Source organism: Equus przewalskii, chromosome 9, assembly GCF_037783145.1.
Source record: "Equus przewalskii isolate Varuska chromosome 9, EquPr2, whole genome shotgun sequence".
NCBI lineage: Eukaryota > Metazoa > Chordata > Mammalia > Perissodactyla > Equidae > Equus > Equus przewalskii.
The window spans coordinates 37,642,029-37,786,207 of record NC_091839.1 but is presented as its reverse complement, the minus strand read 5'-3'; the positions used below and the strand labels follow the sequence as shown (position 1 = coordinate 37,786,207).

Here is a 144,179-nt window from a genome sequence, read left to right as displayed (position 1 = left end):
CGACAATCTTCCTCAAGAAAAAGAGGAAGATTGGCAACATACGTTAGCTCAGGGCCAAGCTTCCTCACCAAAAAATTAAATTAAATTAAATTAAAAAATAAAAAAAGAACAAAATAAAATGGGAGTGACAAATTACCTGTCAAATTTAAGAGACTGGACCAAAATATCTTTAGAGGTTTGTTCTAGGTCTAAAATGAACATCCATACCGAAAAAAAGGTTTAATTCAATTAAATAGTTTAATTTAAAAACTAGTAATAACTAGTTGCTTGACTAAATCTTGTGCTTGTTTCTTAGGTGGTTTGTATCCTCTTATGGTTATCAGCACCGTTATGGAGAAATGGGATGGGCTGACTTCATGCACACTCATGCACACGGATAACCCTCTTCTGTTTTCTGTCAGTGGCATTTTTCCTAAGGCCTTCATTACCTTCAAATTCATCATACTTCTTTCTCTCTTTCTTACCTTTTTGGTTTTTTTTCACCAAGAAGGATGACTTAAAAAATGAGTTCATCATCTCAGCAAATTTAAGGGGTTGTGATTAATTCTGCACCCTTGCTCATTTATCAGAAGGTCTGATTTCTCTCTCACCATCCTTCCCCTCCTGATAGATTTGCCCTCCTAATACTCTTTAACCCTTTGGGCTTACCTTATCTCCCTTGGCTCCTCTGCGTCTCTTATCTCTATCCTGTTAGCCTTAACTGATGTCATTTGTTTTCCTTGGGTTTCCTCCTCCTCTGAAAAGACGTGAACTCTCACTCGGAATATTTCTCACCTCTTGCATTAGTCTTTGTCAGCTGAATCACAATCTAACACACTTTTCACAAAAGTTCATAGCCAAGTCCAGGCTTTTCTCATAGTTCTGGATTTTCATTCCTCTTTGCAGAGTGTCATATGTTATACTCTACAAACCTAACTCCTGCGAATTTGTTTTAGATGCTGTTTCTCATTTTCTGATATGGAATTGGTCCTGGTTATCAGGTTTTGGCTGAGCAATTCATCTCAGCTTTAAGCAAATATTCTCCCCAGTGACTTGGCCTGTACCTTATTGAGCTGGCTAGAATCAGGATCCATTGTATGTGTAGTTTCTGGTCTACCTTGCAGTCTGGTCTTGGGTAGGTTACTGTCTCTATGTCCCTCAGTAAAATACCAGATTGTCTATATCATTATTTTCCAGATCTAGAGATCTAAACATCCTTTAAGACAACAGTAGGGTCCTAAGAGAAATTCTCAATTTTATTTATAAGATTGCATAGATAATCTCAAGTTTCTTTGCTTTGAGCTAAAAATTATTTCAAGACATTGTGGGGTGCGTACCTTGGATCAGAAGCTCAGACTATATACACGTATCTTAGATGAACAACATTGGCGAATATAGTTAATAATATTTATCATATTTGGTTCAGCTGAAAAATTTTTTCCAAGCCCATGGTCCATGGCTGAGATGAGGGGGAGGAGATAAATGGAATCTTGGCTGCAAAAGCATTTGGGAATGCTGGGCTAGATGGTCCCAGAGGTCTCTGCTGGTTCTTTGGTTTCATGAGTACATGGCTCATTTGGGGCAGGCTGGAATTTATCTATGGAGGAAGCTGTCAGCTCTCAGGATCTTGACTCTGTAGTTGAGTAGTGGGATGGAAGGCAGGAGGTTTTGCTCTAAGAAAAGGTCAATTGTCATCCTTTCCTTTCACAACAGGCTTGACCTCACACAGGCTAGTACAATCCTTGGGAATTTATTTAATACTCTGGAGTTAAATGTGAAGCAAATGTTGCTTCAAGCACATTTTGACCTTGTCTTTTCTTTCAGTTTTCAAGCTACCAGGAAAAGAACCCAGGGAGAAAGTTTTCTTTCCATAGGTTCTGTTGACTGGGGTGGCAAGAATTTGGAAAGCTACAATGTAACCACAGAGTTTGACAGGAGTTCCAAGCCTGGAACTCAGGGCCTGTTGTTTCTCAGGAAATCTCAACACTGTTGGGTAAAAACCCTTGACTCATCTGAAGAAAAGGTGTCTATGTCCTACAAAATGGCCTCTGAATCTTCCAGTCTTGGAGTCAGAAAAGAAGGCAGAGCAAAGATGGTCATATTCCCCATTTTTTAATGTTCGGAAACTGGAATAAATGATCAGATAATTAACTGACGACCTATTCATAACATATATTTGCAACAGAAAGCTGAGATTCTAAATCACAATTACATAGTATAAAAAGTCATTGTATTAACATGAAAATGATAGAACGTTCTCTAACATAATTTACAAACACACCCCTGAAAATTAAAGGAAGTATGTGGCAGTGTTATAGTGAATATAAACAAGAGCTAAAGATAAAAACAAAGGTATTCATTTAAATAGATGTTGCCATGGCACAAGGGTTATGAGGAAGGAAGGCCCTGTAGAGAGAGTGCCTGGGAACGGATCCAGCTCCATGGCGTACGAGTTGTGTGACTTTGGACAAGTGACTAACATTCTGTGTCTCAGTCTTCTCATGTGGTAAAATGGGGGAGATATTAATGATAGCGCCCACCTCATGGATTTGTTAGACTAAATGATAAATACAAATAAAGCACTTAGAACAGTACATGGCACCCAGTACACACTCAATAGAGCTGTGTCTAAGACTACATACACCACTGAAAAATCAGAGAAACTACGGATCTACTGATGAAATAAAAAAGTTTTCAGGAATAATTGAAGAAAAGTCACCTGTGTCTGTGGGCAACACTAGTCTCTCCCAGGCAATCACATTTGAAAATTATTTGAGAATGTTGAACTACCAATATTTTGCTAGATTAACCAACACATTTGATTTAATATATAGAGAGATTTTAATATTGAATCAAATTTGTTTGGAATCATTTGGCTCTTTCTTGTAACAAGTAACATATGAAATCCCAACATATGACAGACTTGTATGAAATACCAATAGTCAGAGTAAAACTAAAACCTCATGGTACTGAGCCCGAAATAAACAGGCTAAGAAAATACATAGACAGCAAGGTTTTCATGTGCAGACGTAATTTCCCTACCGTGATTTTGTAGTCTGTGAATATGCCTATTTTAATCAGAGGGACATTATGTGATGATCATCATCTTAATCGTTATTCATACAAATGGAGTTACTGGTCACTATGGCTTAGTGCCTGGAATTATGACTTGTCCTGCATGTTTCTATTGCTGTTTTGAGACCCTAAAAACAGTATATTTTGAATCTTAGTGATACTCCCCATTTAAGGTTTCTATCTGACAGACAGGTAATATTCATTCATTCAATATTTGAGCACTCACTATGTGCCAGGCATATGGGAATATGCCTGTGAATAGGACAGACATTCCCTGCCCTTATGGGTCTTACAGTTAAAGGCGAAAACAGATATATAAAACTTTTATAAGCAATTGGATAATTATAATGCAGATATGTGCTGTGATGGAAAAGTCCAGGTGTGATGAGGTTTATATTCACACAGGTTGGGAAAGTCTCTATTGAAGAAGTAACATTAAGTTGAGCCCTGAAGGACAATGAGGAGCTAGTGAGGGAAAGGGTGCAGAGCAGGGAGCAGGAGGAAAAGACAACAGAATTTCAGGAAAGGGAACAGCATGAGAAAAAAAAGTGCTGAAAGTGAGAAGGAACCCTAAGAAGGCCATCATGGCATGGAGTCACTTGTGGGGAGAGTGGCTCAAGGTGAGGCTTTCAAGGCCGTGTTAAGAATTTTAAAAGGTTCTAGAAGCAACAGAAGCTATGATGAATTCTAAGTGGATCTGGTCATTACCAGGCTAATGGATTATAGAGGGCACCTTGGCTGTTGAGGACAGATTAGAGGCCGTGGCAAGCGATAAACTAGGGAGAGAAGTGAGGAGGCTATTTCTGCAGACCAAGAACAAGACTTGGGGGATGGACTGGGTGTGGAGATAGAGGGAAAGGGAGGTGTCAAGTTGATCCAGCTTCCTTCACGAGAGTCTGAGGGGTGGTCCTGCATTTACCAAGATGGAGAACATTGGTTTGGAGGGATGGTCAAGGATTCCACATAAACCCACTGGTGAGATGCCCATGTGGAACGGTGGAGTGGACAGCCGAATGTGGCTCTAGATGAATAGTCTAGAGGTTGATGAATAGTCAGATAGGATAAGGTCTGAAACGTCCATTGGAATTCGTTACCAAGAAGGTACTAAAGGTCCCAACAATTTTCAAAGTCTGGGGCAATTGCTCCTATTTCTTCTCTCTTTTTATAACACATTTTCATTCCAACCAACCTATTTGGCAGTTTGTGGGTAATTCTAAACTCTAAAGGTGCAGGCCTAGAATGTTTAAGCTGCACTCTGACGTTTTACTCCCTGTTACGTTGCCACTTAATTGCTGCTTCACTGCTTCTTATGTGGAAGTTAGACCTTCCGGATTTGAGGGCCAGGTTATTGGCTTCCACTGATTTACTGGAGTTTCAAACTCAAATACAGGGCCAGGCATGTACCTGATGGTCCAGTAAGCACACTTAGGGCGGAGGTGAGAACCAGGATGCCAGCCAGCACTTGCACGCCCATCTAAAGGGTCAAGAGAGCCTCAGGGTCAGCTGTTGGCTGACAGCTGGCTGAAACGCAGGCTTCCTCCCTGTGGCCAGATCTCTCAGGGGTTTTGTTTGTTTGCTTCTTTTGTTTTGTTTTTTGCAGAGAAAGTTTCCCCCTGAGCTAACATCTATTGCCACACTTCCTCTTTTTTATGGGCGTCACTGCCACAGCATGGCCACTGACACACAGTGGTGTAGGTCCACGCTGGGAACCAAACCGGCTGCACAAACCGGGTGCACCAAACTTACCGGCTAAGCCACCCAGCCAGTCCCAGATCTCTCAGTTTTCAAAGAGGAGCCACATATGTGTATTTGCATGTAAACTATCCTGGTTTTTAAAATTTCTGCAACTAAATTTTTTTTTTAACTCCCACAGCCAGAAAAAAAAAAGAGGGAAAAAAAAGGGTGTCTCCTGGAGTGCTTTGGCTCATGGGCGGTGAGTTTGCTCATCCTCTTGTAGTGTTTCCACACGGCATCTCATTTCTTGCTCTAAGGAGAAGTTACTACTCATCAATACAATCACCCCGTGCTCTGCCTGTGGGTAACATTCAGTGCTCAGCCTCTTAAAATGTTCGAAGATTTTGACAACCGTGTAAAACAAACCTTGTCACATTCCTCCGTAATCAGGAATTTTACTCTGTTGAAAACGCCTCGGTGACGATGAAACCTCAATGCCCTCGCCAGCCGGCTCTCTGGGGACCAATCCTCCGTGAGTCCAGGCCCCGCTCAGGCTCCCGGCTCCATCTCGGCAGCGCCCCTCCGGCGGGAGCCCAGTGAGCCGGCATCTTTCCTGTTCCCCTTACGCAGTGTTGAGGCAGTTTCTTCCGAAAGCCCATAAAACAAATGGTGTTTTTCATAATGTTTTCAGACTAAAAAAGAAATTGCATAGCCCAGCTCTTGCCTTAGGCCAATTTGGAAAAATTGCTTTCACCTTTTCCCCTTCCCGCAGCCCCCTCCACGTTCTGGTTCTGGTTCGCCTCACTGAGGAAAGTGGTGATAACGCTGCGTATCTTACAGCCCGCCGGCGCTGGACGGGTCCTCCAGAGGGTCACGGAGTAAATAGATGTTTGATTAAATGTGTGTCTGAAAACAGTGGAAGCCTTTGAAAGATAGTGTCAGAGGGCTGGCCGTGTGCTTCCGGGGAAGCTCGTTCCAACAGGCTGTGTGCTTTTCCTTTCATCAGCTTACTGTAATGGCTTGATAGCATTTCTAGGAGCTCGTTTAGGGAAACGATATGAGTGAGGTTTTGAACAAAATCAAGGCTGTTTTCCCTCCCTTTCTGAAGGTGATGTCTTCAGAACTTGCTAATTAGAGAGCAGAGCAACAAAGACAGGCCTGAGTCATTGTCTCCGAAGCCAGTAAAACTAAACTCCGAAGAAAACATAGTTTTTTGGAAATGCTCACAACTTAGTCACTCTGTTAAAACACAATTGACCTAACCTCTTTTCCTTGCAGGCCTCTCCTGAAAGGACAGTTAAATACATGAGTCAAGCCGAAGGCTCACTCTCCTGGGTTTGTTGGGCGTGATGGGTAATTGCCCAGACTGTCGTTAAAATGTTTCCATTTTGATGATTGATTCTAAAGGTCTGAAGGTAGATCCAGAACTTCCTTGGACAAGCCTTTGAATCATCTGTCCACCCAAAGCACAATTTTGCCGACAATGATGATTTATTTTTAAAAAGGGAAGCAATGATTTTCCTATTGAACAAAAAACTCAGCTTGGAATCAAAGGTCTGGGTTGGAAACCTGGCCCTGCTCCTCTTTAGCTGTGTGTCCTTGGGCTCCTTATCTAACCTTTATGAGTCTGTTCTCTTACTCACATAATTGGGATAATAATTCCTATCAGACAGGATTGTCGTGAGAATTAAATGGGGTAATAATTGTAGAAGTGCCTGGTGCAGGGCTTGGAAAAAAACAGATGTTCAATAAATGCATATTCATTGATTCATTCATTTATATGCCAAATGAACAATATTTCTCAGCACAAGTTGGCACCGTTTGATCTTAATGAGTAACATAAGTTACGAAAAGAAAAAAGATGATTATTTACCGTACTTCAGTTCCTTTCCATTTGAATAGATTTCCATCAGCATTGGAAAGAGTGTCCTTAAGAGTTATCTTCCTTTTCTTCATGCTCCTTGCCTTTGCTCTAACAGTTTCTTTTCTTTGCTAATCTTAAAACTACCAATAATTATTAAATTACAGCAGTTTTTATATTCCCTGGAGATGCATTCTCTTTAAGAGTGTATTTTCTTTCATTTGCGGGGAAGTTGTTGCTTCACAATGGCTTATGGAGGGCCTTCCCTCTCCTCTGACCCAGCCTGTCCTGGGCATGCGTTGTGCCATCTCTCATGGACCCAGCAGGATAGGCAGCTGCCCAAGCCATACTCACAGAGGCTGGGTTATTCTCTTTGAAAGATTTTCAGCGATGCTGGTACCACACTCTTCTTCAAGAGTGTATGCCAGTGTTTCATTTTTCTGATGGACACAAATTGTTTCTTTTGTGTCTTAGATGGTTGTCCTCAGCCTATCCTGGTTTCAGCGTTCACTCTAACCTCTGTTGTTTTGATCACAGTGAGTTGAATTTTAGAGACATAAGATCCTAGGCTCTCCTTTCTACCTTATTTTCTGTCTCAATCAATTTATAGTTGCCACTTTTGTGTTTCAGTGCTCTAATTGATTGAAAGTGGCCCTGTTTTCTTCTCTGTCCCCATACCCCCTTCTAAGTGGAGACACAGGAGACAGCCCCCTTTATTACTCATCTCATGTGGTGACGGTACAAGGAACACTTCCTGCTTCTTGTCATTGCTCTTCAGGAGTCATTTTGCTAGGTCGAACCCGGAAATCAGATTTCAAGGTGGCAAGAGTGAGTAGAGCTATGAGTGTTAGAGTTGCTAATGGAGTTTTCTGTTAGTTTTTGGTTCTATTTGTTTGTTTGTTTAATTTTCAATATCTCCTCTCAGTCAGCATCTATTACTTTTATTTTTGTTATTTTAAAAATCCTTGGAGCCATTCACTCATGGAGCCCAATGCTATATAACCTTTTGGCCGTGGAAAAAGATCTGGAAAAGAATACCAAGCAGTGACTATTTTAAAAGTTAGGGATTTTTTTTTCAAAAGGAAAGGAAAAAAAGAAATATTCTTTCTGCCTTTATTTCATGGCACATTTCCATCCAGGGATTCTCTGATGGATGGTGACATGTTAAGGACACATCACAGATGAGTCCAAACATCATTCATGGCAAGAGAGGAGGAAGAGCTGGGCTATGTGTTCCCACTTCTGCTCTCACTCCCCTGTACAAGGGCCTATGTGTAATTTCTGCATTAGTCAAAAGATTTTTTTTCTTTATCTTTACTTTCAAAACATGGCAGAAAAAATAGAGGTTTTTTTACACCACTGTGCTGTCAATAACTATTTAACCTTTTGGTAACCTAACCATAGACATATGAACATTTATTGAGAACCGATATGTAAGGCATTGTACTACGGAGCATACAAAGATTATAGGGTCCTGTCTTCAAGCAACTTAGAGTCTTCTTGGGCAGATGTAAGACATACAATGTATAAAACTCCCATCCAAGGCGGTGGGTAACACATGCCATCTGAATTCCATGAATGTCGCTGTGGGAGGGGATATATTGCCCCTGGCTGGAGAAGTTATTTTAGAAGAAAGAGACCTGAGGCTAGGTAAGAGTTTGGTGGTCAGAGGTAAGTAAATATCCCCAGTAAGATAACAGAATTGTCTGGGTAGAAATGAATGACTGAATGAATAACAAAATGAATAATTTTTGAATAACTAAAAAAATGAATTTAATGTAAATGTTAGGAGAGATTTTAGTGTTGCTGCTATAATTTAAATTTTAAAATTTCAGTGGAATTCACACCCAACCGTGATGGAAAGAATGAATCCTATGAAATGCACAAATACCAACAAATGTCAGCTGATGCCATCTGGATGATCAATCCAGGCCTCCACTACTGTGGTCTTTGGACAAGAAGAAGAGTTCAAAAATCAATGCAAAAAACTCTGAAATTCGGCCAAATTCCCATTAAAATGCTTACTATCTCTAGCTTGTTCTGGAGTTGAAGGAATTTTTGATTCCAGACATCTTAACACAGGATAATTTAGTTCATACCCATGGCCCGTACTGGGTAAAAGCTCACAGCCTCTGAGGGAGATATATCCGGTGGCAGAAGGTCCGTGTCATCCCTGATGATTTCCTTTTGAACAAAGATTACTCTTCTATCAAGGTCGCCAGGCACCAATCCCATGGAGCAGTGCCTTGTGTCTAAGGATTAATTGGCAAGGGTTAACATCCACCAGAACCATCACTCCATTCACTGAAGATTGCCCAAGTGCCAGGCACTGCACTAGCACTTTGCACGCACGATTGAGTTTGCTTCCCTGCCCAGTGTCTTAACAGGTTCAAACTCAGATTGAAACCCGCAAAGCCTGTGTTCTTTTCATTTGGGATTTGATAATTGTAAATAGTACATTATTTGTGAGAGTTATTCACACTTGCTAAAGGAAGGTCTTATTGTTAAGCAAACAAACAAATCAACCAATAGATAAATAAAAAGCACAACAATTTCATTTTCTTTATATGATGTTTCCTGAAGTTTTTTCATCAGGAGTCTCTTTCTTTGAGTGAGGTGTGGAGAGATACTGGCCCTGTTAACAAAAAAACATACGTGGGAAATGCTGTCATAAAGCAAGATCTGAAACAATGCATTTGGGGAGGAGTTCGCTTTTCTTCTGTGCTGGTGTTTTCAGTAACACCTGAGAAAATTTCCCACACCTCCCCCCGGAGCTTTGCCATATTCCTCAGGCAGGTTGGCAGATAGGCTGGGTCCTATTTGCAAACATTTTATTTTGAGGAGATTTATTTTCTAAGCCTTTTCATTAATTGTCCCAGAATTCTAAAATGAAGGAGAAGAAAGAGAGGGGGAGAGGAAGAGGAGGAGGACAAGGAGGAGGAAGAGGAAGAAGAAAACAAAATCATATTGATCAATGTCATCTGAGAATTTTTGAAATTCCTTGGTTTTGTCAATAAATATTTTCCATGCAATTCTTTTTCCTTTTATAATGTCTCAATTGTTAAGAAAGAAATTTGCAATAAAATGTTCGTTTTCCCCTGACAGTTCTCGGCTCAATCCTTGTCTCCAGGGGCAGGAAGCACAATGTCTTTACTTACATCATTATCAATCATCTCACATACTGTTTATTAAGTGATCTTGGATAGTTTATTAAATTAGGGCATCAGATATTGAATGTAATTCATCAGACCGGTGGATGATAGTTTTTAGCTCAAAGCATTCACTGACAATAGTAAATAGGCGACCAATATAGACAATGCTGAATTCCAAGTCTTTTACCTGGTCTTGAGCCTTAAAGGTTTTTTTTTTACAATTGGAGTTTTTCTCTTCTCTTTAGAATATGCATAGTCATCTATAGCTGTTCATGTTTCCTTCCATTTTAAACAGTAAAGTCATATTTATGTGATTGATGTACACAAAATACCATTTCTAAAGTAACAGCTGCAGATGCAATGCATTTGATACATTTGATGGGGAAAATGGTAGCACTGAATGTGTAATTCTCCACTTCTCAAAAAGACAGCATGAAGTATTTACAGGAACTGATGCCCAGCAAATGCTCTGCATTCAGTTTTGCATTTGACCTTGTCATTACGGAAGTTACATTAGTAACACGGCACTCAAAAAATTCCCATTTTAACCAAATATTCAAATCAACCATATCTGCGTTGAGTTCTCTGAATTAAAAACAATACTCATGTTTCAAAAAACAACCGAAAGTAAAGACTGGTAGATCATTGCTAAACCCAACAAAAACTACCCAACTAGCTGAGAGAATTAGAGAAAAAGTACCACCTCTTCTAAACCCTATAGAAATAGCACTGAACATCCAAAGGTAGAATTAAGGTATTCCACATTAAATAGATTTGTCTAAAAAAAACAATTCAGAACAACACAATATACTTTCATGTCAATAATGAATTGTTTCATGCTTACATGTGCATTTCACAGGTATCTTAGCTCTCTGGCCAAGCTCAGGGAACTTGGATCAGAAGCAAAGTATGCGTTGGATGAGCAAACTAAAACCATCAAAAGGTATTTCCATGGACTTGAAAAACATTTCTGAGGGGAACATTCAGAAATATAGCTCATTTGGACCAGATCTTTTTGATTTTCAGTTTCCTTTTTTCCAAGTCATGGAATAAATTCTTTGATGGAACATACCAGGTTTGCACAGGCTAATGAAAAAGCCACATATACTTTTTAAATTTAATTTTGAGGTAAAACTCCTGGTTGTGTTGTTCAAAGAAGACAAGAGCCTTGCAATTAGGTTCATTAATTTAGGTTAGGGTCTGGTTTCCTTTATTCCATGGCTTTTAGAAGAAGATCGATCTCTATCCTTGTCTAGTAAAAATATCAGTTTATAATGAAAACATAATTCTTTGATGTATTTCTTTGTAGAGTTTGCTTTCAGAAACTTTTGATGCTTTGCTCTATCTCCTCCTATTAGTGCTTTTATCTAACCCCCAAAAGTCACCCACCAAAGCAGACACTCTGAAGTCCCACTGGGCTCCCATCAGTCCAGTAGAGAGGGCTGACATGACATATTAGTCTTAAATCTAAAACACATGTTTGGAAAATGCCTAGTTTCCTGGCAGTAATTAAGAATGCTACTTGGCAGATTGGCAGCCACATAAAGCAATCGTTAGTAAACCCTATATTTATTATGTTCCCATTTTATGGAAATGAAACCCACATTAGAAATATGTATAGGAAACTAGGCCCAAAATGATGCACAGGTAGAATCAATTATGATGAAGATGAAAAGAACATCGATAGTTTTTTTTCTAATTCACTTTTCTTATCCTAAAAAGGTCTCCCCCAAAAGGAACCACATCAAAACATTTGAAAATTTCTTTCTATTAACTTTTAAAACCATCTTGGATAAATTCCCTCATCAGTGCTCATTTGTCAGTGTGGTTCACTGAAGAGTTCTGGTGTACAACTAATTAAGATAAGATCCTGCAGTCATAGGAGATTTTTTCTTTATAAATGTTGTAAGAAAAAATTTCACATACTCAAAAAGTCACTTCGACTCTTTTGTGAATACATGCATATTATATACATACACATTAGGGATGATATGCACTAAGAATACACAAGTACAGCTACACTCCTTGTTAAAATACTGAAATAATTCTGAACTAGATGGAAAATATACACCACGTCATATACCAAGTCTCCCATGGGTAGCTCCGTCTTTTCCCTTGGGACTCATTGGCCCTCCCTACAATCCAGCAAACAAAGAGTTAATGGCTCAGGCCTCTGCCCCATCGTCCTTTGTGTTCAGTGGGTGCCTGTGTTGTGCTGGTTGTGGTATATCTTGAAAATCACTTCCGCACACAAGTATTGCCTCGTGTACCTGAGCTGTTCACACACAAAGTAAGGAGACTCTCTAATCTGAACAGCAACAGTCTTAGTGATATGGGGGCTGCATGGTCAAGAAGGCTACGAAACCAGCCAACCAACAGCAAGTGGGCAATGACACACCCACATTATTTTACTTATTAATGAATGTACAACAAAATGCCTGGATATTTTCCTCTTAAAGAAATAGACAAAGTATTGTAGATTGTATCAAAGAAAGACGAGTACGTTCTACTTCAGAAACTGTTGAAAAAGTGACTATGGCCATGAAGTGTACATGGAACCAAAAATACAGCTGGCACACTTTTCCATGGTGCATCTTCCATCTATAAAAGTGAAGAAACAAAAGTTTTCATTCTTCATTTGCCTGGTTCCATGTGAAACAAACCATGCCAGATTCTAAACAATAACATTTACTTTGTTTTCTAAATTGCTGACTCTATGAAAAAAAATTCTCTTTGTTACAAAGTTCAAATTCCAAATAAAGCCCCGGGATGGGGAATTCAAGAGTCTCTAGAGACAATGTTTTAGAATTAGAATCATCTTAAAAATATGTTAGAGATTAAATATGATGCTAATCGTTTTCCTTTTATCTTTAACTTTTTGTATTTTTATATTCTCATTTGCCAATATTTTCAATATAAATTTTAGAGCACTTTTGGCCATTTTAATAGTAGTTTGTACATTATTAAACAATACTAGTTTCACTCTTTCATTCCACATATATTTGTTGATTCTGCTTGGCGGTTTTATGTGATCTGGTAAGATATCCTTCCAACTCTAGACATTAGTGCACTTAATAAGAAATCAATAATTAGATTTAACAATCATAGATTGCGCTCAGTATTTTGTCACATTGTAAGTATTCGTTAACTCAATCGAGCTAAAGTGGTTTGCCATTTCAGAGTGGTTTTTAAACAGCCCTTTGTGAGTTCTAATCACAATTTGGAGGCTCTGAGGAACTTCGCTGACAATTATAATGATTACAGCAAATGACGATGGTGGTAGGATCTTGTGGTTAAGCACCGAAATTCTGAAAGTAAAAAACAAACAAAATGACAATTAGTTTTATTCCTGACTCTGCCATTTAGTAAACCTGGGACCATGTGCAAATTATTTTAACCTCTCTCTGTCTCAATTTCTTTAGCTATAAAATGGGGGTAAGGATTAAACAGAATGATATATGTATCTGACATAAATAACTAAATGGCATTAGTAGTAGTAGTAATTATCATCATAAATTATGAAGACAGATCTTCAGAGAGTTATGAAAGCAAGTTTCTTATCAGATCAGATAAAAACTTAGTCTTCTATCCAGAATATAATCTCAACACTGGAATGTTTTTGTCAGTTTGAAAGAACTATTAACTTGGACTCTCTCGTTTTCATCACGTGCTATTTACGCTTCTGGTGAGGGGAGATTCCCGCCCAGGATTGTGGGGACGACTGAACACACAACACCTGACACGGGACAGAGAGATCAATGGTCATCTGTGTGTCACATATCCTCCCAGCCCAGCAGAGAACGCCGCATGCCATATCGGGCCACATGAGGGCTGTGCTCGGGAACAGTGTGAACAACGAACGGCCGTAGGAGCATCAAGAGGGCAAGGTGTCCTCTGGTTTCCACAGGAAGACGTAATTGGCTTATTTGAATATTTCCTCAGACCGGCAGGGGACTGAGACTCACTATTCAGGACTAGTAGGCACTGTGCCTGTCCCCTTGATAAGAAGGGTTGTTTGGCCAGAAGACCACATTCACGGGAACAGTGTGAAGGGGAACTTGCAACGCATTCAGGGGAGGCAGTATATAACATTCATTATAGGCCTTACATCACATCTCTTCTCCATGATGTCTTTATTCTAAAAAACCACTTTTGAAAAAAACCTTAATGCTACTCAATTAAGTTGATTGAGTACTGCTAGGTACAGGAGTTTCAAGATCTGCTGATATCATTCCTCTAGGTGTTGTTAAGCTTTACTTATGGGAAGGAAGATAACATCCAGGGCTATATCAACGTGCTTCAGAGTGAAATGGACACCTGGCCACTGTCCAGATATCTCGGGACAGGGTAAGGTAGCTAGGTCATCTCTGTCCAGGACCACAGATCAGCAAATGCTCTACTTGTGCTCTGATTAATTCAGATCACCCATCTACTAGGGTGATTATATGATTACATGACCAATATGGACATTACTTTGTGGTTTAGACACCAGCCTGCCAAATAATATTGCTCTCCTATTAGTCCTCTTCTTATCTACCCGAGATGCTACTTAATGTGGGTGTTCAACCGGCTATTTCTAGATGGCCAAAGAATGAAGAGCTAATTGCTTCCTCCATTTTCGTATCTCATTGCTCTAAAATGTGCTTTCCCATGGGAATAGTCTCTGCTTTAGGGAGTCAAAGGTTAGGTGGCCTCATTATACTATAATTTAGGAGATATCCAAGAATAACCATACTTTTCCTTGTGACCACAACATCATCAGAGTGCTTCTTTTATCAAATATTTCCATTTTCAAAGGATGAAATGTTTTGAATGGCCAACATATCATTGGATATTAATTTTTCCTGTGTCAGTATTGTTTCTCTTGAGTATATGAATATGGGGACATTTTATTTTTGTTCCGGAACTCTTGAAAACACAATGTTTAAATCTTAAGAACAGAAATTAAATTCTAGAACCCTCAGCAACTAGCCTTGAAGCATCTATCAATGCGCAAACCCTGAGCAGCTTTGTGGGTGTGGCGTGTGTTTATGGTCAGCGCCTCGTGATTTAAAAGCCTCGTGGTTATTTCCTTTCTGTCCTTTTTCACCCCTCTGGAGATAGGGCTTTAGGATTTTACATTTTTACTAGTATCTGCATCAAAGATTTTGTAGGAGATAGAAAAGAAGAATTTCAAACCATCAATTTCACTATCTGAGCAACTCTAGCAAAAAAAAAATTTAAAAGGAAACTTAAAATAAAGAGTGACACTGGATTATTGAGGAGCTCAGTTACACATTCTCACCACCCCCATATCATACACATCTGATAGATCTGGCTCTATGAAATGGTGTCATTTATAAAGTGACATATGGCGTATAGGAAGGGGTAAGAATGTACATAGCAATTTATTCTTCAGATTAGTTTATATTGATTGATGCTAAAATGAATCAACAATGAATTTTTAGCAGCTACTACATAAACAGCATCACAATATTGATGGTCAGCTCTGTACTTAAATATGTATCATCTTACTTCACTTCAAAAATTTTAGAGTTCTCTGACTAGTGATGCAACCTAATTAATGTCTTTAAATCTCAATTATAATCCAAATGATGTACTGTAGAATTCTATGAATTAATGAATAAACAACCCCAAATAGCATATTTAAAGAGCTAAAATATTCAGAGCTAAACTTCATATTGTTTTCTAGCCCATAAATGCAGTATGATTTTAGATAAATATTCAAGAAAGGCCTCAGCAAAAAAATATTTTTAAATTCTAGAGTTTGGACAGTGTAACTTAATCCTTTTCTCAATCACAGACTAACCAGGAAAACAAGGAACTTGGACTATTTACAACAGAGGGGATTTAATGTGGGGCTTGATGACACAGGTGATGCAGAATCTGAGAATTTAAACAGGGGATGGTGAGGTAATCAAAGTTAGCAATTGCAAGAAGCCATTACTACTTATAGGCTGAAGACATGAAAGAAGGAAGGGGTATTAATGTAACCCATGGCAAGGGTCAGGAGCTGGAGTCATAGCCACTGCAGAGCCACCACGAGAGTCAGAAAGGGAGACACACTCTGAATTATCCCTTCCTCCTATCTCTGTCTCTAGCTATGCTTCCCACTGGCCAAACTCCTTTGGAAACCTGTTCATATGGAAGCTAAGAACATGCCTGCAAGGACCAGCCCTCCACCTCCCCTGCTTCACCTCCCCGACCTTCTGAGCCTGCACCACAGAGCAGAGCCGGAGAAACACAGCAAATGGACCCAGTGGCATACAGGCCTAGGACCGGCACTAGCGCAATTCCTATGTTTTTCATTCCAAACAATCTATAGTGCTCTCATCAACACATAAAAGTGACTAATTATGAACTTCTTGTTCACGAAAATTATATGGACATATCTATGTCCTTCTAGAAATACCTAGGAAACATTTTTGAAACTGCATAGTCCTGAAGCAAAAATTGTGAAAGAGTTGTGTCATGTGCTAGATGCCTTATACAGGTCTAGACATTGTAACGATGTTATGTCATGCTAGTAGTTAGGAAGGGAGTGTATTATATATAGGCTGTAAAGTCTTTTGTTTTGCAGATCTCAACCATTTTAATAAAAATAATAAGTGTAATAATTTTTCTTTATTAAACAGGTATGTGTGTTGACCACTACCCGTTGCTTGTAAACTGTAGGAAATTCATTGGTTTTTTTCCTTTAATGCTTGCTGTTGCACTTTACAGATTATTTATCTATCTACCTGTTTAGCTATCTATCTACCTGTTTATCTATCTATCTATCTATCATCTCTCTATCATCTTTCTATCTGTTGAGAGATTAGTTAATTGAGATCCTTAAAAATCCTTTTTCATTGGGCCTAAACTGCTGGAAGCATTTCTTTAGGCCTAGCATGCAGCATTTGATGTTCTCAGCTTCTTCCAACTACAGGGTGATATTACTGTGATGCAGAAAGTCCAAGCAGATAATTTAAAACAAGAACTGGTTTGGAACTGTTGACATATTTAGGACTCCAGGACATGCAAATGTGCTACTCTACAGTATTATTTTCACCACTTAGGACACACCAGACTACCACAAACACACACACACACACGGAAATACTGTACCATGAGAGAGAGTCAGAAGATGCCACAAACAGAAGAATCATAACACAAGAATGGTAGGTAATATAAAAAATATTTTTTTAAAAAGTAAAGAGCATTCTTATTTGACATAATTGGAACCGACGGTTGTTTGGTTAATTTAAAAAGTTAGATAAAATCAGGAATCCTAAGTATCTACATATTAAAAGTTTTACTTGACTTGAATATACGCTCATTTGCCAGTCTTGTCATGGAGGATTGAGGCCTTGGGTTGAGCTGATTGAAGGTCCTCATGATTTTTCTCTTCGATACTTTACCAATAATACTTCATCTACATCCCAAGTTCCATTTATTTAGAGCGGAGTGAAATTTAACTACAATTGCAATTACAAAGTATTTGAGGGGAAAAGCGTTCTAGATTTTTATAAGTTTTCCACATCTTTGAATTATTTGTATATATCTAATTCAACCAGATTAGTTTTGCAATTTGCTTTTATTGAATCTTGCAAAAATTTAAACTCGGTTTTAAGACAATAAACAACTTTGTTTTCATATCCATGTTTCATTAATTTGTTGATGTTTAATTTACTTTCATAGCCAGCCCTGGTGGTCTAGTGGTTAAGATTCAGCATTCTCACTGCCACAGCCCAGGTTCATTTTCCAGTCAGGGAACCACACCATTCATCTGTCAGTTGTCATAATGTGACGGCTGCATGTTGCTGTGATGTCAAACGCTATGCCATAGGTATTTTAAGTACCAGCACCATCACCCAAAGTGGACGGTTTTCAGTGGAGCTTCCAGACTAAGACAGACTAGGAAGGACCTGGCCACCCACTTCTGAAAAAATTGGCCGTGAAAACACTGAATAGCAGCAGAGCACCGCCTGATATAGGACTGGAAGGTGAGAGGATGGTGCATAAAGACCAGGCAGGGTTCCACCCTGCTGTACACAGAGTCACTAGGAGTCAGAATCCACTTCATGGCACAAATGATGACTTACCTACATACATGATAAAATATTACAGGGATAATCAGTTTTAGAAATGAACACAGTAAGCCTACAATTTAACTCATGGGAAGGAACATGCACAGGCAAACTAGAGATTCCACAGCATTGGCCATAAATGTTTAGTGAGCTTTATGGCTTGAATAAGTATAGTCTGAAGAAGAAATTGAGAATGACAGTTAAACTAGTGACTCCTTTAAATAGAGAGGATTAAGGAAGGTTAAGAGATAAATAAAGCTTCTATACAGAGGTAAAAAAAAGACATAGAAACCATAGGCAAAAAAAAAAAAAAAATACCATGAAAAAAAGTATTTCTAAAATGTAAGCTTTAGTATTTCAAAATTAAGGGCTCACTGGAACTAGAGACATTAGGAATTCAGGTATTAGAGGTATTGGAGATTAGACACAACTAAAGAGAGAACTACTGAGTTGAAAAATAGACAAGAGAAAATTACTCAGAATGTAGGCAGAGAGTAAAAGAGATGAAAAATATGAAAGAGAGGATAAAATACTTGAGGATAGAATAGAAAGGTTCAACATACATCTCTTAGGGATTCTGAAAGGAGAAAATTATAAAAATAGGAAGATACAATATTTGAAGTAAAGAAAGCATGGAGGTTTGCAAAATTGAGGAAAGACATGAGTCTCTAACTTGATGCAATATTCTGAGTCTTGAGCAGGATAAATACAAACAAATTCCATCTAAATTTATCATAATAAGTTAGAGGAATATCAACCCCAAAGAAAAAATCTTAAAAGCTCTCAGTGATAAAAATTAATTACATACAAGGGAATACAGCTGGATTGACAGCTGACTTCTTATGAGCAACAATAGATGCTAGAGTCCAATGCAATAATATCTTACTAATGTTGAGGAAAAATGAGAGTCAGTCTAGAATCCTATAACCTGGTAAATCATCCTTTAGGCAAGGTTATGACAAAAATAGTTTTAGATAGATTTAAAATACTATTTATAGACCTTTGCTATAATAATCAATAAAAGATATATTTCTATAAGAAGATAATTTTTAAGCCAAAAAAATGTGGAAAATGAGAGGCAACAATGAGCAAAGAACTTGAAGTCATATGGGTAAATCTAAGTAAGCATTGAGTATTATTAAAATTAAGAATAAAAAATAGTGACTAGGGATTCAGTGGGCAGAATAATGCCATCTTCTCCCTCAAATGTCCTAATTCCGGGAACCTGTGAATGTGTCACCTTACATGCAAAAGGGACTTTGCAGATATGATTAAGGTAAAGGTCCTTGAGATGAGATAAATATCCTGGATCATTCCAATGGGCCTGATCTAATTACATGAGTCATTAGAAGTTGAGGTCCTTTCCTAGGTGCCATGAGAGAAAGAGATGAAACAATGGGGGAAAAGTCACAGAGAGATGCAATGTGAGAAGGATGTGACCTGCCATAGCTAGCTTTGAAGATAGAGAGAGGAAGAAGACATGAGCCAGGGAATAAGGGTGGCCTCTAGAAGCTGAAAAAGGTAAGAGAACAGATTCTCTGCTAGAGTTTTCAGAAAAGAACGTAGCCCTGCTGACACTTTTACTTTAGCCTGGAGAGTCTTGCACTGAGCTTCTGATTTAAGAACTGTGAGATAATATAAATTTGTATTGTTTGAAGCTACTAAGTTTGTAGCAATTTGTTACAGCAGCAATAGAAAACTAATACAAGAGCAAATAGGTAGGACTAAAGGCAACAACAAGAAGAAACATAGGAGAAAAGAAGAATTCAAACATTCTAAATTCCTTAGAATGCTTGCAAAGATTATCAAGATATTGTGGAATGGCAGATTTTGTTGACTGAAGTAGGCAAGTTAAAAGTTTGGGTACACTTTTGTATCTTGTGACATATCTGACTAGACAGGTTGGTCCGCTCAGGGGAAAACTAAAAATTCTACATTAAGTGTTTGAATTTTGTTTCCTTAAAAACATCAAAAGGTTGAAAATATAATCAAGACTTATGAGGCCGAAATCTAACCTCAGAGAAAAGTGGAGTATTGAAGCAGGTGTTGCATTGAGGTTCTCTCTCAAACCTGGGTGATTTGCACTTTTATTTTCATTAATTCTTGGGATGGGGTTCAGAAGACACAGCCCAGTCCTCCTTGAGGTGGGGGTCTAATCGGAGATCCTCTGCGCTTAATGCTTGGACTTTAAAAGGCTACCTTCCTGTGAAATGATAAACAAGAAATAAATCTCTCCACCTGGCCACAGTCAGGGAAAGTTGCTTTATTCCCGTACAAAGCAAGGTGGGGAAATAAAGTTCATTAAGGAGTTGTAGTAATAATTTCTCCTCATTTGGCTTTTCAGCCCATATTCACATCACTATGGTGACCCAAAAAACTTCAAGCTGTCGATTTAAAGTAGTCCCACACTTTCAAGTTGTAGTGACCGCTGGAGCCAGGTAGAAGCAAAACTAAATCTTGCCTGGAAGACTGAACTTTAATCCTAGGTTTCAAGGATTGCCACAAATAATTCCCCAAAGAAAATTAGTAGTTCATGGTCAAAAATAACTAAGCAGACAATTAGATGAGGTATCATGGGTACGAACAGGCAGAAACGACAGACGATAGAAAGAGAACTGCAAAGACTTTAGATATTGGTATTTTCAGCCATAGATTACAAAATGACAAACCTTGAGGAAATAGGAAACTAACAAAAATGACCTAGCAGCTCTGATAAATTGTAGCACAGAGAGGCCTGCCGGGCACTCAGAGGGTTCTGTAGCAAAGGCTTGGAGAGGGGTACACACCCACTGGCTTGCCCCAGAGCTTTGCTAACTACTCAAAGTCGAAGTATAATCCACAGGGACCTTGATCATCTGACATTCCTAAAAACCTCTCACTGGTGACCAATATTGATGGCATCAGAGTAATTGGATATTCTAAGGAGCAGAAACTATAAAGTATCTCATAACATATCTAACAAAGAATGTGCAAGACCTTTATCGAGAAAATAATAAAACATTATTGTAAGACATAAAAGACTTAAGTAAATAGAACAGGATACCAGAAAGAATCTATATTTCAAATACATCAAACTTTTTACATTTTATCTATAAATTAATGCAATTCCTATTAAAATTTCAAAAGGGTTTTTTTTTTGAAACTTGAAAAGTTTATTTCAAAATTTATATGGGAGAATAAAGAGCACCGAATAACCAATAAAAATTGAGAAAAAAAGACAAAGGAGTCAAGACTCACACTACAAGATACTAATTGAAACAGTGTGGTATTGGTGCACAGGAAGACAAATAGGCCAATGAGACTGAGAGCGAGCTGAGAAACAGACCCATGCATTTGTGGAAACTCATTTTGTGACAGATCTGGCATCACAAAGGAGCAGGGAAAAGACAGACTATTTAATAAATTGTACTGGGACAACTGGCCATTGATATAGGAAAATACAAATTAAATCTTCAACCTACAGCGCACAAAAAAATTAATTTAGATAGATAAAAGACCTAAACGTGAAAAGCAAAGCTTGAATATCTTTAGAGAAAAAATAAGAACATCTTTAAGATGTTGACTAGGAAGAAACCACTTAAGACACAAAAAATAGAAGCAAGAAGAGACCAATTAAAATGGCTATATTGAAATAAAAATTGTATATCACAAAAGTTACAATAAATGAAAAGATAAGCAACAGATTGGGAAAATATATTTACAACAACATAAAAGCAAAACATTAATATCAACAATAAAGATTTTTCCCAAAATTAGCTTTTAAAAGACAGCCAAACAACCCAATGAAAAATTGGGCAAATATGTATTTAAGGACAATTCACAAAAGAAGAAAGGAAAAAAGCCAATACTATAAGAATAGATAGTCAACATCAGAGGTAATCAGGAAAATGCAAAATAAAGTAAGACACCACTTCGTGCTTATTGGATGGGCAAAAATTTCAAAATCTGAGAACAAATGATGAAGAGATGAAGAAATAGGAATTGTCTGAGTGATGTGTTCATTGACGCAATAACTATGGAGAAAAATCTGTTGTTGCCAATAAACAACATGATACACACACCCTACAACCCAGTCATTTTGCTCCTAGACAACTACCTACCTGCTCAAGGAGACACATTCAGGCCATTTAAGCTGTATATCTCCAGTGCTGTGACTGGTCTTATGGACTCTTGAGGAATATTAACATAGAAGATCATCATCTTCATCGTCATGATCACCATCCCAAATCTGGACTTTATTTGCAGAAGTGCTGAAAACACCGAGTGCAATAGGTGAGACAAACATAGCCTTTACCTAGGAGGGCATGAAAATTGGCAAACACATACACACACACACACAAAACCTATAAAGGCATTTAACAAATTCATAAACTGTTTACATAGTGAACTCTTATCAGTGGTAACAGAATACAGACCTGATACCATCCTGGAGATGGTGATTATTATGAAACCCAGACATTATTTTAGCCAATAATTTCAATCTTCTTGCCTATCAGTTTTTGTGAACCTTTTATTTATTAGAAACTCTATTGAGGACATAACCCTGACCAGTCTGAGGTTTAAGACTGGAAAAACCAACAAATAGCTGGAGAATTCAAGGTCATCAGTTTTCTTTGCCTAATTTCTTAGCCACTCCAGGGTGATGTTCCCAATCCTCTAGTCAAAAAAACGATTTCAACTCTCTCATTCACTTCGTAGTGTCTATTAGGTTCCTCTCTTTGGCAGGTATTCTAAGTGAAGAATTGGGCTCTTTATTAATAATATTACCAAATTGAGACAGAAGGTGGACATGCAGAAAGATGATTATGAGGTCATGTCTATTAGTTACTAACCTACAAAACAAAATAGTCCTTTCCAAATGTTGCACAGATGGATTTTAGTCTTGGTAACGTTGGATCAGAAAAGTTTTCCAAAAGCTCCAAACTCAAACATTGGACACATTTGTGCTGATGTGCGGTGAATCCGTGAACTGTAGCTGTATACATGCAAATGGCCACCAGCAGCATTATGCAGAGATTAAATCAATGATTATCTTTAGCACATAATTTCAGAACTCCAAAGAACTTCCCTTCAGCCCCCAATTTCCCCATCACCGGACTGGCTGATTGCTGAGATTTATTAAAGATTTGTTTCAAGGGTGGTAAGAGTTCCTTCACTGCCAAAATATAAAAATTCTCCAAGAAGAAAACTCATTAAGCATCATCAGTTATCTAAATCTGAGTGGGAACAAGAGTGCAGGACCAGCTTTACGTCTACTTTTACAAATGATCGATTTTAAGGTCTTTAAACTCAGGTATCATATGTATTCAATAATTTCATTATTTGAAAGAAATCTGGCTCAAAATTTCTTGTTATATTTTTATTTTGTATGTCCAGACCTCAGGTAACATTTAAATGTTTGAATCTGGCTTCTATATTTCTTTAGATATTTTTTGTGAGGCAAAAACTGGAAATAGTAAAAAAGAAACAAAATTATATATACATCAATGTGGCTATCCCAGATTTGCACACACATGCAGCATATGTTCACATGTTTACAGCAATTGAAGTTCATGGCAATTATAGTTAGTAGAGAAATGTGACTTTTTTCTATTTCCCTTTAGTAAAAATTTGATTAGGTGAAATGTGAGAGTATTCTAGATAATCTTATTTATTTAAGATTAATTCTCTAAATTCTGAAAATGTAACATTTAAAAATAAAAATCATTGTAAAATATGATAAACACTTATTTGAATTCCTTTTAGTATTAAACTCAATTTTCATTAAAATTCAGTTTGATTTAAGCTTTGTTCCCTGTCTAAATTGAAATTTTACAGGAGATAGAATATCTTAAAACCTATAATTAAGTTTTGAAAGCAGAAAATGCTAAAGAAAAAAACAATCATGTATAACATCCTCATTCAAAACAATCGCAGTGAGCGTTTTGCATGCTCGTTTGTGTTCTCCGTCTTTTCTCATGTGTGGACGTATTTTTAACATAGTTGTAATCAAGTGTAAATAAAAACTTTATTCTGATTTTTCACTGGACTTTATAAAAAGAATAATTTTCCATGTTTTATATGGGTTTTGTATCTATAATTTTAATTAACATCAAAATATTACAATGAATTACTTAATTTCCTCATGGTTGAATATATAGTATTTAAATGCCAATTTTTGACATAACTGGTGCCGCTGTTAATCTTCATGAATGCAGCTTTTTTAAAAATCTAAGATAGATTCCAAGAAATAAAATTCTGAGTCAGAGAAAGTGAGCATTGTTTAAAACTCTGGATACATACCATCAATGTGCTTTGCAGAGGTTTATTTTTACCAATTTACACAGGCCCAGTAACGCATGACAATTACCACGATCTTAACGGAGTTCACTAAATGTAGTTTAACCTTTTTCTGATCATTCTTATGATTATCAGTGATATGTGAGTACAAAGAATTAAAAGGTCATCAGTCTCTGAAGAAATTCTGGAACTTGATAAAGGACTTGATGGAAAATTTTTACCTTTTCTTTCCCTCCCTTTCTTCCTCCCTCCCTCCCTTCCTTCCTTTCTCCTTTTCTTTTCTTTTCTCTTCTTTTCTTTTCTTTTCTTTTCTTTTCTTTTCTTTTCATGGGAAGCAGGAGTGGCACTTTTCTCTTTTTCATATTAAGGTTGGGTGAAGTCTGGCAGATGAATGGCCTTCTGGACCGTGTATTAAAGCCATGTCTTGCTACAAAACTAATAAGTCGAAGCTGAAGCAAACTCCTTTTAGGTTTTACTTTTCACCCTCTAGGAAATCAGATTATTTCCTTCCTTGTTGCTCTCAATGTGTTTGAGTTGCAGCACCATTAAAAGTATAATCTATGTTCACTACATGCTCTGTGGATGCAGGCAGCTCCCTGACGGCTTGCACAGCGTCCTATCTATTGGCCTTGGTTTGCTGACAAAGCCAGGTTCTAACTGCCTATTTTAGTACGCTGCCGTCATTGCATCATAACAGAGCTCCTGCCCCATGGTTCTTGTCCTAGCAGGACTAACACATGCCCTTAGGAGCTTCTGGTCACTAACTGGGACTGTTCTTCCTAATCTTGAAAGTTTCTTTGGTCCTTTGGGACAGTGGGTTTCTTTATCTCCTGAAGAAATTCTTGCTGTTCCATTTTTTTCTAATCAGCAGGCTGCTGGCTTCTGCCATCCTCTCCCCTGTCATCAAATCCCAATGCCATCACTTACTAATGGCATAACCTTACTCCTCACTCCTCACTTAGGTCTCCCATTCTATAAAATAGAAACAATAATGACTTACCACATAGGGTTGTTGGTGAGTGCCGACGCTATGAATCTCATTCTCTAACCTCATGTATGCAAGAAATCTAACTTTATTTGCAATGATCCACCTTAATTTCTGACTCCAGGCCTCACTGCCTGGCCTGTTGTAAATTTCAACCCAGTCACCATTGGACTCACTCACATCAGGATTTGCACATTGCCCGGAAAATCAGGAAGGCTGCATGGACCACTGGTCTCCAGGGTCTCATGAGCATCATTGACATCCTCTACACTGAGGCCAACAGTGGCACCTGGAGCACACTGGCATTCCACTTTTGTGCCAAGTTTAGGATGCAGTCATCTTTGACAAGGCCAGGGACCCAGTTCCTGTGGTCATCCTAGATGCACCCCAGAGCTGGTGTTCCTCCTCGTGGGCTTTTGTCCTGGAGAAGAGCCCTTGGTCCCCCTTGCCTGGGGACCATAGACTTCTTCTGCCCAATCTGGGGCGTGTGTGCGTGTGTGTGTGTAAGGTTCAACTGCTGTTTTGTCTGGTGGAAGATTTTCACTCCTGAATCTTTTTGAAACTATAGCTAAAAGAATATTAAGAAAAATGGGTTTAGCTTTTTAAAAACAAATCTGGAGAGTCTTGCTGACTGTCTCTGCTTTCTACTCTTCTCTGAAGAAATGACAATGAGGAAAAGACCTTCCTGACAATGAAGAGCGAATTTCATGAGTGAGCCCAAGGAGACGGGGATAAATGCAATTACTAATACTCTCTAAATATCATCTAGCTGAATGGGGATTTACTGAGATTCCTCCTACGCTCCTTTCTTCTCTCTGCATTTTCTAGTTTTTGCTTCTTTTGTTTCCTGCTGGTTACTAGCAAAGAGCGGGCGGTGGGAGGTGAGGCACGGTGTTCTATAACCCTCACAAGCCAATCAGCATGCTCCTTTCCTTATAAGTCATGAACTGACCAATCACAGTGTGTCGGGGCTTTGGCTCCTCTCTGCGTTCGGTCACGTTTTAGTTACTGAAAATTCAAAACTACTTCACAAGAGGTATTCTTCATTTTTCTGGCTATTTCTGGGCCTGGAGTTGTTCTAGAAGCCTGAAGGACCTGGGAATCTAGACACTGGGAAGCTGGAGTTTTCTGTGTTAAACCTCTACATGTTTTCTCAGGATGAATTGACCAGAGGGTTCAAGGTAGTACACCGCTTTTACTCTGTGGGTACTTAGCAAATCCTTGTTGACTAATTGGCAACAATTCCTGGTCTACTTGTGGGAAAATGGGGAGGTAAAATAAATTAGCCAGGCCACCGTGCTTCCTCAGCCACCCGAGGGAAGAGCGATTAGTGGCTACACACAGTAACTGAAAATAGACATCTGGTCAGGAAAACCTGAAGAAAGAGGGACTTCTGGGGCCCCTTTCAGTAAACATTTACACGGATTTTTCAGTAATATGTGAAGGGAGTGTTTGAGGTAAGTTTTTTTTGGAAATCATCAGAAAAAGCCCTTATTACCAACAGAGAGGTGGTAGAAATTTGAATTACTAGTTTCAAATGTCAGAGAACTTTCTCTTTTCCAACTCAGAACTCTTTCTGCTCTAATAAATGAGAGGCTGCTCTGGGAAGTGGCCAGTCTTCTTTTAAGGAATCTGAAGCAATATTCAAGAAACAATTGTCAATGCTTATTTGTTTGTTTGACAACATCAATGAAATTATACCCTAGTAAAAATTAAAATATAGCTAAAGATAAGCTTACTTTGAATTTCTCTTAGAGTCTAGACATTCCATTATTTTGCAGGAATAGGTGGCCATATGTTCCTCTATATTCCCGCATGTTTATGGTCTCTGGATAGAAAGCCTTTTTCTAAGATGAGGCTCTTGCCCTGATGCCTTTAGCCAACCTTTGGGGTTCTTGCCAAAACTCTCAGGAAAGTTGACAGCCTGGTTTATCCCTGTAGGGTATTAGTCACCCTATAAAACTTTAGAAGTATTTGGATCAGCTATACAAAAGCACCTCTTCTATCTGACAAGGAAAGGCAACCATTTCACCTAACAAAAAAAAAATCAAAAGTCAAACTGGGATGACGTAAACCTCTGTGTATGAAAGATTACCTTTAAAAGGATCTGTCAGTGCTGGGCCTTCTGAGTTCCACATGCATGTGTAGTTCGTGAACCACATGAACTTTATTTCAGTTCATTTTAGCTTTTACAACAACCGGAAGAGCTGTCCTGGGGTCACCAACTGCCTTCTGCGAACTCTAGCTGATCAATATTGCCAAACAAATGAGGAGGGACAGGGAGAATGGAGGGGACGTCACTTGGAGGGGAGAGCAGAGCGACTAAAATCTCCAGGTTTCTACAGTTCGAGGAAATGTTTTATGCCAACGCATGTTTTATGTCAATCAAACATATAAAAGTTACTGTGGCTGCATAAGGCCATAAAGATGCACTTTTAAACTCTTAAAAATCAGGTACCATAATTACATCTCATAGAACTGTGCGTCCCGCGAGGCTCTTTGCTGTTTTTAAGATACCCATGGTGAATGAGGTAAAGAAAGGGGGAGGGAATGAGGAGAGAAACCCTTTAAGTTCTGTGTGCAGAAAAATGCAAAAGCTGTCCAGATTTGCATGTAGGATCTCTCTCTCTCTGATTTATTAACTTTAATAACTGTGGGATCTCTCTCAGCTTTGGGTTTGAGAACTGAAGTCATTATAGTTCAAGAATATTTTTTTCCCTAAAGTAATCTCTGCTGGTGTCAGTCATCTGGGAAAGTGAAACAGCCTTGTTTCTTTCTCTTTCTTTCTTTTAACCCTTAACTAACACCTTAGAAATTTTTGCTTTGAAATTGAACTTTTGTGCATTCGCTGCAATGGTATCTGTTCAGCAGTAATAAACTTAGACGTCAGAAATTTTTTGCAGTTGAAGTTCTAGTGTTATTTAACACTCAGAGGGTCTCATATCAGAGCAATGAGCTCACCCGCGGTGGGGCTTAGCAGAGATGCCGCGAGAGAGACGAGGAGGGGCGCTCCCACAGCCTCTGTGCTGGGAGCCAGTTGATGTGGTAGAGGTCAACAGTGTCCTCCTTCTAGGCAGAGAGATTGTACACCTGCCTCTCTCTCTCTTGTGGTGCTTGACTCTTGAACATCCTCAGTTTGTCCAAAGCTTTGCTAGGCAAGAACAGGGACCTAGACTCCGGAGTTTGTGGAAGAAGTACTGGCTTTGCCTATAGTTAGGGATGGATACCAGACACTTTACTCTGTTAGTTTCATTTTTATCTTCTGTAAAACAACTGAGTTAGCCTAGATGATAACAAAACAGCTTTGAACAAATCTTCAGGTTCCAGTTGAAGACAAGTGTGTGGGGAGGCCCAGTGGCGTGGGCCCTGTGGACAGGTCATTATAGTGCTGGAGATGCCAAGTCAGAGTCTCTTAAAAGTGACAGCTGAACATTTACTGAACCTATAAATAAAATAAGATTGCAAGCTAAATTTAAAAACTTTAGGAAAAACTAGGTTTTGGATTTGTAACTTTAATAACTCAAATAATAATTTTAAAGCTAAAGAAAGCCTCCAAAGATTTCTTGAGTGCATAAAACACATCCTTAAGAAACCTTCACACTTAACAGTTAATACAGTTTAAACTGATAAAGTTGAATGTTGAGTATTTAAACTTGCCTCAAAGAAAAACGCATATTTTGTGAATCTACTCCATGCATATTACTTCTCTTCTTTAAAGCACAATCCCCTTTCTCATTCCCAAAAGTTAGAACAGGCTGTATTACTGAGATCCCTATAGCAGGTGGCTGCTATTGAAAAACATTATGCCTGCAAATCTCTGTGGATTAAACAAAAAAGAATTCCTATCTCACTGATACTATAGCGAGTGCTTCTCCGAGACTGGAGGGGTGAGGGGTTCCAAGCCATAACTCAAGAACCCAAGTGGCTTCACCTTGTGGCTAAGTCACCTGGGTCAGGTATGTCCAAGATCACGGTGGAGAACAGAGCCCAGGAGATTGTGGGAGGGGTTTTGAAGGCCAAGCCCAGAAGGCTGCACACCACTCCCGCTCCCTCTCCATCGGCCAGTCAGTCACATGGTTAGGAAATTAGCCACCCTCCATGTCCAGGAGGAAAAAGAAATGATTTGGTGTACACGTAGCGTTGTCTCTGCCATACTTAACAGGTTCATTTGCTCCATCAAAACAAATCCATAATATAAACGTATCATTTTCATAGAAAATAGTGATTGTGACTTGGGTAGAAGGAAGTGGTTCTAACAAAAATGTACATAAATGAATAAAAGAGCCAGCAGTGAATTTTACTCCTTTACCCTGACGCTGTCAAGCTTTCAAATGTGTTGGTCTTGTTAACACAGCAACAAGTAGAGGGGAGACTTGGCAGTTAATGATATTCTGAAAGGACACGAGATCAAACTAGGTAATTTGGGTTCAGGTTTCCCTGAAATGTCCTCTTCAGTTGTCGGTATAACCTAAATTAAGAAAATAATTGCTATGTGATCTTTTCACTTTGTGTCCAGTAAGTCCGGACGTAATCACAGGATAGAGAAAGTAAAGACCTTTCCAAAATGCCAGTATATGTTTTGAAACCATTTTTCTAATAAATTATTTAGGGTTGATGCAATCATTTCATTTCAATAGAAACTGCTCCTTTGGGAAGGGGGAAAAAAATCAATAACAAAAGGAAACAATTTCATTACATGTAAAAAATTATCCATTATTTCTTTCAATAATAGTATCTATATCATGAATGATTTACTCATTTATTGTTTTTTCTTTTTTGGTAAGGAAGATTTGTCCTGAGCTAACATCTGTGCCAATCTTCCTCTACTTTCTATGTGGGACGCCTCCACAGCATGGCTGATGAGTGGAGTAGGTCCACACCCATGATCCGAGCCCGAGCTGCTGAAGCAGAGTGAGCAGAACTTTAACCACTTGGCCACGGGGCCAACCACCATTTATTGGTTATTTTAAACAAAAAAAAGATTTGCTTGACTTTTCCATATTTTTAGTAAGTAGGTATTAAGCACTGACTGTGTGTCATATTATTAATCACATATTGAGGGTCATTCATTTTCGTTATTTCTGAACCAAATTAATGGTCTGAATAAATCAAACCCAGTTCTACTTTTTGTATGGCTTATGCCCAAATACTTTTTATATATAGTTATATGTTGATTTGTTCACTTGTTGGATAAGCATTTTCTGCACCATTACTAGCTGTCAAATCCAGTGAAAGACAACATGAGAAAATGAGAAAAGTCATCCCGATTCTGGAGAAGCTTCATTTCAGAAAAGTTCAGAACTAAGTGCTCAGAACTAAAAAGCCCCAGTTGCAGTCCCAAATTGCCCATTATTCTATAATATTGGCTGGCACAATAGAGTAAAAATATTTGATTTCTAGTCCAAATTGGGGATAATTTAGGAGCATTAACTTTGGGAACTCAGTCTTAATTTAATTCACCAAATTATGTGTAGGAACATTCAAAATAAGCATCAGAACAAAACTTAAAAATTCCCAACAGGAAAAAAGTTTCTACTTTCTCATAAGAATTTCCGTATTGCCAGAATCCATTTGCCACAAACAGCTCCTGCAACTATCAAGACTCCTTTCACTTGGGCTATTTCACTCATGTAAAAGCTATTTATGAGTTATGCTTCAAAACGTATCCTTTCCAGCATCATTTTAAAATTGCAAATCTTTCTGCATTTATGGCTATATCCTGGTAAACACAGAAGTACTATAGAATAACACAAAAATGTCCTCTGAAAGAACTATTATGAAAATTATGCAGACGCTGTTATTCACCACAATTTGCAAATGAGTAGATTTTTGCCCAGGCTAATGATTTTGTTGTAAATCTAATGGTTGGTAATGTCAGGTAAGATAGCATGGTAAATTCCAGTGTCAGTGGATCTCCTTGTGCTCCAAACACATAGCAATGATAGATAAAACTTTGAAAAAGAACATTAAAAATGCATAGGCAAGCTCAAAAATAAGACCAGCATCACTGTGGACCAGAAATGTAACAAGACCCCAAGCATGGAGCAGAGAAACCATCTGTCTGCTGTGCTCCAAGCCCAGAAACAAGAAATAAGGACCAGGAGTTCAACCAGTGTTGACTAAAAGGGACCAAAACTGCCCCAAGCAAGAGGAGGACAGAGCCAGGTCCACTTTGCATCTTTGAACTCTCTAACTTTGAAGTTTTTGATGATGTACAAATTTCTCAACTTTCTCCAGGAATGTGTTAATTTGATTCATTACTTTATATTGTTTTCATAGGGAGAAGCAGTTTTAGGGGCTTCTACTTGGCCCTTCCTATCAGAATAGCCATTTGTCTGGTGGTCTGGGAACTAATATGGACATTCTGCTGGTAACTGGGTATATCTACTCCAGCTGTGCATTCAGGCACTGAGGAAACAACCATGGGGTGGGTTCAGGATCCTCTGGGCAGACCCAGGCCAAAAATCCATTTGTTGCTTCACTTCTGTGACTGCTGGACCACCATGTGACTTGGAACCTCTAAGATTAGCAGCCATTTAGAGCCAGTATCCACTATTCACTGAAAGACTGAAAATGTCCGTATTCCAATGACAAGTCACCCTGGTATAGCTACAGTTTGCTTCGGGAAAGGAGAGGAGGAAGATTCATGATATCAACTTCTGGGAATGTGGACGAGTCCTTCGTCAAGCAGACTCTGGCTCTCCTTCATTCAAGGGGTGAGGGTCTGTAAAGTGGCTCAGGTCTAGGAATTGAGGGAAATCATGATTTTCTGTTGTGATGATACAGAACAGGTTTCTATTCACCAGACTTAGAGTCTTTACCACTTCTTAAGTAAGACTTGCATAGGCTGTCCACCTATGTCAATCATAGAGACACCGTGACCAAACCTCTACCACTACCACTACCATAACCACTACCAAAGCTCTGTGTGAATCAAACTATTCTGATTTCTACTCCAGCCCTACCACCCTTTAGAGTAACCATGAACACCTTGTTTCTGGTGGTTGATTGCTGTTGATATCATTGAAGAAAGGATTGAATTATCCTCAAAGCATTCAGGGAAAGTTTTTCAATGTGGGCATCTGTCAGTGTCATCCATGGCCTGCAGAGAAGGGTCTCTACAGAGCCTTCCAAGGATGCCAGTCTTCCCTTCACTAATGCAGTTTTCAAAGTCCTGGTGAAAGGAATGTCTGCTGGACCCACTAGAGAAGAGTTAAGGGGTGGGTGATCAGGTCACATTTAATAAAACTCCAGCATTCTTGCCTCCCTATGCCTAGCGTTTTCTTCCTCTATAGTTTGTAAGGAAATTGTAGCATCTTGTCCTTTATTTATTTAACGTAGGGCATCATTTATTCTAGGTTTCAGTCAACCAACGAAGCAATCTGTTAGAGAGTAGCTCTGAAAGCAGTGAAAGGTGGTATGAGGACTTGAGGACAATCAACTTTCCCCTGCAAGAAAATTGCTGCAGTGGGTGTCATTGATGTTCTTTAGACGACAGGAGGCTAATGATGTCAGACAGTAGAGGAAAGCCTCTTCTAATGCGAAGGAATGTTGGTGGGATTTGGTGATTCAAGTTACACAGCTTCACCAATATCCACCCAAATGTCCTAAAACCAATCCTCAGGGTTCCACTCTATCTGGATCAATGCCTCAACCTTAACATAAGAGGCATAGCACGGTTGTAAATTCATCGGGGTTGCATGTGGTCGCTTTCGTGTATGAGACCTTAGTTATTAGAAATCTCAGCCGTGCAGCTATAAGAAATAAGTAGTCTTTCACGGCAATTTTAGGAGCTGTCTAGTTTTCCTACCTGTGCTTTAAGTTGTAAATTTAAATAACTATACTTATTTTTTTTTATATTTTATCTTCTACAGCACAGTCATAAATAGCCAGTCCACTACACAGTCCCATATTTTATTTCATCCATAATAATTCTACTAAAATGCTATGTGGTTTCTCAAATTCTTAACTTTAATAACTTGACTCTGACAACTACTCATAAAAGGTTTTTAATGTAAGAGTTTTATAACATACGCACCAAAAGTATACAAATCATAAAGGACCATCTTGACGAATTTTTACAAAATGAACCCACCTTTGTTATCAAGAAACAGGACAACATCAAAACACAAGAAGCCTCTCATATGCTGTTTTAGTCAATCCAAAAATAAAAATTATCCTGGTTTTTAAACTTATAGATTAGTTGTACTTATTTTAAACTCTCTAGGTAAGTATGCACATTTAAAAATCACCTGATGTTCTTGCAGTAAACCCTAATTTGATTTGCTGATTTTTATTTATGATCTTTATATCTATGTTCGCGAGAAAGACTGGTTTCTATTTTTCCTACGTTTTATTGTCTCTGAAGTTTTGGCATCAAGATTATGCTGGACTTATAAAATGAATTGGGAAATATTCCCCTTCTCTATCTAGTATCTGGAAGAATTTGGTTCAGACTAGCGTTACTTCCTCCTGAAATATCTGAAAAAATTCATTCTTGAATCAATTTGATCCTGGAGTTTCCTTTGTAAATCTATTTTGTTAACAGATTCATTTAATTTAAAAGACATAGAGGGTATTAGTTTCTTGTAGCTGCATAACAAATTACCACAAACTTGATGGTTTAAAACAACAGAAGTTTATTCTTTCACAGTTTTGGAGGCCACAAAGTACCAAATCAGTATGTCCTCGTGGCCACATTCCCTCCAAGGACTCCAAGGGGCCAAGCCTTCCTTGCCTTTGGCATTGGATTAGGGCTCACTCGGATAATCCAGGATGATCTCATCTAGAGATCCTAAACTTAATCATGTCTGTAAAGACCCCTTTCCCAAATAAAGCTTTGCTCACAGGTTTCCAGTGGGCATATGTTTTAAAGGGCCACCATTTGACTTACTGCATAGAGCTATTCAGATTTCCTATTATAATTTTACAGATTTGTCTCTATTTTTACAGTTTTACTAGGTTGTGTTTTTCATGAAAAATTCTATTTTTGTCCAAGAGTTCAAAATATATTGGTATAAAGGCATTCATTATTATCTTTTTAATGTTTGCAGTCTATGTTACTTTCTTATTCCTGTTATTGATAATTTGTGTTTCCTCTCCTTTTTTCTTCATTAGTCTTGCTTGGGACTTAACAGTCTTATTCATTTTTCAGAGAACCAACTGTTGTCTTCACTGATTCTCTCTTCTGAACTTTGTTTCCTATTTCATTGATTTCTATTCTTATCTATTATTTCCTTCTCTTGATACGTCATTGTTCTTTTTTTTCTAACTTTATAGGATGATGCATAAATAATTGATTTTAGTCTTTTTAAATTTTCTAATATATGGACTTAAGGCTATGTATTTTCCTTAAAGAACTCATTTGACACCCATCCCCTGATTTTGAAATGGCATATATTAATCATCATTGGTTTAAGCCCTTTTAAACTTGCACTGTGATTTTTTTCTTAGATCATATGTTACTTAGATATATGTTATTTAATATTTGAGATCTTGGAGATTTTCTAGTTATCTCTTTGTTATTTATACCTTAATTCAATTATATTCAGAGAACATACTCTGAATGATTTCTCTTAGATAATTTCGCTTCTGTCTAAAAATATCCCTCTCATTTCTTTTAGTGCATGTTTACTGGTGAAAAATTCTGCTTTTGTTTGTCTTAAAATATTTTGATTTCATTTTCTTTATTAATGGATATTTATTCTTGATATAGACTTCTAGACTGGAGGCTATTTTCTTTCAGTATTTTAATGGTGTCATTGCACTGTCTTCTATCTTCTTTTTTTGTTTTTTTGGAGTTTGGTTCTCAGTTTATTGCTGCTCATTTGAAGATAATGTAGGGTTTTTTCTGGTTGCTTTTAAGAATCTTCTTTGTCTTTGGTTTTCAGCAGTCTTATTATGATGTATCTAATGTTATTTTATTTACATTTATCCTGCTTGATTTATCCTATTTTGAATGCACTGAGTTTCTTGAATCTGTGAATTGAGATATTACATAAGTTTTGGAAAATCATTAGTCATTATTTATTCAAACATTACTTCTTCCCTGGCCTCTCCATTCTCTCGTTTTGGAACTTCAATTATACATATGTTAGATCTTTTCATCTTATCCCACACATCTCTACTATTTTTTTCTGTATTTTTCATTATTTTTTCTCTGTGTACTTCAATTTGGATATTTTTTATTAAGCTTTCTTCCAGTTCACTAATCCTTCCTTCTGTTGTGTCTAACCTGATGCTAAATCCATCTAAAGATTTGTTAATTTAGACATTGTATTTTTCAGTTCTAGAATGTCCATTTGATTCTTTTGAATATCATATTTCCATTCCTTGGAAACTTTTATCTTTTAATCCATTTTATCCATGTTTTCTTCTATTTTCTTGAACATATTAATAATAGTTATTTTGAAATCCTTTTCAGATAACTCCAACCTGTGCATTGTAATTGCAACATTGTAGATATTTTTGGATAATGGATTCACCTTTCTCTCTGCCAGGTCTACCTACTGGTGGCTGATCCATCTCATAAATTAGGGATTGTGTAAGTCAAGGAATGATTGCACATATGATAATAGTCAGTCTACATTTGGTGTGTTCATGATCATCCTGAGTTATCAACTCAGAGCCTGTTGGGTCCTAAACTTGAATCATTAGCTGTGAGTCTGTTGAAAGCTCTGCTCTGCTTTAAAGATGCTTTCCACTTTGACAGTTGTCCTTAGGGGAGCAGTTGCTGTTGGGTTTGAGGTTCCTCAATTTTATGGTTTATCTGTCTTGTGCCATATATTAATTTAGTATTGCTCAGTTTTAGACTCATTCTTATATATTCTGCTTACAATGATGAGAACTCTCCACATTTCTCTTTTGCCCACTGGCAACCCGTTGAATACTTCCAATAGAGCCAATAGAGGATGCTATGAATCTAGGGAAGCAAGTGCTATGAATAAATTTAGAGCTATAAATCTAGAGGGCAATACTGGAGGAGGAAAAGAGACTTGCTTATTCCTTTTTGTTTTATGTGAGCTTCCTTTTTTGCTTCTCATTCTTGTCAGTGGGTCCCCAGGCTCACTTCTTATCACTAGCTGTGGCAGTTCATTCCAGTCACAGTAGTTGAATTCAGTTTGAAGTTTTTCCAACACTTGAAAGGACTAACCTCATTGTACCCCTGCAGAGACACCAGAACCAGCCAGTAAGGACCCTTTACTCAGAGGATGGGGTTACAGACCCAAGGAAATCCTCCTTCAGACTCAGAGATTAGCACCAACTGAGCAGCACTCTTTTCTCAAGTCTGAATTTTAATGTCATGGGGCCCCTTCTCTAAGCTTTTTCATTTGCTAATTCTACCCTCTTCTGTTCATTCTCCCCATGCTTTGAGTGCAGTAGCTGTTTCTTGCTATTGTTTTCTCTATCAATCTCTATCATATATGTTAGTATTCTCTATTTTGCCTTTTCAGATTTTCAATGCATAAATATATACTCTGTTAAAATAATTAGTATGATTTCTGGTTCCTGACTCTACTGTGAATTATATGGAATGTTCATTTGTTTGCAGACAGCATGATTGTGTACTTAGAGAATCCTAAGGAATCTATAGAAAAGCTACTAGAATCATTAAGTGAATTTAACAAGGTCACAGGATATGAAATCAAAATATGAAAATCATTTTATTTTTATACAAAAAAGAGGAAGAGTAAAAAAGAAAATATATACAGCAGCCTCAAAAAACCTGAAATACTGAGGCACAAATTTAGCAAACTATTTAAAGGTATATTCAGTGAAAGTTAAAGAACATTGCTGAGAGAAATTAAAGAACTAAATAAACAAAGTGACATATCTTGGTCGTTTTGAAGTAAGTAAGTCTACAAATTTTTTATACTATTCTCTTCAAGAAGTGAGTTCTAGGGGCCGGCCCAGTGGTACAGCAGTTAAGTTTGCACATTCTGCTTTGGCAGCCTGGGGTTTGCTGGCCCAGATCCCAGGTGTGGACCTATGCACCACTTGTCAAGCCATGCTGGAGCAGGCATCCCACATATAAAGTAGAGGAAGATGGTCATGGATGTTAGCTCAGGGCCAGTCTTCCTTAGCAAAAAGAGGAGGATTGGTGGCATGTGTTAGCTCAGGGCTAATCTTCCTCAAAAAAAAAAAAAAAAAGAAGTGAGTTCTGATTCCTCTCTTCTTGAGTGTGGGCTATACTTGTAAGAGTAAAGCCATGAAGACACTCAAGCCTGGGAAAAGAATATGAAGGGGACTTTTGAAGGGTTGGTAGCATTGTGGGTTTTTTTTTTTAATATGGCTGTTGGACATGGATTGTTCAGTTTTTGAAAAATCAGCATGTTGTATACTTAGGACGTGCACTTTTCTGTATGTACATTATACTTTTATAAAAAGTAAAAATAAGTATATAAATAAAAATTTGCAGCAGATATATTTATAAGTGAAATCAGATATCTTGAAATAAGGATGCCCATTATTTCTGCTTCTATTTAACATTGTACTAGAAATCCTAGAGAACACAGTTAGGCAAGGAAATACGTAGTAGTTATTAGTGTGGGAAAAGAAGAATTAAAGCTGCCATTATTTGCAAACAACACGATTTCATGTGCAGAAAATGCAGAATAATCCCAGATAATCCATTAGCATTAATACATCAGTTAAGAATTTCTGTATATCAACAAGAGTTATATAACAAAAAATGTTAAAACAACACTGTTTATAATAATATCAAAACACCAAATACATAGGGATAAATCTAATAAAAAATATGTAAGGCTATTACAAAGAAAACTGCAAATATTATTAAGAAAAATTCTTAGAAGTCCTTAATTTATGGAGGAATCACACCATGTTCATGGATTAGAATAGTCAATATTAAAAGGATATTGAATTTCCTAAAGTTGATCTTTAGATTCAAAACAATCCTAATCAAAATTTCAACAGGTCAGAGATGACTTAGATTTCTTGCTTTGAAGGTTCGTTAGACATTAGAGTATCTGTTGGCATTAGAAAAAGTGGTCTGGATCCAGAGTCAAGATGCTGGTGTAGGTGGACTCTGAACCACCTCCTCCCACAGACACAACAAATTTACAACTACTCTTGGAACAATTACCCTTGAGAGAGAACGGAAAACTGGATAAAAAGAACCCTCACAACAACAGTCAGTGCTGACTAAGGCAGAAGAGGAGGAAATTACTTTCTGGAAAGAAAAAGCCACCTTTTAGCCATGGTGCTTCATGGCTGGCTAGGAGCAATCTTAATGTATGAAGCCTTTCCTGGAGGAGAAGAGGATTTGAGCAGGGTAGCTTTACCAGAATAAGCAGCATTTGGACTCAGCACAACTGAATGTCATATTATATGGCTTTGCTGGCTGTTAAAAACAAGGGGTAACACCTCCAGAAAAGCTATCAGCCACAAGGGGAAAAAAAAACCCTGCTCTTAAAGGGCCCACACACAAATTAACCCATTTCAGAAAGCAAACTAAAATCACCAGAAAGAAATGTGCACCATCCTTTGCTGAAAGGAGACTCACTGGAGAGGCTCTGGGCACATCTTGGTGAGAGGTGAGACCTCTCCAGGCTTGGATCACCTCCCCAGAGACTGAGACATTGGTGACAGCCATTCTTCTGACTTAGTACAGGTGTGGTGACGGATGCCGGGAGACACCATTGGAATTCTTCTGCTGGCCTGTTGGTGCAGGGGTCTACCCTACCCACTAGAGCACTGACTGAATCCAGCTCAGCCAGCATAGGCAGCCTGCCCTAGTGACTGGCCCCACTCAACAGCAAGCCCTCAGGCAACTTGTGGGCCCACATAGGTGAGGTGGGTGGGTCCACTTCCACAGGGCAGGACATGCATGAGGAGCAGGACTGTGTTAGTGGAGTGTGTGTGGACCCTGCAACAGAGTGACTAGGTCTGCCTCAGTGGGTCAGGGCATGTGCATGGAGCAGGACTGTGTTGACAGGGTGTGTGGGCCTGTGGGTAGTGGGGCTTGTCAATTACAACACACTTGTGCTTCTCAAACAGCCACATAGGGGATCGGCCCCACTTTCCAAAGCCTGAAAAAATTGGGTGCTTTCATGCCTGAGGCCAGCCCCAATCAGCTGCACACCTGAGAGAGCTGACAATAGCCTTGCAGGCTGGAGTCTTACAACAATTATAAACCCCCAAGCCTAACAACCAGCCATGCTGGGGGCCTACTCACTTTACAGAAAAACTGCCACAGGAATGTTCTATTAGACATTGCAGCCAACTGTACTGGGGCTCCCTGTGCTCAATAAAGTGACTGAAGTAACCAGAGGAGCTGTACACAGCTGAGTATTACAACCAGCTGGCCAGGGAGTCAGCCTAGCCTTCCCAGGCACCTGCAGTAAGAGCAACCCTGCCACAATAGAAGGACACATGTAGCTCACACAGGAGACTCTTCTGGAACATTTGGATCTGGTGACAAGAATGAAGCACACTGCTGGGCCTCATAAGGCATCTCTTACATAAGGCCACCTCTACAAGATCAGGAGACGTAGCTGATCTACCTAATACATAAATATAATCACAGAAAAAGAAGAAAAATGAAGAGCCAAAGGAATATGTTCCAAATAAGAGAACAGGACAAGTCCTCAGAAAAAGATCTTAATAAAACACAGATAAACAATCTATTTGACAAACAGCACAAACTAATAGTCATAAGGATGCTCACTGATCTTGGGAGAAGAATGGACAAACTCAGTAAGAACTTCAACAAACAACTGGAAAATATAAAAAATAACCAATCTGAAATGAAGAATACAATAATGGAAATGAAAAATTCACTAGAAGGACTCAATAGTAGAGTAGATGATACAGAAGAACAGATCAGTGAGCTGGATGAATGACCCAAGCTGAACAGGTAAAAGGAAAAAAGAATTAAGAGAAATGAGGACAGTCTAAGGGACCTCTGAGACAACATCAAGAGCACTAACATCCATATTATAGGAGTCCCAGAAGGAGAAGAGAGAGATAAAGGGGCAGAGAATTTATTTGAAGACATAATAGCTGAACACTTTCCTAACCTAAGGAAGGAAACAGACATCCAGGTGCAGGAAGCACAGAGAGCACCAAACAAGATAAACCTAAAGAGGCCCACACCAAGATAAATTATAAATAAAATGTCAAGAATTAAAGATAAAGATAGAACACCAAAAGCTGCAAGAGAAAGGCAATAAGTTACATACTAATGAAACCCCATAAGGCTATCAGCTGACTTCTCAGCAGAAACCTTACAGACTAGAAAGGAGTAGTATGACATATTTAAACTGATGAAAGGAAAAAACCCACAATGAAGAATGCTCTACACAGTAGGGCTATCATTCAGAATGAAAAGAGTGATAAAGAGTTTCCCAGACAAGCAAAAACTAAAGGAGTTGATCACCAAGAAACCAGCCTTACAAGAAGTGCTAAAGGGACTTATTAAAATGGAAAAGAAAAGATCACAAATAGGAATAAGAAAGTTTTGAAAACAAACAAACAGCCTAAAACAATAAAATCACTGGTAAAGGCAAATATACAGTAAAGGTAGCAGATCAACCACCTATGAAACGAATATGAAGGTCAAAAAACAAAAGTACTAAAATTATCTATTTCCATGATAAGAGTGTGATGGATACGCATGAACAAAAAAAGAGGTTAGATACAATATCAAAAACATAAAATGTGGGAGGAGGGGAGTAAAAGAGCAGAGCTTTTAGCAAGAGGTCAAACTTAAGAGACCACCAACTTAATATAGATTACTATATATGTAGGTTATTATATAAGAACTTCATGTTAATCACAAGCCATAAACATATAATAAATAAACAAAAATTAAGAGAAAGAAACCCAAGCATAATACTAAAGGAAAACATCAAACCACCAGGGAAGACAGCAAGAGAAGAAATAAACAGAAAAGAACAGCTAAAACACTCAGAAAAAAATAACAAAGTGGCAATAAGTACATTCTTACCAATAGCTACTTTAAATGTCAATGGAGTAAATACTCCAATCAAAAGGCATAGGGTGGCCAATTGGATAAAAAGACAAGACCCATATATATGCTGCATACAAGAGACGCACTTCAGACATAAAGACACTCACAAACTGAAAGTGAAGGGATGGAAAAAGATATTCCAAGAAATGTCAATGAAAAGAAAGCTGAGGTAGCAATACTTAGATCAGACAAAATAGACTTCGAAAAAAACTGTGACAAGAGACAAAGAAGTGCATTGCATAATGATAAAGGGAACAATCCAACAAGAGGATATAACACTTATAAATATCTATGCACCCAACAAAGGAGCACCTAAATGTATAAGGCATTATTGACAGACATAGAAGGAGAAATAGACAGCAATACAATAATAGTAGGGGACTTTAACACTCCACTTACACCAGTGGATAGATCATCCAAACAGAAGATCAACAAGGAAACATTGGCCTTAAATAACACATTAGACTAGATGGACTTAGTAGATATACACAAAACATTCCACCCAAAAACCCGGAATACACATTCTTTTTGAATACACATGGAATTTTCTCAAGGAGAGATTACATATTAGGCCACAATACATGTCTTAATAAATTTAAGAAGATTGAAATAATATCAGTCATCTTTTTTGACCTCAACAGTGTGAAACCAGGAATCAACCACAGGAAGAAAACTGGAAAAACCACAAACATGTGAAGATTAAACAACATGACACTGAACAACTGTTGGGTCAACGAAGAAATCAAAGGAGCATCAAAAAATACCTGGAGACAAATGAAAATGAAAATATGACATGCCAAAATGTATGGGATACAGCAAAAGCAATTCTAGGAGGGAAGTTTAAAGCAATACACGCCTACCTCAACAAACAAGAAAAATCCCAGATAAACCATCTAACAGTGCACCTAAAGGAATTGGAAAAAGAAGAACAGAGCCCAAAATCAACAGAAGGAAGGAAATAATAAACATCAGAGCAGAAATAAATTAAATAGAGACTATAAAAACAAGAAGAAAAATCAATGAAATGAAGAAATGGCTTTTTGAAAGATAAACAAAATTGACAAAGCTTTAGCTAGATTTACCAAGAAAAAAAGAGAGAAGGCTCAAATAAATAAAATCAGAAATGAAAGAGGAGAAATTACAACAGACACCTCAGAAATACAAAAGATTATAAGAGAATACTACAAAAAGCTATATGCCAACAAATTGGATAATCTAGAAGAAATGGATAAATTCTTAGAATCATACAAACTTCCTGAATCAAGAAGAAAAAGAGAATTTGAATAGACTAATCACCAGTAAGGAGAGTGAAATAGTTATCAAAAACCTCCCAAAAAATAAAAGTCCAGAACCAGATTGCTTCCCGGGTGAATTCTACCAAACATTCAAAGAAGACTTAATACCTATCCTTCTCAAACTCCTCCAAAAGAGTTTGAAGAGGAGGGGAAGCTTCCTAACTCATTCTATGAAGCCAACATTACCCTGATACCAAAACCAGACAAGGAGAACACAAAAAAAGAAAATTAAGAGACCAATATCGATGAACATTGATGCAAAAATCATCAACAAAGTACTATCAAATCAAATACAACAATACATTAGAAAGATCATACACCATGATCAAGTGGGATTTATTCCAGGGATGCAGGGATGGTTCAACATCTGCAAATCATTCAATGCGATACACCACGTTAACAAAATGAAGAATAGAAATCACATGGTAATCTCAACAGATGCAGAAAAAGCATTTGACAAAATTCAACATACATTTGTGATAAAATCTCTGAATAAAATGGCTATAGAAGGAAAGTACCTCAACATAATAAAGGCGGCATATGACAAACCCACAGCTAATATCATTCTCAATGGAGAAAAACTGAAAGCTATTGCTCTAAGAAGAGGAACAAGACAAGGATGCCCACTTTTGCCACTCTTATTTAACATAGTATTGGAAGTCCTAGCCAGAGCAATCAGGCAAGAAAAAAAACATAAAAGGGATCATGGGGCCAGGCCTGTGGCCAAGCAGTTAAGTTCAAGTGCTCTGCTGCAGTGGCCCTGGGTTTTGCCAGTTCGGATCCTGGGCGTGGACATGGCACTGCTTTTCAGGCTATGTTGAGGCGGCTTCCCGCATGACACAACTAGAAGGACGTGCAACTAAGATATGCAACTATGTACCAGGGGGATTTGGGGAGATAAGGCAGAAAAAAAAGAAAAAGATTGGTAACAGTTGTTAGCTCAGGTACCAATCTTTTTTTTTTAAAAAAGGGATCAAAATTGGAAAGGAAGAAGTGAAACTGTCACTATTTGCAGATGACATGATTTTATATATAGAAAACCCTAAAGAATCCCACCAAAAAACTTTTAGAAATAATAAATGAATATGGTAATGTTGCAGGATACAAAATCAACATACAAAAATCGGTTGCATTTCTATACACTAACAATGAAGTGGCAGAAAGATAAATGAAGAATACAATCCAATTTACAATTGCAACAAAAAGAATAAAATGCCCAGGAATAAATTTAATCAAAAAAGTGAAAGACTTGTACACTGAAAACTATAAAACATTGTTGAAAGAAATTGAAGAAGACACAAAGAAATGGAAAGATATTCCATGCTCTTGGATTTGAAGAATTAACGTAGTTAAAATGTCCAGAATTCCTAAAGCAATCCACAGATTCAACACAATCCCTATCAAAGTTCCAACAACATTTATCACAGAAATAGAACAAAGAATCCTAAAATTTATAGGAAACAACAAACAACCCCAAATAGCCAAAGGAATCCTGAGAAAAAAGAACAGAGCTGGAGGTATCACACTCCCTGATTTCAAAAATCTACTACAAAGCTATAGTAATTCCAGCAGTGTGGTACTGGCACAAAAAGAGACACACAGATCAATGGAACAGAATCGAGAGCCCAGAAGTAAACCCACACATTTATGGACAGCTAATATTCGACAAGGGAGCCAAGAGCATACGATGGAGAAAGGAGAGTCTCTTCAATAAATGGTGTTGGGAAAACTGGACAGCCACATGCAAAAGAATAAAAGTAGACCATTCCCTTGCACCATGCACAAAAATCAACTCAAAATGGATTAAAGACTTTAATGTAAGACCTGAAACCATAAAACTTCTAGAACAAAACATAGGCAGTATCCTCTTCAACATGGGTCTTAGCAGCATATTTTCAAATACTGTGTCTGACAGGCAAGGGAAACAAAAGAAAAAATAAACAAATGGGACTACATCAAACCACAGCAAAGAAAACCATCAACAAAACAAAAAGACAACCTAGGAATTGGGAGAAGATGTTTGCGAACCACATATAAGACAAGGGGTTAATATCTAAAATATAAAGAACTCCTATGGCTCAACAATAAAAAAACTAACAACCCAATTAAAAAATGGGCAAAAGATCGGAACAGACATTTTCCAAAAGAAGATATACAGATGGCCAATAGGCATATGAAAAGATGGTCAACATCACTATCAGGTAAATGCAAATCAAAACTACAACGAGATATCACCTCACTCCCGTCAGTATGGCTATAATTAACAAGACAAGAAATAAGTGTTGGAGAGGATGTGGAGAAAAGGGAACCCTTGTAGACTTCTGGTGAGAGTGAAAATTTGTGCAGCCACTATGGAAAACAGTATGGAAACACCTCAAAAATTAAGAATAGAATTACCTATGATCCAGCTGTTGCACTGCTAGATATTTATCCAAAGAACATGAAAACAGGAATGTGTAAAAGTATATGCACCCCTATGTTCACTGCAGCATTATTTACAATGCCCAGCCTTGGAAGCAACCTAGGCCCCAAACAAGGGATGAATGGATAAAGAAGACATGGTATATGTACACAATGGAATACTACTCAGCCTTAAAAAAGGCTGAAATCTTATCATTGGTGACAACATGGATGGACCTTGAGAGTACTATGCTAAGCAAAATATGTGTGAGAAGAAAGTCAATACCATATGATCTCACTCATAAAAAGAAGATAAAAACAACAACAAACAATCACATAGAAACAGAGATTGGATTGGTGGTTACCAGATGGGAAAGGGGGAGGGAGGAGGGCAGAAGGGATGATTAGGCTCATGTGTGTGGTGATGGATGGTAATTAGTCTTTGGGTGGTGAACATGATGTAATCTACACAGAAACCTAAATATAATGATGTACACCTGAAATTTATATAATGTTATAAACCAATGTTACTGTAATAAAAAAGAAAAAGATTTTGATACAGATTTTGACTGGTTATTGAGGAAGTAGGTTTTCTTGTTGGGCAGGAGATCATGGTTTCTGAGTTCAGGTTCACATAATGCTACTCAGATGGACGACTGGTCAGCTAATTCTACAAATTTAGCATAATTCATAATCAGTGGCTAATAACTGTAGACAAATTAATTGTGCAAGAACACATGCTAATTACTAAATTGGACAAATTAAATTCTAACAGGGATAGTATTAATTAGTTTCTTCAAGTTTGAAATATCGGTGCACCCCCTAGTTTGGCTTTTATTTACCAGTGAATTATTTTTAGAATATACAAGATAATATTTATATTGTGAGTTTATGACAAAAGAGGGAGGATGAAAACTTTCGGATTTTCACTGCCTTGTATTCAGAGACTTCTTGAGTAAAACATCCTCAATGAAGATGAAAATGGTTATAGGTCACTTTGAACATTGTAATAATTGTTAAAACACTAGGATGATTTTCTCTGGTCTATTTTTATTTGTGTTAACTATGACATGGTCAAAAAGAAATGCGTTCAATTGCTCCCCACTTCCGCCTCCATCACTCTGAGTTTCAGAAAGAGAAACAAGCTTCCCTTTCAAAGCAATTCAAAAAGCAATGACCTCCTAGTCTCCCATCTCTGGAATATCGCATTATTATTTCCTCTCTTCTGCTCTTCTCTATAGCTTTGCTTTCACTCTGCAAGCAGATTGTTTTCTCTAAAGCTTTATCCTCCTCTTTTACAGCCCCGTTTCTCTGTTTTCCTCTTCAGTCAAGCTTCTTCAAAGAATTATGTATCATACACATTAAGGTATCATTGTTTTCTGAGTGGTCCTTAACCTTGGGATCTCTCTTCTAACCCTATCCTTCCACTTACTAATATCTTTCTAACTGTTTATATGATCAAGTGCATTCAGTTCTTATTTGATTTCTCTATCCTCGTCAACAGTCATTTCACCACTCCTTCCTGGAAATTCTTTCTTCCCTAGGCATCTACTACTCCACCCTGCCTTTTCTCCCACTTCTTTGCTTCATCTTGGTCTTCACTAATTCTTCCTTCTTCACTCATCACTTAAATATAAATATTCACCAAGATTTATCTTTAATATTTTTCTCAATCTATATCTCTTCTTAGATGATCTCATTCATCCTTTTGCCTTTAATTTTTACCTATATCATGATAACTCCCCAAATTGTGTTTCTAACATAGACCTTGCCTGAAAGTCTAATTACCACTAAAAATTTCCACCTAAATGTCTCATGAGCAGTCAGTTTCAAATTTCTTAAACAACTCATTATCTCCCCAACCTCCAATTACTTCACCCAATTTTCCTTAACTCCATTGGTAATTCAACATCCACCCAGTCTCCCAAGCCTGAAACTCAAAGGTATTTTTAATCTTTACTTTCTTCATGCCTGGCCATATCCTTTAAACATCAAGTCTTATCTATGCCACCTCTCTGGTATCTGTTGAATACAGCCTTTCCTGGTCACTTTTATTACCACTGCCTTAGTTTTGTGTCGTTCCATCTCTTACGTGGAATTTTGTGTTCATTTTCTCACCTTCCTGTCTCCACTCTTCTCCTTCTCTAGTCTTTTCTTCGTCTACTAGGTGAATTGTCCTATTAAAATGCAAATCTGATACTTTTCTGCTTTCATCCCTGCTAAATTGGTTCCCCACTACCGCTGTCCAAGCTCAAGCTCCTTACATTGGCGTTCAAGGTGATCTGGCCCATGAATGTCTCTCCAGCTTTCTCCAGCAACAGTGAACTACCTCTTCCCTGACCTTGCTATGTTGTCTATTCCTTTCTGTTTTTGTACATGCTGTTTCTTCTTCCTACCCTGCTTCCCTCAATTTATTCACCCAATAGATTCCTATCTATACTTTAAAACTGCTTCTGGGAAGCCCTTCCCTGACAGAGTCAATCAGTAATTCCTTTGTTCTACCTGTTTATACCATCTCCATATTTCTACTATTACAGCTACCGCAGTGGCCAGTGATTGCTTTTTTGCATTCTGCCTCAGATGCTACATTGTAAATTCCTTGAGGACGGGAGCCATGGCTTATATATTTTCCAGCACAGTGCCTAGCATGTGGTAGGTGCTCTAAAATATTTTTTTAATTGAATTAATTCTATGTAGATCTTTAGCAAGAGCATGGTATTTCACAAACAAACGTCAGATCAAATTGACTGATTAATGCAAGAAAACCTCATTGCTATGTGATGTGTGCCAACTGTGCTGGTTTCTGAGGATACAAGGTAAGTGAGAAATCACAGTCCTTGCCCGCATGGAGCGTAGAATCCAGGAGTTCTCAGTGTCTTCCCCTCCACCCCGCTGAGACCACGGCTTCCTGCTCTCCAGGTTGCCCTGCTTCCTCTCTTCCCCCTTTCTTGTGGTTTGTTTGAATTTTGTGCTAATCTAAATTCCGCACGAACACCTTCCATCACCTGCTTACTGATCCATGACCTGTTCTTTTGACTGAATTGCATTTTAAATGTCCTGGGCTTGACTTTGCTGGTCCTAATGCTGACTGCCGTGAAATGACCTCCGTCCCAAGTGACCATCATTCATGTTTTCCCCCAAAAATACAATGTACCTACAGTGTTAACGCAAATAAGCCCCATGCCATATTAGCAAATACGGTAAATTCAAGACCAGTAGACCAGAAATAGCCTGCCTCTTGTTATCTTATGCGGTCATGTGCACCAAATTGGAATATTTCTTTCCTCAAAGGTGGGAACTGAGTCAGAGGCCATCTGTGTGGCCCTTGCTCACCAGTCCTGAGCGACCAATAATTAATTTAGGCCGAATGTGATTACTCCCTTGTTAACAGTGGTTTTTCTGCACTTGCCTCGGTTGGCTCTGGAGACACACTGTTGAGTGTGATGTATGACTCCTGGCCCAGAATGAAACCTGAGCCCCATGAAAGGACAGACAAGGGAAGCTGCTCTGTGCCTTGCTAATGAATTGATGGGCTCCACACTCTTGTCTGAAGCGCAGCAGAAAGGTGTTCTCAAAGAGCGCGAGTACAGCCTGCAAAGAAGAAACGGAGCGGGGGAAGCTTCACTTTCTTTGACTTTTTGAATCCTATCACCTCGGTTTGCAATTTAAAACAATTCATACTGCTCTATGGGGAAGGGGGCAGTGTGTTTGTTGAAGAAAAGGAGGGGCCTCAGGGAGGCACGTTATTTGCAGCGAACTGAAAAAGTTTTTCAGTCAGAAGTTATAAAATTAAGCTGTGAAAATATTTCAGTATATAAAATTTTCTTGTAAATGGTGAAAAGTCATTCAGCTACTCTGTTGCCAAATCACTACATTTGTATACTGTTATGATTATTTGCATCTACTTTATATATGAATTTTATGAAAATGGGCAATGCTTTTTTTCCTGAAGACAAAAATTGAGAGTACTTCTTAGCATTCATTCCCTGCATCGTAAAGGCATAGAAAGGAAAGGAAAAGGGAAGAAAGTGTGAAAAGGAAAGAGGGAGGGAAGAAGGAAAGGAAAGAAAAATAGAGAAGGGAAATAAGGGAGAGAGGGAAGAAGGAAGGAAGGAAGAGAGGGCAGGAGGAAGGAAGGGAGGAAAGGGAGGAAGGGAAGAAGGGAGGGAGGCAGGGAGGAAAGAGGAAAGGGACAACAAGGGGAAGGGAGGAAGGGAGAGAGGGAGGAAAGGAAGAAGGGAGGAAAGGAGAGAAGAAGGAAGGAAGGGAGAGAGGAAGAAGGCAATTTTTACTGTGCACCTACTATGTACCAAAGTTCGGCAAAATGGCGTCCACCTGTCCCCAACCCCCAACACAACACAAACTTCCGCATTAGGACCTTGGACAGCCAAGCCAATCATGTCTCTCCTAAAGATTATTGGAGGCAGGCTCTCAGACTTCCAAATCGTCCACCTGGGCTCACCTTCACTCTCCTCTTTGCCCATATATCTGTGGGGCACATGCCACAGAGATCTCAACAAAGGTAAAAATGGCTGACTAATACGAAGACCTGATTTTCTTTTTGTAAAGGATTATAAGAAATACAAGTTTTCATTAAACTACCGTGAATTGATTAGAGGAATTCTAACATGGGATTTGGAATTTCTCTACACAATATATCTGCTGAAAATTATTTCCTACCTAAAGTGAAACTGTTTTAAAACATGTTTTGGAGCTAAGCTCTTACCTGTGTTAATGCCCTCCATCCTGCCCAAGACCACGAGAGACCACCTGGAGTCAGATAGGCTGCGATTATTGACTGTTACAGTGAGGGAGGACGTCCACCATGGAGATGGTTGGCATCTCTGTAGGAGGGTGTCAGGAATTATTAGAGGATTTAGGCTTGTGCTAGGTGATTAGGGGGACAGTCCCTGGAGGCAGGGTATTGTCTGGATTGGATAATGTCAGGAAGTGAGGATAATTCTATGACTGATTGTCTTAATAAATCCTATGTAATAGGAGGGAAGAGAAGAGAGGGAAAGACTGTAATTGGCAAGAAGCAGCAGTCAGTCATATAGCCCCAAAAGGGGAGCATTTGGTCATTTTCATGGTTTGGAAATATTCATGTTTTTGTCTGTGTCAGTCAAGATCAAGGAGTGCTCTCATTTTTCTCTTGCTCCACCATGGATCCTGGGTGTCTTGGCTGATGCTGGGTTCTTTGAAATTGCTTATGTTCAAAGGCAGAAAGCCAAGCCCTGGCTGCTAGTGCCAGCCAACTCCAGGATATCAGGGGCCACTTTTCTCTTCCTCATGTGGAAGCTAGACTTCACCAAAGTACAGGCAAAGTTTGGGTTATAATTTAGAAGTCAAAATAAAGAGGCACATTTATTTCCATTTTCCAAAGGCATATAAAGTGAACCTAGATTTTAAAGTTCAATGGATGTGGAAGAAACTAGAGAAGCTGGTTATCTTGAGATATAGCTAATAAAAAAGACCAAGAAAGTAATTATTATATAGCTTTTTAGGACATGCTGGGAATGATTCTGCATATTCACATTTTTTATATTATTATTACATTTTTAACTTGTGATGATATATTGATAAGTTAGCATGTTTTATTATTTTTTAAATAAAGTTATTGAAAAAAGTGGAGATTCTACATAAATACTTTTGTGTAAATCTTGCATTTGGAATAAGACATGAAATATATACATCTACTGAAGAATCTAGAAAATCTTATTTAATAAAAAGAATTCTAAGTGGGATAGAGGGGGCCGGCCCCATGGCTGAGTGGTTAAGTTCACACGCTCCACTTCAGCAGCTCAGGGTTTTACCAGTTCGGATCCTGGGTGAGGACCAAGCACCGCTCATCAGACCATGTTGAGGCTGTGTCCCACATGGCCCAACCAGAAGGACCTACAACTAGAATATACAACTATGTACTGGGAGGCTTTGGGGAGAAGAGAAAAAAAAAGAGCAAGATTGGCAACAGGTGTTAGCTCAGGGCCAATCTTTAAAAAAAAAAAGGTGGGGGATAGAGTTTACTGTACCCCAGGATTTAGGACAGCTCTGTGTAGTGATGTCTGGGTCAAAACATGAACATGAAGTTGAGAATCAGACAATCAAAGAATACCGTGAACAATTCACAAAAGCTAGTAACTAGAAAAATAGTTTTCCTTTGAACTTATCCTCAAAAGTGCCTTACTTTTCAACTTCAATCTGTCAGTATAGTCTTGGCCTTAGTTTTGTAAATATTAAAAAACCTGTTTGAAAGGTAGTTAGAGACTAGAACAGAGATAAGACACAAACCATGAAAATAAAGCAAATTGAAAAACCCTGGTGAATACTGTGAACATTCCTAGACTAAACTGATCGAGCGAATGCGTTTGGAACATATTTGATATTACATTTTAAACTGACATGTTACCTCTTAAATGTTTAAATTTGGGTTTGCAGGAGTTCCTTAAAAATTCCTGAAATTACTTAAGGCTTCATGAATAGAGCAAATTGTTATTCCTGAGGATTTTGAAGTGCTTGACAATGGACAGTTAGAAAATATTTCCAAACTCTAAATAGTTTGATGTTTGAACTTGGCAGGGTATCTCATCATTGTGAAGCTAGAAATTATTGTTTTTCATATATTGAAATCTTCCTTTGTATGACAATCATACAATTCCTCTGTAGTAGATGCATTTGCCTTTGGGCCCATTTCACCTCAAAAATGACTTCAAACATGAACAATTGACTGTCTGCTATTTCCACCGAAGGCCATAGTCCTGCTAGAAAAAGCAGTTTGCCTGGGTAGGTTCAGAAGAAGCACTGACATTTAGTCTTCACAAATAAGTCATGAAAGGGAGACTGACTCAAGTCAAGTTGAGCTACTCTTGGCACAAATCCCTAGCACGTTCCTTTCCCAGGACTGAGTTGAAAATAAGTGGGACATTGTGATGACCCTGGCATAAAGCAGTTTTCAGAATTTCTGCACATTGTGAGAATACTGTTGACAGGGAGGGTCGTGTGTGCATTCACGTGGTGATGGAATCTACATAAAAAGAGTTACATGGGTACGGTGTGCCATATCATCAGAAGGACTTGACCTTCGCTTTAAAGGACACTCTAAAGCTATCCACTGCACTGCAGAGGTTTGGGATACACAACATCTCCATTATCCCAGATGGGAGAAAGCACTGTAGTTTGTGGATCTTCGTGCCAGTCTGAACCCCAACTGGACAAATTTCCTCTGGAATCTTTCTTGGAGTCCAGGGCTGGTGCTTCCTAACCTTATTGAGATCGTAGAACCTTCGCACATCTTCTCTAACCTATCACTATAGCTACACAGGGTGATGCGTAGGGAAGACCCTCAGATGACGGAAAAGAAGTTCAATTTCAAGAACCACTAAGAATTCCTTTTGAAAATCTGTGGTCATCTGAAGCAGATAAAAATTAAAGTTTTTATTTAACAAGCACTTACATTGTCCCAGTCACTCTTCTAAGCCCTTTATGAACATTAAGTTATTTACTATTCATAGCAATTCTGTATTTCCCCGTTTTACATATGGGGAAACTGAGGCACAGAGAAGATAAGTATTTTGTCCAAAGTGATGCGTCTCATAAATGTTGAAGTCAGAATTCAAACTGCAGAGTCTGAGCTCTTAGTCAGTATGCTATGCACACAGGCTTTACGATCTGCACATCCATTCTGCATCAGGTGGCTGAGCTGCTCTGGAGCTGCTGGGCACCAAGCAGAGCAGTTACTTCCTTACATTCCAGTTAAACAAATGACTGAGTGACATGTTGAGGATGGGAAGTTATGACTTTTTAGGGATTGTTCCCAATCTTCGGCAAATGTTTCAGCAAGCCGCGTGTGGTTCCCCTTCTTGCAACACTTATTTGTATTTCAGGTAAAATCAAGTACCAGTTTGGCTAAGTGACTCAGCATCCGTGTAAAGAACTGTGCTCTGGGTTCAAGCGGTCAGATTTCGTTTCCAGGAGAGAAAAAACAGACTTGATGGAACAGAGAAGCATAGATAGAAGAGGGTAATTTGGAAGAGTGTATTTTAAACAATCTTGGTAGCTGGAAAGAATGGGATGCTGCAGACACATTGGAGATGGAACTTGTAGACTAAGTTATAGTTGGTCTGTGTTCTTTTCGCTGAGTAAGTGGAGAGGTCATGGCTCAGGAGCCAACAGAAGAAGGTTTTAGAGCATCTTGTGCCTGAGTGCATAGATTCTTCCTCCAGAAGACTATAGATGGCCCCTCTAGTCCTTTCTCTAGGCAGCAAACTGCCTCGATAATCTTTTGAAAGTAAATCTGATCATATCGTCCCTTCACATTGATGTTTTCATCACTGTTTGGCTAATCTCAGAATCTTTAAGACCTCTGCGGCCTGGCGTGATCCGGCCCCTCTCTGCCTTTCTGCTTCGTTGCTCACCATGCCATCCCTGCACTCTGCTCCACGCCTGTCTGCAGATCTCTCGATTCCTTGATTCACGGGGATGGAGTATCTATGCTTCTCCATTCCTGGTCTCGGGGAACTTCTCGCTATTATCTCTGACGTGAAGCCTCTTCTCCTACTTCTTTCATGGCTGACCCTCACCTCTATGCATGACTCAGATTTATAATTCTAGCCCATATTTCTCCTCAAAACTATGATCCAGACATCCAACTTCTGCACTTGAATGTTTTCAAATTATTTCAAACTCAGCAAGCCCAATGCTCAACTCATAATCCCTGGTCCTCTTCCGCTGCACAGATCCTAGAGAAAGTTCTCCTTTCCACATGGTTGCACAGGTCAGAAATTTAGGACTCATCTCATGCCCTCCTTCTCCCTCACTGCTTCCCCATATCTGACCTATCACCAATATGTATGCCTTTATCCTCTAAATACTTCTTGAACCCGTTCTTTTCTATCCATCTATCCACCTCCAGTGTGATCTAGCTCAGAACTTTACTATGCATGTGAATGAACCACCTGGGGAGCTTGGTAAAATGCAGTTTGTGACTCAGCAGGTCTGCATTTCTAGTAGGCTCCTAGATGATGCTCTTGCTGTTGGGCTGCAAGCACCCTTTTTAGCAGGGAGGCTCTAAGCCATGAGCAGTTCTTTCCTGGGTGATTGCATATCATCCTGATAGGCACAAATAACCCCTTCTGTTCCATCACCCGGAACATCACTATAGCCAGAGTCATCTTCACCAAGCACAGGCCTTCTGAGTCTTCCCATTGCTACTGGGACCAAGACCAAGGGCCTCAACATGGGTTACAAAGCCTTCCATCAGCAGCCCCTCCCTACCTCGCCAGCATGATCCTGGGCCAAGCCTATTCTTGGTTTCTCCCCTCTTTCCACATTAGCATACTTTTATTAAAGCTTAACTCTATAAAATGTCACGTTTGTAAGTTATAAAGAGCTGAATATCAGCAATTTTCTCACTGTTCAACTTAACAGTTCTTGAATGAGCTGAGCTCCTTCCCTACATAAGACCTTTTTTTTTTTTCTTTTTTGCTGTGGAAGATCGACACTGAGCTAACATCTGTCCTCATCTTTCTCTACTTTGTTTGCGGGAAGCCACCATAGTATGGCTTGATGAGTGGTGGGTAGGTCTGTGCCTGGGGTCCAAACCTGTGAACCCTGGGCCGCTGAAGTGGAGTGCATGAATTTAACCACTAATGCCACCAGGCCGGCCCCCATAAGACCTTTTTACAAAGATGTGCTCTCTTCTTCCTCCCCACCCTATCATCTCCCATTCATCCTTCGGATTTCAGCCAAATGGTCCTTTCCTCAGGGAAGCCTTCAGACCTACCCAGCCTGGACACATCTCCCTCTAAGTACGTATTACACCGTGTGCTTCTCCCTCTTTGCACTGTTGCAATTTTGGATGATTATTTGATTATTATCTCTTTCCTTCACTCAAACGAAGTTCCAAGAGGCCAGGGACCATTTCTGTTTTGTTCATTGTTACAACCATAGCTCCTGACTCAGTGTCAGCACGTAGCAGACACTTAAATGTTTGCTTAGTTAGTTACTTAGCTAAGGCAGAAGCAATGTAAGTACAGTCTACAGATCACCTCCTTTGAACTCTAGGGGGGCCCTGGGAAGGAACTAATGTTCCAGGGGAGCTGGTCAGGGGATCCAAGGAGTTTGTTTCCTTCTGTAACTGTGATCCTTTCGTACAGGCTTCTCATGTCCAAGTTGGCTTATACTTGCTATAGTGAATTAATCCAAACTAAATATAGTGGTCACCTACAGAAAGCCTAGTCATGGCCATTTTCCCATAATGCTTTACAATTGATAAAGCCCTTTCACACATATTTTATTTGAACATCCTAACAATCCCGTTGCTATAAGTAGGATAAACATTATTAGCATCTCTTTTTTGCAGATAGGCAACTGAGAGTCCTAAGTTTTAATTGAGTTTGGAAACTCATACAACTGCAGAGCAGGTACTTTAACTTGGACCTTATACTGCAAACCTTTCCACGATCAGCATTCCCTGAAATCAGGGTGAAATGCACCATTCTCCCTAGTCCTGCTTCCTGAGGTGGGAGGTAGAGCAGTGTTGTGCTGACACTGGCAGCAGGCTGGAATTAGGTCATAATAATTAAAAATCTGTTTAGGATTCTGTGGTTGATGGCTCATATATATCACATAATCATTTTATTTTTAGATCATCTTAGACTTTCCCACATTCCAAACTGTTAAGAACAAAGATTTCTTAAACATGATAATGCTTGTACCAATTTACACACGTTTTATATAGCTCATATGATCCTTTTCCTTTTGTCATAATATTTTACATCATTCACATTGAAAATGACTGTTTCATAGGGAACTAATGATGGCCACTTTCCCAGACATTTTCCAAATGTTTTGCAGTCACTGATGGGTGGACCTGCTAATTTTGTGAGTCAGCTCAGGGTTACTAATGATGGGCTTAGAGACCACAAAGAGCCCAGTGAGAGGACAGCATTCACTGACCCACACGAGAGCACCAATGTGGATCAAGCAAAAGCTTTTGAATTTCACCTACAAGTGACTCAAAGAGGTATTCGGGTTTTCTGATCCTGTAAAAATCTGAATAAGGTGATCAATAAAATCCTCACTATATTCATATCTACTCAAGATGCATTCTTTCAGATGAGAACCTCTTCCTAACATAGAAAAGAAAAACAACCAAACTTGGTCCAACTGGTTCGCCCACTATTAAAGCCAGTGTCGGGAAGAGAGTCATCCTCACACTGGAGAAATTCTAGATCTTTGAGAAGTTGAATTTAGAAAGCAGACATGTAATCTCTGGAAATGAAGACGGACAAATCTCAGATTCTTGGGGTAAAGTTTAAAAAGTGAGAACCTTCTAAGGATAAATCTGTCACTTCAGTAAAACATGGAAACTCTGGAGGGCAGGCCAGAGGCACCCCTAGAGTCCACTTCCCTGTCATTACCTTTTGGTTCAAGGATTGTGGGACCCATGAGCCAAGGATCTCTTGACCATCTTTTCAGTAGAGCTGATAGCCTGATAAAACCTTCCCCAGGAAATTTCTCAGCACTCTCTGTCCGTTCCACTCCTCTTCTCCTGAGTGTCATATCTTTTTGTTCCAGAAACCTCTGGCTGCTCAGCTGAGCACAGGTAAGAAATGCCATCCAACTGAACCCAAGGGAATTATCCAGGAAGAAAAGAGAAAATAAACTCCCTAGTTTCTAGAAATGGAGCTCTTTTGAGCACTGAGGAGGCAATCTCTCTGTATAGCTAAGAGAGATTTTTTACATCTCACTCTGGATATCTGTGACCAAGGGGATGCTGTCCCAACCTACAGTCTGGGCCTTATCATGATTTCAATGACTTAGACATTGTTACTCGTGCTTTAAGAAGCATGGGTCTTTGAAATTATAAGTACATTTCAACTTAAAGTTAGTTTCATCTAAGGGCTGCATTCATAACCTTGGTCATAGGGGCTGAAGACTGGATTACAGGGAAAGTCTCCAGTCAACTTTAAAGTCCACTCTATATGGAATCATCGGATTTCTCACCCCCCAATTTTGTATTTATCATGTAGATTTCTGCTCAAAAAGTTTTAGTGGCTACACTTTACTCGCAGAATAAAATTCATACTCTTCCCTCTAATATTAAAATTTTCTCACCATCTGAGTCCATGATGACTTTCCAGCATGACCCAGAACTTCCCAATGCAAATTCTTATCTAAAAGTCAGTCTATTTGCTGTCATAATTCATTTGTTCATTCATTCAACAGACATTTATTAAGTATCTACTATGGTCCAGGCATTATTCCAGGCACTGAGGATTATACCTCTGAACAATATAGATGAAGTTCATGACCTTAAGGAGTTTATACTCTAGTGGGAGAGACAGACAGCAAACAAGCAAATAAATATTCAATGGGACAGATGGTGATAAGGCCTATCAAGATAAATAAAGCTCTGAGCGAGATGGATGCCTGGGAGGTATTTTACATGGAACGGGCTGTCATAGAAGTCTCTGATGAGGTGACACTTGGGCAGAGACGAGAGGGAAGCTAGTTTTATGGGCCATGTGGACAAATAGGTAAAGAGCTTTCCAGGCCAAGAGAATAGCATATGCTAAGACCTTGCAGTAGGAATGTGCTTGGCGCGTTCAAGGAGGCCAGTGTGGCTTGGGTGGAGTAAACAAGGAGAAAGTGAAAGGAGATCAGTGAAGAAATATTGGGAAGGTGAGCTCAGGTAGGACTGATTAAGTCAAGGTTCTGAACCTTGGCTTTTCCAGTGAGGAAAATGTAAAACCATAAGAGAATTTGAGCAAAAAGGGAACACAATCTGATATTCATTCTAAGAGGAACACTCTGCTTTAGTGTGACACTAGCCTATAAGAAGGTCAAGGGTAAAAGAGACCAATTATGAGGTTATCGCAATCATCCCAGTGAGAAGGAATGACAGTTTGGCCCAGGATGGTGGCAGGAGGGATAATGAGAAGTGGTCCGATTCTGGATATATTTTACAGAGGAGTGGGATGGGTTGCTGGTGGGTTAGATGTAGGATAAGAGAGAAAAAGCAAAGTTAGGTGTGACTTTCAGATTTCTGATATGAGTAACTGAAAAAACAGAATTTTCATTAACAGATTTGGGGAGCAGATTTTAGAGGTGGAGCTGGGAAATCAAAAGCACAATTTTGGGCAGGTTTTCTTTATCTGTGACATGCTAGTAGACACGCAAATAAAGATGTTGACTAGGCAATTGGATATCTAAGCCAGGAGAGTGCTCTGGGTTGGAGATAAAAATTAGGGAATTATCAGTATACACAAGGTATTTAAATCAACGGAACTTAGGGTTTGAGGGTATGTAGAGTAGAGAAGAGAGGAGGACTGAAGATTGAGACCTTGGAGGTCAGGAAGAGAAACAGAAGGCAGCAAAGGAGATGGAGAAGAAGAAACCAGTGAGGTGAGAGGACAACCAGCTGGATGGCTTCCTCCTGGCCTTAGCTCATGTCAGTCTCTCTTCCTGAAATGTCAGGGAGTACCCTCCCCAAACCCCTCCATTCACATCCTACCCATCCTTCACAGTCTGGGACTTGATTCTGCATTCTGTGTGACTTCTCTTGTGTTTTATTCAACAATTTTCCTCTTGTCTATGTTTTAGCTCTTTCTAGATAAATCATTCTTTTCTTAATGTCCATACACATTCCAGCCCCAATGCTGTCCTTTGCTTTAATTTTTTCAGTTGGTTCCTCTCTGAGTGTGTCTAGGCAGGTCACTCTTTCCATCACTTCCCAGCCATCCCAGACCCGAAATGTAAACACACATGAAAACCATTGGTAACACCAGCCTAAAGACAGATGACAAGAAAAACTAGCGGTGTTTGGGCTCTGGGATGCAATTCTGAGGTGGCCCTAGCCTCTGGAGATGTGGAATTGGTGGCTATCACGATATGGCCCAAACTTGAGAGCACATAGGATAAATCAAAACAAATCATTAGATGTACGTGTTCAGTAAATTTTGGCACAAGGAAACGGAAATGTATGGAAAGCAAGGCCTACCCTCAATGAGTTCACTCTCCGAAACAAGCAGATAAGCCAGGAAAACAGTGACAAGGTAAATAACAGAAATTTAGCGTTTAGGAGAGCAATTTTAAAACTAGTTTTAAATTTTAAAACCAGAATTATTAGTTTCAAGATATTGTTTATGTAAGGTAGGAAGCTATACATAGTGTTCGTTAGTATCATTCACAATTGCACTGGTAAGGGAGAACAGAACATGACATCTTGTCTATCAGAATAAAAGAGAACCCCCGAACAGTCCTGGCCCAGCAGAAGGCCCACTCAGAGTCAAGTCGGCAAGAGGCAAACACATGTGGGAAGCATCGAAAATTGACTCTGAACGCCACTCTGAAAATAAGGAGAGCGAGGATGTCCCTCAGCTGACCAAGCACAGCTCTCTGAAGGCAAGGGCAGGCTGGAAGTGTCCACCTCTGCAGACCTGCTTCCCTTCTTCCCCCAGAAATGGGTCATTGTTGACCTGGAGTTGAATTTGGGTTTGAACTGATAACCCAGAGAAAACTCTGAGACATTTGGTCTCTGGTACCTGAAGTTAGTACACGGTGTTATAAGGATGCTTTTCCCCAAGCCTGGCATTTTAGAAGGGAGAATGATTTTGAATCTGTGCTTGTGATAACTGCAAGTCATTTGACATGGACTAATCACAGCACACGGGCTCACAGAACACAGGATGAGTAATGTCGTTTGTTAACCGATGGCCCGGGCACTGCCATATAATGAGGGGCCAATAGGAAGCAAGATGACATGGGCCGGTCTCATTCAGACTAGCCAGGGTGGACAGGTTCCCAGCGATTTCATTTAAATGCTATAAGAAGAGCATCAACTCAGCAATGATGGATGATCTCATTGAGCCTTTAAGTAGCAGGAGACAGCGCTTGTTTGTCTTAGAGCCAGTGACTCCAGCGCCCTCTTTTATCAACATTCGGCTGAAAGTTATCTAGATTTTTTTTCTTTTTAGTATATGTGCTGTCGAGGCGAGCACTTTATTTATTTTTAGTAAAGAGTTTTTAAAAATCAAATAATGTTGCTCTGTGGAGTTAATGTTGTCTCCCAGTTAATCCAAATGTACTAAATCACAAACAAAGCGGGTAAAGACAAATGAGAAATTAAAGCAAAATTTCCATTCAACTATGGTTGTGCAGGTTGCAATATTGGTATATGATGCTTTGTATGAGAAAAATATGAGAGATAATAGACTATAACCACCAACCAATAATCCTGCAAAACCATGTTTTAGACAGTATTATTGAAACCTTAAGGCTTACAATTACAATTTATTTCCAGGGTAAAAAACGATTTATTTACATCTGTTGCTGTAACCTCTATTACATAGAATTGTAAACTGATTCTGAAAACCGTAGAAGTTACATTTTATTTTATTTAGATGTATAAAATTGTTTACAATTTTTGTTGTTCATTTGTTTCATTATATTCTGGAAATATCTGCTGTTTAATTTCAGAGGAGCATAGTCCCTTTAGAGAATGGAAATTCACATTTAAATAGAATCATCAAATTCATCATGCTTTTTAGTCAATGAAAACTGCAAACTCAGACTAGCTTTAAAAGGGTTATCATTCTAATTTTTTAATCTTCCTTTCTCTTATTTGTGAGCACTAGACACCAGATAAATCACCTTGCTTACTGGTAATGCCTTATTTTGTTTTTTTCCTTGAAATTTTTTATTTAAATAAGTCTTTGTCTTAAAAGAGCATATCATCAATCAAAATAATGCTATCACTTCTGAAAATATTTTCATTTTCTGACACGCACCAAGGTGCCATAAAGTAGTGTTGACAACTCCATCTTTAGCATTCCACAAATCTTATGGAGATATATCATTGGAAAACCACACAGTCTATATCCGGACTTTGACAAAACTGAAACATAGCCTGCCAGCCACAGATAAGGTTTTGAAATGCTAGTCACTGAAAGGGTGATAACAGAAACAAGGATCAAAAGCATGTACACCTTCACCTTTGGACGCCTGCGGTTTTGAGCCATGCCGCTTTGGTAAAAGATATTGCCATTCGGCCTCTTGGCTAAGTCAGTGTGATGCCACATGAAAATGCACGATGGATATGGTGTTAGATGCGCTGCTGGGAGGGTGCTGGAATTAAAGGATGCTGTAAAGCAATGACAGCATCTTTAGCAAATTGGAGACGAGGGAGTCAGGATTGGAGCAGCTTGCCACGCAGTTCGAAAGATCAAAGGAACGTGCCATCGATGGGCTAACAATACAGGCTCAAATGGAAACTATGAAACGTCTCGGAGCAAATGGAATCTTCATTCTTTTTCCCCTTGTTCTCCTCTTTCTCCTCCTCCTTCTTTCTTCTTTTTCTTTTTAATCCTCAAGTGTTTTGGGATTTCAGGCTGTTCCCAATTTTATACGGAAAATTTCAATAGATAGGAGGGGACAAAAACTCATTAGGCTGAACCTAGACATGAAATATTAAACCAAAGGATTTTTTTAAGACTCTTTTAAAAAATATATCCAGAATGACCACAAATACTACCTTTAAGACAGAATTTATAATCATTTACTTCTTAATGGTTCCTCCTCCATGCCATCCATTTCCAAACAAAGCTGGGTTTATGGCCATCATACGAGATTACATTCCCACGCAGCTGCCGTATTTCTTCTATAATGATTTATTTAAAAGGGCTTCACCATGATAGCTCTCCAACTTTGTTCCTTCCTGTATATCACTGTTCAGGGTCAAAAGCTGGGAAAAGGGCTGGTCCCTAAGGCCTAACATATTTCACCAGTGGAGACTCTGGCTTTTCACTTCTCTTTCTCTCCTCATCACTTTATGCTTAAAGAAGAACAGATGTGGAAACGTTTAGAAAAAGACTAATTGAATTTCACATAACACAATTTAGCATTGTTTGAGGAAGTAGCTAAATCAACAGCACATTTTCCAAAGTCCCAGCCTCGCCTAATTAGAACACCAAACGTGTGACTAATTGGCCACACTTCCACCAAAGGCTCTGCTACAGATGAGTTGTCGCCCACTCCCCTCGCCCCAGCTGAGGCTGGTGGTTTGGCTGCGAGGGAAGGCGGTTGCTCTAAATGAGCTGGGCCGAGCATAATGGGGAGAGGCCGTGATGGCAGAGAACAAACCCAGGCGGGGTGGGAGAGGGAGAAATTGGAATGTTTACGTGGTGGCAGCACCCGGAGAATTACCAGGAGATTATCAGTACATAAATTAAGAGATACTTGGGGCTCCCTAATTGGGACAGTTAATAGCCTGCTCTTTATCATTTCGGCTTCATGCTCTTAGAACTCGACATCTAATTAAAACATAATCTGATATCATCAGCAAAGGCTCCATCTAACCCAGCCCTTTACCACTGGCAGATCTGTTCTTTGCATGCAACAGGAGCTTTTCTTTCTTCCTCATTTTATTTCCTAATGGTGTGCAGGAGAGTGTGTGGGAAAGAAAGGACACAATTAGAGCGAAGGGAGAGGATGATTCCGGGCTGGTTATATTGTAAAACCCTGAGCATTTTGCTGCAGGGAATCTGTCTTTCAAACTTTCTCCTCGCAGGCATAAAACCCACAGAGCTAGAAGTGACTTTAAAAGTCATTGTGTGCAACTTTCACGTTTTATAGATGAGGATTCTGAGGCCAAGAGAGGTGAAGTAATTTGCCTAGGGCCACACATCTCTTTGGTGGCAGACTTAGGACTAGAAATCAAATCTTCTGACATCCACCTCTAGCGCCATTTACACTTCCTCTTTCATGCTCCAGCCGATTTGAAAGAGTAACATTAGTGCAGGGTTTCACAGCTACCTGCTGATTGCAGTATTTTGTCGATCCCAACCATTTAAACAACAGAATAACCTATTAGGTTATAAATTTGATAGAGAAACTTATACAATATTCTAATTTGTTACTGTAGATCCTGGCTTCTTGGTAATTGGCTATGTAAAAATCTCAATATTTGCTGTAATTAAATCTTGTCATTTTCTGTATGATGAGAAATGATAGCGACTTCATTCTTTAACAGGAATTCTTTTCTGAAACAACATGCTATTTCTCTAGACTCAAGCTAAATACAAATGCTATTCATAGTGATTTTGTGTCTGTCAAATGAGTGTTTCACCCTCATCAAAAAAAAAGAAAACAGTCTGGCTTTAAAATATAATGCTTATTTAGAAAAATCAGTGTTCATTGAAATTCTCTCATTTTCAATGTGTGTTATGTCAGGGGCATACTTAAGCTTTCCCTTTGCCACCCAGACTGTGAATTTTATACTTCTTTCTTCACAATTGGTTGATGAAAGGTCAGGGGATAAAAAATAATGTAGCATCTCCACAAGAAAATTATGATTATTAAAGAAGACGTAAATATTTCTTTGATCATCTACTAAGAATAACCCTTGCTCCTTGTTGCTCCATGAATAAAGACAAACTAGAGTCGAATATACATATGTGGAAGTGATCTCCAGCTTCCACATGCCAATGAAAACAAAGCCATACAACTCTTTTTTAAGTTTTAATCAACGTTTGAGAAAACTGGAAATGGAGCTAATAGAAGAAATCAAGATCAGATGTTAGCAAAACATTTCATGCATTAACAATCTTGAAAGTTCCTTACTGATAAATAGCTTAGGTCAGATAGAAAAATATTGTCCTGGAATTGTTTTTCTTGATGAGAGTGTGTGAAGAAGAGTGATAATGATGCTGATGGGCCACTGAGGGACGGAGCAGATAATAAAACCAGGTAAAGGTATATTGATTTTCTAATAATAAGATAGGACTGCCTGCGGAATAGTTTAATCAACTGTGTGATGTGGCCAAATCGGTTAAGAAGTGACTCCATCATTTGGGAGGAATCAGCCCTGGGAAAGTTCCTTCAGCTCCATTTGCTTCAGCCTTTAGGCACAAATGAACAAATGGACTGTGGCATGATTGTGTGTCAGCATGGTGGGCTTTGGCCATTTCTCTTCTTCCCCCTGCGTTCACCACAGCCAAATGGACCGTTGGGTGGTCAGGATTTGTCATGAAGATAGACGGCTGCTGGGAAACAGTGCTGAGGGGTCTTCCGGGCTGTGATCCAACACTTTGCCTCATGAAAAGGAACGTTCCATGTCGCCATATGTAACATGGTGCCTATAAAGTTTCTTTCTGTCTTTCTTTTTTAGTTATCTCATTGAGATAACCTGAGAACACCTACAATTTAGGAAAGCATTTTAGCCTCTTAAGAGGAAAAAGCATTTAAATGCAGGCATCTGCTGACGTATTTCCCCATCAAGCAGAAGTGATCAGCGACTGACTTCGATGTTGATGAAGTGGGTTGATTTTTCAATCATTTGGAGGCAATAAAGAAGCTATCCTTTACATTTAGCAAACAACCCAAAATTACATTTTAAAGAAATAAAGGGAGCCCTCCAAGTTAATCACTGTGAAGTATACTCCTCAAATAATATCATATAAGCTCTTCACATTTTGAATGAATTATCTGGTTTGTATAATGAGTTGAAGCGGCACTAATAGACCAAACATATAGATATAATAAAATGCTTTTCTGCAGAGAATAGGCCCACAGAGCACCAAATGGTCAGAAGAAAATGGAGGAAGAATCTAAATGTTCTATCCGTAAGACGTAGAACAACTACACATCTTTTTCTTCAAGTTTGTTTTCTTCCTCACTTTCCTTGCCCCCACCCATTCAATTTTGTGCCTTTTCAAATAATTCCTCCTTTCTTTCAAGGAATGTACCCCTGTTGGAGTAATGAAGAAAAGACATCTCCTAGATATGCGTTAATAGAAACACACATTTCACCTTGTTTCCTTCTATTCAGGCTCATCAAAAATATATATCTTCTGGAAGTTTTATATCAAAGCAGAGTATTTTTAATTAAAGCTGGGTCTCCTCTGAACTATGAAGAATAGACCAGACCAAGGACTGCCACATCATTTTTCTCCTCATTATCACCTCGTTAAGATCCCAGAGCAAGCCTCAGAGGCAGGGGGTTGCTTAACAAGGTGATAATGAGGAGAAAATGTCTCCAGCCTATTCAGGGCACAGCCCATGCCAGGTTGGATGATGGTAGACCAGGTTGGACTAGAGCAGACTACACTTTTGTTGCTAAACTGTTGTTCTCTGAATGGCTTGGGCTATTTTGAGGTATATTGTGTTTTATTCCCATTGCCATTTATAAGTCAAGATGGAAAAAAAATGAAGACTTGGGCCTAAGACTTTGGAGTAGAGACTGAAAGCTGCCTCCTAATACTCATTCCTCTGTTTATCCTTAGAAATATGATCCTTGATACGTTGCCCAGCACTGCCATCCAGCTAAAAGACTATATTCCCTAGTCTTCCATGAATCTAGAAGCACCATGACTATGTTGTGGCCAATGATACTTAAAAGGAAACATTTCTGTAAGCTCCTAGAAGTGTCTGGAATAGAGGAACTTGTGTGCTGTTTGTCTTTTTCCTCTTTTATGCTGGCTACAAAGTGGATATGATACCTGGAGCTCAGGTAGCCATCTTGGACCACGAGGTGATAAAGCATAAAGACAGAAGGAACCTGGGCCTTGAGGACTGTGTGGGCACTATACCAGCCTAGGCAGCCTCTCTATGGATTCTTTTACCTGAGAGAGAAACAAACTTCTATCTTCTTTAAGCCAGTAGTTTTGTTGTTGGTGTTATTGATACATGAGCTGAATGTCATATTACTACACATATTAAAAAAGACTAATTTTGTGTTTTTGTGGTGCTGTATTTAAATCTAATCCAAAGTGCCATTCTTTCCTTCTCAATTCTTAGCTGTCACTCAAGCCAGAACACCTGGCAGCACCGGTGTGCTGTCGCCAGCTCATACCAACTCACGTGAGCCAATTTTTATGTATTCTGAATTTTGCAAGCCAGTTGTTAAAACACAGCCGCCGTTAAAATTTTAACTATTTAACATTATAATTTAATAAATTATATTAAAACCAAAGGTAATAAATACTTGAACATCACCATTTCCTAATGGTTTTACTATTTTCTATGTTCTTGAGTTTATATGGTACCTGCATGTAGGAAATACTATATAATGAGGTGTTACTGGGCATTTTTTCCAGCTCCCTGTTGAGTGACATGACATAGATGGCTTGAAACCAGCCATAGTGGGAACATTTTCACCATGGAATTTGGCAAATGCTACAAATCAGGGCTTGATGTTTGTTTTCTTGGTTGTCTAGGCTTAAGAAAGTGATGGAGAAAATGTTAATAGTGCAAGTTAAACTTAAAACTGTTGCATCTAGTGCTAAAGCTAAAAGAGGTTTCAATTTAATGAATATTACTTGAACGAGGTTCAGAAATAGTTTAATAGTAGGCCACCTGTCAGATTTAGTGAAAATAACTTTATGGGGTAAAGAGTTAGTAGTTTGGGATGCAACTTCATTTGTCAAACCATGGTTAGGTTGCAGCTGTAGGCTGGCCACGGATATAAGAGTTCAGCAAAAATTAGTGAAAGCATTCTGTGAAAATCAATTGGCTGTATGGGGTTTACAGGAAATAATATTGCATATTTTATTATTTTTTTAAAGTTATGTACTACATATACTTTATCAGTAAAATTTATAATAAACTTACATACTCTTGTATATGCACTCTTATATACGTACGCCAGTTGTTAAAAATTTACTAACACACCACTGTCCAAGAACTATCTACTGTTTTTCCACTTCCCTCATCCTGCACATTCAGCCGATTACTAAGTGCCCTAAATTTTAATTCGGAGATGTCACTTGAATCTATATATTTCTACCCACCCCATGGATAATGCTGTAGGTTAGGTCTTAGTCATCTCTCTGGCTGCTTCCAACTTTTTTTTTTTTTGAGGAAGATTAGCCCTGAGCTAACATCTCCTGCCAATCCTCTTCTTTTTGCTGAGGAAGATTGGCCCTGAGCTACAGTCTGTACCCACCTTCCTTTATTTTATAAGTGGGACGCCTGCCACAGCATGGCTTGATAAGCTGGGCATAGGTTCACACCCGGGATCCGAACCTGTGATCCTGGGCCAGCTAAATGGAGCGTCTGAACTTAACCACTATGCCACAAGGCCAGCCCCTGGCTGCTTCCACTTTTGTCACCCTCCAGTTTATGTTCTACACTGTGGTCGTTAAGAGTCCTTTGACAAGGCAGGTGTGCTATTGCCACTTCTGATTAAAGTTATTTGGAGTCTTTCAGTGACCTAGAAGATAACACCTCATCTCTGCTTGTTCAAGCTGCTAGCACATCCCTTCAGTCATTCTGAACTCCTTGGGGTTCTCTTCCTTCGAGCCTAGCATATAGAACTGGACACACTGTATTGCAATCGTTTGTTTACAGGTCTCTCTTCATGTAACAATAAGGATGATAGCTTAGGTATCTTGTATCCCAAGCACTTAGGACAAGTGACCAGCACGTGTTAGGGATTCAAGAAATATTTGTTAATTAAATAAAACAAAAATCCACCTATCTGCCTAACAGTTCTCCAAAGTGCCATTACCATTTTACATTCCTTCCATCAGTGTATAAGGGTTCTAATCTCTCCACATGCTTGACAACACTTGTTATTGCTTCTTCTTTTAATTATAGCCATCTCAGTGGTGTAAAGTCATATCTCTTTGTGGTTTTTGAATTGCATTTTCCTAATAGCTAATGATGTTGAGCATCTATGTGCTTATTAGCTGTCTGTATAACTTCTTTGAAGAAAAGGAAGAAGTCCAACTTCATTCTTTTGCATGTGGATATCCAAAGGACAACACTGTTTTTTCTGAGGATAATATTTCCAATTGAATTGTTTTGACACCTTTTTAGAAAATCAGTTGGCCATAAATGTAAGGGTTATTAAATCTCTTTTGTTGATCTTACGTCTGTTCTTATGCTGGCACCATCCTGTCTTGATTACTGTGGCTTTTGAAATTGGAAAGTGAGTCCTCCAACTTGTTCTTCTTTTTTCAAGATTGCTTCGACTATTCTGAGCCCCTTGCATTTTCATATGAATTTTAGAACCAGCTTGTCAACCTGTGCCAAAAAGCTGGTTGAGATTTTGATAGAGATTGTGTGAATCTGTAGATCAGTTTGGAGAGTATTGTGATCTTAACAATATTACGTCTTCTGATTCATGAACATGGGATGTATTTCTGTTTATTTCAGTTTTCTTTAATTTCTTTCAAGAATGTTTTATAGTTTTCAGTGCAAAAATCTTTCACTTCTTTTGTTAAATTTATTCCTAAGTAAATTTATTCTTTTTGACACTGCTGTAAATAGAATTGTTTTCTTAATGTCATTTTTGGGTTGTTCATTGGTAGCATATGGAAGTACAATTGATTTTGCTATATTGATCATGTATCTTAGAACCTTGCTAAACTTGTTTATTAATGTTCTTTTTTTCCCAGCAGATTTCTTAGGATTTTCTATATACAAGATCATATCATCATGTCACCTGAGAATAGAAACAGTTTTATATCTTCCTTTCCAATCTAGATGCCTTTCATTGCTTTTTCTTGCCTAATTTCCCTAGCTAAAACCTCTAGTACAAAGCTGAATAAGAGTGGCGAGAGCAGACATCCTTGTCTTGATCCTCATCTAAGGGGAGAGCATTCAATCTTCCATTAAGTGTGATGTAAATGTGGGCATGTCTTAGATGCCCTTTATCAGTTTGAGGATATTTCTTTCCATACCTTTTTTGTCGAGTTGTTTTGTTTCTTCTTTTTTTTTTTTTTTATCATGAAAGGATGTAGGATTTCGTCAAATGCTTTTTCTGTATCACTTGAAATGATCTATGGTCTTGTCCTTTGTTCTATTATGGTGTATTACATTAGTTGATTTTAATATGTTGAACTAATTTTGCACTCATGGGACATGTTACTGGAATCAGAATGCTTGTGGTTTGTTGAAGGTTTTTGGATCTATATTCATAAGGGATATTAGTCTGTTGTGTTCTTTTCTTGTGATATCTTTGTCTGATTTTGGGATCAGGGTAATACTAGCCTCACAGAATATATGCGGAAGTGTTTCCCCCTCTTATATTTTTTTGAAAAGTTTGTGAAGGATTGTATTAATTTTTCCTTGAATGTTCTTTAGAATTCACCACTGAGGCTATCTGTACCTGGGCTTTCCTTTGTTGAAAAGTTTACATTACCTGTTCAATTTCTCCACTTTTATATGTCTATTCAGATTTCTATTTCTTTTTGAGTTGGTTTTAACAATCTGTGGCTTTTTTAAAGAAGTTGTCAATTTCATCTAGGCTATCTAATTTGTTGGCATACATTTGTTCATAGCATTCCCATAGTAATCCCTTTTATTTCTGTAAGGCTGGTGGCGATGTCCTCTCATTCTTGGTTTTACTAATTGATTCCTCTTTGTTTCTTTGGGTCAGCCTAGCTAAAGATATGTCAATTTTGTCAATCTTTTAAAGAAGCAACATTTTATTTGCTTTATTTTCTCTATTGTTTTTCTATTCTGTATTTCATTTATTTCTGGTATGAATGCTGTTATTTCCTTTCTTATGCTTGCTTTGGGTTTTGTTGTTGCTATTCTTTTCTGGTTTTATAAGGTAGTAGGTTAAGTTACTCATTTGAGATATTTTGTTTTTTACTTATGGTTTCCCTCTGAGCACTGCCTTAGCTGCATCCCATAAGTTTTGGTATATTGTGTCTTTGTTTGAAGTAACCTCAAAGGATTTTCTAATTTCCCTTGTGATTTCTTCTTTTGACCCATGGGTTGTTAGGAGTGTGTTTTTTAATTTACATGTTTGTGAATTTCTTCCTGTTATTGACTTCTAATTTCATTTCATTGTAGTTGGAGAAGATACATCATATAATTTCAATACTCTTAAATTTATTGAGGTTTTTTTAGGGCCTAACATATGGGCTGTCCTGGAGAATGTTTCATACATACTTGAGGAATATATGTATTCTGCCACTACTGGATGCAGTGTTCTATAAACATCTGTTAGGTCTCATTGGTGTATAGCGTTCAAGCCCTTTATTTCCTTGTTGATATTCTGCATTGTTATTCTATCTATTATTGAAAGGGGGATATTGAAGTGTCTAACTATTATTCAGGATTGTCTATTGCTTCCTTAAACCCTGTCAGTTTTTGCCTTGAATTTGGGGGCTTTTGTTGTTAGTGCATGTAGTTCATCATTTTTATATTTTCCTAATGGACTGAGCCTTTTCTTATTATGAAATGTCACTCTGTTCGTCTAGTAACATTTTTTTGCTTTGAAGACCATTTTGGGGGATGTTAGTATAGCTGCTCTAGCTCATTTATCATTGTGGTTTGCATGTTATATCTTTTTTTATTTCTTAATTTTTAACTCATTTATATCTTTGAATCTAAAGCATAGAGAGCATATAGTTGGATCTTTTTCTTTTTGGCTTTGTTGAGGTATAATTGACAAATAAAATTGTGAGATATTTAAAGTATGATATGATAATTTGATATACATTGTGAAGGATTCCCTCCACCAAGTTAATTAACACGTTCATAACTGCACATATTTACCTTTTTTTTTCTTTTTTGGTGAGAACGTTTAAGTTTTACTCTCTCAGTAAGTTTCAATTATATAATACAGTGTTATCAACGATAGTCACTATGTTATACATTAGATCCTTAGAACTTATTCATCGTAAAATTGAAATTTGTACCCTTTTATCGGTCTCTACCTATTTCCTCCACTCCTCATTCCCTGAAAACCACTTTTCTACTCCCTGTTTCTATGAGTTCAAACTTTTGTTTTTAAATGCCACATAAACATAATACCATGCCATATTTGTCTTTGTCTGTTTTATTTCACTTAGCATAATGTCCTCCAGATTCATCCATGTTGTCACAATTAACAGATTTTTCTTCTTTTTTAAGCCAGAATAACCTACTGTTGTATATACATATCACATTTTTTTGATCCACTCATCCATTAGTGGACACTTAGGTTGTTTCCATACCTTGGCTATTGTGAATAATGCTTTCTTGAGGATGAAAGTTTAGATACATTGTCGAGAAAGTGGTTTCATTTCCTTAGTTTATTTACCCAGAAGTGGAATTACAGAATCATGTGATAGCTCTATTTTTAATGTCATAGAGTTTACAGCCTATGTTTTCTTCTAAGGGTTTTATACTTTCATGTCTTACTTTACGTCTTTAGTCCATTTTGAGCTGATTTTTGTGTATGATGTAAAAATACAGGTCCAGTTTCATTCTTTTACTTTTGAACGTACAGTTTTCCAAGCACTATAAATTGAAGAGACTGTCATTTTCCCATTATATATTCTTGACCCCTTTGTCATAAATTAATTGATTATATATTCCTGGTTTATTTCTGTGCTTTTGATTTGCTTCCACTGATTATGTCTGTTTTTATGCCAATATTATACTGTTTTGATTACTATAGCTCTATAATATAGTTTGAAATCAGGAAATGTGATACTCCAGCTTTGTTCTTCTTTCTCAAGATTGCTTTGACTATTCAGGGTCTTTTGCGGTCTCATACAAATTTTAGGATTTTTTTCTATTTCTGTGAAAAATGTCATTGGATTTTGGTAGAAATTGCACTGAATCTGTAGTTTGCTTGGGTAGTATGGACATTTTAACATTATTAATTGATAGAAGATCTTTCCATTTGTTTGTGTCTTCTTCAATCTCTCTCATCAGTGTCTTACAGTTTTCAGCGCATAGATCTTTCACCTTCTTGGTTAAACTTATTCCTAGATATTTTATTCCTTTTGATGCTATTGTAAATGGGATTGTTTTCTTGATTTCTCTTTCTGAGAGTTGTTAGTGTATAGAAATACAACTGATCTTTTACATTGATTTTATACCCTGCAACTTTACTGACTTCATTTATTAGTTCTAACAGTGTTTTGGTAGAGTCTTTAGGTTTCTATATATAATATCATGTCATCTGCAAATGGAGACAATTTTACTTCTTTCTTCCCAATTTCTAGGCCTTTTATTCCTTTTTCTTGCCTGATTGCTCTGGGTAGGACTTCCAGTACTATGGTGAATGAAAGTGGCAAGAGTGGGCATTCTTGTGTTCTTCCTGATCTTAGAGGAAAAGATTTCAGTTTTTCACCATTGAATATGATGCTGGCTGTGGGTTTGTCATATATGGCCTTTATTATGTTGAGGTACATTCCCTCTATACCCACTTTGTTGAGAATTTTTATCACGAATGGATGTTGAATTTTGTTAAGTGCTTTTTCTGCATCTATTGAGATGATCGTATGATTTTTATGCTTTGTTTTGTTAATGTAGCGTATCACATTGATGGATTTGTGGATGTTGAACCTTCTTTGTATCCCTGGAATAAATCCCACTTGATCATAGTATACGATCCTTTTAACGTATTGTTGAATTTGGTTTGCTAATATTTTGTGGAGGATTTTTGCATCTATGTTCATCAGGGATGTTGGCCTGTAATTTTCCTTTTTGTGTGGCACCCTTTGTCTGGTTTTGGTATCAGGGTAATGCTGGCCTCATAATATGAGCTTGGAAGTGTTCCCTTCTCTTCTATACTTTGTAAGAGTTTGAGAAGAATTCATATTAATTCTACTTTAAATGTTTGGTATAATTCACCACTGAAGTCATCTGGTCCTGGACTTTTGTCTAATGGGAGGTTTTCAATTACTGATTTAATCTCATGCTAGTAATTGGCCTGTTCAGATTTTTCTATGCCTTCATGATTCAGGCATGGTAGGTTGTGTGTTTATAGGAATTTATCCGTTTCTTGAAGGTCCAATTTGTTGGCTTATAATTGTTCGTAGCAGTCTCTTATGATCCTCTGCATTTCTCTGGTATCAGTTGTAACATCTCCTATTTCATTTCTGATTTTATGTGAGTCCTCTCTCTTTTTTTCTTTGTGAATCTAAAAGTTTGTCGATTTTATCTTTTAAAAAAAACAGCTCTTAGTTTCATTGATCTATTTTCTTTTTAGTCTCTATTTCATTTATTTTAGCTCTTATCTTTGTTATGTCCTTCCTTCTGCCAACTTTGGGTGCCCGCCCTCCAAAGTCTCTGGAGAGATTACAGTTGGCCCTTAGATAGGGCCTGGCCCTCAGGCCCAGCTATGAAGATAGGCTAATAGGCCTTTTTCACAAAAACACTGGGTGCCTCAGTCTGTTGCGATTTGCTGTGCCCCGGGGGTGATAGCAGGTTAAGAGCTCTTTCTCCATTTGTTACAGTCCTGTGGGACTTGCAAGTGTAAGTCCCACTGGCCACTAGAATCAAACAATCTAGAGGTGTTCCCTGGAGGACATCTGCAAAATTTGGGGTGCCAGATGAGTGTACAAGCTCGTTTCCAGGAGAGAACAGCAACCTGGTGTGAGGCAGAGGAAGAGCACAAAGATGGCATCTGCCAGTCTGGGTCTTTAGAGAGTCTTTCAGTAGGTCCCTAGATGTGTGTGAAATTAAATGTCTGCACCTCAGGCTGACTCTTTAAGTTAAACAAATAAACCTCTTTCACAGAAAGTCTGGGTTTTCCATCGGCTGCTTCTGCGCTGGCTCTCTGGTGGGTGAGTTTGTGCATGAGCCCTTTAAGAACTGTTTCTCAGTTCACTATAGCCTTGTGGACAAGTACCATTGGCTTTCAAAGCTAGATGTTTTTGAGGTTAGTCTCTCAGGTGCAGTTCTTAAAAGTTGGGGTGCCAGATGTGGAGTTCAAACTCTTTGCTCCTCAGGGAGAAGCTAGGGTTGTGAGTCCCTCCCGATTATGGGTCACCATGCTGGGAATGTGGTTTATGGCAAGGTTGTGTCTCAGCCTCTGCTACCCACTTCAGTGTGGGTTTTTTCTCATCTACCTGATGTGTAGGATTTGTTCAGCTAGTTGTTTTTGTTTTTTACAGAGGAAATTGTTCTGTATGTAGCTACAGATTCAGTGTGGCTGTGGGATGAGGTGAGTTTAGGATCCTCCTACATCAACTTCTTGAACTGGAACCCTAATGTTACTTTTTAATAGGATTGGATTTATATCTGCCATGTTGGCCCTGATTTCCTTTCTTTCTTTTTTTTTTTTTTTTAAGATTGGCACCTGAGCTAACAACAGTTGCCAATCTTTTTTTTTTCTGCTTTTTCTCCCCAAATCCCCCCAGTACATAGTTGTATATATTTTACTTGTGGGTCCTTCTAGTTGTGGCATGTGGGACGCCACCTCAATGTGGTTTGATGAGTGGTGCCATGTCCGTGCCCAGGATCCGAACCAGCGAAACCCTGGGCCGCCGTAGCGGAGCACATGAACTTAACCACTCGGCCACAGGGCTGGCCCCTGATTTTCTATAAGTCTTAATATTTTTTCCCTCTATTTCTCCTTTATTGCTTTCTTTTGTATTATGTGGATATTTTCAAGTGTAACATTTTGATTCCTTTAGTGATTTTTCAATTTTATTCCTTGAGTTATTTTCTAGTTCTTGCTCTAGGGCTTACAATATATAACTTAACTTATCAGAATGTGCTTCAGATTTATACTGCCTTAGTTCCAGTGAAATATAGAAATTTTACTCCCATATAGCTACATTCCCTCCTTAACCCACTTTTGTGCTATTATTATTATACCTATTATGTTTACATATGTTATAGGCTCAACAATACATTGATATAATTATTTTATATAATCTTATCTCTTTTAAAGAAGACAAAAAGAACAAGTATATATTTGCTAAATTTGCTATATTAACTTTCATATTTACTCTTCCTCATTCTCTTTGTTTCCTCCTGTGTATTCCAGTTACCCTCTGGTGCCATTCCCTTACTCCAGGATAGCTTTGTTTCCATCTCCCTCCTCTGTGTTGTTATTGTCAAATATATTACATGTCTATGTGTTATAGGACCAGCAATACAATTATACACATAATGTCTTATGCAATTACGTTTTAATAAGTTAGAAGGAGAAGAAATATTCAATCATTTTGTCTTAGCAATTACATACATAATTATTTTTACTGATGCTTTTGGCTTTTACATATGGATTCAAATTACTGTCTGTTGTCACTTGCTTTCAGCCTGAAGAACCTCATTTAGTATTTCTTGTAAGGGGGTTCTGCTAGCAATGAATTTTCTCAGTTTTGTTTATCTTGGAAAATTTTTATTTCACCTTCGTTTAGAGGTAGTTTGCTTGATACAAGATTCTTTGTTGACATTCTTTTTCTTTGAGCATTTTGAATATGTCATTCCACTTCTTTCTGGTTTGCATTGTTTTTATTGGCAAGTCAGCCGTTATTCTTATTGGGTTCTCCCGCATGTGATGCAACATTTTTCTCTTTCTCCTTTCAAGATGTTCTCTTTATCTTTGAATTTAAACATGTTTACTATAATTTGTTTGAGTGGGAATCTCTTTGCTTTTATCCTGTTTGGAGTTCACTGAGTTCTTCACTGTGTAGATTAATGTTTTCCACCCCTATCACAGGTATCTTGGTGTACTTAATGGTATTCCACATTTTTTGAGGTTCTGTTCATTACTTTTTTATCTCTGTGTCACTTTATATAATCTCTATTTACTTATCTTCAAGATTGCTGATTGATTCTTTTGCCAGCTCAAATACACTGTTGAGTTCCACTAGTAAATTATTCATTTTGGTTATTGTACTTTTTGGGGGTAGGGGATGAAGATTGGCCCTGAGCTAACATCTGTGCCAGTCCTCCTCCATTTTATATGCAGGACACCACCACAGCATGGCTTGATGAGTGGTGTGTAGGTCCGCACCTAGGATCCAAACCTGCGAACCCTGGGCCACCAAAGTGGAGCATGCAAACCTAACCATCATGCCCCTGGACTGGTCCCTGGTTATTGTACTTTTGAGCTCCAGATTTCCAGGGTTTTTTTTTTAATAATTTCTCTTTTTTATTGCTATTCTTTATTTTATGAGATAGTATAATAATACCTTCCTTTTATTCTTTAATCATGGCTTCATTTAGTTTTTTAAACATGTTGATAAACGACACTTTGAAGCCTTTATCTGCTAAATCCATTATCTGGGCCCCTTCAAAGTTAGTTTCCATAGCCTGTTTTTATTTTCCCTGTGTATGGTCACACTTTTCCTACTTCTTCACGTCTTATAATTTTTCTTAAAACTTGACATTTTAAATAACTTATTACAGCAACTCTGGATACTGATTCTCCCCCTCCCCCACCAGGGTCATTGTTGTTTGCTCAGTCATTGTTGTAGGCTAATTGTTTGTGTCCCTCCAAAATTCCTTGCTGAAACCTAATCCCTAATATGAGAGTATTTGGAGGTGAGGCCTTTGGGAAGCGATCAGGTCATGAGGACAAAGCTGTAAGGAATGGGGATAGTGTCCTTATAAAAGAGACCCCAGACAGCTCTTTAGCCCCTTCTCCCTTTGGGACAAAGTGAGATGTTGGCCTTCTATTAACCAAGAAGTGGTTTCTCAACAGACACTGAATCTGCTAACACCTTGATCTTGGGCTTCTCAGCCTCTGGAACTGTGATAAATAGGTGTCTGTTGTTTGTTTATAGACCACCTAGTCTGTGGTATTTTTGTTATATCAGCTTGAATAGACTAGGACAGTCATTTTGGTTATTTGTTTAGTGATTTGTCTGAAGTAATTCTGTGAAGTCTATTTCTCCCACAGTGTGCAGCCTATTATTTCTTTGCTCATATATATACGTATATATATATATTTTTGCCTTCATTTTTCTCTTACAGCTTGATGACTTAGGGGTTGCCCTTGGGTTGGCATTAACCATTATTGGTCAAAAGTTGTGCTTGAGCTCCTCAGCCAGGTAGATTTTTACCCTTTGTTATTAAATATGTGTGTGGCTTGGAGGCTCCTATTACAGTCCAGGGAGTTTACATTTTTACCCGCTATACGATAAGAGTTTAGTAGCTTTTGTTCTCCTATCCTTATTTCTGAGAGTATGTAATTTTGGTCATACACACAGTCTTCAGGATTTCCAGGGATGATCATGATTTTTATTTTAATTCTGATTTCTTAGTAGTTGCCCCTGGTCACAGTAGCTGATTGTTCAGTCAGTTTTTGGTTGGAAGTTGTGTTTAAGCCCGCTGTGCCAGTGAGGCTTCTGCCCTCTGTGGATGGGTCTGCTTTCAACTGTACATCACAACCTGCTTTAATTTCTCCTGTGTGAGTGCAGCCTAGCACGTGCACACAGTCTTCCTGATCCTCTTAGTTGACTGTGAACCCAGGAGGGATCTTCTTGGCTGTCTCCTTCCCTGGTCTGTTCTAATAAGTTTCTAGCTGTGCTGCCATTTTGCTTATATCAAGGAGCTACCGGGCTCCTCTTAATTTTCACCACCAAAATATGTTGTTTTTGACAATGCCCTTAGGCATGGAGTTCTCCATGCTTTTCTCCAAATAAAACATTCCCTCACAAAGAACTGCAGAGCTCTTTGTCCTTATGGCCTTCCTTTCTCCTTGGACAGAACTCCTACACCATTGCACTCAAGCTGGTGGTAAATACCTGCTTTTCTTAGAGTAACATCCCCACTCTACAAGCGGGCACTGGGTGGATGGCAGCCCTTGGTGTTCTTGGCTTATCCCTCTTTGGCATGGAGTCTCCACCCTATGTGAAACCTGAGCTGGGCAAATCTGGGCTCCAGTATTCTCTGTTTTCTGTGCATGAAGTAGAGCTTCTGCCCTACAAGTGAAGACTGGATGAGAGAGAGGAGACTCCACCTTTTTGGCTGAACCTACCTGGCATAGAGCTTCTGTAAAATGGGGTTGGGGTAGGGGATGAGAAACACCAGCAGCCTATCCTTTCCAGAGTGCGACCTAGCCCCAACTGGAAGTGGGAGGTGGAGAGGGAGCCCCAATGTTTTTGGCATCACCTGTCTGGCCTAGAGTGTCTGTGCAGAGCTTTAGTAACAAGGAGCTGTGGGAGAGGTAAGCAAGAGGATCAAGGCTCAAATGCCGTAGACTCTGGCTATTCTTATTGGGAAATTTAGAAAATTTTCTTGATGTAAGCCCTTAGGGCAATTTCCAGAAACTTTAGATGACTTTGTTTTCTATAATTATCATCAGCTAAGGTATTTTTTGCTAGGGGGTGGGTCCTCTGAGCTCTTTATTCTGCCATTTTATAAGTCCCATCCAAATCACCTTTTTGTTTTAATTTTAGCAGAGCGGAAGTTTTACTCATGGATCAAATGGAGGAGGCAGAGCTCATGCTCTAAAACACCTTCTCTCTGATGGGAAGGTGAGCAGGGTTCTTATGAGATGTGCAGGGGGAGGGATCTCCGTGTCATTGCTCAGGGTAGGGGCATTCGGGGCATGTGCAGATCTCCCCTTCTTGCACACAGCACCTTTTGCACATGGCACACCATTGCCATCTTGGACCTTTTTGGTTTGGACCAGTTCTGCAGTTTGGCCACCTGGCAATGTTCTGCCTTGGTTTTTATAAGCAAGCACAACTTCCTGAGGAAATCAAGCTGGTTTGGGCAGCAAATAACAGAAATTCCCAATTCAAGCTGGCTTAAGTGGTAAGGAAATGTAAGGTTCACATAACTTAAATCCAGAGGTAGGATGAATCTCAGAATTGGCTTCAGCCCTGAGCTCCAACTTCTATCCAACTCTGAATGACAGCTTCCTTTTCAGGATTGTGGTAGGTATGCTGTTCATTCTTGCTCTCATAATGACAGTGCCCGGAGTAAGTAGAAGAAGGTGAAGGGAGGGGGAAAGGAAGAGAGAAGGAGAGGGGCAGAGAGACAAATCATTTTTTTAAGCCCTTAAGTTTTGACGTGGTTAATATGCAGTGATAGATAACTGAACCAGACTCCAAAGCCAAATAGAGCTAAGTGGAAATCCCAGCGCTACTACTAACTGAGTGATTTTGGATAAGTTTTCAGAACTAACTGCATCTCCATTGCCCTGTCTATAAAATGAGATAATTCTTACTGCCTAAGGTTATGAGGAATAATTGAGATAATGTTTGTGAAGCCCTTGGAGAGCACCTAGCACAAAGTAGTTACTTAGTAAATGATAGCAGGATTAATAGTAGAGGTAACAAGGGGTATGTAAATTCGTAAGGAAGACAAATCTAGACAGCTGACAATAAGTTAGTTGCTAGACTTGTAGAATTGTTCAGTGTGCTATGATTCACAGAAAAACTTAAACAGAGAGGTGGGAACTGGAGAAACAGACCTGAGAGGCCATTGCTTCCTGACAGCAGAAGGTTGCGATTAAATAAGATTAACAAAGGAAATTTTTCAAAGAGACAAGACAGCAGATATAGAACTTTTGGACACGACTTCAACCATGGGGCAGAAATAAGTAAATAAATCCTAAAATAGGACAAAAGGAGTGCTCAGAGAATTTGTTGAGTCAAGAGAATACAGACACATTGAAGCCCAAGGAATAAAAAGCATTGAGAAGGCGCTTATGCTGGGAGAAAGGGATGATGAGAAAAGAGCACTGGGGCCTTTTGAAGGAGCTTTTTTTTTTGAGGAAGATTAGCCCTGAACTACCATCTGCTGCCAATCCTTCTCTTGTTACAGAGGAAGACTGGCCCTGAGCTAACTTCCATGCCCATCTTCCTCTACTTTATATGTGGGACGCCTACCACAGCATGGCGTGCCAAGCAGTGCCATGTCCGCACCCAGGATCTGAACCAGCGAACCCTGGGCTGCCAAAGCAGAATGTGTGCACTTAACCACTGCACCACCAGGCCGGCCCCAAAGGAGCATTTTTTATAGAGGGGCAATGGTGGGAGCAAATTGCTAGGAGTCATGAGGAGGTATGGAAGCAGGGGTGGTGGAAATGACTGAGAAGGAATAGCCACTTGAAATGGGGATTGAAGGACATTTCTCTTATTTTGTCAAGGGTTTTATTTGTTAGTGTGTTTGTTTTTAAAGGTGAGAATGTTCTTTTAGACAGAGAAAAGTAAGGATAATGACAGATAGAAGAGGCAAAACAGAGTGCTAAGTGATGGAGAAGGATCACGAAGCTGGCACAAGGGATGGGATTATTGCCACATATGGAAGAGCTAGTCTTCCACAGGGTTTACAGGAGTAGGTGAATGAGGTATACGAGAATACTCCATAATACATAGTTGTTTGGGGTAAAGAAGTTGAGGGACCACATATCACACATTCTCAGGTTTCCCTGAAAATATGAGACAAAACCATCTACAAAGAAAGTCAGGAAAGTGAGCATCTGATTTAATGAGGAGGCAGTGACAGCTTAGAAAACTGTGTAGAGGAAATGTGGGAAATGTGATAAGAAGTCAAAGAGAGAGTATCGGAGAGTGCCCAGCTGAGGTTGGATAGTATATACTTCCCTGCTCTTTTAATTTTCTCTGGCAATACTTAATATTCAGGAGAAGTGAAGAAAGCAGATAAGACAAAGGAAGGTATTTGCAAAGGAAGCACATAATTAACCCAGGGCTGGGTCAAGAGACATGTATAGGAGGCAAGGGGAACAGGGAATCAAGAATAAAGTTGACAACATCGTTGAAATGGCAACCTATGGGGTTCTGTCTGGATTTGGAGGCTAGTGAGGAAAATCATCCAGCCTTTTTAAATGATGCCTCAGAAGACTTGTTTGTGATAATGGGTTGGTACGTTACGGCCCACAGGCCAAATCTCATCTACCACCTGCTTTCATAAATAAAGTTTTATTGGAACATAGCAATGCTCACTGTTCATTTACGTATTGTCTGTGGCTGCTTTTGCACTACAAAGAAGAATTGAGTAGTTGTGAGAGACCATATGACCCGCAAGGATTAAAATATTTACAATCTGTTCCCTTACAAAAACTGTTTGCTGACTCCTGGTTTATGACATGGAAAGATATACATGATACGTTGGTAGCTGAAAAAAGAAGCAAGATATAAGCAATATTTATCACATGACCCAGGTTTCTGAAAAGGAAAAAATATATAACTATGCCTAGAAAAATGACTAGGAAGTTATATACCTAAATGTGAACTATTGTTTCTCTGGGTGATAAGATTACCAAAAAGACTGTTTTCTTCTCCTTCTTCTTTGTAAACTCCATATTTTCTGTAATATGGGAGGATAATAGCCTGAGGAAGGAAATTTTGTTAAATGGTTACTTTAACTAACAGATCAAGGTGCTAAAGAACACAATGCTGAACTTCCTCTAGAAAAGTCCAGATAAGCTTGTCCTAACGTTAAAAATCGGTGCCATTGACGGCAGCTTTACCTCAATCATGCATCCTTCAAAACTGTGACTTTGACTGCAACGGGTCATGGAAAAGCTATTCCCACTTATGAAATGACAAATCAAGGTACACATTGGCAATTTTACATGGAACACTAACTGAAGAGTATGCTAACAAGTCTGCCAAAATCTTCAAACTATCTTCACTGATGTTATGATTACTAAGAAAGAATTCGTATTTAAACAGGAGGTCATGGGCATCCATCTCCAGGCAAAGTAGTCTTAGAAGAGAAATATGTGCATAAAATAAAGTCAGTCAAATATTTCAGAGAAAAAGTAGAATGAGGAATCTAGATTGACTGCCTTCAACAGATGGCATTCTTTCAAGGACTCTCATAGGTTGGCTGACTTTGATTGCTGCCTCTTTCCCAGATCCTGCCAGGTACCCTGTCAATACCCCCATAGGACTAGTCAGAAGTCCATCTGGTACTGTCGATTTGAGTTACAGGGCATTTGCCTGGTCCTGTTTTCCTGTGTATAGAGCACCTCTGTGTTAGATACTGAACAGAATTTGTAGCCTAATTAAACGTATGCCAAGTCTGTATTGGTGAGTATTTATGGATGAACGAATCCATAGTTGAAGATCAAATTGTCCTAAGCACGGCAGAAAATTTTGAGGTCAGTCACCAATGGGAAGAGGAAAGATCATAGACAAAACTGAGAGAGGAAAGGGAAACATCAGAAAAGTCCAGAAGCTGAGGGAGGGTTGGGTTGTGGGTTAAAGTGAGTAAGAGGCAGAAGAAGCAAAGATCGAGAAAAGCTTTGGACAAACACAGCCAGGCCCACGGAGACCCTTCTTTCTTAACCCAAAGCTGTTTCATGTCACAATGGGGACATCTGGCAGCGGCGACTTCTAATAGTTGGATTTATTCCATTTCTCCCCCAGTCCCCAAAAGCTGTTGATTTAGTAGTTTAGCAGTTTAGACTATAGTCTGACTCAAGAATATTTTTGACAATCTTTACGATGTTTATTAAATCTACTCAACTACTTCTAAAAGTATTTACGGTGAGAGAAACTTCTGTGGCTTAAGATTTTGGCCCTAGGGCCCCTACTTGAGTTATCTGCAGGAATTGGGAATGTTCATTTGACTGAGCTCATAGAAACAGAGAGCAGATAGGTGGTTGCCAGAGGTTGGGGAGGGGGTGAATGAAATGGGTGAAGGTCGTGAAAAGGTACAAACTTTCAAGTTATAAAATAAATAAGTCCTGGGGATATAGTGTACAGTATGATGACTGTAGTTAACATTGTATGGCATATTTGAAAGTTGCTACGAGAGTAGATCTTTTTTTTTTTTTGAGGAAGATTAGCCCTGAGCTAACTACTGCTAATCCTCCTCTTTTTGCTGAGGAAAACTGGCTCTGAGCTAACATCCATGCCCATCTTCCTCTGCTTTATACGTGGGACGCCTACCACAGCATGGCTTTTGCCAAGCGGTGCCATGTCCACACCCAGGATCTGAACCGGGGAACCCCAGGCCGCCGAGAAGCAGAACATGCAAACTTAACTACTGCACCACCGGCCGGCCCTGAGAGTAGATTTTAAAAGTTCTCATCACAAGAAAAAAAATGTGTATGCCTGGTGTATGGATGTTAACTAGACTTATCATTGTGATTATTTCACAATAAATACAAATATTAACCCATCATGTTATCCTCCTGAAACTAATGTAATGTCATAAGTCAATTATACCTCAATTAAAAAATCAAAAGAATGGGAGCCAGCCTGGTGGCATAGTGGTTAAATTCATGCACTCCGCTTCATCGGCCTGGGGTTCACTGGTTCAGATCCCAGGCGCAGACCTACGCACTGCTCATCAAACCATGCTATGTCAGGCCTCCCACATATAAAATAGAGAAAGATGGGTACAGATGTTAGCTCAGGGCTAATCTTCCTCCAAAAATAAAAAAATAAAAAGAATGTTCATTTGGAAAGAAGGATAAATAACAAAGGAACAAAGACGTGTGTCAGGGAAAATGGGACAGAATAGGCCATTTAAGGTTATTTGCTCTTATGGGACAGATGACAAATTCCCAACTATCCTATATTTGGTGATTAAGTAGGAGGTGGACAAAAAGACCAAAAACAAATTTGCTACTTGTTCAAGGTAAGGCAAACAAAGATATTTCTAGCAAACAGATCCAAATTTCTGCCCAATAAGAAAGAGATACTTTTGCTCCAAAATGATCTGACCTTGACTCAGGTTCATTCATGAATTCATTCGTTTACTCAACAAATAGTTATTGGTTACCTTCTGTGAACCAGCACTGGCATACAGGGGTCAACAAAACAGCCAGGGTCTCTGCTTTCTTGCGGCTTGTGGGTCTAGTGGAGAGAGTGGAAGAGAGAACAGGTAACACAGTTTCCTGTCTTGATGCTGACTATTTCCTGACATGCTGGTGCAGGGCCAGCTGATAGACAGTTTTCCTCTGGAGAAGAAAAACATGTGGTCTGCCCAGCTAACACATTGGTGTCTAACTGCATATTAGGATAAGTCTAACTCAGCCTATGATGCCAGTGATCAAAAGGTGACCGAGGAAGCGGAGAGCAAGTCATGTCTCTGACTCAAGGGTCACTGACAACACGCTTCTGTCTGAAGGAACTGGTCCCAACTCTTCTATGTGCCTTCCAGGATTCTTCGTGGTTCTGCTGCCTGCCTCTCTCCCTAGGCTCATTTCCTCCCGCCAATCACTTGTCTCCTGTGCCCTGTGGCTGAACACACGGTGTTCCTGCATATATCCTTCTCTCTGCCTGGAATACAGCCACTTGCTCTTGTTCATATGAAGAAGTCACATGCAAAACTGAGAACTGCTTCCCACTGCCACCTTATCTATGACTCTTTCCCTGACCCTTTTTACTGGCCCCTTTATAGTACAGTGGCCCTTTGATTACTTATCATTTTATATCACAATGATTCACCTTCCTCGGCAAGACTGGGAGCTCCTGAGGGAAGAGAATATAGTATTTATTGTGTTTCCCGAGGGCTTATACTGATGCTTAGAGCTTAATAGGCATTTAATAATTCCTGACTGAATGAATAAATAGATGGATGAATGAATGAAAAAATGAAGACATCCTGGGTAGGAGAGTATTTTAAATGGAGACAAGAAATTGGCAAATAAATCTGTGAGGATCAGTCAGTGAATTAATCTTATTGTAAATGTATATTGTGTCGAATATCAAGGAAACTTACTAAGGCAGCAAAGAAATGACCCTTGACTTCATGGAATATTCACTGGACAGTGCTTAAGAACACGAGACTAATAAAAACAGTAAGTGACACAAATAAACGGAGCTCAAACTCAAAAGTCCAACCCGCTTCCTACAAACAGACCTACAGGCTGGAAGAGTGACTTTAAAGATGTTCAGCTCTTCTCGTGAAGTAAATGAATCTTATGCAGAAGTTTGAAAAGTCGTTCCTCTTGAGTCAAGATGGGAGAGTATTTTAGAGGTAAAATAAGTCGCTTCAGTAAAGGTAGCGGGGGAAGGGAATAAGTCTGCACTGGAGCTGGCCTGATATTCTGCAATCCCCTTTTGGAATGCTGACCTCTTGGTCAAGGATGATTCCAGAGGCTGCTACAGTGACTTTGGTGGCTTTCAGGGTCACTTGGTTTAGCTGTGGAATGAACTCAGCTACCTACAAAGTGTCCCAAGGGTGATGCTGGAATGAATCTCATTTGTTTCTAGAAGTCAATCAAATTCGCAAGTCAAAGTTGTCTTACTTGTGAGTCAAGCCAGAGCAGTGAGGTGGTGGAGTCCAGGGTGGGGGCCTGGTCACCTTCATACCTATTAATAGCACAAATGTTCAACCACTCCAATTTGGGACGGCCTTGGATGGAATGCACTTTCCAGGTCTGCAAAGATCTGCAAGTTATGTCTTTAGTCTTCTTGTTGTAGTTAGTAGATTGGTCAATGAAGACCTATTTATTTTTAAAGGAAACTAGTGATTTTTAGTGAGAAATTTCCCTATAAAAATTCCTCTTGGATGGGAAATAAATAATGATTGAGCACCCTCTACATGCCAGGAATATTTGAGCTCCAAAACCATCCTGGAATGTAGTCTCTATACCCACTTGACAGGTGAGGAAACAGACTCAGAGAAGTGACTTTCTTGAAGGCACACGTGCTAGGATTCGAATCTCGGAGGTCTGACTCCAAAGCCCGGCCTCTTTCCACTGAATTTCCATCACACCTGCTGTTTATAGGAGATGCACACAGAGTTTTAAGATGAAGCAGTTGTGCACTTCTCAAAGCTAAGAAAACTCATTTTCTTTTTTATGGCACTAATATTTAATAGGGAGAAAGAACTTTTTTAAAGATCTTTCTAGATGTTTACATATGTTCAAAAATAAGTGCCTGATAATTTGGAACTGGGCAAAGGAGCCAAATGTTCTAGTCTTCCACCTAGTGGAAGGTCAGGACAAAACAAGATGAAGAGAATAAACTCTCTACAGTTGTACAACAGAGCAATAGTGAGATTTGAGGGTTCCATCTGCCTTCAAAGTTTTTTCACTTTTACCTGTGAAGGTGTGTAGGTTCATATGAGTAAGAGCTCCCCAGGGTAAGACACTCTTCCCAGGAAGTCTGTGTTAAAGTGTACAGATTGTTTATATGCACTATTTTAAAGAGGACGCCAGACGTGTGTATTTGATTGGAGGCTGGAGAAGGGGAGAGATGGAGGTTCTGATGGGGAACCACAGAGCTGGGAGAGGCCAGTCATGACACACTGTGGGGTCCTGGGGCCCTTGAGACAGGAAGCTGGTGACAAGCTTGAGGATAAAACCCTACACAAAATTGTTATTTAATTCTTCCTAGGACTTCCATTTTGGTGGAGACAAAGATTGTAGGAGCTACGGAAGGCAGATGGGTGTTAGGGTCAGAGCTCATCATAAGCAGAGCAGCCACCCTGTAAGGTGGTGAGCTCCCTGACACTGGAGATGCTTGGGGAGATGGGATACACCCATGGCAGGGATGTTCTGGAAGCTTGACTAGACACTCTTCAAAGTCCCTTCCAATTATAAAATTCTGTGAGGAGTCTATGAATAGGTTTGTTAGGTTTCAGAGATTCTTAGGCACCATTTTCGTGTCATTTAAATTCAGTCATTCATTCAACAAACATCGATTTAACTATTAAATGCATTCCATGTGCTAAGCATTGTTGAAGAAGCTAAATACATAACCCTGAAGTTCTTAGTGACCTAGGTAAGAGGATAAAACTGACAAGACGTTAGGATATGAAGGAAAGATCATAATCTAAGAATGTAAAATTGTCAGTGTCACTGATGCCTCCCTGTACTTTGTATCCTGGCGTCAGATGACAGCATTACACATTCTGAGATATATTCTTCACTTGCTCTGATAGATTAGCATGGTAGAGATTTAAATCACACTTTTGTTTTCCAAAACTATAGAATACTGTGTCAAGGGGCCAGCCCGGTGGCATAATGGTTAAGTTCGCATGCTCCACTTTGGCAGCCCAGGGTTCACAGCTTTGGATCCTGGGCATGGACTTAACACACCACCGCTCAAGCCATATTGTGGAGGCATCCCACATACAAAATAGGGGAAGACTTGCAAAGATGTTAGCTCAGCAACAATCTTCCTCACCAAAAGAAAAACAAAAGTGTATCAAAATAAACACTAGTCCAGGCTGGCCCTGTGGCGCAGCGGTTAAGTTTGCACATTCTGCTTTGGCAGCCCGGGATTCACCAGTTCAGATCTCAGGTGTGGACCTATGCACCTCTCATCAAGCCATGCTGTGGCAGGCATCCCACATATAAAGTATAGGAAGATGGGCATGGTTGTTAGCTCAGGGCCAGTCTTCCTCAGCAAAAAAGAAGAGGACTGGTGGCAGATGTTAGCTCGGGGCTAATCTTCCTCAAAAACATAAATACATACATAAATAAATAAACACTCGTCCAAGTGTAATGAGAAAGAAATGTGTTTACCTGACACTGCCTGAGGCCAATGCAGCAGTGACCGTCCATCCTGTTAGGGAAGAGGGGGCTGTAATCCATGCCCACCGGCGGCCCCCAGCTCCACTCAGGCAGGACTCCCTGGCCCTGGTCATCTCTCTTGCTTTGTTTCTTCTGGCCTAAGATTTGCCAAATTAAACTGTGCAGTTGTTCCTGCATAGAAATTTTTCGGAAGTTTTGGTAAAAGTTATACATGCTTATATATGTGTGACTACAGTCTAGAATTAAAACTAGCAGTTTTATTTTACCTATAAAATCAGCTACTTTTGAAATAAATAAATATATACACATTCAATAGCTGAAAGAGTGGTAAACAATCTGAATTTCTGTTTTATAAAATGCAGATTGGGACAACTGACGCAATCTAACTCAAGTTCAGATTATCCGACCTTGAGTTTATCTGTAATGTGGTAAAACACCATATATGATGCTAATTCTACGGATATTTCTTTGTGAATAGCATTCTGAAGGTGTAGGTCCGGACTTAGGGTGAACATTAGATGACATCAGCTTAGGGAGGATCAATCAGCATAGGCTGGGGTATTCGCTGCAGTAACAAATCCACTCTGAAGCTTCAGTGACCTAACACGACAAGGGTTTTTGGGGGGAAGTTTCCCCTCACTCATGCTGCATCTTCCATATAAGTTCTTAGGGAGCTCTGCTCTCTCTAGTCACTCCCAGATGGGGCACGTGATACCAGGGGGTGCTCTAGAAAGTTGAGCAGGACCAAAAAGACCCCAGAGAGACACCAGAATTAAAACAGTTAGTTCTAAAACACGGGCGTCAATAATGTCATTTAAGAGTTTAGTTCAAATAGGTTCAGAATGTTATCAAAGAACAATTGACAGTAGGGACGGTAATCAAAACTCATAGCAACACGTATTGTATAAACACTGTCCAGTGAGGGTGGCACAGACACCACAGCCACCCGGCCAGGCTCTGCCCATCATAGTCGCTGGAGAACAGCCCTCTCTACGGGAAGAAGGAGCCTGCGAATGGAGGTGATGGCAAAGCAGGTAGAGACCAGTGCCAGCCAAACAGAAGCAGGATTCCCTTGGGTTAAATAAACGCTGAAACTGGAGGACTCGTTTGTGTTCACCACAATTCAGTGAGAGGGATTCCTAACTGTATTCTAGCGCCACCCTACATCACTGGGTCTCTTCCTTTCGTTCCACCCACAGCCTCTCTGCTTCCCCTTCCCCTGCCCCAAAGGTTTGTTCTCCCTAATCGTGTATCCTCCTACCCTTTGTCGAGTGCTTTGATAAATGTGGACACTTCTTTATTTTCTTCCCTTTCTGTGCCTCTCGTGAGTCTTTTCTGAAGGCACTGCATCGTTTTCATCACTGTTCAGGCCCCTCCTGTTTGAAGTCCTTGTCTGGATAGATGCTTATTCATCACCACTCTCTGCAGCCCACATGTGTCCGGCGCACTGTTTACATTGGGCTTTAATCTGTTGTTAGTGGCCGACTCCAGTGTCCCCCTTCTTCCTCAAGGGGCCCATCCCTGTTCCTCCTGCCTTACAGCTCCCAGTGGGAGAGCACAAAGAGCAGGAGTTCTGGCCCTTAACCTTGGCCTGTGGACTCTTGCCCAGATCTTCATTCCAGACCTTCCCTTCTGCTTGTTCTTTACAGCAGCTTCTTCCGCAGCATTGTCTATACTGCCAAAGAGGCAGAAATGGGGTCCCCTTCATGGTTGGCTCAGAGACCATCCTGGGACAATGCAGTGCGACGAGAGCTCGCATGTTCATACTCTCCACCTGCCCTCTAACATACATTTCCCTTCTGCTACAAATGCCAGTGCTTTTTGTTTTGTTTTATTTTGTTTTGCTTAAATACACTTCAAAGTGCAAATTCTCGAGTTCCCACTGTCAATGGAATGCACAGTTTTACAACCCCAAACACTGGGATTTTGCGTGAACACACTGATATTTAGTAATTGGTAATAGATCTTGACATTTCAACAGGCTGCAATGGGTTATCCTCCATTCTCCTTTTTCTTTCCCCCAGCCAAGTTGCTCTGGAATTGATTTATGAAACCAGCTTGCTTTTTACTTATTTTATTCCTCATTATTCATATTTAATGTTACCCACACTTGACCTTGTGACTCTAATTCCTTAAACTGAATAATGTACACACATTGACTTTGTTCTTCTTGACAGGTCTTATCATTTTTTATCTTTGCCATCCCTCTCTCAGCCTTTTAAAGATCGAGGGCTCTCTGAATCTCTTATCTGTTTACATTCTTCTTCATTATTTAGTATGAATGTTCTTCTTTCAGCCAGTATTCCCTAGGTTGTTATTTTCCCTCGTTTCCTGATTTGGGTCTTTCTGTCACAGAGCCAGATCTCTCACTACCACATTTTAGAGGTCAACTATAGCTTCATCCGTGAAACTAATTCAGATGTTATAAAGAAAAACCATTGTAACCAGGAATTCAGCAACAGTTCAGTCGGTTCCTGCATGAAACTTTTAGCGTCTTTCAGAAACTTCAGCTGTGAGTTGTTGCTAAAAAGTATACATTTAACCTGAAAGGAACATCACTTGGTAGTTAAAGCCTAGGATATAAATTTTGCCCCTGAATAATTCATAGACCACAGATAAACCATAGAACACTTATATGGCCATTATTTGTTCAGCCCTTTCTATAGGAAGAGTATGCCATACTTCGGGAATATTTTTCACAAAGACGTGAACCAGCAATTAACCATAAATGCCAGCCCACTGATCTAGGTGCTTATGAGTTCCTTTTCTTAACTTCTTGTCAAGTGTTGCAAAGATGGTAGCAGGAAGTCAAGTATAACGTTGGGGGTTTTGCATATGTGCTTTTAACATAGCTGGTTTGACTAGCTCAGTTATTCAGACTTTTTTTTTCTGCTAAAGGCAAGTGTGCGCTACTGAGTTTCACATGATGCCCCTGGGGTTGGGAGAAGAGTTGCAAATGTCTGCCAGCTGCACATTATAAAGAGAATTACGAAGAACCACCAGTTAGTCCTAAACCAATCCCTTACCTGACTAGAAAAATTAGGTTAAACTTTTGAGATGTAGGCAATGAGTCAGGCTTGTGCTTTTGAGGTGAAAGGATATTTTTATTATTCTTAAAATATCATTACTATTTTTGTGATGATATGTCACATATTAGCTTCAGTGCAGACCACTCAAAGACATTTAGTTCTTATTCTAGCTTAAAGTTTTGTTAATGCTAGCATTATTGTGCTTCTATCGGCTGGCAAACCACCACAGTAAAACAAAAAAATAATTACAGAGTCATCTGGAATGTAGTAATGTGTGCAGAAAAAGGAGTTAGGGATTTACATAAGGACCTGTCAATGCTTTTTGGTGTCAAACAGCTGTCATGTATGTTAGACTTGACAATATTGCTTCCCGTCCCAGAGTCCCTGAAAGGCATTCTTATCACAAAAGCCAGGACAACATCAACAAGCAATCTCTCTTTGTACGGCCCTCAGTTTTTCTTCCTTCATATATTTGTCCCCCTAACAATTAAAGATAAAGAGTAAATAAATGTCACAACATGTTCAGTGTGTACCAAAAATTATCTTTTATTCTTGAACTATTAATTCCATTCTGCTGCAAGTCACAATGATTGAGCCATTTGCATGGTGAAGAAGGTCGACTCTTTCAAGTTACAAATCTCCATTAGTCATCCACAGCAAGACCCCCATGGCCTAGGTAGGATGTGACCAACTGTTTTGTTGGGGTTAAGGTAAGGTGCTGCAAAAAATGAACTCCAAATGGAATGGCTCAAACACTATAGAATTTCATCTCTTTTCCACACTACAATTCATGAAATAGGTAGGTAAGTGCCTCTTTTTCCCAGGGTCATCCAGTGACTCCAGTCCCTTCTATGTGGTTACTTTGCAAATTCCTAGGATTTTACCCTTGTCTGTATGGTTGAAATAGCGTCACCACTTCAAACCTAGCCTGTGGGAAGGGGGAAAGAGAGATGTGGAGGGCAAGCAGCTTTCTTCCTAAGAACGTGACCCTCAAGTTACATACAGCACTTGTGATCCCCTTTATGTGGTACGAACTTAGTCACCTAGTCACACCTGGTTATAAGGGAGACCTGGAAAGGAGCTCTCTGGCTGGGTGACCACGAGCACAACTAGAACCAGAGGAGGGGTGTTCTCTATCTAAAGGCTCGGAGAGGATAATGGAACCTGGGGGACAATTAGAGGTCTCTCCTACATTTGTTACTGGGAGGATGCTATTATTGTATATGTAAATATTCAGAGAAATGCAAGTGTGCGTGTGTGTGTGAGACATGAGTGTGTGTTCTCATGTGCTCTGAGATTTTCCGTACACCCACTAATAGCAAGTATTTCCTCAATACGTTTAATAAAGGAGAAATTGAACATGGCAGAGTGTTTAAGGTGATCTATCTAAGGTCATCAAGTAACGACAGAAAAGTGTCTTGCTATCCTGAATTCTATTCCACTTAGCAAGTCAGATCTCCTACTTGTCTACTATTCATCAGAATAGATGAAAATCCTAGTCTTGGGATCTTACTTATGCCTTTCCACCTCATCTCCTCTAGCCTCCAGCTTAAATTAAGTTTAAGTTGTTGAAATACTCTTTGAATCAACTTTGTCTGTTTTTATGTTTCTGTTTATTTTTATCTTCAGTCTGTTTATTTTTCTGTTATTTATTATTCTCTTTTTATTTCATTGAAAATTAGAGTTGTACATTTCACTGATTTTGGTAAACAAAACAGACAAAAGCAATGAAGTTTCAGAGTTTACTACCATTGATTGGAACCTGCTTTAAATGCTACATTTTCTCTAATCATTTTCATGACTCTGGGAGAAAAAGGCATCCCTACATAGATAGGGACGCGAGACTTAGCACATTAAGTCACTTCCCAAAGTCGCCTGGCCAGTGTACCTTCCCTTACAGCCCGGGCTCTAAATCACGACATTGTCCCTCTACAGGAGCAGCGAGTCCATTGTTCAAGTAATTGAGACATAAAGCTACATTCGACTCACAGGGATGGATCAGTGCTGTCTGGGCAACACGTAATCTCCAATACTCAGAGTGGCCTGGCTTTAATACTTTTGAAATCACGATATTTTGAAAAAGATGTCAAAATAGACATGTGCCTTTCTCAGCTTTTGTTTACTCTTCAAAAATCATAGCCCTCTTCAGCGCAATAGTAAAATTAGTGCGTTACAACATTCCTTCTTAACAGTTTCATAAAAATGAAAGTTCTTTTGATCCTTTCTCTATTGCCAAACACAGAGGCACCATCCAGCCTGTTTTCTTACTGGAAAATGACTATGAAAATACAGCCCTCCATCTCTCAGCTGTGATAGATAAGAAGTCCTGAAACAGCATTAATAATTAATGGGCAGACAAGATGAAACTCCAGTTGCTCAGACTGCTGTCTCCACATAATCTGTATTTTATACAAAAGGAGAAAGGACTCAACGGAATTTCAGCTGTGACCGGATAAAAACTGCCAGCAAAATGTGATAAGGAAAGTCTAATGTGTATATTAATCATGTTTATAGCTCCTCATTTGTTGATATATTAGCCTAAACTCCCTTTAAAAATACATTTTTGATCACCAGTAGATTCATTTTATGCAACCAAACCTCAAATAGGGTCCAATTAAAGTTTCCAATTTTTATTAATCAAAAATAATTAATCTATCCCATAAATCATGGAACAAATGGGTTAAGAATTTTAGTGCAAGATGAGAAGCATTAAGAAAAGAAATCTAGAAAAGTTTGATGCATGATGTAAATATGCCATTGTATGTTTATAGCTTGAGTTACCATTTGGCACTTTTATTATCCAAATTGTTTTTCTAGATATAATGAACATATAATATGACTCAAAGTGAGACACACTTTATCCTTGAATGGTGTAGACTTCAAACGTGATGCATTTCTATTTTCTCTGGATCAGTTATAACAAAACAGATTACAGAGTTGGGGTGGAGAATGGAGTGTTTCTAGAAATATCTATATTTCAATAGTTAAAAAGCCTAAGAAAGTAAGACCCAGTTTAAGCTAGAAGATAAGAAGTTGCTATGTACAACTTGGTAAAATTTTTGACATTGAAAAAAATAAGAGAAACCAAAACTTAGGGGAAATTAGTTCAATTATACATGTTCAATAATCCTTGAAATTTATACCTAGCTATAATCATATCCAAAATTTGTCACAAACATCAAGACTGAACAGCGGATGATGGATGAGAGAGGACAGGGGAAGACATATTAAATCTAGGAATGTGTCATTTAGCCAGATTATCAAGGATGTTGAAGGGGAGAAGACTTTCCCAGGTGAACCCAGATGTGTGCTCACTGTTTGAAATGGCTCTTTACAGATGTAATTAAACATTGAGTCTTATAATTTAGCTATTAGTCTAAACATTTTGTGGCAGTCATGCTAGTGAATGAAAGTCTGTAAGTTTTGGGACTAAAAGAAATTAGAATAAGCCCTAGAGAAGGCAAGCTGCGGAAAGTGTAGGAAAAAAACAAGTCATAAAAATAGAAGAAGACAGAAGCGACTAGGATAAACTTCAAAGGCCATGGGTTTTGTTTACTAAGAAAAATACAATTATATTAGTGATTATGTTAACTCATATGATCAGGGCATAGCATGGGAGCAATTTTGTGAGTTCATGTCTTCTAAAGGCCAAATAAAATTGCATAGATGGAAACAACTGTCCAGACATAAATTCACCCCCCGCTGTGGCTACGTGATGTAACCCGGGCCGCTGGACCCCACCGCTGCTGAGAGACGACGCAGGGGGGCCCGAGTTCAAGTCAATTCGTCACCACTGTTGGAAAAATAATTCACAGCTCTTTCTACCAGCGGCCAATCAGTATCATCACTATTTCCATAAACAAGATAACACATTATTAGTGAATTTAGCAAAATTTTATAGGCTGATACATTTTTGGAACCTTAGCTGCCGGGTCATCTAAAGCTTGGATATTATGAATAAGGCGCAAGGTGTAGAGACACGTGACCTAGGTGGGCAAACTCTTTACCCTTCACAAATTTGTTTATTCACTTGTAATATGGGGATAATAATACCTGATTTGTTTGGCTCACAGGGATCAAGTGAGGGGTTTTTTAATGAAGAAAGGTGTGAAAAGGGGCCTGTGGAACTATAAAAACCACACAGATGTGAAGCGTAATTAATAAGCTATAGGGTTTCTCACCTTTCTATAGGGATTCCTAAGAATAGAGGATTAAAGCTGGGACCCTGGGTCTCCAAACCTAGTTCATTTCCTCTAGAAATTCTACCATTAGCCTGCAAAGAGCATTTTCCAAACAAGGCCTGAGGAATACTAGTGCCATGGAAAATTAGCAAGTGTTATTCCAAAAAAGAGTCCTGTGGGGAAACTTGTTTGGGAAACACTTGGTTAAGTTAAGCAGGCTTCTTTTCTGCAGGACTTCTCAGAACCTTTAATGTGCATGTTAGGAATCTCTAAGAGGATGGATTTGGGAAGGAATTTTCCAAAACTTATTTGACCATGGAAATTGCTTATTACAAATCATCTCTTGGGATTGTTATTCTGCAGAAATTGCTTTGGAAAACACTGAAGAAACCTTTTACAATTCCTCAAAATGTTTGCACTAAAGACACACTGGCTTCTAATTCTCTTGAGGCTCACAGCGCTGATGAGACCAAAGTTTCTCAAAATGTGGTCACTCGAGAAGCTTGTTTACAATGCAGATTCCAGAGCCTCACCTCACACTTCAGGCAGAGTCACAGGAATCTGCATTTTTAAAAGCTCCGGAGGCGATTCTGAAACAGGCGATTCTGATCCCAGAGCACGGTCTGAGAGCTGCTGCTGCTCCAGGAGTATGTGATGGTGGCCTTGTGGTTCTAATGGCCATTAGCATGAGTTGCGTCTCATCTACAACAGATGTCTGCTTTGTGAGCCCCAAAGAGGCAAGTTCATCCTTGAAAGTCTCTGGGTAGATTAATTCCTTTGGTACCCAGCAGCGCCCACTTCTGGTTGACCAGCAGGCTGTAACGACCACCGTACGATGCACATAACTCCCTTCTGACACAACATTCTGCCTTTCTATTAAAAAAGAAAAGGCATACTTCAATGAGTAAGAGCACAAGTATTTCCTTACATGAATTCTCTGGAAATCCAAATGTGTATGTCTGGGAAATGAGAAATGTAACACCACTTTGCTAACACAGCTATTATAAATAGAAATGGAGAGAAAAACTGGAGATCCCTCTCGGAGCTTGAACGTAATAGAGTGAAGGAACACTGTCTAAAAATGGCCAAGGTGCCTACATGACATCAGAAACCTAGTCAGTCTGGATAAGGACATATTTTGAAATTAATCTAGAAGGTGAGTCTTAGACTATTTTCTCTGTAAAACCTGCTGCCCGTATTAAAGAGCAGAAATGCTACATGTTAGCATGAATGCAAGGAGGAGAGGACACATTTATCTAGCTCTGCAGCCCTAAAAAACTTTTGAGCAAGACCTTTTATATATTTCCCAAAATGCTGTGGGAGTGCTGTGTATCTGTGAGTGCCCAAATGAGAAAAAAATGTCTTTATTCAGCTGGCTCTGGGCCATGTTTGTCACCAGCTCTTTGATCCATGAAGTTGCAAACTTTTCATTTAGTTTCTCTTCCCATTTCCCATCATGGAAGACAGCCTGCGTTCTGGAGTCAGCCTACGTGAGTCTGAATCCTAGCTCTTCCACTGACTTAGGTTCTCACCCTCTCTAAGCCTCAGGGTTTTCATCCGCCACATGGAACAGTACTAGTGCTCCCTTCTCAGAACGGCTGTGTGAGTCAAAGGGGAATATGCAAGGCGCCCAGCACACACTAAGTACTCAGAAGTGCTCGTTGTTAGTGCTCAGTCCCTGCAAGGCAGGATTACGTTTTACAGCTCTTCTCTGTCCCTCTCTGAGCCTAGAAAAGGGCTTTGTGTGTAGAAGGAAACCATCGAATGACTTTTGGAAGTTGAAAGAAGGAACAGGTTGAATTAAATTAAGTATGTTTTAAAAACCTCTGGCTGTTTTCTTTGGACATGAAGAGTACTGTGAGACAATTCTGAGAAGAGTAAGATGCGTGGTGACTTGGTTTTGTCTCAAACCCTGCTTCTCCATCCTGGACCTGGGATTCATGGGGGCCTTCCCAGGCCTGTGGGTTCTGCCCCACCCTTGGCATCACGCCTTGCCTGTGAGCCCCTCTGAAGATGTTTTTCAAAACGATTCTTTGGATAAGGATGTAGCTGATCTTCACAGAAAACTTAGAGGTGAAACACACTATCAAATAAGAATGATCGATTTGTGGAATTACCACACTGCTGTCTGCACTTTGCTCTTTAAGACAGGATCTTTTTGGTGCTACCCAAATAGCAAGACGGTGAAGTACTTCATCAGCTGAAAGCAAAATTGCTACTATGAAAAATGTGGTGTGTGCTGATGAATCTCACTTACAGGCTGGTGTGTGGTGGAGATGCTGCTCGACAGCGTGCCAGGAAAAGCTGCACTCGCTGATTGCACTTTTAACCCAACGATAAGCGCGACACTGAAAACCTGGTAAAATAAGAACCACAAATATTTCAGCTATCATTTCACCCCTACATTTGATGATGGAAAGTTTTATCTTCAAGTCTGGATAAGAGTGAAATGAGTTGCTTGTATCTACACATTAGCATTTGGCTAAAGCATAACTAATGTTTTTCCTTGTGGCTGGTGCAGAGGAATAGGGACGTGGCCGAGGGGGGAGGGATTGAAACTGGCTCTCTCAGAGCTGGTGGAAAGTGCAGCAATGATGTTCCCTCCCTCCCTGGACACTGCCGTGTGAGCTGTTCTCAATCCTGTTGGACCAGAATACACATCTTTTTACTCAAAGTTATTGGGTTGAGACCCATCACTAGGTTATAAAATCAATTTATTGTAGGAACAAGTATCAAGAAATAAGACAGGAAGGGATGGGATGGGATGGGAAGGAATGGAATAGAATAGAAGAGATCAAAGTGCAAAACACATAGTAAGGGCTAGATTTATTTCGTTACATATGTGTGCACATGTGCATAGCAGGTCAGGACGTAAATTGTATTTCTGACTTTGAGTTTCAGTTTAAAACATTCTGAAAATCAGTGGCTAAGAAGCCACGTTCCCGTGTCCATGTACATTAGGTTACTGCATAGCAGGGAGCGAGGTTTCTTCTCTGTCTCTCAGTTGCTGGTCATTGCCTACTCCTTTTCTGTGCACTGTCCTGGGTTGCCCACCCCATAACTAATGCATTGTCAGATAGCTGCTTGGTTTTCAGATAGTGTGCTAAGTGTTTCATATGTATTTTAATCCTTAAAACAGACCTACCTATTAGATGCTGTTTTACAATTATTCCAGTTGTGTAGGTGAGGAAAATGAAACCGGAGATTAAATCACTTGTTCGAGTTTACACAGCTAGAAAGGGGGAGAGCTAGGCTTTGAACCCAGGCAGTGTGGCTTCAGAGGGTCCACACTTGACAACTATTAGGAGTCTAAAGCCTATGGCCACAGCCCCTCTCTTACATTATTGCCAACACTGCTCCCTCCTCGCCCTGCCTCAGGGACGTCAAAGCCGGCACCTCCTGCTGCAGTATCACTGATGATCTCAAGTTAATGCAACATTTATTGGTTTGAACTACATGAAATCACCAATATTTTCCTATGTTTGAACTACAAAACTGGCAGTTTCACATGGTTTGAACTGTAACCCTTCCTATGTGCCAATGGGTAGTAAAGGACGAATAATGTGTTCCCTCCAACTGTAATGCACTTACAATCTAGGGACTGAAGAAAATGGACACTTAGAAGTTTTCCTATTTCAATTTTCACTCCCGTTTAGTTGGGTTTTCACAGGGACGCGTTCGCTGGAAAACTTTATATAATGGGAAGGTAGGATGTTAGAACTGGGAAGGGCTTTATTGGCTTCAGGTTGAACTCTTTTCCTACATAATGAGGAAACTAAGACTTAATATGATTAAGTGACATTCAGAGCGGTTACTGGCAGAGATAAGACTGGAATTCAGGCTGTATGCTTTCTATTTCCAGTCTTAAAGATTTTTGACTACGTCAACATAATCACCTTTAAATTTAATTTTAATTTTAATCACAAATTAAAAAGTCTGATGTTATTAAAAAGACAAGAAATAACATGTGTTGGAGAGGATGTAGAGAAAAGGGAACCTTCATACACTGTTGGTGGGAACGCAAACTGGTGCAGCCACTATGGAAAATAGTATGGAGATTTCTCAAAAAATTAAAAATAGAGATACCATATGATCCAGCTACTCCACTCCCAGGTATTTATCCAAAGAATATGAAAACAATAATTCAAAAAGGTATATGCACCCCTATGTTCATCGCAGCATTATCACAATAGCCAAGACGTAGAAACAACCTAAGTGCCCCTCAACGGATGAATGGATAAAGATGTGGTATATATCTACAATGGAATACTACTCAGCCATAAAAAAGACAAAATTGTCCCATTTGCGACAATGTGGATGGACCTTGAGGGTATTATGCTAAGTGAAATGTCAGACAAAGAAAAATACCATATAATTTCACTCATAAGTGGAAGATAAACAAACAAACACATAGATAAGGAGTACAGATTGGTAGTTACAAGAGGGTGAAAGTGGTAAAGGGGCACATATATATGGTGATGGATAAAACCCAGACTATTGGTGGTGAATACAATGCAGTCTATACACAAGCTGAAATACAGTAAGGTACACCTGAAATTTACACCATGTTATAAACCAATATGACCTCAACAAAATAATTTTTAAAAAATTGAAAACAAAGTCTGCAAGTGTGTGAATCCTGTAAATACTGTGCCCGCCGCCCCCACTCTTTGGTTGCTAAGAAGCTCAGAGGCAAATTTTAAACCCACCGTTAGTAGCTACAGTTCAAACTTCATTTTGCCTTTATTTACTTATTTATTCAAAAAATAAATTTTGGCCCTAATGTCTTTATCTTTTTAAACCTTCTTGTGTTGTGATTTGGGGAGCTGCCTCAATTCTTAGTTTTCTGAATGAGAGAAGGCTAAATTTAAACAGTGTTCTAGTGATATAAAAGAATTCAATCACATCCGTTTGAAAGATCAAATGGGCTGTGGGAGGTAAAGTAGGATGCTGGGTGAAGCCAGCTAGGAGAGGCAATGGGGGAAGAAGGAGTGGGGAAATGGAAGAGAGGTTAAGAAGCATAAGAGGTCTGCCATGAAGGAGCAGCATGCCGGACCAGAGCAAGCAACAGGGATGCTTCAACAGTGGCATTGCTGCTGCTCACGGCTCCTGAATTAGAAAGCAGGACTGGTCTGATCTGTAACTACAACATGTCCTCAGATGATGCTTCCTCCCACCACTCCCCTACATGCACCCCTTGTGACAGCTCACTGGGCCCCCATACAGTCCTCACTTATTGTAGGTGTCAGCCTCCAGCTTTTTGTTTTATTTTGTTTTTTGTTTTTCTTGAGGAAGATCAGCCCTGAGCTAACATGAGCTGCCAATCCTCCTCTTTTTTGCTGAGGAAGACTGGCCCTGATCTAACATTCATGACCATCTTCCTCTACTTTATATGTGGGATGCCTGCCACAGCATGGCTTGACAGGCAGTGTGTCGGTCCGCACATGGGATCCAAACCTGTGAACCCAGGGCCACCAAAGTGGAACCTGCGTGATTAACTGCTACACCACCAGGCCGGCCCCCTCAGCCTCCAGTTTTGGTTTGTGTCATTGCCACTTGCTCACCTCTAAATATGTTAATCTGTCGATGAATACATCTTTCATCATGAAATCTTCCTGACCACTGAATCCCCAAATAATCTCTTCTTTGTCTTAATTTCTATACTAAATTTAGTTATCAAAATGCTCACATTTTATGACCATATTTTAGATTGTAAACATCGTACGGAATGCGTATATGTGTGTGTGACCCCAAAAACATGCATCAAGACTTTATACATTGGAGATGACTGCAGTGTATCTTAAATAAAAGAGACAATGAAATTTGGTGGATCCTTTATTTGTACATATCATATTCAAAAAGAAAAAATGAAGTTTATCCTACCCCTTTGTGGCTCTAACTTCTGATTTCCCATGACTGTTAGGGAAGTCCTTACACTGACAGAGACAAACAAATGTCAAAACCCTTTTGAATGTTGTTGGAGCTTTAATGAGGAATAGGCACTATTTGCTTTTACTATTTACAAGAAGTTTAATGCTGTATAATTTGAGCTGAGTCTACTTAATTCTAATAAAATCTGTTGAGAATTCATAGGCATTTCAAACTATTGGAATGCTCTTGTCCATTTCTGCATGATCTTTTTATTCTGTCACTGATATGGGAAGGACAGTAATACTTCAAGGAACGTGCTACCATATCATACTGCTTATTCTGTCATCAGAAGATTGTGAAATGAAAGCAAGATGGCTCCCAGAAGTTCCCTTTGATAGCTGTTACTTCAGTGACCCAGAGCTATGTAACTTTTCAAGCGATAACTCCCTAATTAGTTGGAGCTTTAGTATCCTCTGCCTACATCTTGTGCTCAGCCCAAATGTTCACTTATCTAAACCAAAGTGCTACATGACGTCTTTGTTGTTTTAGGAAAGCAGTTACCATTCCCAGGCTGCCCCCACACTATCTCAGATATGTGTTATATGACACATCTTCAAATTCAGAGAAGGGGGTAGAAAAGAAAGGTCTTAGTAGTTTGAATTTTTTTGCTAACCATTTAAAATAACCAGTTCTTGAAATGGATTTCTACTCTACATGCTGCTGGTTTTCAGCCTATGTCTATAGACCTAAAGCATACAATTGTTATGCACGTACAGGGCAGTGAGAAATCTACAAGATTCAAAAGGGCTCTTTCAGCAGCAACAATATGAATATGAATAGTATTCCCACATGGAAAAATACAAGCATTTTGTCTCTTATCTTACAATTGTGAAAGAAAAAAGACATTTTGGAAAGGGAGATAAAATGTCATACAGAAAGGGGCCTGTGATTGATAAGGTATCAGACTGTTCTTTCTGATAAAAATTATTGAGGGAGCTTAACAGCTCCTTCCAGTAAATTAGAAGGAACTGAAGGCATCCAAAAGTCAGCCCTGAATACGTAAATGGAGAGGGTGTGGGCTGTACTACACATAGGCCAGGGTGGTTGGTATGGTTGTAGTTCAAGGTACTCAAAGGGGTGAGCAAGATCAGAAAGAAGTGACCAGTAACATCATTAATCTGATGATCCCCAATTCCCAGGTAGCGGCCTTGAGAAGACCAAGAAGTCTGAGTCTTATCCTTAAGAGCAGGGACCAAAGTGAGAAACAAGTGACAGAGTGGAAAGAGAAGGGAACAGAGTCCAGCACCTGAGGTAATATGGGGAAACTGAACTTGGGATAGATTAAAGAAGGTAGCAACAGCATATGTAGGATGTATATATTCTATTGGTTCTGTTTCTCTGGAGAACTCTGACTAATACAGGCCCATATGCAGGGAAAAAAGCAGCCCGTAGAAACTGTTCCTGAGGAAGCCCAAATGTTGAATTTACTAGGCAAAGACTTTAAATCAGCTATTTTAAATACCTTCAAAGAACCAAAGGAAACCATGTCAAAGAATAAAATAGAAAATTGAAAACATCACACCAAATAGAGAATATCAATAAAGAAATATAAAATTATTTTAAAAAAACAAATAGAAATTGTAGAGTTGAAAAATACAAAAGCTCAAATGAAAATCCAGTAGAGGAACTCAACAATGCATTTGAGTTGGCAGGAGAAAAAAATCAGTGAACTTGAAAATAGGGCAATTAATATTTTATGGTTTTAGGCATGGAAAGAAGAAAGACTGAAAAAAAAATGAACAGAGCATCAGAGGCTTGTGGGGTATCAATTACACCAACATACACATAATGGAAGTCTCAGAAGGGGAGGTAAGAAAAGGGAAAAAAGAATATTTGAAGACATAATGGCCAAAATCAACCCAAATATGATGAAAACCACTGATCTACACATCCAAGAAGCTCAAGAAGCTCCATGTAGGATAATTTCAAAGACATACAAACCTAGACACATCATAATCAATCTGTGGAAAGAAACACAAAGAGAATCTTGACCCAAGAAGAGAACAACTCATCATGTACAAATGACCCTCAATAAAATTAATAGCTGACTTTTCATCAGAAACCATGAAGACTAGAAAGCAGTGGGAAGTAATATTCAAAGAGCTGTCAAATAAGAATTCTATATCCAGCAAAACTATCCTTCAAAAATAAAGGAGAAACTAATGCACACCCAGATAAACTGAAACTGAGTCAGTGTTGCTAGCAGACCTCCCTACAAGAAATGCTCAAAAGAGTCCTTCAATTTGAAATAAGAAGACCCTAGACAGTGGCTAGAATCTATGTGAAGAAACATGGAGAAGTGGGAAAAGTAACTGCATAGATAAATATAAAAGACAGTATAAATTTACTTTTTTGACTTCAACTGTTTTTGTAATCCTATCTGATTTAAAAGACAACTTTAAAAAGTAATAATTATAAATCTGTGTTTATGGGCATATAATGCATAAAGATGTAATTTGTATATAATAATAATAATAGTGCAAGTGAGTAAGGCAAGAATAAGCTATATATAAGTGAAGCTTTTGTATTTTATTAAAAGTAGGTTGGTATTAATCTGAACTAGAGTGTTTAAATTTAGATATAAATTATAATTCCCAGAGAAGCCAATAAGATAATAACTCAAAAAAATATAGTAAAAGAAATAACAAGAAAATTAATATGTACAGAAAAAATATGTTTAACAAAAAAGAAAGCAATCATAAAACAATAGAGGAACAAAAAAAGACATGGAAAAATAGAAAGCAAATAAGAAAACGGCAGATGTAAATCCTACCTTATCAGTAATTATATTATGTAAATGGATTAAACACTGCAATCAAAAAGCAAAGATTGGTAGAACAGAATTTTACAATTCCATGATCCAATTAAGACACAAATAGATTGAAAGTAAAAGGATGGGAAAAGATAGACCATGTAAACAGTAAGAGATCTGTAATAGCTACATTAATACCAGAAAAAAAAGGCTTTAAAACAAAATTGTTACTAAAGACATAGAAGGACACTTTATAATGATAAAAGGGTCAATTCATCATGACATACAATTATAAACATATGTGCACCTAACAACAGAACCCTAAAATACATGAAGAAAATGTGACAGAATTGAAGATTGCTGCATAACTGATCACTAATAGTGGAGACATCAAAACTTTATTTTCAATAATGGGTGGAACAAATAGGCAGGAGATAAACAAGTAATAAAAGACTTAAACAACACTATAAACCACTGGACTTAATGGGCATCCATACAACAAAAGAAGAATACATATTTTCCTCCAGTATGCATGGAAAATTTTCCAGGATATACTGTTCTATGTTGGGCTATAAAACAAGCCTCAATAAATTTACAGGATTAATATCATACAAAGTATTTTCTATTCCCCCATGGAATGAAATTATAAATTAATAACAAAAGAAAATTTGGAAAATTCATAAATATGAGTTTCTTCACAGCCTGGAAGTAGGCAAAGATTTCTTAGGCCAGACACAGGAAAAACACCAACCTTTTAAAAAACTGATCATATAGGCTTCATCAAATTGTAAGATTTTACTTATCAAAAGACACAATAAAGAAAATGAGTAGACAACCCACAGACTGGGAGAAAGTACTTGCTGAAGATATATTTGACAAAGGACTTGTATCCAGAATGCAAAAACATTTGTACAACTCAATCACAGAGTTTCTCAACCTTATTTTAATTGTAGCTTTCCCTACGGAGGCTTTTTAGACATCTTTTTCCCTAAGCATCCCCCATCACATTAAATTTTAATACTGCACATATACTGTATATATTTTTTTGTTATGTGGCCCTTTATGTGGCTACAAACCATTGTAATATTTAAGATTTTTATCACCCCCGCAACCCCCGCCACAAGAGGCAATTTTCACCCACTTGGGAGTGATATTGCTGCCATTGAGAATCCCTGCTCAATTAAAAAAAAATTTAATGGGCAAACAATTTGAACAGACATTTAGCAAAGAAAATATATGACTGGCCATTAAGCACATGGAAAAGTGCTCCAATCATTAATCATCAGGGAAATGCAAATCAAAACCACAACGGGATATTGATAGACAGCAACCAGAATGAGTAAAAGCCTGGCATCAAAATAGTGAGGACATGCAGCAACCAGAACTCTCATACATTACTGGTGGGACACGACCTCTTTGGCAAAAGGTCTGGCCATTTTCCTGTAAAATTAAACATATATCTACCTGTGACTGAACAGTTCCAATTCTAGGCTTTTACCCAAGAGAAATGAAAACATATGTCTGCACAAAGACTTACCAAAAAATGTTCATTGCAGGCTTTATTTATAACAGTAAAAAACGGGAAACAACCCATCCACAACTTGTTCCCCTGTCCATCAACAGGAAAATGGATAAAAAAAGTGTCATATTCATTCAATGGGATAACACAAACATGAAAACAGTGGAAGTAAACAACTACCAATTCATGCAAAAACATGGATAAATCTCAAAAACATTACGTGGGTGAAAGAAGTCTTACATAAACTAGTTCTTACTGTATGATTCCACTTATAAGAACTTGTAGAATAGATAAAAGTAAGCTATGGTGAACAAAACGAGAGCATCAGTTGCCTCTGGAGAGAGAGGTGGGGGCAGGATGGACTAGAGAGGAGTTTGAAGGCATTTTCTGGGTGATGGGCCTATTCCATATCTTGATAAGGGTTTGGACTATTATACAGGTGTGTGCATCTGTCAGAAGTCATCAAAAGGTATATTTACTATCTGAGTGTTTCACTGTATGTGAATTTTATCTTTAAAAAAAAATCCTGTATGCATCTAAAATGAATACAATGTTACACAATGTCAATTATATCTTAATTTTTTTAAAGCCTGTAAACCAATAATGAACTCTTATTAATAATCTGCATGCTGAAATATTTAGGGGTGAAAGGTACTGATGTCTGCAACTCACTTTGAAATTCATCAAAATAATATAGTTAGATGGTTAGACAGGTGCTCAGATGGATAGACACACAACAAAGCAAATGGCAAAACGTTAGTAATTATAGAATCTAGACAATGGAAATAAGGATTTTCACCATAAGATTCTTTCACACTTTCTGCGTGTTTAACTTTTCACAACAAAATGTTGAGAAACGATTTTATTTAATTAAATGCATGGAGATCAAGGTCACTCCTGAAGCCAGCGTATTCTTAGAAGACTGGTCTGGTGAAGGGAAGCATGAAATAAGACAATGCAGTTCAAAGAAAGGTGTGTGGTCTTGAGCACACTGTGTAATCTCTCTTTACCTCATTTTGATAATCTATACAATAAGTACAATAAATCCCCAGCTTGCAAGTTAGTGATAAGGATTGGAGATGCTTGGTCTTCAGAGGGGAATGAAAGTGTAGATCTAATTTATCATCACCTGCTACATGTCACGCTTAACCTCTTAGCTTCTTTGTTGTTACCAGATGTTGTACCCATGGTTCATCTCCAAGAATTGTTAGGATAATTATATAAATTAATACCTGTAAAGTGCTCAATACAGAGCCTAGGAAAATAGATGTAAATAAAAATAGGTTGAACTATATGAAAAGGGTGGGTCTGTTGAAGGTGTTTTTGTCAAAACTGGTTGAATACTTGCAATTTCATATGATTCAATCTAATAGCAATGTGTAGATATAGATATAAAATATATGAAGATGAGGCATAGACATATAAATATTCCCAAGAAAATCTATATGGAGTTGACATACCATGTTCAACTGAACATTCTGGCACAATTTTGGTGCCTGAACAAGAGCTTCTCTCATGTGACTTTGTCCAGCCATCAGCTATTATTAGGGTGACCAACTTTTCCCAGTTTTGCCAGGACTTTCCTAATTCTGGCATTAAATGTCCCACAACCTGGGAAACCCTTCCGTCCCAGGCTAACCAGTCCAGCTGGTCACCGTAAGTGATACAAAAGCTTTTTCCAGAAACAGGCACTTCCTCTGCTTTAGATGCTGCCCAGTAAGTCAGTCTTGGAAATACATCATAGAAAATTACAGCGAAATCCACTCGCCAGCTGAACACCTCTTTCATATCTAGACATGACTTAGTTCCCAGAGGGTGACAAGAAGACCTCCTCACGTTTGGTGTTGGTCAAATGCTGCTACTCTAACTATCAGCCTGCTGTTACTGTGCTGAGCCACAGGAGCTGTTCAGTCCCTTTGATTTTAACTAAGAGTATGTAACATAGAAGTACAGGGGGCAGTACAACCTGGCGCTTGGGCAGGAACGTCACTGCTTATCCAGAGCTTAGGCGGGGTAAGAATCTACAGATTCCTTTATAACTTTTTTAGTTATATTCAGAGTATCTGCAGTTACCCCAAGTACGGGGCAAGAAATGGGATGGGGCATAGAAGGATTCTGTGGTTACACCTTTTCCAGGCAAAGCCTCTCCAGCAGCATGTGGAGCCTCCACATTGTAACCTAATCTGGAGGTGTGTTAAGCATTAACACAGCAAGGCTTAATCTGCAGGGGGGACTCCCTCACACTGAAGCCTGGACCCTGGGGAAATTGCTTATGAGCTCCAGCTGGAAAACACATATGGGAGATGAACAGGTTTATCTTTGCAAACTCTGTTTACAAACAAGGTGCATTTGTTCTCCACACAGTTTGTCTTTGCCACTGGCACTTGAGGAATTCAGTTTCAGCTTTAGAACTACAGCTTTGGATCCCCCCTGAAATCATATACAGTTTCTTGCCAGAGTTTTTCCTTTTAAGGTAATTCCCTTGTCCCAGAGTAGGAGAATTAGGGTGCATTCATTCAGTCCGAAATGTATTCCAAGATTTACTGGATGAGCTCTATGGTCCAGGAAAATGCATCAAGGACATAAAATTTAATTAGACATCCCTACCCCCAAAAGTCCTCTGATAATACACAGAAAACAATAATGTTAGCACAAAACATACAATGCCATGAGAGGGGGATTATTGGCAATAACATCAGAAGAGCGTGTAAGGGAGAATTGAAGTCTTAATGAACACAGTAACTTGTGAGCTGGGCTTGGAAAGCTGAACACAATTTCAACTGAGAAGAATGAGAATCCAGTGAAAGTTGATGGGACAAACAGTCAAGGAGTTGAAAGACAGGATGTAGAGCGAGTATGAGGCAGGAACAAGCCATTCAATTTGCCTAAAGCACAGGTTACAAATAGAGTGTGAGGGAGATATGTCAAGAAAGGTAGGATGGGACCAAATCAGATGGGTCCTAGAATGACATGCCATGGAGGTTATAACAGTAACCACTGGGGTACAAGAGTGAGCAAAACGGACACAACTCCCTGCCCTCGAGGTGCTTACATTCTGGTTGGCGGGAGGCAGGTGTCTTAGGGAAGCCGATAGGGATAAGGGCGTAGATAACAACAGTGGCTGGTGCCTACTGTGTGGCAGGAGCAGAGTTAGGCATTTTCTGTATGGTACGCCAAATCCTTACAAGAATGTTTTAACTGCAGGATTCAAATAAGGAAACAGAGGCTCAGGGAGGCTGGTGACTTACCCAAGAGCATTCTGGTGCCTGGAGCTGATTCCAAATTCATGGCTTTCTGGTACCAAAGCCCATGTCATTCTGCTCCAGGATGAATGAGAGAGAGAAGGGGAGAAGAGAGGAGAGGAGAGATCAGAGGCTGAGTGAGCAGTTAGATTTCTGCAAGAAGCCAGGAGAAAATTGGTGAAGACTTGAACTAAAGGTGAACTCAGGTGAAACAGAAAAGAACAGGTGGCTATGGCTGATGGGGTGGAGGTAGATTGATAAGATGTAGTGACTAACTGAATGGGGGACGGAGAATAAGGAAGAGTCAGAAGTGAACATATGAGAATGATCCTGGGAAAATGGGAGAAGAGAAAGGCATGAATAGAATTACGAAAGAAACGGAAAATTTTTAAAGATTTGGGGATCGAGGCAGGTTCAACAAGTTCATTCAACCAATACTTATTATTCACTTGTTTATTTAACAAATGTGGAGCAGGCCATGTGCCAGGCACTGGCCAGGCACTAGGGATCTAATCCAAACCAGAAGCTGTTCTCATGAGCTTGTGGTCTGATGAGGGACAGAAGTACAAAGACGAACAGAGACAAGGCTGGACAGCAGGGATTTCCAAACCTTCCTGCACATCGGATTCACCTGTCCCATCTCCCCAGCGTTTGCACTTTAAACAATGTGGGGTGTGGCCTGAGCATTGGAAGATTCAGAAGCTCCCCAGGTGATTCTAATATGCAGGCAAGTTTGGGAACTGCTACAGAGCAGATGTGGTCAAACTACAGCCCTCCGGTCGAACCCAGCCTACTGCCTGCTTTTGTAAATAAAGTTTTACTGGGACACAGCTTGCCTACTCATTTATATATTGTCACTCACATTCACACTACAGCAGCAGACTTGAGCAGTGGGAACAAGACCGTGTGGTTCGCAAAGTTGAAAATATTTACTAACATTTTATGGAGAAAGTTTGCTGACTCCTGCTATAAAAGAAAGGACTAAGGTTTCAGAGAGCATAGAACAAAGCAACCTGACTGAGCATCATGCAGGGGCTTGGGGATGCAGTTGGAGAGGCTCCTTTGATATCTAAGTTAGTGTAGGAAAGTTGCATAGGGAAAGAGGAAGGGAAGAGCAATGCGGACAGGAAGAGCAGGAGGAGCAGAAGGCCCTTTCCAGTATCCACTGCCATATGATGATCAGCCCCAAAACGTGGCAGGTGGAAGCAACAATCATTTGGGGATGACCTTTCTCAGTTCCAGGCACTGACTGGGCTCAGCAAGGCATCAGGGTCTCCTATGGGGTGGAAGCCAGGCAGTGGCTGGGGCAGGAGTCATCCTGAGGACTTCTTCACTCATTGTCTGGAGGGTCATGCTAGCTGTCAACGGGGTCCTCAGCTTGATTGTAGACTGAGACACCTTCCTATAAGAGGCTCTCCGAGGAAGCTCCGTGGACTGGATTGTAGCATCCAAGGAGAGCCAGGTGGAAGCTGTATTGCTCTCTATGACCTTCGTTTGTACATCACACAGCATCACTTTTGCTGTAACCAAAGGCCCTCCCAGAGTCAAGGGTGAGGAGGACACAGACCTCCTGTCTTGATGGGAGGATCTTCAACATCACATTCTAAGAAGTGCATGTGGGTTGGGGTATACTGTAATGGCCAGCTTTGGAAAATACAATCTGCTTCAAGCAGGAGGGAGCGTGGGTGGCTTCAGCAGCTCAAAGAAACAAGTGAGAGAGATGAGGCTGGAGAGGTGGTGAGTCCAGATGAGGGTTTTTAATCCATGTTAAGAATTTTTATCTTTATCACAAGCCATAGGAACTCAAGGGATCATAGGAAGAACAGTGCTAGTATTCAGTATACTGGAGTGTCTAGAAGCACAAACTCTGGAGACAGACAGTTTGAGTTCAAATCCCTGCTCTATTATTTGCTTGCTGTGTGATGTTGGAAAAGTTATTTAACCTCCCTACACCTTAATTTCCTCATCTTTAAAATGAGGGAAATTGTTATTTTTCTACAATACCTACCTCACAGAGTGGTTGGGAAGACTAAATGATTTAGTACAAGTAAGCACTTAGAACAGTGCCTGGCCCTGAATAGACCACAAAGTTAACTAATATCGTAACTCAGCACCTGCTAAGTAGTTAGTGTCTCATCTCTTTGTCTTAAAGTCGAATCCTTGCTTTCAGGGTAAACTCGGTGCTTTTCCTGCACACTCTACTCAGGGGCTCTGGGCAACTGGACCCTTTGTTTCCTCCATCCTAGATTTTTAATACTGGTGCCCAAGGACCTGACCAGCAGACCTGTGTTGCCATCACAGCTTCTGCCTTAGAACCCAGTGTGGCTCCTGCAAGGGGAGGCCTGCTGGCCGACTTTGACCTTCAGCATTACCAAGTGGGCTGTGCGAATGAGCTTCCCCACCTTCCCCGGCACCCAGACTCCTTCCCCAGCTGGTCCTTGCATAAAGTAAAGCTCTTTCTCTAACCGGCGTCCTGTCAGTCCTCTTCATCTTGGCATGTGCCATGAGGTGGGACTCCCTGCCCCAAATCACCTTCCTGGCGAACTCCTTCTTATGCATCAAGATTAACTCCTGCTAAGACCCCTTTCCTAACTGTCCCCTGCCCCACTACCGTAGTACACCACTTACATTTTGGTCAAAACCAGGACCTGTTACACAGTTTGTGGGGCCCAGAGAAAGATGAAAAGGATTGCCTTGTTAAAAAAATTATCAAGAATTTCAAAACAACAAGAGCAGAGCATTAAAGCAAGCGTGGGGCCCTTTTAAGTGCAGGGTCCTGCATGGGTCGCAGGCCCGAGAAGCTGGCCCTGGTCACAGCACTCATGGGGCTACACTCTAATTGTCTGTGCCCCGGTGCGTTCTTCCACTGAACCATGAGCCACCTGAGTGCAAGAATAGCATCTCTCTGTCACTGCTACTTACATGTATATTTATATACATATTTTTACATATATAGACAATAAATCTTAAAAACATAGACTAATATATTAATTGATAACTAACACTAAAAATACACTAACTAATAACATAGAAGATTGGAGGGGCTGGCCCCGTGGCCGAGTGGTTAAGTTCGCGCGCTCCGCTGCAGGCGGCCCAGTGTTTCGTCGGTTCGAATCCTGGGCGCGGACATGGCACTGCTCGTCAGACCACGCTGAGGCAGCGTCCCACATGCCACAACTAGAGGAACCCACAACGAAGAATACACAACTATGTACCGGGGGGCTTTGGGGAGAAAAAGGAAAAAATAAAATCTTTAAAAAAAAAAACAAACATAGAAGATTGGAAAAGAAGATAAAGGACACACCTCTCTTGAATCTCCCATAAACCCTGATCGCGAATAGGTGAGAGCAGGGACTTAGGAATCAAGCATGGTGGTGCTAACCCACTCAGCCCTCTTGAGACCTTGGGCAAGTTCCAAACACTCACCAATCCTCAGTCACCTCATCTGTAAAATGGACAAAACCCAGAGCCTGCGTCTTAGAGCTGCTGTGGAGACTAAATGAGATAATGCACGTTCAGATAGGGCTTGCACATACAAATTAGCTCATTGATAATAACTATCATCAATGAACAGGAGCAGTCAACTTGAAATGGTGCTTTCTACTTTTCAAAGTCCTCTCACGTTCACTATCTTATTTGATTTCAAACCCACTAGTGTTATTTTAAAGATGGGAAAAAGAAAACAGGCTTTCAATTATCTATCCAGAAGACAGGGGTAGACTAAGCCAGACTTAGATCTCTTTACGCTAATCCAAATGCTTTCAGTTGCACCAGGGGTATTATTGCTTTCAATGAAACGAACCTATCAAAAATTTTCTGCACTTAGGGTCCTTTTCACTATATATCTGAAATTGTATCCTTCTTCTGACCACAGTGCATCACAAATAGCTATGATTTCATTCACTTGGAATTAAGGAATCAGTTGAAGTGATTTAGATCTTACAAATTGCTCCTGGCTCTCTAAGTGCAGCGAGGCAATCACTGAGACGTTCATTCCTTAATTTGGTGCTACTTAAAGGTTCACTCCTCTTGCTGCTGATGGCCATGAAATACCGGCCCACAAATAGTTGTCATAGAGAAGGAGTAGCTTTGCCCCGAGATAAGAGCTTCGCCGGGTCCGCCTCCTTAGATCAGTGGGATGCTCCCGACATTGCCCCGTCCTGACTTCTCGCTGACTGATAAGGCTCTCATGGTTTTCCAGGGAAGTTGAAATATTTAAAGAGTATAAAAGCTCTCACGTCTGAGTGACAGTGAGTGGACTAGGAGAAAGAGAAACTTTCAGAGATAGTACTATATAGAAACTAGAATTTTTTTTCCTTGAAAAGGTAAGGTTCTGGCAAAAGAGATGAAGAAAACGACCTCAAATGGATTTCTCTTTTTTAAATCTCAGACTCAAAATGCCATCCAGCCTAAATACTGCAAAATACTGTGCAGCCTAAGTCTATTTTGAATCATTCATTGAACCAAACTAGGAAAGCACAAAGCTTCGAAGAACATGACTCAATGGGAATTGTGAATGTAAATTATTTTATGGAGGTGGAAGATAAAGGGCGTTTTTGTGCAGAAAGGAGCACTGACTTAGGCACTTTTCAAACGTTCAGCATCTTGCCCCAGCTCTCCCTCCCCCAGCCCCTATCTTCAAAGCCTCAGTTTTGTCACCTGTAAAGTGGGAATAAGTAGACACCGTCCCTCTCAAGGATATCAGGAAGGATCTAAAGAGTTAACATTTGGGAATGCAAATGTCACTATAGAAGGAATTTTATTAGAATGCAAATGATTTTATTCAATCATTTCATGTATTCATCCAGAAAATGCAGGAAAAAATATTTTAAAACGCTCATTTACTGACTCTCCAGAATTAACAAATATTACCATTTAATTATATTTTCTTCAAATCACTTACTTTTTAAAATAGGAAAAACATTGTATGCACAGATTAAATCTTATTTATGCCCTTCTCTAGCATCCTCCCATCCCTCTCCAGAAGCAACCAGTGTCATGAATTTGATGATATTTGCCCAGTCCTCAGTTTATACTATTAGCACATATGTTTCTTAAAATGTATAAAAATGGTGTCATACTCTATTATTCTGCAACTTTATTCTTCTTCTCCTTTTCTGTAAAACATTATTACTTAAAGAGTTATCTCAAACTTAGACAATTACATGTGCTGTGTGTAATTTTCATCCTATTTATTTTACCCATATTTATTTTATCCACACTTATTTTGTCCATTCCACTATGATGAACATTTAGGATGTTTCATTTCCTTTTTTTAAAATAACAAACAATGAACATCAGGTACAAGGACCAGAGACTAAGACATATTCCTAAATGCCTTCATTTGCAGAACAGACTCCCTGTTGACATTTACATTACAGACCCGTAATTCATGTGTGGTGGTAAATTTTCATATGGCTTCTGTAACAGTTTTCCACAAATTCCTGAAGATGACTTTACTGAATTGGTAAAAGAATTTCTCAGTGGATTGTAATCCTGCAGGAAACATGAGTGCTCCAGTCCCTGACACACCAACATACCATCCTTTCCTCATTCCTGTTAACATCTTCTACAGATGCCCAGAAGCTTCTTCACTTCAGCACCTGGTTCATGTCCAGCCCCTCTCTCCACTCTGTGCCTTCACATCATTCTTTGTGGCTCTAACATCTTGTCGAAGATCATCATAACTCTTTTATTTCCTTGGCTCCGACAGCCTTTATTTTCATTCTATTTCATCCACTCAACATTATAGCTATGCATGGGATCTACAATTGACCTATCTTGCTAACATCTCAAGCTCTGAAATACACATCTGCAACCAAACTCTATTGTCCTCTTACATATTTCTTTCCTGTGGTCTCATCGATCATGCTAGTCACATGATTTCCAATCCCTTTCTCCCAAGTTGCCTCCGCCTTCGTGTGTCCTCCACCAAATTGGACCTCACAGGTAATCTTTCTACAATTCTCTAACAAGCCCTAGATTCTCACATCCCTTAAACATTTACAATATCCTCCTTGCCATCCTGGTTAAAGCCCACATATCTTCTACAACCACATTCTCTGGTAGGTACAAAAATAAAATCGCATTTTCTAATATTGAGTTAGTTCCTAAACCAGGCATCCTCCTTTGAGAGAGTGCGGCAGATGCAGTGGGGGCGGGTGGTGGTGAGAGCAATACGGGGGACCCCACTGCTGCTGACCCAGCCTTTTATTCTTCTCTGTTAGGATCCTTTTGGATTTCTCCATTTCAGCTGCCATAAATGTTTTCCTTCTTTTCAGGTTTCCAAACTTTTCCATTTGACCCTTAAGAGGTGTCCTCACACCCTAGTAACATGTGCTAGATAACCTAATCCAGTAGCTCTAAACCTTGGCTGCTATTGGACCACTTTAAAAATGTTATTGCCTGGGTTCCACTTTTAGACAATCTGATTTAACTGGTCTGGGTATGGCCTGGCCACTGGGAATTTTTAAACCCCTCCAGGCGGATTCTAACTGCAGTCAAAGCTGAGAACCATTGATTGATCTGATCAATCTTCCTCTCCTCTAAGTTTATTGTAGTCTTAATGAATCCTGAGCTGTCTATTCTTCTTCTTTCTTTTAAAGGCTATATCCTCACTGTGACCTTGAGCCTATCCTTTCCTGTCATGAGAAGAGATTAAGCATATCCTTGGCTAATCAATCAGTTTCTCGCTCTTAAACACACACACACACACACAGAATTTCTATGATCCTCTCCTTGATCTACAAGTTCAATAATAGATGATTCCTGTCCTCAAGAAGCTTGAACATGGAACTTAATGGTGCCATCAGTCTTCCTCATTCAACGGCAAAACTTTGGAGCCATGTTCTATTCTAGTCCATCTCTCACACCCCTTACATCTACTTATACAGTTATTAAATCCTATTAATTGTATGCTCAAGATACATCTTGCAAGCTCTCTCTCCTTCCTGCAAACGCTATTCTTCAACGTCTAATTATGTACCACCCACAGAATCTCTAGGCATCCTGTTCGTATGAAGAGGATGTTAGCACCTCGAGGCTTGCCTCTACTCCTCCTTCAGACTTTCTTTCTCCTGTTCTTCTCAACTTCTGACATACATATTTTTACTGTTGCATTCTTAAGGTAAATAACCTTTATACTGAGCTCTAGACTTAAAGTTAAGTCCTCTGTATTTGCATATAACTTGATTCTGAAAGTCGAAAATAAATCAACGGCATTTATATTTTTAGAATTATGCAATTATGAATTAGCATATCAAATCATATATTATGAGTACATTTTCTTCTAATAAATTATTTTTGTTTTCCCTAGTATTTCTAGTGTCCTTTTCTGCCCACCGCTTGTATTATACACCTTAATCATATCCTTCCATTTTTCTGATGTCTCAAGCACGTTCTCCAAATTTGAACTTTACCTTATTTTTCCTCCAGAGACTTCTATTGCCTGTCCTATAACTAAATAACTGCCTTCTACTTCTTGCTAAGAGTAACTCTTGCTAAGGACCAACTGCCTTCCAGTTCTTCTGTGCAGTGGTCTGTCATTCTTAAACTCCTTTCATTGCCTTCTGGGTAGAATCTGCTATTTACCGGAGCTCATGTTTTCTCTCTCGGTTTACCAGCAGACCTTGGGAGGTGAACTTTCTAAGCGCTGCAAGCCTTTATTCTGACTTCACAATTAACTGATAATTTGGCTGGGCTAGCTGTCTGGATTGAAAGTAGCTTTTCCTTAAAACTTTAAAGGCATAGCTTCTAGCATTCACTGCTGGTTATGGGAGATCTGATACCAGCTTCATTCTCATCCTTTGTAAGCTAGCCTACTTAAGTTTCTCCCTTAAGCTATGGGAAGTTTCTTTTATTTCTACTTTCTGTCAATTCTCTACTGATAAGCTATGGGAAGTTTCTTTTATTCTTTCTACTTTCTGTCAATTCTCTACTGAAAGTACTATTCTTCAAATGTTGAACCTCATAATTATTCTTTGTGTCACTGTTTTCTCTCATGTTTTTCACCTAATTCCAGTGAAGTCTTCTCCAGCCACCCCAAAATTCCATCCCGCACAAAACTAATCTCCTTTTCCTATTTTTCTCATAACCGCTCATCTCTTTCTAACTTACTGTATCAGCTAAGTTAAAAAATATATATCCATTCTATTTTTATTCCACTCCTAGAGCATGATGTGGATCCCTTGTGTACTGTCAACCTTTGAACAAAAAGACATGGTGTCTGCCATCCCCACCCCCACAGCCACAAACACACCTCTAATGTACAATGATGAGGCAAAGACAGTTGACCTACAATCAATCTCCCATTTGGAAAAGGGAGGAAAAACCTGGAATATATACAGCGGTCACTGGTCCAGCGGTGATAAATCCTGTTAGGAAGGAGTTGTGGTTTTTGATAATGAGAAGGTCGTTAAGGACCCAGAGAGTATGGTAGAGTAGAGACAAGATCACCACATGAAAGGAGTTCAAGGAACTGGGAGATCCCAATACTGGAAGGATCATCCCCCCTGGGCGATGCTATAAAAAACACTAGCCAGAAAATCTTTTAAAGGAAGCTGCTTTCATTATCCAGGTTAAGCCATAGCCCGAGGACATGTGGGGAGGCACAACCTTCTGAGTGCATGTGAACATGTGACCCCAGTGGATATAAAAAATATATTCCTCAAGGGTGCATTTACTCTTTTCTCTTCTGGTTTCTATCGCATTACAAAATTAGCTAGCATTCCCTGTCTTTAGACTTTAAGTTCTTTGAGGCAGAAACATGCCATATTCATGCCTTCTTCATTTTGGTATTCTCAAGCATAGTACAACAGTAGGTGTCTAATAAACATGTGCTGTGAACTAAAATAAAAATACATGAGAAAGTGATATTTCTAGCAATCATCACGCCGTCATTTTATCATTTTAAGAAACTTAGACCAAGACAACCTACCATGAGATCAAGAGGATGTTAGAAAAAGTCAGAGGGGATCTTCCTCTAGTAATGAATATGTGAAATGGAGAGCTCTCCACATTTATATTAATTTGTTAACATACTTTCTTTGTATTTAGAACAGTTCTGGATCTTTCAAATATGTAAATCCACTTATCACAATAACCAGGGACCATGTTTTGAAATACCATGTGATCCCAACAGGTCTTACTCTTGCTTCTAAATGAGAAGCATTTGAAACTACTTTAATGCCAAATGTTTTTTGTTTTCTGTTTCTATGAGGGGCACGTCCTTTAGAATCAGAACTTTGCTAGTGTGGATGCTGCTGAGTTCAGCAGGGCCCTGTTCAACCAGTGGGTACGCTGCAGAAGTCAGGGCAACGCTCTGTTATGTGCATCTGGAACCCGGGCCCAAATACCAGACTCTTCTTCCAGAACATTCTTGCTCTGTCCATCCAGGTGCCCCTGATCTTTCCTGACTCTGCCCCATTCATTTTGTGAAGATTCCTAGCTTCTATATTACTTTACAATGACCTCTATAAAGTAGACCGAAAGAGTTGGCAATGCCCAGTTTTAAAAAAAAAACCACTCTAGATAATTTATATCTTACTTGTATTTTCATGGCCTGAGTTATATACTTTGTCTGCCAATTACCCTTTTCACACTCTAAAATATGAATCTAGCCTAAAAGTCAAAAGCTTTTCTCACAATATTCTTCAAGACATCTGCAGGAGGAAGTTCTCCACCTTTTCTAATCTGTAGCCAAGTATGAACCACTTGTCTAGCGTTACATAGGAATCACTGAGCACAGCCTGACAACATAGGTGGACCATGGCAGTCATCTAATTCACTCCCTTCATTTAGCAGATGAGGGAACCAAGACCCGAGAAGGATAAAGGACTTGTCCATCATCTAACTGATGAGTACTGGAGTTGGGACCTTGTCATGCCACTTCTATAAGCAGACTCAAAACATTAATGTTCAGTTCTCTATGTGAGCCCCCTTGAAGCATGATGATGGTTCCTAATTATTGGAATGAGCTTACCATACTCCATTACTAACAACTCAGCCTGAGTCTTAAAACTCATCTACAGCTATCTAACCTGCAACATGCTTTCCAGGCCCCTCTCTGAGGAGGGAGCTGGGGGAGGGTACTGCACAAATAAACAGAACAACACTGGCAACCTTTGGAGCTCTGCCTCAAGCTAAGCACTGCCAGGAGTGAAAGTCATTAAAGGCCCTTTGCAAAGGTTGTTAAGAAATGTGTAAACAGCCATATAAACAACACCAGGTCAGGTCAGGGAAGGAGACTGGCAACTGGGGAGGCCCGAGGAGAGCCTGCCAAAGTGTGAAATTCCCAGCAGGGAGAAGACATTTGGAAAAACAACTCCATCAAGTTTTATCAACACAAATCATTTCCTAAGTGGTATATTTTATTTAGAGTATGTGTGGCCTAAATTTAACAAGGGAAGCTTTTATCAATCGTAGTTTTTATCGCTTCCAGATATCTCGGTTTCTGAATTACTGGCAACGTTTATGGTGTGCTCATTTTTCTGGGCTTTCCTGTCTAAACACAGCACAGGTGATGCTCTCGGCGTGGAGAGTGGTGATGCCCTCCACACACGCTTCCTGTTGTCCATGCTGTGTGGCTCAGGCCCTGCACATGCTGAGCTGTAAACAAACTTGGGCCTGGTGTTCTAATTTTAAGCCTTAGAGGAAACAGACATATTAATAATCACAGTGGTAGAGAAACACCCACAGATAGGCTCTGCGGTGAAACACCGGTGTCTCTGCCATGCTAAAGGCTTTGGCATTTTCTTTTTGAGGGGGTTGATGCTGGAAGAAAGTGATTTCACCTGTGACTTCCTTGACCTTCTCCGGCATAGCTTCAGTGGTAACAAACATTCAAGGGAGCTGTGTTGAGTGCAGGAAAGTGGTTTCTCCATGTCTTGACTTTGTCCACGTGCAGAGAACAATCCCATCAAGATGAGAGGGAAGTCTTATTGTGCAGATAACTGCCAGGAGCCTACACTCTTCTGCTTTCCCATTGGATTCTTTCCTCCTTGAGCTATTCAAGAAACTCTTTCCATTTGGTTTAGCTTCTATTCTTCTGCCAATGTTTTCTTCTTCTGCTTCCTTTGTTCACTAATAAAGCCCTTCTCCTCAGCCTGGTTGTTCAGGCTTTGTCTTAATTTAGGAGGACTGACTCTCTGAGTACTCTCGTGGGGACTCTCGGAGCCATGGACATACATGCAAGTTTCTTTCATAGCAGTTGTCTATCATATTGAATAAAAAGTGAAGCCTTTTTAAATATAAATAAATTATATTAAATTTCTATGTCTCCTGAAAATAGTTGGGGAAATTTGCACCAATTTAGAGGGTATGTTCAAGCTACTCTAATTTAAAATATAGACCACGTACCCTATGAGGAACTGCCCTGTGGATATACCTCAGAGAGACATGCTGTCACCCTCCAGGACAGCTGAGAACAGAGTTCATTAAGGGGCCAGGCTATTATGGATGCCCTTGAAATAATAAATCACGGCCAGATCTTTACCATGAAGCCAGGGCTGAAAGTCACAATGGCAGATTTTCAAAAAAGAAGGTATTACTTTATAATCAAGCTGCTTCGCACAAGTGCAACTCTATCTAGCGATGGCTGGGGGTGTAGATTACAGATTGATTTGTCTAGCAATGGCTTGTCATTCACCTGAGTAATGCAGGGAGGAGCCAGTGTTTTACAAGTGTAACCCATATGGCACACCATGTTTTCCTTCTCTTCCCACTCGGCACAGGGGTTGTTCACTCTTCCAGAAACCCATATTGTCAGTAAAATGCTCTAAGTATTATTTCCTTCACAGAAAATTCAGTTATTTCTTCCTTAGTCCTTGCATTCTTAATGATATAATGATATAATAGTCTATTCCAGTTAATGATAACAACTAACATTTGCTGAGTGTTTTGTCAGAGCGTCAAGCACTTAGTTATATTTTTACTATTTGTAAACTGTCTCATTTAACCTATTTAAAGTACATGATTTAGTGCTCTTTATCATAGTCACAGAGTTGTGCAACCACCATTCCTATCTAATTTTAGAACATTTTCATCACCCTAAAAAGAAATCGTGTACCTGTTAGCAGTTCGCACGCCCTCACTCACATGTCCAGTGCCAGGCAACTACTTAACATGATAGTGTCTTTGTGGATTTGCCATTCTGGACCTGTCATACAAATAGAATCATACAATATGTGGCCTTTTGTGTCTGGCTTCTTTCACTTAGTACAATGTTTCTAAGGTTTACCCATGTTGTAGCATTTATCAGGACTTTCATATGGCTGAATAATATTCTATTGTATAGATACAACATACCCATTAACAATTGAACAAGGTTTGATTTGTTTCCACATCTTGGCTATTTGGAATAATGCTGCTGTGAACATCTGCATACAAGTTTTTGTGTGAACATGTTTATTTTTCTCTTGGGTACATATCTAGGAGTGGAATGTTGAGTCATAGAACACTGTTTAACTTTTTGAGAAACTGCTAATCTTCCTTCCAAAGATGCTGTACCATTTTACAATCCACCAGCAATGTATGAGGGTTCAGCTCCTCCATGCCCTCTCCAATACTTGTTACTGTCTGTTTGATTATAGCCATTCTAACTGGTGCAAAGTGATAGGACATTGTGATTTGGATTTGCATTTCCTTAATGACAAAAGATGTTGAACATTTTTTTATGTGACTATTGACCATTTGTGTATTTTTTCTGAGAAATGTCTATTCATATCTTTTCCCTATATTTTAATTGGGTAATTTGTCTTTTTATTGCTGAGTCATAAGAGTTCTTTATGTATTTTGGATACAAGTCTTTTATCAGATAGACGTTTTGCAAATATTTTCTCTCATTCCATAGGTTGTGTTTCAATATCCTGGTGGTATCATTAGCAGCACAAACGTTTTTTAATTTTGATAAACTACAATTTATATACTTTTTCTTTTATTGTTTGTACTTTTGATGTCTAAGAAATCAAGACCTAATATAATATGAGAAATATTTTACTCCTATGTTTTCTTCTAAGAGTTTTATAGTTTTAGCTCTTACATAATAGGTGTATTTTTGGTTAAAATAGGCCCATTTTATTTAATTTTCGTGTGTAGTGTGAGGTAGGAGTCGAACTTCTTTCTTTTAGGATATCCAGTTGTCTCAGCACTATTTGTTAAAAAGACTATTCTCCCCCTCCCCCGCCCCCCCGCCTTGAATTGTCTGGTTACCCTTGTTGAAAATCAATTGACTATAAATGTGTTTATTTTTGTTTGTTTGTTTTTGTCTTTTTTCTTTTGAGGAAGATTAGCCCTGAGCTAACTACTGCCAATCCTCCTCTTTTTGCTGAGGAAGACTGGCCCTGAACTAACATCCATGCCCATCTTCCTCTACTTTATACGGGGGATGCCTACCACAGCATGGCTTTTGCCAAGCAATGCCATGTCCACACCAAACCAGAGAACCCTGGGCCGCCAAGAAGCGGATCGTGAGAACTTAACTCCTGCACCACCAGGCCAGCCCCCGTGTTTATTTTTAGACTCTCCATCCTGTTCCATTCATCTATATGTCTATCCTCATGCCAGTACCACACTGTCTTAATTACCGTATAATTTTCTCTCTAGAAGGGTGCCTCTTCCAACTTTGTTCTTCATTTTCCAAGATTGTTTTGCCTATTCTGGCCCCTTGCATTTCTATTTGAATGTTAGGATCAGCTTGTTGATTTCTGTATCAAGTCAGCTGAGATTTTGATAGGGATTAAGCTGAATCTGTAGATGAGTTTAGTGAATGTTGTCATTTTTAACAATATTAAGTCTTCTGATCTATGAATATGGCATGTCTTTCCATTTGCTTAGATGTTTTTTGATTCCCTTAACATGCTTTACAGTTTTCAGTGTACAACTCTTGCACTTCTTTTAAGTTTATTTCTAAGTATTTTATTCTTTTTTGATGCTATTATAAATGGAATTGTTTTCTTAATTTCATTTTCAGATTGGTCACTGTTAGTGTATTAAAATGCAATAGGCTTTCATATATTGATCTTGTATCCTGCAAACTTATTATTATTTTGTTTTTTTAAAGATTGGCACCTGAGCTAACAACTGTTGCAAATCTTTTTTTTTTTTTTTCTGCTTTATTCTCCCCAAATGCCCCCAGCACATAGTTGTGTATTTTTAGTTGTGGGTCCTTCTAGTTGTGGCATGTGGGATGCCGCCTCAACGTGGCCTGACAAATGGTGCCATGTCCATGCCCAGGATCTGAACCAGCGAAACTCTGCGCCACCGAAGCAGAGGGCACAAACTTAATCACTCGGCCACAGGGCGGGCCCCATGCAAACTTATTGATCTCATTTATTTACTCTAAGAAAGTTTTTTGTGTGTGGATTTTTTAGAATTTTCTATAAACAAGGTCATGTCATCTGTGAATAGAAAATAGTTTTTCTTCTTCATTTCCAATCTTGATGCCTTTTATTTCTTTTTCTTGCCTAACTGCCCTGGCTAAAACCTGCAGTAAAATATTGTACGGAAGTGGCAACAGCGAACATCCCAGTCTTGTTCCTGATCTTAATGAAAAAGCCTTGGTCGTTCACCATTAAGTATGATGTTAATGTGAGTTCTTGATGGAAGGCCCTTATCAGAATGAAAAAGTTCTCTGCTATTCCTCATTTGTCAAGAGTATTTGTTTTGAAAGAGTGTTGGAATTTGTAAATGCTTTTTCTGTGATTATTGAGATGACCATGTGGGTTTTGTATTTTATTTTATTAATATGATGTATTACATCAATTGATTTTCAAATGTTAGACAAACTTTATGTTCCTGAGATAAATCCTACTTGCTCTTAGGTATACAATCCTTTTCATATGTTATTGGGTTTGGTTTGGTAGTATTATGTTGAAGATTTTTGCATCTTATATTCATAAGGAATATTGGCCCTTAGTTGTTTTTCTTACCATGTCTTTGTCTTATTTTGGCTTCAGGTTAATAGCGACCTCATACAATGTGTTGAGAGTATTCCTCCCCTTCTATTTTTTGGAAGAGTTTTGAAGGGTTGGTAGTAATTCTTAAATGTTTGGTAGACTTTATCAGTGAAGCTATTCTCTTTGTAGGAAGTTTTATTTTTACTAATTCAATTTCTTAGCTCATTATATGTCTTCAGATTTTCTGTTCCTTCCTGAGCTAGTTTTAGCAATGTATGTTCTTCAGAAATCTGTCCGTTTTATCTATATTATCTAATTCGTTGGTATACAATTGCTCATAGTTTTCCCTTATCATTCTTTTAATTTTTGTAAGGTGGATATCAACGTTCTCTCTTTCATTTCTGATTTTAGCAATTTGAAACTTCTCTTTTTTTTTCATAGTCAATCAAGCTAAAGCTCAATCAACTTTGCTGATATTTTCTTTTTTGTCCTTTTCTTTTTTAAATTTTTTTTATTATTTTTTTTAAAAGATTGGCACCTGAGCTAACAACTGTTGCCAATCTTCTTTTTTTTTTTTTTTCTGCTTTATCTTCCCAAACCCCCCGTACATAGTTGTATACCTTAGTTGCAGGTCCTTCTAGTTGTGGGATGTGTGACGCCACCTCAACGTGGCCTGACGAGCGGTGCCATGTCCGCGCCCAGGATCTGAACCCTGGGCCTCCGCAGCGCAGTGCACGAACTTAACCACTCAGCCACAGAGCCAGCCCCTGATATTTTCAAAGAACCAACTTTTGGTTTCATCAATTTTATGTTGTTTTTCTATTCTTTATTTTGTTTATTTCTGCATAATTTTTATTATTTCCCTCTTTCTGCTTGGTTTGGATATAGTTTCCTGTTCTTTTTCTAATTTCTTAAGGTAGATGGTTAGATTATGAACTGAAATCTTTCTTCTATTTTAATGTAGGCATTTATAGCTGTACATTTCTCTCTAAGCACTACTTTAGTTGCATCTTATAAATTTTGGTATGTTGCATTTTCAATTTCATCATCTCAAAGTATTTTCTAAATTCCCTTGTGATTTCTTCTTTGATTCATTTGTTATTTGGGTGCGATTTGTTTATTTTACACATATTTGTGAATTTCTAAATTTCCTTCTGTTAGTGATTTCTACTTTCATTCCATGTGGTCAAAGAACATACTTTGTGTGATTTCAATTATTTTAGATTTATTAATACTTGTTTTATGGCATAGCATATGATCTGTCCAGAGGAATGTTCCATGTGCATTTGAGAAAAATGTGTATTCTGTGGCTGTTGGATAGAGTATTTTATAAATGCTTGTTATGTCTGGTTGATTCATAGTGCTGTTCAAGTCTTCTATTTTCTTGTTGTTTTTTTGTCTAGTTGTTTCATCTATTATTAAAAGTGAGGTGTTGAAGTCTCCAACTTTTTTCTTTTGATGAGGAAGATTGGCCCTGAGCTAACATCTGTTGCAAATCTTCCTCTTTTATTTTTTTTCCTCCCCAAAGCCCCAGTATATAGTCATACATCCTACTTGAAAGTCCTTCTAGTTCTTCTATGTGGGATCCACCACAGTATGGCTTGATGAGTTGTGTGTAGGTCCACGTCCAGGATCCCAACCAGCGAACACCCGGATGCCAAAGTGAAGTGTGCACACTTAACCGCTGTGCTACTGGGCTGCCCCCTGAAGTCTCCAACTTTTCTTGCTGAATTTCTATTTCTCCCTTAAACTCTTTCAGTTTTTGCTTTATGAATTTTGGAGCTCTGTTTTTTTGGCGCCTATATGTTTATAATTATTACATCTTCTTGATGTATCATCCTTTTCATCGTTATAAAATGTCCTTTCTCTCCATACTAAATATTTTTGTCTTAAAGTCTATTTTTTCTCTACCAATCTAGTCCCCACAGCTGTCTTTCAGTTACTGTTTGCATAGTATATATATTTTACCCTTTTACTTTAACCCTATCTCTATCTTTGAACCTAAGGCAAATCTCTTATAGACAGCACGTAGTTAGGTCATATTTTTTATTTATTCTGTCAATTTCTGCCTATTAATTGGGATGTTATCTTACATTTAATCTAATTAATGATAAGGTGTGACTTAAATCTGTCATATGCAATTTGTTTTCCACATACATTTTATGTAATTTTTGTTTCCCTATTTCACCATTACTACATTTTTTGCCTTAAATAGGTATCTTCTAGTTTACCTTTTCTATTCCCTTGTCATTATTTTACTATATTTTTTAGTACTTGCCCTAGTGATTAGCATCTTGTCTTATAACAATCTAGTTCAAACTAATAACAGCTGAATTCAATAACATTCAACAACTTTACTTCTAAATAGCTTCATTGCCTTCCACTTCCCTGGTGCTATTATATTTATGCAAATTACATCTTTATGCACTATATGCCCATCAACACAGATTCATAATTATGGCTTTTTGCAATTGTCTTTTAAATTATGTAGGAGAAAAATCAGAGTTAGAAACAAAACATACATTTATGCTATTATTTATGTTTGCTTATATAGTTATCTTTGCTCATGCTCTTCATTTCTTTTTGTGAATTCAATTCCATTGTCCTTTCATATCAGCTTGAAGGATTCCTTTTGGTATTTCTCGTCACACAGGTCTATTTGCAGTGGTTTTTTCTTAGTTTTTGTTTATCTTAGAGTCTTAGTTTCTCCTTTACTTTTGAAAGATAGTTTTGCTGGATATAGAGCTCTGGGTTGCAGTTTTTTCCTTTCAGCAGTTTTCATATGTCTTCCTACTGCATTCTGGCCACCGTTGTTTCTGATAAGAAATCACCTGTAAATCTTATTGAAGATCTCATGTACATGGTGAATTGCTTCTTTCTTGCTGTTTTCAAGAATCTCTCTTTGTCTTTATCTTTTGACAGTTTGATTATGATGTGTCAAGCAAGGCATTTATTTGAGTTTCTTGTATTGAAGTTTGTTGAGTTCTTGGTTGTGTGAATTAATAATTGTCCTCAGATTTGGGGTGTTTTCAGCCATTATTTCTTCAAACATTCTTTCTGCCCTTTATCTCATTCCTTTCTTCCTAGAACCCCCATTACATGTTTGGTATGCTTGCTAGTGTCTCATAGGATGGTATTCTATACCTCACCATAGGCTCTGTTCATTTTTCTTCATTCTTTCTTCTTCTTGTTCTTCAGACTTGATAATTTCAATTGATCTATCTTTAGATTCATTGATTCTTTCTCCTGCCATTTAAATATGCTTTTAAGCCCCTCAATCGAATTTTTTTGTTTGATTTACTGTTCTTTTCAGCTCCACAATTTCTATTTGATTTGTTTTTTTTTTCTTTCTGTATATTGGTATTCTCTATTTGGTACCACATTGTTCTCTTACTTTCCTCTGATTCTTTAGACATAATTTCCTTTAATTCTTGAACATATTTAAGATACTTGATTTAAAATCTTTGCCTGTCGAGTCCAACTTCTGAGCTTTCTCAGAAACAGTTTCTGTTGACTGCTTCATTTTCATTGTTTACCACTCTTTCTTTTTTTCTTGCATTTGCAAATTTTTGTTGAAAACTGGACACTTTAAATAATAGAATATGGCAACTCTGGAAATCAGATACACTCCCCCCAGGATTTGTTGTTGTTGCTGTTTATTCGTCTAGCGAATTTCCTGAAGTAATTCTGTACATCTGTATTCTTTTTCATGTGTAGCCACTGAAGTCTCCACTCAGTTCATTTAGTGGTCAGCTAATAATTGACAGAGATTTCCTTAAATACTTGGAGTAAGTCTTCTGGACTTTGCCAAGGAGCTCTGTGTGTGTTTTGGGGCACACATTCAACACCCAAGAAGGCAGTTTACAATTCTGCCTTAGCCTTTACTTCCTGTTTGTATGGTACCTTAGAGCAGCCAGAAGTGAGAGCTTAGGACTTTCTCAGATCTTCCCTAGGCATGTACACAGCTCTACACATGCACACGGCCTTCCAGATTCCCAGGAATAGCCTGACTTGTTCAAAGCCTCGTGTAGATATCTCATTCTCCAACTTTTCTTTGTAAGTTTTTTGGTGAGATTCTTGTTTGCTCTAACTATTTTCACTGTCTCAGGTAGCTGCAATGTTAAACAATTGTTGCTGATTATTTTTGACAAATGTTCACAGGGAAAAGGCTGTTCATGTGGAATGAGGGTAAGCCATTAAAGTGAGAGTGTCCAAGAAACTACAAGTCAAATAGTGACAATTCTCTGTGACTGATGCTCTTGGGGCACTTCAAACAGGTTCTGTTCCCTCCAGTGGCTGCTAGGCTGATGTTTTTCACAGCTACTATAGTTGTGAGACTGCTATCTATCACAGAGTTGAGGAGAGGGTCATGAGACTTGGGCAAGTTCAAACATCAAAAACCCAGCTGTTTTTAATCAGTTTCAGATTTTTTAAATAAATTCTAGGTTAACTTCAAGAGTTCTGAAAAAGTTAATTTTGACAATTTTTGTAATTCTTTTGTCAATGTTTTCCTTGCTTTTATAATGGAGCAGCTCTTTGGAGGTCCAGTCCCATCACCATATGCATCACCATTCCCAATGATGTCACTCTCTTATTGATTTGTAATATAATATTTTTTACCTAAAATTATTGTTCAGAAAAATCCTGACCATGTCCACAGTACCCAAAGCAAGCTCCAGATTCAATGGAATCCTTATCAAAATTCCAATGGCATTTTTCACAGAATTAGAACAAACAATCCTAAAATTTGTATGGAACCATAAAACACCACAAATAGCTGAAGCAATCTTGAGAAAGAAGGACAAAGCTGGAGACATCACACTCCTTGATTTCAAACTATATTACAAAGCTATAGTTAGCAGAACAGTATGATATTGGTATAAACACAGACACATACATCAATGGAATAGAATAGACAGCCCAGAAATAAACTCACACATTTATGGTCAATTAATTTACAACAAATGAGCCAAGAATATACAATGGGGAAAGGACAGTCTCTTCAACAAATGGTGTTGGGAAAACTGGACAGCCACATGCAAAAGAATGAAACTGAACACTATCTTACACCATATACAAAAATTAACTCACAATGGATTAAAGACTTGGAACATAAGACTTGAAACCATAAAACTCCTAGAAGAAAACGTAGGTAGTATCTTCTTGACATTGGTCTTGGCAATGATTTTTTGGATTTGACATCAAGAGCAAAGGCAACAAAAGCAAAAATCAACAACTGGGACTACAGAAAACTAAAAAGCTTATGCATAGCAAAGGAAACCATCAACAAAATGAAAAAGCAACCTACTGAATAGGAGAAAATATTTGCAAGTCATATATCTGATAGTGGGGTTAATATCCAAAATATAGAAAAAATTCATACACTTAATAGCAAAAAAGAAACAATCCAATTAAAAAATGAGCAGAGGATCTGAATAGATATTTTTCCAAAAAAGACATGCAAATGGCCAACAAGTAAGTACATGAAAAGATGTTCAACATTATTAATCATCAGGGAAATGCAAATCAAAACCACAATGAGATATCACCTTACACCTGTCAGAATGGCTATTATAAAGAAGATAATAAATAAGAAGTATTGACGAGGATGTAGAAAAAAGGGAGCTCTTGTGCACTGTTGACGGGAATGCAAATTTGTGCATCCACTACGGAAAAACGGTATGGAGGATCCTCAAAGAATCAAAAGTAGAACTACCATATGACCCAGCAATTCTAATTCTGGGTATTTATCTGAAGAAAACAACAACACTAACTTGAAAAAATACATGCGGCCCTATGTTCACTGCAACATTATTTACAATACCAAGACATGGAAACAACCTAAGCGTCTATTGATGGATGAATGGATAAAGAAATTGTAGTATATATATACAGTGGAACATAATTCAGCCATAAAAAGAAGGAAATCTTGCCATTTGCAACTACGTGGCTAAACCTTGAGGGAAATATGCTAAGTGAAATAAGTCAGACAGAGAAAGATAAATTCTGTATGATCTTATTTATATGTGGAATCTAAAAAAAAACAAAAACACTGAGTTCATAGATACAGAGAACAGATGGGTGGTTGCCAAAGGTGGGGTGTGGGGGATGGGCAAAATGGGTAAAGGGGGTCAAAAGGTACAAAGTTATAAAATAAATAAGTCCTGGGGATGTAATGTACAGCATAGTGACTGTAATTAATAATATTATATTGCATATTTGAAAGTTGCTAAAAGAGTAGATCTTAAAAGTTCTCATTACAAGAAAAAAAGTTTTCTGACTATGTACGGTGAGGGATGTTAACCAACTTTATTGCGGTGATCATTTCCCAATGGATACAAATATCAAATCATTATGTTGTACACCTGAAACTGATATAATGTTATACATCCAGTTATACCTTACTTAAATAGAGAAAAATCCTGGGCTGGCCCGGTGGTGCAGTGGTTAAGTTTTCACGTTCCACTTAGGCAGCCCAGGTTCGCTGGTTCTGATCCTGGGCATGGATCTATGCACTGCTTATCAAGCCATGCTGTGGCAGGCATCCCACAAATAAAGAAGAGGAAGATGGGCACGGATGTTAGCTCAGGGCTAATCTTCTTCTTCAAAAAAAATCTTGACCATGAAGCTTTTAAATTATTTGCAAACAAATATTTTGCATAAGGATTCAATGTCACTGTATTATCCTCCTTTTCTGCCAAGTATTTCTTTGATTTTTTTTCCTCTACAGAACACAGGTTTTCTTTTTCTCTCCATGCTTCCACGTGCATCTAAGGATGATAACAACAACAACAACAACAAAAAATTTAAAACATTTGCTCTATGCCAAGCACTGTCCAAGATAATTTACTAACTCATAAGATGCAATGATATAGGTGTTAGTATAACCCCTGTTGCACAGGAAAGTTAAATAACATGTTCAAGGTCACACAGCTAGTAAGAGGCAGAGGTGGGACTTGAACGAAGCAGCCTTGGCTCCTAACCAGGCTATACTGAAGACAGATTACCCAGTCTAAAGGTTGACATCCAGATTTTCTAAATACAATGCTATTAACTTTTGTTATTTTTAGAGCTACAACAACTTTGGCTGAACAAAAGGAAAAGTATACTTATTTGCTGTCTTCCACATCACAGACCTATAAAAATGTCCACTGAGGAAAATGGAATGAAGGAGCAACACCGCCCCTCTGATGTTATCTCAGACGTGATTGCGTTACGTGAGCTAGTAGTAAGCATGTGCTATATACATTTGTTTAAAAACAATAAGAAGCCAAAGGTACAGATACAAACTTTGGAATTTGAATCTTGAATCTATTCCAAGTCTGTTCACTTTATAAAGATGTGTAGAGCCAGACCCATTCTGAAGTTGTGTGTAAAATTCTGCATGCTGCAGTGAGATTAATATTTTTTAAAGAGTGATTTTATGGAAAGTTGGCACCAGAAAATAAGGTTCTGTTTCATTATTTTGACATATAAAAGTTTATTGAGGTCACAACGTATTCTCTTTCGGAAAAAAAATCATTAGCACATGGTGAAAAACACAATTTATTGGCAAAGTCACAGTAGCACTTTTTCTGTGTAAATTTCTCACAGCCCATCCAAAATGTATTTGAGACGACTTCTAAATACAGCGAACTGATGAATAGATTAACATGAATAAAGCTCTTCATGCCGGTCTTTAAGTTTCTAGTTCTCGAATAACATCACTAATCATTTAGCCACATAGGGCTTGCTTTATTTTTTGAATTCCTCTATACATGCTTTGCAATCAACACTTTCCTTTCAAAGGCCTTGTTCCACCCTCTTTATTAAAACACCCTCTGTGTGATGGCTCACTCAGGGTTTCCCTACCTCCCAAGCCTTTTCTCTTTAGAAGAAGGTACACTGTACTTTTTTTTCCATCAATACTAACAACATAATGGAGGTGTTGATGTTTTCCAAACACTAAAATTGAGCAAGTCTTGAAATAACTGACCTACAGTTGATTTTGGCCAACTAAGTAATTTACAGCTTGCCTCTCTGGCTTGGTGTTAACTCACTGTAAACCTCAAGGATCTTCTGGGTAGAGAGGCAAACCTGGAAAAAATATTTGCACTTATAGGTTAAGTAAAAATTTGTACTCCCAGAGCCCCTCCCTTTGAGAAAACCTAGAAATTTCACCAACATAAACTGTATTTATATGTAAGAATTATAGTAAATTACACCTGAAAAGCACTTAATCACTTAGCTCAAGCTCTATTGCCAAACGAGGAAACTGAGGCCAGGGCAGTGATTAACTTGCTCAAATTTACACATCTCAGTCCTAATTGAAATATGGCTCCCCAGCCTGGCTTCCTACTTCACCTTCAGGAGCCCTGGAGGCAATGTTGCTCTGTTTTAGTCATCCCAAGGCCAAGTACCCCAAGCAACTACAGGCAACTAGAGACCACCTCTCTAGCCCCAAACCCACTGAAATTGTTCAAACTAACCCATCCTAAACTGTTAACCCTGCCCTGCCTTTCCTTTCCCGAGGAAACCGCAACAAATGCCATGGCCTAAGCTTTCCCCTCACTCTTGGCTTCTGCCTCCTGACCACCCTGGGGATTTTCCCATGTGGCCCTGTGTGGCATGGCATGCCATGCCTCCTGTCTCCAGGACCTGTGAGTAAAATCAACTTTGTTTTTTCCTGAGCATCTCCTCTGGCTCCTCTTGTGGCCACACCTGACAGACTATCCCATGAAAGAATATAAAACACAGTCCCCGTTTCTTAAAGGTGGCAATTGCTAGACCTTTCCTTTCCCCACTCACTTCTCTTCTCCCCAACAGTCAAAAGGATAACAAGAAGCTCATGCCTTCTGGCTTTGGAACCTGGGTCACAGTTGTCATGACAGAATAGAAGTGAGAATGGGGTTTGTCTATGGGTAGAAGGTGAGGTTGCTCACCAGCGGGCCTGATGGTTTCATAGTAAACTGAGAGTGAACAAGTGAAGATGCCTTGGCTGGAGTTAGAAACGAAGACCATGCAGGGGAAATACAGAGCTGTCCTCATCGGCAGGAAATGCCCTCATCCCTTCAGAACCCCGTCCCCAACACACACTGGGATTTGTCACTCGACGCCGCTTGAAGGGAAGACAACAAATGACTCCTGCCTGTGCCAACAGGAAGACTGTGAACGCTGCCACTGAGACACAGCTCTCCACCAATTTCTGTTTTCCCCATGGCTGCTAATGGGTTTCCTTCAACAAAAAATAGTTACTATAAGCAGCCCTTAGGAGGTCAGCAGAATCACTATTCTGGGGGTGAATGGAATGTTTTTGTGATCCCTAATGGGAAAGGGCTTCTTGCTTATAGCATGCTATGGATGTAGAAGAAAGAGTTTGAACCTTGCAGACAGACAGGCTTGTTCACATCCAGCTGTGTGATCTTCATCGATTATCTAGGCTCTCTGGGCGTCAATTCGCTCATCTTCGAAAGAGATAAAATAATAACCTGTTGTAAAGAACTACTGTGTGGATTAAATGAAATGTTATATGGTTATATGAAATGTTAATTAATGAATGTAGCCTGGTACATAATAGGCCATTAATATATGAATATTCAGTTCCCTTCCCACTGGTCACATAGCGCACAGAGCTCCCGCCCACTCATGGGGGAGTCTGGGGAGAGAGAAGGGAGGAAGAGAGCAAGGGCTTACTCCCCCCAAGGACAGCTCCTTCCTATGGCTTAAGGACATTGTCATTCCCTCTTGCACTGGCAGCCTGAGTGTAGATTGAAAATACTAAAGCTCCTCCATCCCAATAGGCACCAAGGAGATGAACTTTGGGAAATTAAAGATGCTATACGTTATCACAGTAGGAACTACAGTAGTAGGAATGACAGTAGACTTACCACAGAAACGCTGGGGTATAATCAAATCCCTGTTCCATAAGAACACCAAAAATGACTCATTTCCTGTATTTGTACCACATATGCGTCATGAGATAGGTGTTTATTTACCAGCATGTCTCCAAATTACAGCTGAGCAGAAGAACCAGCCTCTCTTCCTCCTCCTATAAAATCTTGAATGATCTTATTATAAAACTACTTACACATTACTTGAGATTTTTATTATCATTATTTTCAATTGAAAAAATAAATAATAATAAAACAGTAACCAAAAAAAATTATTTCATTACCTAACCCTGTTTCAGAGCCTATTCTCTCTATCATATCCTTATATGTCATCTAGATTTTACACGACCCTAACTGCTCTTCGCATACCATTTGGCTCCAGCTGTCGTATTAAGAAGTTAGCCCCTCTCATTCGTAAATTTGGTTTTCAGAGTATTTATCTCAGGCCCCTCTGCTTCACCGGGATCACGCCCCCATTCAGAACTTCTCTGTTATTTTTTGCCTTTAGTCTTTTTAAGTCAGAATCTAGGTTGACTTACTAAACTCGCCGAGCCCGTCTTCAGCCACTGAGACTGGAGAGGACCAGGTGACACTCCCTCAAACACTGAGGCCAGCGCCCTGACGCAGAGCGTCCGGGGCAGTAGGCCCCGCAGGGAGCGGCCACATGGCAGGCAGTGATCTCGGGCGGCCCACCCCGCAGTGGGCAGAGTCTCCGCTGGAAACGACGCCCCGCGACCTGCCATTGGCCATAGCACCCTGAGTCAGATAAATGGGGAGAGCCGATGACTAAAGCCAGCAGGACCAGGCTCAGCCCCGCAGCCGCGCCCAGGCAGAGGCTGGGGCGAGGAGCAACCCCGCGGTGCCTAGCCGCTCGCTCTCTGCCCGCTCCTACGCTAACGTGCTGCGGCGCTGCGGTCTGGAAAACGGACCAGACAGGCGTTGCCCACACTCTGAATCACCGACCTCATTATAGAGGGTTTGTGAAGATCTCAGGAAAGGAGACTAATTTTTCAAAGCTTGACAGACTTTAACAGTGGGAATATTAATGTGCTAATTGTTATTTTTTTTTTTAAATAGTTTTTCTCAGTCATTGGCTTGTCTTTTTATTTTCTTAGTGGTCTTTTGAAGAGTAGATGTTTTTAAAGATTTTATTTTTTTCCTTTTTCTCCCCAAAGCCCCCCGCACATAGTTGTATGTTCTTAGTTGTCGGTCCTTCTAGTTGTGGCATGTGGGACGCCGCCCCAGCGTGGCCCGACGAGCAGTGCCATGTCCGCGCCCAGGACCCGAACCGACGAAACACTGGGCCGCCTGCAGCAGAGCGCGCGAACTTAACCACAGGGCTGGCCCCTGCTAATTGTTATTTTTGCTTGTTGTTTTTTGTTGTTGTTCTTGGTGGTGGTTGTTTTTAATCCTGAAAATATGAGGGGATCCTGGAAAAGAAGCATCTTTGTTGTGAACAAATGCCAGGTGCAGGTCTTCTGAATCACCACATTGTCAGTGATTCGTCTCATTTTTCTTGTTCCAGCTGTGAACCATGCTAAAGCAGCAACCATGGTCAGGAAAAACTTGGTGAATGCAGAGCATTATTTTACTTTCATGGCAAAGAGGAGATAGCCGTGGAGCCACCATCAGATCCCATCGCGCAATTAATTTTGGGAGAAAACTATTTGTCCAAACATTCTTTCTTCATTTCCGTGTATTTTACCCATTTTTAATATAAGAAGTTTTCAAAATTTTCGTTTGCTTGATATTTGTTTCTATTTATAGTTCTTAAATGTCCTTTATTAGTAATCAATCCAATGGTCAAGAAAAGTACAAACTTTTACAGTTTTCCAGATTCCGTGAAAGTACTTTGAACCGGGGGATAAAGGTGATAGATGATTCTGTTTTAGTACACATCAGCTGGGCACTTAGTGTTTGCAAAGCCCCATCTGGACTTTCTGGGGAGATAGAGGTGTAAAATACTCAGTTCCTTCACTTGGAGGGATTACTATCTAGCGGTGAAAACAAGGCAAGACGTAAATAATGCTAATTTAAAGCTGATTATGGCAAAAGCCACAGAGATTTTGCTACTGTGTATACAAAATGGTACTGGGTTCAAAGGAGCCCAGAGAGCTAAAATGTTCTGCCATGCTGACAGCTCTCCTCCGCTATCTCCAGAGTCTCCTCAGATGTTGGAAAATATTTGGAATTAATGAGAGTGTCAGAGATACACTGATCTACTCCAAATTGCTTATCTAACTCACAAGGTCTTGTAGATCTCAAGTGACACTAGACGATTGGGTTATACATGTTTCCTGATCAATTTCACTGACCTCTAATAGACTAGCAAACATAACTGGGGAAGGCTGGTATAGGGCAGGATGCTTGCAAAGCACTGCCGTCATGACCTCTAAATACAAGAACAGAGGCTGGTGTGCACACACAGTAAATGGGAAACCAAGGAAATTATCTGTGTGATCCAGACCAAAATGACAACCAGTCTAAACTCTCTGAATACCTCAGAGATATCTGACATGAATTATTTGGATGCTTCGTAAGGTTGTATTAAGCCAGGGGATAATCCACATGTGTGCAAGAATAATGGAGGAAAGCACAATAGTACTACACTTTCATTCTTTTTTTTTTTTTCTGCTTCATCTCCCCAAACCTCCCCCGTACACAGTTGTATATCTTAGCTGCAGGTCCCTCTAGTTGTGACACATGGGAAAAAATATGGAAGGCTTCACGAATTTGCATGTCATCCTTGCCCAGGGGCCGTGCTAATTTTCTCTGTATCGTTCCAATTTTAGTATATGTGCTGCCGAAGCGAGCACAACACTTTCATTCTTTTATTCACTCAACGTATACTTGTAGAGTCCCTATCATGTGGTGGTATGCTGGTAAATGTTTAACAACCAGCTGGGTGGAGGTGGAATGGAGCCCTGACTGGCAGCTCCCTTCTCTGTGGGGTAAATCCTGCTACAATGGTCAATTTCAAGCTACCAACATGAAGTCATTGAATACAGCAGGATGAGTCAGTGTAGCACACTGTTACATTTCCACCTTCAGATACAACAGACGTAAATAACCTCAAAACCATAGCTAATAAAATGGAGTAAAATAGTTAGGAAATGATGACTATTCAGTATTTATTACCTTTGCTTTAAATATAATTTGGTTAATTTTTAATAATGGCTGATTGTTAAACAACCAGCTTGCAAGATTTCTGAGAATTTACCCATTGTTTCTCAAGAGCCAATATGAGTAGGCTCCACCACACCACTGCTGTTAGGTGCCAGGCACTGTGCTACATGCTAGTGACTTACTGGAGAGAGACCTCCTTCCTGTCCACATGGAGATGACAGTCCAGTGAGGCAGACAGGTTAAAGATGAATGGTATTTAATTTACAACAGCAATGGATGTTATAAAAGGGAAATAACAGGCAGGTCAGCCTTTTGTTGAGGGATAAGGATGAGAAGGGTTAGGGAAGATGACAAACGAGGGAATAACAGTTGAACTGAGGCTTGAAAAATGAAGAAGAGGCTAAGCCAAGACTAAGAAAAATGGAAAAATCATTCCTGAGGAAGGAAGAGCCCAGTGACGCTGCAGAGGGCCCGCCATGACATGGCTAAGTAGTGGCGAGCAAGGGAGAGAGTGGTAAGATGGCTGAGGTGGTTCATGGACGCATCCTGCAGAGCCCCTTAGACCTCTTAAGGCTTTCGGTCTTTCCTAAGAGAATGGGAAAACTGTCAAAGGTTTAAATGGAGACAAGGGGTTGATAAGTTTATATGTGTCTTAAGATTACTTAGTCTGCTTGGGAGAGAATGGATTTTAGGGGGCAATAGTGGAAATAGAGACTTTCATTAGTAGTTCAAGTGGGAGAGGATAGTGGTTTGCGTTAAGTTGTTGGCAATGGAGAAAGAAATGGATGGAAGATCTATTTTGAGGACAGAATTGACAAGACCTGTCATGGAACAAAAAAGCTCACAATCACCAATATCTATGTTTCTTTTCCTTTTCTTGAGCACATGACTAAATTACATTTTCCAGCCTTCTTTGAAGTTAGGTGGGGACATAAGACTGAGTTCTAGCCAGTGAAAATATAAGTTGTTATGCACAATACCTCCAGATCAGTCCTATAAAAATCTCCCACAGGCAATCCTTCACTCTTTTACCTCTTGCACACTGACCTTGGAGACCACGTTCTGAACATGGCACGTTCACAGTATGGAAGGAACCTTGGAACCTTAGCCAATATCCTGAGAGCCATTCAATTCATAGTGGAATTCTACATAAGCAATAAATCCATTTTGATTGTGTTAAGTCACAGAGATTTGCATGGGGGTGAAGGTAAAGTATTGATTTGGGGGATTTATTAGACATGGAGAGTAATAGGAGGGGGGCATCAAAGATAATCATGGATTTCCAGCATGAGCAACTATGTGAATGCAGAAGCCATTTAATGATATGTGGCATACTAGAGAGGAAGGAAGACCATGAGTTTTGTTCTGTATATATTTAGTTTGCAATACCTATGGAAAAACAAAAGGCAGAAATATTGAGGCGGCAGATAGAAATAAGAATTTCACAGGGGAAAACCAATTTGACTACATAAATTTGAGAGTTATCACCATATGAACAAGGCCGCCACTTTGCATGACTTCAGTAGTCTATGTGAATGGTGCTCCCTGGAGTTGTGTGTGCACAACCTACACAACTTTATGTAGACGGTATATAAAACCATGTTAGAGGAAGAAATCTCCCAAAAAGAAAGAATAGAGTGAGAAAAAATTCAAGTGCACAGCCTTAAAGCTCTCCAATATTTAACATTAGGGTATAGCATGAGGTGTCCCAAAATAGCCTGAGCAGAAAGGACCAGAAAGGTAAGAGAACAGGGTGTCAGGACTGCAGTCTTAGTCAGCTCAGGCTGCTATAACAAAATACTACAGACTGGAGGGCTTAAACAACAGAGATTAATTTTTTCACAGTTCTGGAGGTTGGGAAGTTCAAGATCAAGGTGCTAGCAAGGTAGGTTTCATTCTGAGGCCTCTTGTCTTGGCTTGTAGACAGCTACTCTCACAGTTTGCTCTCATGACCTCTTCTTTGTACATGCTCATGGAGAGAGGGAGAGCTCTCTGTTGTTTCTTCCTATACAGGCATCAGTTCCATCATAAGGACCACACCCTCTTGATCTCATCTAACCCTAATTGTCTCCCAAAGGCCCCATCTCCAAATACATCACATTGGGGGTTAGGGCTTCAACATATGAATTTGGTAGAGGACACAAACATTTAGTCCATTACAACAGCCAAGTTAAAAAAGTTCTCCAAGAAAGAGATCAACTCTGCTGAAACCTGAGAAGTAGTCAAGAAAACTGAGGACTGAAACTGTCCATTGGATTTAACAACACAGGGGTTACTAGAAACCTCAAAAAAAGCAACTTTAGTGACATGGTGGGAATGGAAAGCAACTTGGAGTTGACTTGGAACCAAACGTGGTATAAGGATGTGGAGAAATGTGTGAGAAAAGAGATAGAGAAGCAGCTGGAGTGGTTATGGAGGCCATGGAGATTTTGGTTGGTTTTTGCATGGTATAAAATGTTCAAACACTCCAGCAGTGAGGAGGACATGGAAAATGTGGGATTCACCCAGGAAATATGGCTAAAAACCAGTTAATATGAGTATTTCCCCTGACTGAGAGGAACAGAATGTCTGACCCTAGACAAAGCCCAACAGTGGAAAAATAAAGAAATTCTTTCAGCATTCTGACAGGGACTTTAAGCATTCTGACAGGAAAATTCTTCAAACATTCTTCAGGAAGCCCTGGAAAATTGCTACAGCACCTGCTGCTTTTCAAAGAAAACATTTTAGTCATATCTGAACTTTTCAAGAAACATTATTGCTGGAAATTATAGGGCAGTAGGCAGTGGTAAACTTCACGGTGCCCCCAATCCCTGAGCAATTGCAGTCCAAGCTACCATCCTGATGGGTCTTAATTAACTCCCTCTTGGATTTTTGGTTTGGTTTGGTTTGGTTTTGGTTTCATTGGGTCAACCTAAATTCCAAACCTGTATCTCTTCTCGTCCAGATTGTCATATGTGCCCAGTAGTCCAATGAAAGCTCTTCTGAGAGTATCTGTGCTGCAGACAATGGGAGTTTAGGGTGGGATTAACTCGAAGGAGTTTTTATACAATAAAAAATAGTTTGATGAAGGCCCTCTAGTCTCCCCTCAAAAAAGAAATCAACATGTTGCCCACAATCATTTTATATTTGGATATTAGAGTCCCTTTTCACTCATCTCTTCAAGGCCGTCACCTACCATGCATTAAGAGCTGTTAAACCCTGTGTCATTATCCTTCTGACTCCAATTCAGACTCCCACTACCTCTCACCTGACTAGACACCAGGTCCTGACACTTTTTCTAGCGTACAAAACATTCTGAGTAGTGTGCACAAGCAGAGTGCTTAGCATCGTTCGTCGTGAGAATCCCTACTTTTGCAAGTGACTTGAAATCTTTGCAAAGCTCTTCCAGCAAATCTGCTGGAGGGCATCGTCTTCTCAGCCTAATTACTTGCATACCAGTGTTGGGGTGTACAGTAGTGGTATACATTTGCTGTCTATACATTTTTTAAGTTTAACTGAAGAAAGCCAGACCTGCAGTTGGAGGAGCTGCTGGCTGGCAATCTCAGAGTCACGAGGAAGTCCTGCAGCAAAAGTTGGGGATGTGATTAACACTGAAGTCACGGTGAAAAGAGGCCCAGCATAACTCAGTCAAACAGTTCTTCCTCTGGAAAACAAGCCTGAATTACTGACGCTTGATATTAGGATTATCGCATTTATGCCTGTAATTTACAAAGCTCCAATTTCAAGAATTGCTATCTTCCATTCTCAGACTCTGATAGTCAGGGATATCTACTGTTCTTTTGCTATATAACAAATCACGTCAAAACTTAGTGGCTCAAAACAAACAAAAAACAGAAAATTTCCCCTTCTGTGGGTTGACTGGGCTGAGCTGGGCGGGTCTCCAAGTGGGGTTGACCAGGCCACTCATGCAGCTGCATGCATTTGGGAGCTCATCTGGGCTGGAACAGTCAATATGTCTCACTAACATGTCTGGGACTTTGGTGCTGCTTACCAGCTGAGGTGCTTCATTTCTCCTCTGCATGGCCTCTGTCTCTCTCCACATGGTTTCTAACTATTTGTTAAGAAGCCCAAACTTCTAACAAAATGGTAGGCTTCCAAGCGAGAAAAAGTAAAAGCCACCAGGCCTCTTAAGATCTACAACACAGAGTCACTTTTGCCGCATTCTGTTAATGAAGAGCAGCCCAGATGCAAGGGGAGGGAGAGGAGGAGTGGCAGGCATGGACAGGATCAGGAGGAAGTTGGTGGCCATCTTTGCAGGCAGTCTACCACATTTCCCATTAGGCCTTAAGCTTGTATAACCTCAGTTAATTTCCCTTTCACTAGGCATGAATATTTCAGTGCTTGAATTAAAAAGGGTATGGGACCAAATTCTACCTAAAAATGGACTGTCCATCATGACTCAATGACTTGACAAGAGATGCTCAGCTACCATGAGACCACCACTGAAGTTCTCTCAGTGCTCCTCCACTTATTAAGGGCAGGAAACCTCCTTTTGCTCTGGTGGACCACTGTGTTTTATAGGGATTTTGATTCAAGTGGATATTTTTTGACAGTAAATCATAGCACTAACAAACATAGATAAATGTTCCATTATTTTTACAGGACAGTCAACTGGAAAATTCTGTGGGTTTGTTATTCTAAAGCATTGTATAAACATGTACTCAGGATTGCTTTTCAAATTCAAGCTCAGATATTTTAGATAATGTCTTTTTTTTTTCTGCCTACTTTCAGTTTGACTTCAAACAATTGGAAATCTTTTAAAGACAGAGGGTTATCTTATGTAATGAAGAATGGACATTATGTTAATATTTCCTGTAGGGAAAAAAAACAGATTAGATTGGTTGTCTATGTCATTTTCCCATGATTGGATTTTAACAATTTTTTCCTTTTTTTCCTGGAATATAACAAGGCTTAGCCAAATCTTTAACAACTGAAGGAAAATGTTTGGGCGTGAGAGCCTCTCTCAGTGCTTGGGATTTCAAAACCATCTGAGAATTCTTAGGATGGGTTTTGAAAGATGTAGGTAGTAAATACTTTCACAATTTGCTTAAAGGTATTTGGTGACTGGAACAGAGAACTTTGTGTGGGGAGGAAGCTAGGCAGTTGGTGGTTCCATCATACAAGAAACAGGTAGCCTTTCGGCTCCTACAGGTAACAGTGATCAGTGGCTATGAATTGTTGAAAATCTACGGTGAACCAACTTTTTGATTGGATGCCATACACAGACCATCTCATAGTAATTAATGGCCTATTCCTCCACTTTACAGATAAAGAAATTGGAGTTCAGAGAGGTTGTCATGACCATCTAGCAAGAGTCAAAGCTCAGATTTGACCTACATGTCCCTGATTCTAAATCCAGAGCTTTTTGCATTGTGGTATACTAACCTCCAAACCAGAAATGAATTAAATTCATGGTAATAAGGTTCCCCCTGAGGATCTCTTATTTCTATTCTCACTCCCCGATTGTGAGATGGGTAGACAATGAGATTCTCAAACAGAGCCAGGTAGAGAAAAATATGGGTGGTGCACAGGAAAGAGCCTACTTTGTCAAATTTCTGATTTCTGGAACAAATCTTGTGATCCTTACTCAAAATTTTTGTCCTTAGCACTGTGACATTTGGAGCTTGAAGATGCCCAGGATTTCAGTATTTGATGTACCATCTAAGCTCTTAATCTGTCTGCACACAAGAACCTCAGAATCACTGAAAAAACAACCCCAACACGTACCCTTGAAGACCAGCAGGTAAGTTCCTTGAACATGGACCTGGGCGTTACTGATAAGGATTTTCAGACAGTTATCATATCAAAACACTAAGTTTTCAGAATCATCCACCCTGTGAGGAAGTTGCAACAGGTACCAAGGGCTAATTGAAGGCAGCAAGTTATTTAACCAGTCACTAGTCAGGGAAAGTGGTTTCCTTCTTGTTGCATTCTTGCAACGCAGGGTAAACTTCTAAGGATTCTGTCTGGGCCACACATTTAGCTTTACTACAATCCCGCCTATTCAATACTCACAAGAATTCCTCCCATTTAGCCCTCACCATACACGACTAGTAACTTTTATTCTCTGAGTGCTGTGTCTGCTTTGATTTTTCAGAAAGTTACATGACAATATGGTAGAGGGCCTCTAATAATGTTGCTGAGGTTGGGTCTTGATGATGGTCCTTCTGCCTCTGAGTGTAACTTTTGAAGTCCATTCGGCGGATATTGCCTGGCAACTCAGTGTGGTGGTGGTAATGGTGGATTACACATCCTGAGGCTGTGATGGTCAAGGATTCAATAAAGCCTTGGCTTCTCAAGTCAGACACTCTTGTTTCTTGAACATATCAACGCTAGTATCCAGGAAGGGCTCACTCTGGCATAACTGGGGCCCGGGAGCAAAGGCGCCTGGTGGCAGTCATCAAGAAATTATCAGGATTTGGGGCCAATAGGGCAGAAGACTTGGCTCTGAGAAGAGAAGCAGCAACCAGGGAACACTGGTTCCAGGGCAGGATGCGGGCTGCAAATAGCACATCGTGACCAGGTGGATTTAGGATAAGAACTAATGCTTCCATTGTTCAGTTAGGCTAAATACAGTCTTCTCTCTACCCTCAGTCATGTGCCCTTACGTATGGATTTAAGACACAGTCCTGATTTCACAGCAGCACTGGTCTTGAACTTCAAGAGGTGGAACACCCTCTAGTCAACTTCATACATACTTTTGGTTGGGAATGCCTTCTTGGTTTACAGTAGTCAGCTAGTCTCCCAGCGGGGAATATAGAAAGAAACCTAGTAAATTTTTATGGGAAAACACACTTTGGGTTATTAGATGAAACCAAGACCAATACTTGTATGAACTATATGATGTGTATTAAATACAAACCATTTGTGCTTGCAAATCCTGTGATTGAAAGGGAAGTCTCACTTGATCCTTAAGAAACGATTTTGTATCATTTCAGATACGGCCGAAAACAGGAGCGAACATCACATGCACTGCTTAATATGTCGTGGGACTTCCCTCTAATAATAATGATGATGGTGAGAATGTATTATTTATATGATAGCATTCTAGTTTGCATTCAATATACATCTTGTTTTGGTTTTGCTCATATGGAATGCTATAATTAGTCCTGTTTCACAGATGGGGAAGCATAAAGAGCTTAAGTGGCATGTCCAAGGTCACACAACTGGTAAATATAATAACAGAACTGAACCCAGCTCTGACTGCAGCCCTTGTGTTTTTCTCCCTGACAAACATAATATATATACTGTACTGTTTTGTTGTTGATGTTGTTTCTAACAGACTGAGATAAACATTTCTAAGGAGTATCTCCATATTCGCCAAGTATCAATTTAACTGAAACCTCTGGAGTGGTTGCACACTGAATAGGAGCCTCTTACAGTGGTCTTCCAGAATAATTCTCTTAACTGGTAATAAAAATAAATCTATGAAAGACTTCAGATAGATGGAGCAAGCTGTATGAATATCAATTTTAACGTTGGCTTGAAAACTGAAACGCTTGCTTTATGCTTTTGTTCAACTGATGTTCAAGCAAATTGTGTTGAATATCCATGTTTGATTCAATAGTGATGTTTGAAATATTTTTGTATTCTCATGTAAAAGTCTTAGCTCCATATTATTATAATATATCAAGGTTGGTCACCAAATGCATAAATACTGAGTGCAGCTGTAGAATTTAATAAAACCAAAAGTTTGAGCTAGCAAATGAAAAATTACATATTATTGGAAACTTGTGCTCAAAGTCGAAACTTGAAGGAAATATTTTAGCACTATCACAATATTACATTGCAGTCATTATTTAATTTATCTCCTCTGAAATGGCTTAAAGGAAGTGCTCGCAAAGCCCTATTTACCCCAGCCAGGAAGTAAGGCAGTGGTCAGCGAGTGAATGAAGTCATGCAAAGCTGACAATGCCACTATTGTAAGAGCACCTCGGAGGAGTATTGTTTGACGTTGACCAAGTGAGGGATGTGTTGGAAGTTTTTATTTCATCTTAACAAAAGGGTAAGGCCAGAGCAATAATAGAAAACTAGCCTTTTCTTGAATTCTGTTTTTTACGCTTTTAATTGAAAAGTATCAACTTGAATGTACCTGGAAGAAAGAAATGTCTTACAGCAAATTATGAAGATTTTGGGAAACAGTTTTACATTTTAAAAATGTACCCTCAGTAAATAGCATATTTTTATACCTATCTATAAGTATATACCATATAAATGTTCATAAATGCTGTGTATAACATATATATATAATTTATATATTCACCATTCAGTTTTTCCAGGAGAAACTTCAAGAGCCCCTACCAACTCATGCATTTCAATTGTCACTTTGAACTTTGGAACAAAGGAGAGACTGTAAAACCAGTTTATAAAAAGTATTATGAGATACCACAACTGGCATTTTTACGACCTTATTAAACTACATTCAAGTGGCATAAATTATATGTAATGAAAGTGAAAAGGATCTCTGACCCGATTTTAATATTGGGTGCATGCTTATTAGTTTGAGTTTTTTTCTGAATAGAAACCTTTTTTCAAACTCTAGCAGTTGATATTATGTGGAAGTCATAAATGTCAGATTACATTAAACTATTTTGGTTCATAGAATAGCGTAGCCATTAAGTTACAAGAGAGTAATGAGTAGGTCTTCTCACAAAGTAGAGGCAAAGGTGTTAATTTAGATTTGAAACATTCCACCCCATTATAAAAGCCAAATTAATTTGCCATGTGTAGAAGCAGCAAAGACCAATATTTGAAAGGTGAAAGACCCCCTTTT

General features: G+C 39.2%; 1 non-coding gene across 1 annotated transcript; it reads right to left on the bottom strand.

Annotated features, from left to right (window-relative positions):
* Positions 1-134,989: 134,989 nt before the first annotated feature.
* LOC139073747 (U6 spliceosomal RNA) lies at positions 134,990-135,096 on the bottom strand. The gene has a single exon (XR_011522735.1). It is a non-coding gene; the product is annotated as a U6 spliceosomal RNA (small nuclear RNA).
* Positions 135,097-144,179: the final 9,083 nt, after the last annotated feature.